This window comes from Jaculus jaculus, chromosome 1 (assembly GCF_020740685.1).
Source record: "Jaculus jaculus isolate mJacJac1 chromosome 1, mJacJac1.mat.Y.cur, whole genome shotgun sequence".
NCBI lineage: Eukaryota > Metazoa > Chordata > Mammalia > Rodentia > Dipodidae > Jaculus > Jaculus jaculus.
Genome location: NC_059102.1, coordinates 298,601,414 through 298,742,886, shown reverse-complemented (window position 1 = coordinate 298,742,886; position 141,473 = coordinate 298,601,414). Strand labels below are relative to the sequence as shown.

Below are 141,473 nucleotides of genomic sequence, written 5' to 3'. Positions count from 1 at the left end.
ATGAACTCAGTCTGTTAGGTATGTGGTCAGTAGTAGGAGGGCATTGCTCAAGGGACTGCTGCTGAGGTGACAGTCACTTTCCCTTGCCTTTAAAAAGCCTCTAGTCTCCGGCCAGAAGAGAACTGCTTTTTAAACTGTGCTTGCGTTTTTGCAAAGTAGGATCTCACTCTAGCCCAGGCTGACCTGAAATTCACTGTAGTCCCAAACTGGCCTCACGTTTGCAGTGATCCTCCTACCTCTGCCTCCTGAGTGCTGGGATTAAAGGTGTGCACCACCGTGCCTAGCTGAGAACTGCTTTTAAGCCACCAAATGCTTCAGGGATTATATGGACAAGCTGCTCTGGAGCGAAGGAGCAGGGGGAATTTTGGAGGAGTTGAGGGTGGGACACTGAAGAAAGAGCTATGGTGATAGTAACCTCAGCATGCAATCTCCATATTTGGAAGGCAAAAGCAGGATTGCCACAAGTTTGAGGCCAGCAGCCTGGTCTATGTAATGAGTTCTAGGCCAGCCAGGACTACAATAGTGTGAACTTGTCTCACAAAAACAACAAAATTGGGGCTGGAGTGATGGCTCAGCAGTTAAGGCACCTGTAAAGCCTAAGGACCAGAGTTCAGTTCTCCACCTAATTGCAAATGCACAAAGAGGCACATATGTCTAGAGTTTGCAGTGGCTGGAGGCCCTGGCTTGCCCATATTCTTATATTCCGACTCCCACCACAAATATTTAAAAAACAAAACCCATGAGTCAAGTAATGTAGAGCTGTGTGTTAAGAAGACACAGCACCTCTTGGGCCTGGTTCACTGGAGGCGCCTCTCCAGATTTTCTGTTGTAGTTACCTTCTCATTGCTAGAACAAAGCAGCACTTCACCAACAGCAGTTGACAGGAGGAAAGTTTTTATTTTGGTTTCCAGTCTCCTGGGGAAGCTTTGTGATGGCAGGGGAAAGCATGGCATGAGTAGAGGCTGGACATGAGCTCCTTGCTACCATGAGCCCAACTCTAGCAAGCTGGCTATAGCACCCCTAAGCCTGCTCTCAATAAAACACCTCCAGAAATGCTCCCCTTCTGAAATGCTCTCAGCTGGGGACCAGGCATTCAAAGCATGACTTTACAGGGGACATCTGATTGAAACCACCACACCGGGAGTTTTGTTTCCTGAGGACTTTGGTACCTGGCTGTGCCTTGGAAGGACAGTCTCAGACCACCGTGATACCACAAGCAGCTGTCACAGAGGAGGCTGTGGAGCATGTGTCTTTGTTTTCTGAGTTAGTCTGCATGCCATATTTATTTAAAGGTTGAAACTTAAGTTGTGCCCAGGGATTTTTTTTCTAGGCAGGTGGTCTGGCTGCCCTCTGCAGGGTTAGGGGATGTCTTTTGGATACTGAGGTCCCATTCAGAGGACCTCATTAATGTGAGTGGTCTTAGAATTAACTTGTCATATGCATATTTTGGTTCAGTAGGTCAGAAACATGAGATTGTACATTTCTGAAAAGCTCTTAGGCAATGCCAATGTCATGGTCCTTGGACTGAGTATCATCGTGATGCTGAGTAGTCACAGCTTCCTGTAGTTTCCACATGTGACTCTAGATGTCCCCATCACCTATGAGCTCTTGCTTCTGGAGCTTACGTTCCCCAAACCCTGAGAATGAAAATAGGAGTTTATTGAAATATTCAAGAGACTTATCTAGCCAGCCATGGTGGCACACACCTTTAATCCCAGCACTTGGGAGGCAAAGGTAGGAGGTTCGCCATGAGTTCAAAGCCACCCTGAGACTACATAGTGAATTTCAGGTCAGCCTGAGCTAGAGTGAGACCCTACCTTAAAAATAAATAAGAGACTTATCTAAACATCGGTGTGTAACTTTGTTATTACCATGTGGGACTGACAGGTGGAAAAAGTTTACCTTTTTTTTTTTTGTTTGGAAAAGGAATGTCTTCAAACTGGTCCAAGAACTTCCCAGCTATCTACTTACATGAAATGCTAAACATAAGGTAGGCCTCTCAGAAATTAGCAGCACTACCTGAAAGTGGCATGTTAAGATGATTCCACATTCTTAAAACTTGGATAGGGCCAGGCATGATGGCACACCCCTTCAATCCCAGTACTCTGGAGGCCGAGGTAAGAGCATCACTTTTTGCCACCCTCTCAGTAGGCTTACTGTATACATGTGTAATAAATAAATGTATGTTTTGTTATATGTGAAAGTAGAAGTTAACATGTACTTAGCATTTATGGTATATTTATAACCAACCATAGCATCTCATGCACTTTTATGAGTGGAGAAGCAAGGCATAGGTCTGTTAGGTATCCCCACAGACATGCAGATAGTAAATGGAACAGCCCATTCCAGTCATCACTATGCTAGGTCGCCATTTGTTGAATGAGTCAATGTTTGCAGTTTTCAAGTAAGGATAATGGTGGGTGTCTGTTTTCTGTCATTGTAACAAATACCTGAAATAATTATCAAAGAGTTTTCTTGGTTTACAGTCTTGAAGGTGCCCATCCATTGCTTACAGGCCTCTAGTGGGCAGCACATCATGGTAATGATAGGGACAAGTGGAGGAACTTCAAAGGCCCACTCCCCAGTGACCTACTGGGACCCTTGTACCTTTTACATGTTTCTACCACCTCCCAATAGCTCCAAGCTGAGGGCTAGTCATCATGGCTCTCTGAGTGACCACAGCATGATGTATTTTGGTCGTGGTTAGCAATCCTCTGAAGGGCTCCACAGTTTTAACAGTGCTGCATTATGGCCATGGCTGGTGCTCTATAGGAAGTTTAATTTTAACATCGCTCTGTCAAAAAATAAAAAGATATTACTTTGCAATTTAACTATCTTTAACAGTGTTTATCAGTTTCCCTGGCTGAATGAAAACGGGGAAAATTTGGTGAGATACAGTGGGGTAGAGCAGCCTTGGCATGAATGTGATCAAATAGGAACAAAAAGATGTGAGACATGGTGCTAGGATTCACTTTTTTTTTGTTGTTGTTTTTGTTTTTACCATCTGGAGAACCTAGCCTCAAAGCCACTTACAGCTTCAAGTAAGTCCCCTGATCACTGTAGAAAGTCATTTCCAACTAGAGCAAGGTGGTGCTTGGATGATTTTTGAAAAGCCCATTTCATGCTTGAAATCTAACAATCTGGTCATGAAGAAGCGGACCCGCAGCAGGGACCTCACCGCAATCTGACCAGCTGCTTGTAGGCACAAGCCCTTACAGCTGCAAATCCAGCCAAGAGAGCGCACACGGTCCCTAGAGTAACTTCCTCATGGCATACGATGGCACTGCCAGGAGATGCTATGGCTTCCCTGACTGGGGGTTTCCAAAACCACCACCTCTCGACACAACTTTTCTCTTGCTTTTGCCGGACTCACAGGGTTGGAAGCCTGCCAGTGCTTTGTTGCAGGTTCATTTCCCTCTGCCGGGAGCCGAGCCGTGGCGACCTTCACCAAACCGTTCCCTGCTGTTCGTTCTTCTCAGGGTTTCTTCACTCAGCGGACACCCGGCAGATCAAACGCTCGTGGCTTTGATGGTTTCACTACCTTGACGGGAGCAGAGCTGTCCAGAAGCCATAGCATGGTTGACAGTGGCCATTTCCAAGCCCCATGTCAGCTTCTTTGCAACCACAACCATGCCCCAGAATAGACTGCTTCCTGGTGCGGTCGAAGGGACCTGAAATCTGCCTCGGGGTTCTTGGCATCCCGGGACAGCAGCCTAAGTTTCGGTTCCCGCCGGCGTCACGTGGGAGGCCAGCCGGAGGGCGGGGCCCGGCTCTTCCGGGTCTGGGGGACGCTGGGAGCCCCGCGGGCGGACCATGCGCGGCACTGCGCGGCGCCCACCCTGGCTCGGCCCGCTGCTATTGCTGCTGCTGCTGCTGCTGGCGCCCCCGGGCCGGGAGGCCGACGAAGCCCCCGGGGACTGGCCGGGCGCCCGGCGCCTGCGGGAGCAGCTGAGGACGGCCGAGGCCCTGTCCAGGCGGTACTGGGCACGCTTCAGCTGCGTGGTGTGGCCCCAGGACTGCGAGGATGAGGATGCGGAGGCTGCGGCGCCGCCTCGGGGTGAGAGTGGTCCCGCCCCGCACCTCTACGTGAGCCCCAGATGCCGCCTTCCACGCTTCACCCGCCCCAACTCCTCTAGACCCAGCGCACTTCTGGCAGCTTCCCATCCCACCCCGCACGGTGAATGGTGCGGCTCTTCCCCGCCCTCGGGATGGCTTGAAGGAAAGGCTTCTGGAGGATGTCTTCCAACCTCAGTACCTTCTCCTGCTCGGCCGCAGAGTGCGGCAGTATTGTAACTTTCTTGAATAAATCTCTTTCCCGTCTCACTGCGTCTTTTCTAGACTGGAGCCTTCCTCCGTGGGCCCGGAGGTCCCTGGATATCCTGACCACGTGGTACTGCCACTTCCACGACTGCTGCAAAGATGGAAGGGATTGCAGGATCTCCAACAACTTTACAGGTTGGACCTGGCACTGTTTGGAGGTGCCAGGGATCGGTGGGCGGGAAGGGAAGGCGTCTGTGGAGAAATGGCTGGGATGTCAGACACCTTTTGCCATTCTGTCCTCGCAAAACACGCGCGCACGCGGCCACCCACCGACTCCAGTCAGGAATTACCAAGTCTGCAGTCATTTCAAGATCTTTGGTCAAGACATTGAACTGCTAGTGTTTCCAGATACCCTCCAACCACAGAAACATGTGATGGCACTTCCAGCCAATGGGGTGATTTTGTAGTGCTAAGCATCAAGCTCAGGGCCTGTCCCCAGCCTCCATTCAGTTTTTTAAAGAGCACCACGAGGCCTTTTTACCTTTGCTTGCCCGCCTACCTCTAAGGACAGCCCCAGTGCTGGAGGGTCCTCTTTAATCTTTAATGGCTCAGAGCTTGTTGAAACCCATAGGAAGACCTCGAACATGTCACACCCAGCTCAGACAGCTGGGAGGGGACACACTACTAGATGTAGGAGAAGCCCCTGCTACCATGTTCCCATCTAGATTGAAGGTTTCCCTTTATTCATGTGCCTCCCCGTCACCATGTCCTGCCATCCCTGAGTGTGGCTCCAAGGATAGAAAACTGCTTATCTGTATTGAGCCCCTTCATGTACCAGACCCTGTGCTGTGTTTTGCAGACACAAGCTCATAATCCAACATACCTTCAAGAGAGGCCCAGAGCACCCTGTCTCTATACAGGGTCAATGACCCGAGGGTAGCAGGCAGTATCAAGCTAGAGAACTGATCAGAATTTGTGGTAGAGCCCGGCGTGGTAGCGCACGCCTTTGGTCCCAACACTAGGAAGGCAGAGGTAGGACTGCTGTGAGTTCGAGACCACCCTGAGACTACATAGTGAATTTCAGGTCAGCCTGGCTAGTGTGAGATCCTACCCCTTGTAAAACAAACAAACAAAATGTGGTTAAAAGTGACCCTTTCTAGTCAGGCAAACCTTTGAAAGTTAGCACTTAGGAAGTAGAACCAGGAGGGTAGTGAGTTTGAAGCTAGCCTAGACTCACAAAAGAACTGTTCGTTTCTAACCTTTAGCCAGCGAATGTCTGCAAGTGTGCAACGTGGGTTTCTTGTTTTATTGTGGTACAGTGAAGCCTTGTCAGTGGCTCTGCATCCTAAGAGAAACAGGTTATTCTCTGATCATGAACTAAATCATACCATCAAATGGATTGTAAATTGCCTTACCAGTATGCCTGTGGATTCTCCCTCTGGCCCAGCTGCATAAGCATCCCTGCTCACCAGCCTCCCTCTCCTTTGTGTTTTTTTTTTTTTGTTTTTTTTTTTAAGTTACTTCAGGTGGATCTGCATAGTGCAGGTGATGTGCATTTTAACTCTCCAAGAGGAGTACTTACCCTCCGTCACAGAACCTGTTCTGACAAAGACCCAGTACTGTGCAAAAGTTTCTTGTCTTCTGGAGGAATGTTTTTTGTTTTTTTCTCAGAGTTCTCCTTACCTGTCTTGTACCTCCATCTATGTGGACTGCCCTAGATATTAGGTCACATACTTAGAAAAGGTATCCATGATAGCATGTGTCTAGGAACAGGTGTGACACAGGCCAGAATTTTGACTGCATACAGATCAGGAAGTCTGAATTTAGACTTCTGCCAGCTGAAGGTTGGACCTTCAGTCGGTAGTTAACAAGTCATTTCTCTGCCCTTAACTTACCCATTGTTCTCCCAAGGGCCTGGATATCCAAATATCCCTGGCTGGGGAATCGGGAATAGTGCTGGATAGTGTAGTTCCCACATCTTGCCACTTAGGGCAGTCCTTTGCAAGTCTCAGTTTGCAGCTCTGATGGAATAATCACACCTGCCTTTACCACTGTGGAGACAAAGCGGCACAGTTCAGATGAGAGAGACGGCTAAAAAATATCATCGTCCTTGAGAGCACCAGTGGTTTTAAAGCAGTGTGCGATGCTGACGGTGTTTTACAGTGACCCCACCCCACCCCCCGTGTTAGTAGCACAGCATTCAGATTGTTCCCCTCACAGGGCAGAGGGAGGCAGGCCTGACTTGGGACAGCCACTTCCAAATTGTGCTGGATAGAGATAGCGTGAATGAACTAAGGCTTCTTCTGGGAACATTTAGGGTGGGCGATCTGAAACTAAAGGATGGGAGCATCAAAGCGTAGGTGGCATTCCTCATCCACACTCACCTGTACCACCTACCATCGGGTGTCTCTAGAAAAGTCAATTCCAGTCTCCCAGGGTTCAATCTTGATTTCTCAAACTTGAATCTCATCTACTATGAGGTCTGCCTCCTGACTTCTTGTTTTTAATGTTTGTTTATTTATTTATTTGAGAGAGAGAGAGCGATAGGCAGATAGAGAGAATGGGCACACCAGAGCCTCTAGGCACTGCAAATGAGCTCCAGACACATGCCATCCTGAGCATCTGGCCTATGTGGGTCCTGGGGAATCGGACCTGGGTCCTTTGGCTTTGCAAGCAAGTGCTTTAACTGCTAAGCCATCTCTCCAGCCCCATCCCCCACCCCAAGCTTCTTGTTCTGAGGCCACACGGAATGACTGAGATGCTGAGGGAACATATCGGTGTGCCTCCCACTGTGACCTCTCTCCTTTTTCTAGGCTTAGAATCAGACCTGCGTGTGCGACTGCATGGCCAGCATTTGGTCAGTGAGCTGGTCCTAAGAGTAGTGAGGGACTACTTAGAGATGCCGAAGGCAGACAAGGCCCTGGCGCTGTCATTCCATGGCGGGTCGGGCACAGGCAAGAACTTCGTGGCCCAGCTGCTGGCCAAAAACCTGTATCGGGATGGGCTGAAGAGTGACTGTGTCCAGATGTTTGTCACTGTGTTCCATTTCCCAAACCCCAAGTATGTGGACATGTACAAGGTGAGTCTGGGCAGTGCTGGGGAGCCTTGTCATCAGGGCTGGGGTCAAATATATATATATATATATATATATATATATATATATATATATATATATATATATATATATTTAAAAAGGTAGTGAAGTATCACAGGAAATGTGGAACAGAAAAAGCAAAAGCATTTCCAAACTCTAATGGACACAACCTCCTTAGCTACCAGTAGTGAGCATTGTGAATATGGTGCTGTTTCGTGCCATTGTAATGTTTGGGGGATGTGTGCATGCAGATTCACACAGAAGCCAGAGAATGTCAGGTACTCTCTGTCGCTATTCCACCTTTTGTTTCCTTGGGAATGAATCTCTTGCTGGTGCTGGAGCTGCTGTTTTCAATCAGACCAGCTGATGAGCAAGCCCTGGCTATTCTCTGGTCTGCACCTCCCCTTGGGACGGGAGTGACAGGTGTGTGTGGCGGCCCCTAGTGTTTTACATTAGTGCTGGGAATCAGACTCCTGAGTGCCCAGGCCCACATGCTTGCACGGGAAGGGTTCTTACCTGCCAAGCCATTTCCTCAGCCCTATTGTAGTTTCATTAGAATGTTGGCTGTTCTGCTGGGTTTTGCTTTCTCTAGACTTATATTAGGGACTGTGTTACAAATGTTTCACCTTTATAGGCAACACTGCATGGATTCAAACACAAAGGTGAGAGTTATCACTGATATTTGGCTTGCTCATTGCATGTACAGAAACAGCTGCACAAGGTGGTACATGCTTTTAAGTCCCAGCACTCAAGAGGCTAAGGTCAGATCACCGTGAATTCAAGGCCAGCCTGAGATAGAGTGAGACCCTGCCTTGAAACAACAAACAAGGGCTAGAGAGATGGCTTAGCAGTTAAGGTGCTTGTCTGCAAAGCCTAAGGACTCATGTTCGACTCTTCTGGTCCCATGTAAGCCAGATGCACAGTGATGCAAGTGCACAATATTGCACAAGCGCACAAGGGGCACACATGTCTGGAGTTCAGTTGCACTGGCTGGAGGCCCTGGCATGTCAATTCTCTCTCTCCTCTCTCTCCCATTTAAAAAAATGGGGGGCTGGAGGATGGCTTAACAGTTAAGGCATTTGCCTACAAAGCCAAAGGACCTCAGTTTGATTCTCCAGGATCCATGTAAGCTAGATGCACAAGGTGGCACATGTGTCTGGAGTTTGTTTGCAGTGGCTGGAGGCCCTGGCATGTCCATTCTCTCTCTCTCTCTCTCTCTCTCTCTCTCTTCTCTCTTCTCTCTTCTCTCTCAATCTCTGCTTGCCTCTTTCCCTCTCAAATAAATGAATAAAAATTAAAAAAAAATAAAGGGGCTGGAAAGATTGCTTAGTGGTTAGGGCACTTGTCTGCAAAGCCTAAGGACCCAGGTTCAATTCTCCAGGTCCCACATAAGCCAGATGCACAGGGTGGCACATGCAGCTGCAGTTTGTTTGCAGTGGCTAGAGGCCTTGGTGTGCCGATTCTCCCTCTGTCTCTAATAAATAAATAAAAATAATAAAAATTTAAAAAAAGAATCAACACTGCTACAAATTGCAGCAAGAGAATCTTGTTTCAAATGGTTTGTTGGAGGTTTTGAAACACCAATTTGAGTATATCTCACTGCTTTGTTTTTTTGACAGAGCCTCACTCTGTATCCCTGGATGGCCTGGGACTTGTGATCCTCCTGCCTCATCTTCCAGAGTACTGGGATCCCAGGCATACACCATCATGGTCATGCTCAACTTCATTTATTTAATATAGTGCTAGGTATTGAACTAAGGGCTTCCAGCATGCTAGGCAAGCAATCTACTGCGGGGCCACACCTCCAGCTATGCATGCTTATTTATTATTTATTTATTTATTTATTTATTTTTTGGTTTTTCGAGGTAGGGTCTCACTCTGGTCCAGGCTGACCTCGAATTAACTATGTAGTGTCAGGGTGGCCTTGAACTCATGGTGATCCTCCTACCTCTGCCTCCCGAGTGCTGGGATTAAAGGCGTGCGCCACCACGCCCGGCTGCGTGTTTATTTTTAAGAGCCATATCACAAATGGTTCTCCATTTCTTCTCATCACAGCTCGTTCTGTGCCAGCAAGTGCACACACACAATGTTCCTTTGCGGTTCTATTTTGGGTTTCTTCCCATTCAAACATGTAGTATTTAAAATTAGCCAGAATTGCATCATTGCATCAGGCTAGCAATAACCTGTCTGGCTCTCAATTGTAACATTTGGAGTGTGTGAACAGGGAAGATGACATAAGCCTTGAGAGCAAAGCTTGCCTGAGTCACCTGGCAGTTTCAGTTTAGCACTGGAGGGCAAGGGCAGGGTGAACTCCAGTGCACTGAGACCAAGTAGCCCATAGCTGAGCTTCCCTGGGAAGAATTACCTGGCTTTGACTGTGGCAAAACTGCTGAGGATTTCGGCCCCCCCCCTACTGGAAAACTAGCATATTCTGTACTCGACATACCCACACCCTCGGAGGCAGGGCCGAAGACCCCAAGGATTGAAATGGTCAGGGAGCCTGTGAAAGCTGCTGCTCAGTGTCTGGCTCTGATGAACACCACAAAGCAGCATCTTTTCAACTTTTGGAGGCGGGATGCCCCCAAGTTATGCAGGTTTGTGCACTGGACAGATCTTCAGCAGGCTCACTCCCTTAACGTCTTGCCCAGCCTCAATGTTAGAGGGTACTGTGCCCATGGGAGGACAGGAACAGGACTGTGGCCCATTCTGGGTCCTCGAGCCCCTCTGCCCATCTCTACCATCAATGAGCCTTACTCCTGGCCCGGGGAAGGTGAGTTGACCTTTAGCTTTAGTACACAGCCTAGTCCCGAGAGGAGAGCCAGGCAGGTATACGCTTCCAAGCTCTTGCTTCCACCACAGGTGGGGACTGCCTAACCCTGGCATAGGAGTATCACCTGGGACGCTTGTTAGCTGCCTAGGTGCCAGCTTGCCCTTGAAGTTTGGGTTTGGTCATGCTCGGTAGTGGGGCCCAGCCCAAGGTTCTCCATTGCCCTGTGCTAGGGAAACTAGTTTCCTAAGTGGGACCACCCTGGGGTCTCAGCAGCTCCCTATGTCCCATGCAGGAGTGGCTTCTGAGCCTGATACGGGAGACACAGCAGAGTTGCAACCAGACCTTGTTCATCTTCGACGAGGCAGAGAAGCTGCACCCAGGGCTGCTGGAGCTGCTTGGGCCACACCTGGAGCGCAAAGCCTCCGAGGGCCACAGGGCCGAGACTCAGAGAGCCATCTTCCTCTTCCTCAGGTAAGGCCTGAGCAGCGGTAGCAGAAGAGCTGAGGAGGAGTGAGTACGGACCGGCAGCAGAGGGATCCCTAGAAAACCAAAGCTTCGCTCGCTTGGACATAGATGAGGGACACTTAGTTAGAGCTGAAGGACTCCTGCAGCAGCTCAGGCTGGCTCATGACTCCTCAGGGCCCAGCTGAGGAAAGAGGAGCTCTTCCTGCGCCCCTTCCTCAGAGGCACCACTTCCAAGGGTGTCAGTTTTCATATCACCATCAATTGACAAGTAGAAAGGACCCTGGGATTCATGAGTCCAGCATGGCCAGCTCCCCCTCCAAACTTGGAAGATCTGTTTCTTCTCTGATCGTGGGAGAGATCTGAGGGCTGAGGGGATGAATGGACAATTTGTCATCTCAGTGCTTGCAGTTGGACCTGCAAGGTCGCTGGGTAAGACTAACCATGGTACTTGTGTTCTGTGGCATGCCCCAAGCTCCTGAAAAGGCTTGAAAACATGTTCAACTTGGTCCTTATTTATTTTTTCTATTCATTCCAGGCTGGCCTTAAACTCATGACCCATCTGCCTCAGCCTCAGCCTCCCGAGTACTGGGAGGTGTAAGCTACCACACTCATCTTCAACTTGGTATTTCTTTCTTCTTTTTTTTTTTTTTTTTAGAAAATATTTTATTTATTTGACAGAGAAAGAGGGGAGAGAGAGAGAGAGAGAGAATGGGTGCACGAGGGCCTCCAGCCACTACAAACAAACTCCAGATGCGTGCACCCCCTTGTTCATCTGACTAACGTGGGTCCTGGGGAATCAAACCTGGGTCCTTTGGCTTTGCAGGCAAACGCCTTAACTGCTAAGCCATCTCTCCAGCCTTCAACTTTGTCTTTTTATGGAGGCTCAAGTGCTTTGTCAAGGCTGTACGGAGAGCCAGTACAAGTCAAACCCATCGTTTCCTCCCTGACCACACCACCACCCTGGCCTGCAGGCCAGTGCTGCCTGCAGGGTGGGCTTTTCCGGGGCTCTCGGGTACACATGGTAAGATAGGGTCACTTTCTGTAAGACAGACACGGTTTGAGAGTCATCTCTCAAGACAAGATGGAACAAATTTAAGCCACTGCTGGGTTGGGTTCTCCTGATATGAGGCAGCTTGTGAAGTGGGAGGTAGGGCGAGGCAGAGAAAAGAGGCATCTTCTGATGTAACTGGAGTGCCAGGAGGAGGACAGGCTGCTCTTTGGTAGCTCCTGTCCCCAGGCCCTGTGCTGCTGTCCCCCTTCCGGGTGTGGCAGGCGCGGCTCTCTCTTCAGTACCTTTCACTAGGTGGAAGCAGCTGTGTGCAGAGGGCCCAACAGTGCCTTAAGGCGCTGACTCCCTCCCACACACTGGCTACGCAACTCAGCAAACCATTGCCGGCGACTATTGCCCAGGGCAACCCAGTGACCCTCCTACCTCGTTTGCCTTCATAGTAGTTTGCTCAGCGACCAGCTGGCAATGCCCTCTGTCCCCTTGACACTTCTGATCTTCCCCTACTGACCCATCTGACCACGTAGTTGAAAACAGTAGCCCATGTGGGTGGAAGCAGGGCTGGGAAATAGCCTGACTCCAGGGAGGACACAGACCTGTGATAGGGACCCAAAGGCCTCTTGAAAAGATAGAGCCTCAGGTTGGGGCTTAAGCTCAGAAGCCTGAGTTTGGTCCTCAGCACCGGACATGGGGGTTGAGGGAGATGTAACCTTGGGTACCAGTGGCTGTGGTACTGGCCTGCACCAAGGCCTCCCGCTGAGAGGTAATGCGTCAGGCTGCCAAAGTCCATCCCAGCCAAGCAAAATGACAGCTCCCAGTACTCTCCCCCCAACTTAACCAACCACCCACCCAGCTAGAGTGCCTCTACTCCCCCAAGGATTCCAAGTGTCCTAAGGTGCAGCGGGGGGGGGCGGGTGAGAAGTCTCTGGACTTGACTTCTACCCCTTTGTGGTGAGAATCCATGTTTGAAGGATGAACACACCCAAGTTAAACCGCTAAGCGACCAAGTCACAGTAGGGCAGGACCTGTAGTTTAATCCTGAAAAATATCCCGAAGTTGCTACTTGGCCCTTGTGGCCTCGTTGTCCAGCTCGGTTGTGTTTCGCGGTGGTAGATGGAGGTGGTGAAGCCCAGCAGGCTGGCTGCCCAGTACACACAGCAACCAGTATCATGGGGCTGGGATTTTACAGAGTGAACTTTATCCATAAAGGCCGATGGACAAGGAATCAGGAGGCAGCTCAAATCTGTTTCTCCACACTCCCACCCATGGGGGTGGCAGGAAGGGAGTATGCGGCCCTGGGCAGGGCGAGTGGCAGGTCGAGTGACTGTGAGGTGAGTCAGCAGAAGCAGTTGACACTCCAGGTCATTCTGGTTCATCTTGCTTCTGTTTGGCACCCCTTGTTTCCAATCTAGGTTCTCATTCCTTGGGTTCCACTTTTGGTTCACCAGACTCTCGAGGTCATTTCAGGTCGGGCCCTGGGTCTCACTCTTGGATTCTGAAGAGCAGCACATTTTGTTTTACGGAGGAGGCTGATTTGTATCTTGGTTTCAGAGGTGTCATTTGAAATAATCTGGAATCCAAGGCTCATCTCTCAACTAGCCTGGAAGCCTTGGACAGCTAACATGGACTCCTGCCCATTTCTCCGAAGCACAGAAAGCACTAGAGTCATGTTGTAAGACTGGAGGAGCTACTGTGCTCATTGCAGCCCTAAAGACCACAGGGTCAGTCATTCCTGCTTCTTTCAGCTGTTATCAGGATAAGAATAGCAAGGACTTTGACAAATGAAACATGATTTATTCATGGCCTTTCCCTCTGGAGGTAACATGCATAAGACAGCATGCTCAGTGGATATGTGTAGCCCGAAGAGGGTCCTAGATTATCTGTATTAACTTTCATTTTACAAATGAAAGAACCACAGTTCCGGATTAGTGACCAAATCTAATCTGTTCTTTAGGGAACAGTTCACAGTGGGTGCTGGAATTTGCTTGTTAATGGCAGTCAGCAGGGACCTGGAGGATGAGAAGGGAACTGAGGTGCTCCAGGGAGAAGGTGTGTCTACAGTGGCATGCTGGTGTCACAGAGCAGCCCTGAAGAGCTGAGACAGGGGAAAGCAGTGAAGGGCTCACATGCCCAGCCCTGTGAGGTAGGGAGGAAAAACTGACTATGGGAAATTCAGAAGGGAACTGGAGATGTGCAGACAAATGAATGGGGAATCCATTTAACAAACACTTTGGGGGCACCTGCTGTGTACTGAGCAGTGTGCTGGAGGCACTGTGGTTCCATAGGTAAGTAGGCTAAGCTTCCTGCTTGCAAGCTTGGCCTGGTGATTTTCTGGGTAGAATGGGCTGAGCTAGTCACCTCATTATTTTGTCTCTTGCTCTAGAGGCTTTCTTTCCAGCCACAGACAGTGGAAACTGCTACCTGCTTCTCCTGTGGTGGCAAAGCCAGATGGGGCAATCTCCTGGTGGTAGGCCAGCCTTGCCTGTGCTGATGCAATTGTTTGCCCAGATGTCCTCCTGCCCAGCCACCCAGCAGAAGCAGGGAACAGTTGAGCGTTGTAAGCAGCTCTGCCAGTACAGGTGTCAGAATTCGGGCAGAGCAGCTGACCTTGAGCAAGGGATGAGAACTACCCTGTTTCTTCTGGGGCCTACAGCTGGGGGCTCAAGGACCATGCATGGTAAGTCCTATGGCTGTGAAAGACACATTGGTCCCACCAGGAAGAGGATTCAAGGCTAGATAGTGTGACAGTCCCAGCTTCCCTGCTTGGTGGGAAAGGATGCCTGCCCTAGTTTCTGTCCACCCAACTGAGGAGGCAGGCAGGGAACTGGAAGGTACCCAGAGCCTCCCATTCCCGGGGAGCCCCACCCACAGGATGCTTTCATATGCTGGGTGAGCAAATAAGTAAGTTACAACGCCTGCGGGTGTCAGGGGCATTCCAGGCTTTATGGTGTTCCTCATCTGCTGGCCCTGAGCAGTGGAGCAAAGAGCAAGGGCCCAGCTGTGGAGACGGGGACAGGGGACACAGTGTGGTTGGTTCAAGGAGCTTTGGGGCTGTGACTCTGGTGTAGAAGGAAGTGCTCCTGCTTCTAGTTCTCCACAGCCTCCTCCCAGCTTCTCAGGTGGTGACTCTCTGGGTTTGTCTTCCATCTTTCCCCCTCTTCCCCTGTGCTCAGACCCATAATTCTCAACCCCTAGAGACCACAGGCAGTGGGGAAACATTCAGTGTGTATAGCAGCAAGCTTTTGCCTTCGTGTTTCTCTCATCAAGGGTGCAGCAAGCAGCCAGGCATACAGACACACGTGCTCTCTGACCTCTCCAGCCAGAATCCTGCCAATGGCGTTTTCCAAAGTACATCTTAAATCCTCCTCCCCTCCTCATCCCTTCTCCATCACCTTCATTGTCTAAAGGTGAACTACTGGCCACAAACGCTGGGACTAGCTTTCTGCGACTATCCCACGTGGCTTCAAGCCAACCTCTGTAGCCCTAGGATGTGCTGCTTAGGAAATGAAGGTGACCAGGTCATTCCCCCACCCCCACCCCCAAGCTCAGAACCCTTTAGTGGTTCTGTGGCACCCTCCACCCCAACCCTGGCTGCCTTTCGTGCTTACATTCCCTAGCCCTGAGCCCCAGGGCCCTCTGGTGTATCTCCCAGGTCCAGAGACTCACCGTCCCTTCTCAGGTCTGAGCTCCTCTCTCAGCCTGTCTGCACGGGAGCACCCGCATTCCTCAGGAGACTTGTGCTCCATCAGCACTTGCCGCACTCTCTGGTAATCTCATACACGTCTGGCCTGCATGTCTCACAGAACTGAACTTGGGTGCTCCTTATACAGAGCAGTCTCACCAGTGTGTGCCAGAGAGAGTGAGGGAAGCAGGTTGGGGTGAAGGCAGATGGTTTTTCTGCTTCTACCTCACTGTGCAGCTTCCGGTCCTACAGGCACAAGCATTAGTGGTCGGGTAACATATCGACAGAAATATGGAAGGAAAAGTGTTAACAAGCTTTTGTCTCTTTCAGTAACCTTGGGGGTAATGTCATCACTGAGGTGGTCCTGGGTTTGCTTAAGGATGGATGGTCCCGGGAAGAGATTACAATGGAACATTTGGGGCCTCGCCTCCAAGCTGAGATCATGAAGTCCACAGGTGACTGGCCAGTTCCCCCCCACCCAGACAAGCAGCTTCTACTGAGAGCTATAGTTCTCCAGTGTGTGTGTTTGTGTGTGCACATGTGCCTGCCAGTTATGGGGTGACAAGGGTGCTTGAACCTCAGGAGGCTACCATAGTCCTCTCAAATGATAAATTGTGGGTGGCACAAGTACAAAAAAGCCTCAACTACTTTTCTGAAAATGCTTTAAAAGAGGGTCAGTGGCCTGGCTCTGGGGCACTGCCGTGGTCTCTGATGCACAGACGCGATGCAGATTTCCCGAGAACAGTACAGAGGTTCAGCCTCTAGCCAAAGGTAGGATGGTTCCATCACTTGCTTCCTGCCATGGAACAAAGCCCCCATGCGCTCAGTCACACTCCCTCAGCTCCACAGTCACCAGAGCACTCTGTGCCTAGCACACACATGGCTGCATGGCCCTTGGCACTGTGTCAGACAGCACTCCTGGAGCTGGCATGAGTGACACCAAGTCCTATCCAGGCCTCAGGTTTGGGGACACTAGATCTCCAGCTGGGTTCAGCACGAGGTCACTCACACCCCATTTAACTTTTGGGTCTTGATTTCAGACAGTGGCTTTGGCCGCAGCCATGTTGTGAAGGAAATTGACTTCTTTATCCCCTTCCTGCCTCTGGAGTACCATCACGTGAGGCTGTGCGCACGGGACGCCTTCCTGAGCCAGGACCTCCTGTACACAGAAGAGGATCTGGATGAGCTCGCCAACATGATGACATACGGTCCTGAGCAGGGACACCTCTTCTCCAGCCAGGGCTGCAAATCTGTTTCCCAGAGAACTGCACTTCCTAAAGTTTTCGTCCACCACTAACAAGATCCTGGATGCGCTGGGCCCAGTTGGTATCCAGAAACCACTGAAACCCAGCTAGTACATAGAAGGAAGGCCTTTAAGTCAGAACAAAGGCAATTCCTGAAAACCACTGGGTGCCTTAAAAGGCCCACATTTCAAAATGCGGGCCAAGATGCCAGAGAAAGCCAAGAGGGAGGTCAGCAGATACCAAAGGCTCCTGAGAACGCCATGGTGTATTCCTGGCATGTGGCTGGACTTGGGGGTTGGGCCTTGAGGCTACAGGATTCTTGGGCTACAAAACACAGAAGAATGACACCCTGTGGCTGAAGGGTGGGGCGCAAACCTCAGGATTGCAGGCTCAGGGGCTGTCAAGAGGAAAGGTGAATAGCTCCTTTGTGACCAGATCAGCTAGAGTGTTAGGCTAAAGGGGAAAGCGCACAGGGGAAGGTATTTACAAATAAGTGCCAGGTGTGGGATGCCTATCTGTCTGTAAACCCACCACTTGGAAGCTAAGATAACATGGTCAAGAGTTCAAGGCCATTATTGGCTACATAGGGATTTGGAGGCTAGCTACATGAGACTTTATTACAAAAAAGAAAGCTGGGGGAAGGGGTAATGTAGTAAGCAAAGGCTTTGCAGACTGAAGACATTTTAGTTAGGGGCCTTGACATGAATGACTATCGTATGTAAAGATTAAAGTTTTGTATTTTTCTAATATCCTTGGTCTACTTTTAAAATTTTTATTTTTACTTATTTGAGAGAGAATGGGTGTGCCAGGGCCTCCACTGCAAATGAATTCCAGATGCATGTGCCACCTTGTGCATCTGGTTTATGTGGGTCCTGGGGAAGTGAACCTGGTTCTTTGGCTTTGTAGGCAAAAGTGCCTTAATTGCTTAGCTATCTCTCTAGCCCTGGCCTACTTCCTTCTTGAGACATAGTAGTTGTCCTCACTTAGCAAAATTTCAAATGCCAGGCAACCTTTATGGGGACTGGTGAATACAAGGGGTGAATGCCAGCCCTAGTGAATGGCTGGCATGCCAATCTGTTACGGTTTACTTTGGGAATACATCACTGAGCTAAGTTCTAGCCTCTTGCCAAAGAGGCTTCCAAGCACGGTGGTCTCACAGGAGACAGTGCACCCCTGTTCTTCTGCTTTTAAAATAGGAAAGAGGTCATTTTGGTAATGAAATGATAAGGTGTTTAATGTGCAGCACTGCACCTTGACACCTCCCCTGTTTTACCCCCTTTTCTTCTCTACCATACAGGTCTGTTCTGTTAGTCATCATTTTGTCCCTTCTCATTAAAGCCCTGAATCCTCTTACTTTTAGCCCTTGTGAAATGAAATACTTCTGTCTCTCCAATTTTGACATTTTGTTGTGTTTACGTACTGAACATGCCTCAAGGTTACAGAGCACCTGGCCCAGCCATATTAGGTACACAGTATTATACGAATTAAAGGAGTTTGGTTTAACAAAGCTGGGTATGGTGGTGCATACCTTAATCCCAGCACTTGGGAGGCTGAGGTAAAATGATTGGTCATCAAGCATTCAATGCCAACCTGGGGACTATGAGTGTGTTCCAGGTCAGCCAGGGCTAGAGTGGGACCCTACCTCAAACAAAAAAAAAAAAAAAACAAAAAGATTGAGGGCTGGAGAGATAGGTGGCTTAGCAGTTAAGGCACTTGCCTGCAAAGCCTAAGGACCCAGGTTCGATTCCCTAGTACCCACATAAAGCCAGATGCACAAGGTGACACATGCAGCTGGAATTCGTTTGCAGTGGCTAGAGGTCCTGGTGTGCCCATTCTTTTTCACACATACATACGTACGTACGTACGTACATACATACATACATACATACATACATAAAAAAAAAAAGAAAGACTGCTGGAGAGATGGCTCAATTGTAAAAATGTTTACTTACAAACCCTGATGGCTCAGGTTTGACTCCCTAGTACCTACATAAAGCCAGATGCACAAAATGGCACATGTATCTGGAGTTTGTTTTCAGTGACAGGGAGGCCTCTTTCTGTCTCAAACAATAAGAAGAAATTAAAAGTGGGCTGGAGAGATTGCTTAGTGGTTAAGGCACTTCCCTGCAAACCCTAAAGACCCAGGTTCAATTCCCCAGTATATATGTAAGTCAGATGTACAAGGTGGTGTATGCATCTGGAGTTTGTTTGCAGTGGCTGGAAGCCCTGGTGCACCCATTCTCTCTATCTGCTGCTCTCTTAAATATTTTTAAAAGGGGGAAAATTAAAATAACAAGATACTCTTCTCACCTCTATCTCAAGAAATGCACCATAACGTCAGGCATGGTGGCGCACGTCTTTAATCCCAGCACTCGAAGGCAGAGGTAGGAGGATCGTCCTTCGTGAGTTCAAGGCCACCCTGAGACTACATAGTGAATTCCAGGTCAGCATGAACTAAAGTGAGACCCTACCTCAAAAACAAAACAAAAAAACAAACAAAAAAAGGCTTCTTCTGAAAGGCTGGGGAGATGGCTTAGCAGATCAAAGGCAGGAAGATTCCAAGTTCCAGGCCAGCCTGTCTAAATAAATCAATCCTGTCATTTGTGAGAGCGTGGAGGCAACTGTTGTATGAAGCCAAGCACAAAGAGTATCACATTATCCCACTCACAGCGGCAGCTACAGTTGAGAGTATAATGGTGATTATCAGAGGGTGAGGGGAGGGAGGGGGACAGGAGAGGTTGGTCAGTGGCTACTGTTAAGAAACTCTGGAATGATATACAGTAAGATGATTATAAATATTTGTAAGTCTCAACTAGCTAGTTCAAAGGGTTTGAGGCTGGGCATGGTGGCACATGCCTGCAATCCCAGCACCCAATCAAAAGCAAAAGGATCTCCACAAGTCCGTGGCCAACCAGGACTACATAGTGAGACCCTATTTCAAAATACAAAGGAATGAGACAGCAAGAAACGATGGCCCAGGGCTGGAGAGATGACTTGGCAAGTAAGGCACTTGCCTGCAAACCCAAAGGATCCAGGTTCAATTCCCCAGGACCCAGTAAGCCAGATGCACAAAGTGGCACATGCTTTTGGAGTTCATTTACAGTGGCTAGAGGTCCTGGCGAGCATTTTTTCTCAAATAAATTTAAAAAAAGAAATGACAGTGAGAGGATGTCTTAAATCTTTCCATTATAAAGACATAATGTTGAACATGATTAAACATCAATAGTTACCTCACAAACACGTACAAATTTCATGTATGTTAAAATGTTAATTAAAAAATAAAGAACAAGTTGGGCGTGGTGGCGCACACCTTAAATCCCAGCACTTGGGAGGCAGCCGGTAGGAGGAGCACCATGAGTTTCAGGCCACCCTGAGATGAATAGTAAATTCTAGGTCAGCCTGGGCTAAAGTGAGACCTTACTTGGGTGGGTGGGGGGGACAAAAATGTACTTTGAATAGGACTGCTATAACACAATGTAATGTATAATATTCAATGTACATGTAGCCTTGCTGAAAAATACACACATGTATATAATAAAAATAAGAGCCAGGGGTGGTGGTGCATGCCTTTAATTCCAGCACTCGGGAGGCAGAGGTAGGAAGATCACTGAGTTCAAGGCCACTCTGAGACTACATAGTGAATTCCAGGTCAGCCTGGGCTAGAGTGAGACCCTATCTCGAAAAACCAAAAATAAATAAATAAAATAGAACTACTATATCATCGTGCAATCCCGCTATTGGGTATATTTTTAAAAATGAGTATTGTCCAACAGACACCTGTACTCCTATGTTCATTGTAGTACTGCTCACAATAGCCATGAATCAACCTAAACGTTTAATAACATAAGAGAGTAAAGATGCACATATACACAAGAAAAGTGGGCATAAAAACTCATTAAATCCTGTCAGTTGTGACAACATGGCTAAAACTAGCAGATTTTATGCTATCTGAAACACACACAAACACACACACACACGCCCAGAAAAATGCTGAAGGGGCCTAGATACCCTAGAGAGGCAAGAAGAGTGACTGCCAGATGCTAGGGAGGTCAGAGGAAAGACGAGTCAATGGCTGCAGCTACAGAGTGATAGTCAGAAGAGACCAGTTCTGGTTTTCAGTAGCACAGCAGGGTTGACTGTGGTCAACAATACTGTGTTCAGTATATCAAAACAACTACAAGAGAGAATTTTGAATGCTCTCATCACAAAGAAATGAGGCTATGGGTGTTCTAAATTTGCTGATTTGGTTATCACAGTGTACACATATCACTTTAAAATATATTGCCACCGCAAATAAACTACAGACACATGTGCCACTTTGTGCAACTGGCTTTACATGGGTACTGGGGAATTGAACCCAGGCCATCAGACTTTGCAAGCAAGTGCCTTTAACTGCTAAACCATCTCTCTAACCCCTAAACATCACTTTTTAAAAACCACTTACTTGTGGGGAGGGGAGGAGAGGAGAGCATGTACTTCAGGGACTCCTGCCACTACCAGCCCTAGAAGCATGCGCCACTTGTGCATTTGGCTTTACACGGGTACAGGGGAATCAAATCTGGGCTGACAGGCTTTGCAAGTAAGCACATTTGGCCACTGACCTATCTTCCCAGTCTCAGAAACATTACTTTTATATGCCATCTATATGCACAATTTATGTGATGAAAAGAAAATGTGGAGTTGGAGATGTAGCTCAGTGGGTTGAATGCTTGCCTCACATCATGAAGCCCTGGGTTTCACCCTTAGCCTGGCATAAACTGGTTATGGTACACATGCTTTCCATCCCAGCATTAGGAGGTGAAGACAACAGGATGGGAGGCTCAAGATCCTCAGCTTCAGTGTTGGATACTGACCTGGGCTTTATGAGAAAACAGAAAAATTAAAAGGAAGAGGAGGATATTACATTTTGAGGATCTGTACTTACTCTGCTAGTGCTATTTTGGCTCAAAAAAAATTTTTTTTTTGGAGGTAGGGTCTCACTCTGGCCTAGGCTGACTTGGAATTCACTATGTAGTCTCAGGATGGCCTAGAACTCATGGCGATTCTCTTACCTCTGCTTCCTGAGTGCTGGGATTAAAGGCGTGTGTCCCCATGCCCAGATCTCAAAATGTTTTTAGAACTTACCTGGAATGTCTTCAGAATGGATTTTGAGACTTAAATTTCACTATATTGTCACTTCATATTGGACACACACACACACATAACCTACCTTACATACACCAGCCTGGGTTCCCAAGGATGCGTGTGTAAACATTCATCAGAAAGTGGGTGTTCCCCACCATGAGAGCATTCTAAAAGAACGTGCTAGAGGAATGTGTGCAACAAGCTTCTTTAGTCATCGTTATACACAGGTACACACAGATAAATCTGCTTGCATTCCTGTCAGTTATGATCCTGGGAGACATACTCCAATCTCAAACCTATTTTGGCAATAAAATATTTCAACTTTTATTTAAAACAAAACACAACTTGCAAACCTTGTGAGAAGACAGGCAGAGAGCAGTCCCTTTCAAGGACATCATTTATTTACATCAAGTTTAACACTGTTAGCAGTTCACAGTCAGACAACAGAGTGAGAGAATTAAATTAGAAAAACAACTAAAAATATATTACAATACAATTAACAAATACCTGACAACAGTGGTAGTGTGACCCACGACTGACATTTTCAGTTGAATCCCATGCTGTCTCACTGTGTCCTGTGCCGTGTTAACAGTGCGCACAGTGCCCACTCCAGACCTCACCCCTGTGTACCACATACACCTGCAGAGTGTAACCTTTGGTATAAACATAGAGTCTGAACTAGCAAGTTTTAGGAAAAAGTTCTGTCAACCACCACAAAGTGTTCAAACTTATTTTTATCAAACAATCACAAAACTAGGGATTCTCCACTGATAGTCATTACAGAATCAGATTGCAAGGAAGGGAAAGTGCAGAGTCTACAAGGGAGAGGGCTTTGTGCATGCAGCAACAGCTCTGTGAGCCTACCCTGGCCAACACACCAACCATGCCACTGCTTCTGTCCACCCACCACAAGGAAAGACGTGTCTTCCTCTCTCAGGGAGCCCCTTCTCAATGGCCAGAGTGCACTAATGCAGGGCTTTCAAACACACAACCTAAATAACTATGGTGAGCATCTCACTGTTCTTTCTAGCTCAGGTACTAGTGTTCTATGGGAAGCAGCTGTCTGACAGAAGCCTTGCCACTTGCAATTCATGGGAATTACCACTGGTGAGCCTATGCACTGTAAAACTGTGTAGTCTTCAGAATCAAAAAGACACTTGTTTGGCTTATCTGTTATTTTTAATTGCTAAAAATTAGGTATCCATATGTGACATTTTTATTAGGTCCCATTCTCCAGTTAAACTTTATGGTCCCAAAATACATGATTTGAAATCCCTATTCTGAAGCTCAGAAGCAAATCTAAGCAAGTTCCAGCCATGCCAATTCCCTGTCCTCCTTTCAGAAAGCCTTTGAAAGTTGACCTCTACTGTCCCCTAAAGGGCTAATGCATGTTCAGTGACATCACACTCTGGGTGCAGCTGAGTAATGTGGGAGTAATTTAGGACCCCTAAAGTTGAACAAAGAACCTCACAGAACAGACACTGATGACAAGCACAACAATTTTGCCCTGAAAATGATGAGGACAAGGTTGTACTTTCAATGTTGTAAACTTTCTTCTTAGATTGTGGCAGTCTGAAGACCCACAATGTGCCACTGGTCGCCTCTAGCCACGTTAACAAGGTTTGGCTATGTGTTCAGGTGACTCAGCAATGGAGAAGTTTAGGATACAGATTTTCTAGGAGGGTAACGAATTTCAAATTTATAATTGTACATAGGAGAAAAGGAAGTGTGCATGGAGGGAAGGAAGGTTGCAGGGAAAGCCGCCTTCCCTCAGTAATAAAGCAGGATGGAAAAAAGTACAGTAATCTGGCAACTGGCACTCTGTGAGGATGAGAAGAGTGGGAGGAGCCTCACTGAGCCCCAGTACAGCTCACTTCTATGAGACCTAGCCCAGTCATGCAAAACCAGCCCAGCAGACGAGTATTTCCCCCTGTAAGATTCATGAATCCATCTTGAAGGCACATTTCTCAATGGGTGACCCCTGTCCTCCATGTTCGCTTAGAATCTAGACAATGTGCCAGGGAGCAGCAGCAGGTCTTTCTGCCCTGGTTACACAGGGTAGGGCCCTCCTCATTTCCTGGCCTTCAGACATAGAGTAAGAGTCAGGAAGGAACTATCACCTCACACTCGAGATGGAACACTTTCAGTAGCATGGAAAGCAGCAGTCCAGAGCAGGAAGGCACCCACTGGACATTACAGTAATTCTCACAAAAGACTGGAGCAGACAATCACCTGCAGAGTGCTCAGGAGCAGGGCGCTGCCGGAGCCACAGCCCTGACGCCACCCACATTATTCAGTAACAGGAGCACAGCAGTGAGGCTGGGCCACTGTGGCTGTGTTGTCCAGGGCAGGTAACTGTAACCACTACTCCAAGCACTGCTGACTTTCCCTCCAAAATGACAGCTTTGCATCAGACTTTCAAGTCTTATGGCTGAAAAACTGGAACTCTTTCCAGTTTTCAAATGATGTTAAGGGCAGGCAAAGTTTTAGAACAAGCCCAAGGGCTCAGCTCTATGACTGAGAGGCTAGCTAGCAGCAGTTTCCTGGAGTTGCCACATGGAAGGTGCAGTTATCCTTGGAACTCCTTTTTGTAGTGCTTTACATGCCCACAAATCCCAAACTGAAGCAGGCATTTTTCAAAGGAAATGAGCTACCAGCTGGACAGAAACCAAGGCAAGAGACACAGACAGCTGGAATCTATCAACACAGGAAAGGACAGCCCAGAGACCTGACTACATAAGAACTGGTTGTCACAGAGGCTGAGGGCATACAGATGGACCCCTAATCCAGAAACAAGTTAATGCAGGCAAGATGATGAAACAGATCATTAAGAACACTCATAACCCTGTCAGCCCATCATGAGCTCCTGTGGAGGCATCACTAGCAAAACCAGAAAGGTATGGGAGAGGTCAGGATAAAGTGGAGCTGTAACTCAAAAGTAGTCTCCATCACAATCTACATGAATATTTTATAATCTAGTAGGTGAATTAAGTTCACACTTCTTAAAAAAAATTAGAAATTATAAATGTTGTCATTCATAATAGTAGGAAAGCCTAGAAACTCCCCAAGTGCATTCAGTCCCTTATCTCCCCCCTCCCCATAAAACCACATAGGACATTGGTTTTTAAAAAAAATGACACCGTTAGTAGCCAGGCATGGGGGCCCACATTTTTAATCTCAGCACTCAGGAGACTGAGGTATGAGGATCACTGTGAATTTGAGGTCAGCCTGGGCTACAGAGTTTCAGGTCAGCCTCAGCTGAAGACCCTGCCTCAAAAAAAAAAAAAAAAAAAAAAAAAGCCAGGCATGGTGGTGTACACCTTTAATCCCAGCACTTAGGAGGCTGAGGTAGGAGGATCACTGTGAGTATGAGGCTAGCTGGAGAGTACACAGTGAAATTCCAAGTCAGCCTGGGGTAGAGAAGAAAAATACAAAGAAAGACACTGTCAACACTAAAAGAAAATAAATCTGCTCCCACATTTATAATACTAACAGCTTAACATGTGTGAACATGTTCAGGTGATCAAGGGCCTTAATCCTTCTCCCTGGAAGAGCTTGTTTTACTTTTGTCCCCCTTCTTTTTAAAATATTTTATTTGCAAGGAGAGAGACAGAATGAATGAATATGGGTACACCAGGGCCAACAGCCAATGCAAATGAACTCCAGATGGATATACCACTTTGTACATCTGGCATTATGTGGGTACTGGGGAATCAAACCCAGGTAGTTAGGCATTGCAGACAAGCACCTTAACCTGTGAGCCATCACTCCAACCCACTTCCTTGTTTTGAGATCGAGTCTCAAGCTGACCTCAAGCCTTGAGGACCTCTTGCTTCCGCCTCCCTACTGCTGGGATTATAGGTTTGTGTCACCACACCTTCATTTTACTGCTTTGTAAAGATGAGAATTAAACCAAAAAATTGGTCCCTATCTTCTGAAGTTATTCAGCTATGAACTAATGTTAGCAAAACGCAAAACACTTGCCATATATGAGCACACTGAGTTGGTAGTTTCAAATCTGTAGGTGTAGTAAATCACAGAGGTGATTATCTGTAGCTCATGTTCCCCACGGGTGAAAGCCTTTAACTCAATCAGCATCTAATCAAATGTTTTATCTTCTACAGACATTCATAATACAACCTTATAATTACATTTGATACTTTATCAAAGTGCTTTCATATATAATATCTCAGTCATTAAAATGACACTGAACAATACATTTCTTTTTGAAGAAAAAGGAATGTAGGACTGTTTAAAAAAAAAAAAAACACCAAAAAACAAAAACAAAACAGGCTGGCATTCTTTAACCACAAAGTGCAGATTTGTGTTGAAGTCAAATGTAGAATGACCCTATGTACTCTTTATCGTAACTGAGAGAATGCTTGTTTGGCTAGCATGGCCATCACCCAGCATTCAAAGCCCCTCCAGCCAGGGTATGCAGGGAGCATGTGCTTTAGAAGTGTGCAGTTCATGGACTGATTGTCTACATCCAAGCCTTTTTTTTTTTTTTGGTAGCATCTCACAAGGGAGAAAGCATGGTGGAAAGTTCCCATAACATCAGGTCTCTCAAATTCTCAGCTCTGCTCTGCCACTAACTGAGCTAATGGACAAGTTACTTAACCATCTTCCTCTGGTTTCTTCATCTATAGAGAAGAAAGTTTTGACAGCTTCTAGACAGTACTGAGTATCTGAAACCTGGAGATATCCTTAGGAAACACATTGGCTGAGACATCACCCTACTTGGAATTAAATAGGGTTAATTTATCAGTTTTTCTTTAAAAGCCCCTAGGGGATTGTTGTGCCTTCCTGGATTAGGAGTAAATGAGCATGCAGGAGTGCTCACTGTGCACTGGGCAGCTAAGCTATGTATCTTATAAACAGTATTTCATTTAATCTTTACAACAACCCTGAGGTAGTTTTATTATCATCATCCCTGTTTTGCAATGAGGAAACTGAGGCTTACAAGGTCAAATGACTTGCCTTCTAGATTGACTTTAGGGCTTGAACTCCAAACCACTATCTACACTGCTGCATACTTTAAGCTCAATAGCTCTGTCTTTAGTTAAATAAATATGGGCTGTTATTTAACAAAGTCAGTATGTTTTATTTACTGGGAAATAATTTACCAGCCAACATTCAACTGAATTATAAGAAAATATCTAATTAAAACTTAATGTAGCTGGGAACAGGTCTCTACTATAATGATCTCTACATAGAGGTCATACATACTTGAAAAACACTGAATCAATTTCTTGCATAACAAAGCTCATAGCTCAGTACCAAGTTCAATTCACTGAAAGAACATGTGCAAAACACATCTTTTAAGAGAGGGCCTTTTTAAAGGATATATATATGTATATATACATACACATCTGAAAACATGATGGAGTCCACATAAAAATGTGCAATTTAAATTTTACACAAACCGTTTCAAGAGAGTATTTCCTGTTAAGTACAATAAGGTTATATTCAACACAAAACACTGCATTTGAAGGTAGGAAATCTAAAGTGAAAGCCCATTACCTGTACAGGAAAGGAATTAGGCTGTGTAACCCAAAGATATGCATTTATAAAACAATTTTAGAAACTGGAGACACCTTGTAAGGGCCTTCTCTTGTATCTGCTTTGCTTTTAGGCTACATAAAATTAAACTACATTTTCAATTTCCAGAAGCAGATTTCTCTGTTCTGGATTCAAGCCTTTTAATTTACTTAAGCTTTTCTTTTCTTGTCCTTTTAAGCTGGTCATTTGTAAGAAGAAAAATGATACTCTATACTTTACAACAAGTTGACAGTGCCTCTTTAACCTGAACCCTGAGGCCTCAATCCCTGAAAGTGACATAGTTCAAGCATTATGTGGATGGAGTGTGCTAAAACATTTAATGCTACTCGTGACAGTGTTGAGAAGAATTCAATTCAGTTTATGGATTTAGTGAGCACCCACTGTAAGCAAGACAGACCTAGGTGCTGCCCTGAGTAAGACACAGCCCCAACCCTAATCCTTCAGACTGTGAGAAAGCCAGGGAGCTGAAATACACTCAGCAGTGTTTCTCCAGCAGTTATTCTCAGAGCACTTGTTTAACACAAACAAACGCTTGGTAATAGTGATGATCCTCTAGCTTGCATCCCATGACAGGTATAAATTTCAAAGCAGCATAAAAGTCTTAAAGTTTAACTTCCTCCTTCCCATCTTCAGAAGGCTAACTGCTAAAGTAAGTGTATGGGCACATATGAGAACGGGGAATCATGTAAGGAAGAAGCTGGGAGGAGAATAGTTGGTGTTTAAATTCAAATTCTCTTCCAGCTGCTACAGGGAAGTGACTCTGACCCCTACACACTGCTGGGGCACTCCCAGAGATCACCAGGACTATCTCCTCCTGGAGTACAGGAATGACTCAGATTTCCTTTCTTTTCAAAGAAAACTAAAGTTCTTCCTGGTCAAAAATGTCAATCTCTACCCTGAACAGTTTCCCCCACCGTAGCATTCCAGGCCAATTAATATAAGCTTGGCAGTTCTGAATTGATTGGTTTTTGCTATTTGGCATAGAAGAGAATGAAAAACAACCCAACACTGTGCTAAAGGAGCTTTCTAGAGAGGATCTCAAAGGGAAAGCTGTACGCTTATTTGCAAAACACCCTTGAGAACATGGTATTACTTTCAATTAATAGATTGAGAGATGGGAGCGGTGGCTTGACAGTGGTTGGATGAGAGCCAGGAAGAAAACTCCTTGCTCACTGTTGAATTCCTATCTTCCTACATGGGTAAGCATTTGGGAGAATAAGATAAAATATTTTGTATTGGGTTTTCTTTCAAGAGTGTAGGAGAGTATTCATAAAGCTCTTTTTTAAAAAGATGAACAAAATATAACTGGAACTAGACCTGATACCAATAACATTAATAAAATCTAACCCATCAGATTCAGTTTCCATCTGCCCTAATTAGCTTCAATGATCGTAACGGAGTAGGAAAGGGAAAAGCCTGTTTTTTAAGGGGAAAAATGTATCTGAAGGTTAATTCTTTATGTTTCTAAGATCTAACTGGTGCTCCCTGAAAATGACCTGCTCCTTTTATTAAAATAGACTTGAAATGACAATATAAATAAAATATACTCTCAACATGAACTATGCAGACAACCACCATGATGGGAATGGGGACAGTGAGCAGAAAAAGAAGAAAAGAAAAAACAAAAAACTAAGAACAGTGTGGAAGTAATTCAATCCCACAGAGAGAGAATGCCTTTCCCTACTGTCCACTCAGACTGACATACATTAAACATACAAACAGCCATTTCTATCAGGCAGGCTTCCCTTCAGTTTCAGGCCTCTGAGCATAGCCATATAGTTTCAAAGGACCATCTCCTTGGTATTTTAGTTTGCAAAGATAAATAGCTGCCCGAGTCCTTGGCTAATGTCAGCATGCAGGGACAATGAATCAGAAGACTTCCTCTGAGAACCTGAAGTGACCACTGTTTTCAATATCAATGTTGGTTAATGCCCTAAACGCTGCCAGGAAGAAAGGAAGACAGCCTGTCCAGCAAGGGTCTGAGAAGCACTAAGATGACCCCTATGCCTATAGCTTACAGCCAGCCACCAACAAGCAGCAAGGTGAGCCTGGTCCATTAGGAAACAACGTACTGCAGACTGAGAGAACTGATTGCTAATTAACGTAAGATTAAATTTTGCAGGAGGTTATCCATCTGACTAAATTTCCCAACATTCTTTACTTCTTGCAATAATACACCAATAGGAACTAGCACAAGAGAGACAGAAAGGGGTACATTTCCCAGTTTAGTATTCTAGCAATTCCATTTGCAGTTCTTACTACAGCAGCAATGACCTGTGGAAGCATGGCCAACCACCACTTCCAACAGACTTGAGTAAAACACCTCCTGGTACATTTCCCTCTTAGCTTTCTTGTTTCCAAAATTTGTGAGTTTAAGCATAATCACCCTCAGAACCTACAGGCCAAAGCCTTTGTCTGTGATGCAGAATGACTGAGAATGGCCCAGTCTAGCACCCCCTATCATTCCAGGTAGGGATGGGCTGTGTTTCTTTCTTTACAACCTTACGTCATGTTCCCTCACTTTCCAGTGTAATTTCCAACTTGTCCATCATTGCCTTGCCCCACTGAATTTACCTCTCCTACACTTATGTGGTCTGCTTCTTGCTATTTTGAGATGAACCTGTAAACGTGAGAACTCAGGGATCTGAGGTACTTCACATAAACACACTCAAGTTATCAGCCTTTCATATTGTGAAAACAAGAACACAGGAAAACAAGTCCCTTTCCCTCACCCCTCAGAAATGTGTGCATCTTCCCACTAGGCTGACAGTAGCTACCTCTGCACCACATCACTGATTTCCTGTACACATGACAATAAGTTATTAAGGACAGGGTTTGCCCCAGGCACACCAGCAGCTGCTGAAGACACCTGCAGCTCCTGCAGGCTGAGTTCCAGTTTGCTCACGGCTTCTCGGAAGGCAAATTTGTTGCGGGTCTGAGGGATGCAGTCCACGTAGCCTGAGCAGTAGTCAAGCAGCTGGTGTCCAGTGTCTACCAGTTGGCTATTGGGAACAGGTTCCGTGATTGCACTGCACAGTAGGTCAGCACATTCCAGCAGGGCCTCTTTGCTGATTTTGTCTGCTGAGATTTTCTCAGCTGCCTGTTTTGTTTTTCTCAAAGCTACTTTAGTACCTGCTGTGCCATTGGCCATTTTGGCTGGCGAGATGGACGATGTGGGCAGAGGCACTTGAGGTGGGGGCATCAGTGGCCTCCCGGGTTTCCCACTACTGGGCACTGGCCCTGGAGCTGCCTTTTTTCCTCCCTCCTGTGTTTCTGAATTGGACTGTCCTGCAGGCGGCTCTTCCTCGGGGTCTGAGCATGAAGATGGATGCTGCAGTAGTCTCATCACTGGTGGCGGGGGTGGGGCACACTTTGGTTTTACCCGTCGGGGCCGGTCTTTATCTCCAGAGGATGTGACCTGATGCTCAGATAAGAGCTTGAATTTATTCCCCTGAGAGTCTGTGCCAATGAGCTGCACATCAGCTGGAGTGTGTTTCAGAGTAGGTGAGATAAGGACTGGCACTTTGTGGTTGTGAGTGGTTGGGAGGACAGCGACAGCTTTGGCTGGTGAAGACCAGCCTGGCTGTTCTCCATCCTCTGCGACCCCAGGAACCCCAATTCGTGCCCCACCATTCCTCTCCTTACCTTTGGGGACAGCTGCTACCACTCCAGCTATCCCCACCACTACAGAGTCATTTTCCGTAATGGCTGGATCCCCAGAAGGGACTCTCAAGGGAAGAGCTGTGGCTCCTCTGGGCAATAGTTTGGCTTTTGGTCTCTCCCTAGTTGGAGCAGCACCTTCCTCTGACTTTTTTGGAAGCATTTCATTGGCCCTGTCCACATTCTCTTCTGGCTGAGAAGAGGTGGACACTGTCCTTTCCAGCTGAAGTTTGGACCTCTGGCAGTTCCTGGGAAGGGTCATTGCCATCCTATCCTGCTCTGGAAGCCCTGAGGACATGGAAGATGTAGAGTTTGACCTTGGAAAAGGCTTGGAAGTGTCATCACTGGTTGTGGGTTTACCTGCTCGTAATCCCAGTGTCTTTTTGATTAAACGAGGCGTAAAGAAGCCTGTGATCCCAGACCACCCACTCCCAGCAGTGCCACTGCCCCCACCCCCACCACCGTCGTCATTACACAGGTTCCTCTGTGCAAAACTCCCCCCATAGCACTTGGGTGGCGCCAGATTCGCCTCTTGTTGGCCAGGAGCAAAAGAGAACCCATCAGCATGCTGGAGAGAAGCAACAGATGAGAAGTTACCCGTGAGTTCGTATTTCTTGTGGGGCTGATTCTCCATTTCTCGAAAGGAGCTGCTGCGTTTGGGAGGTGTGGGAGCATTTCTCTTCTTCATGAAGGAGCTAAAGAAGCCACCCTTCCTATCCCTGGTGAAGCATGTCTCTTTGGCATCTTCCAAGAGGCTGCTAGGTGACTTGTCTCTTTGCTTTCGAGGCAGTGCTGGGGACCCGCTAGAGGCCTGTGTACTTCTAATGAACCCTGATGAGAAAGCCCAATCAATAATGGGAAGATAGGATGTGAACAAATTAGAGTAACTAAGGCTGAATTTACTAAATGCAGGCGTTCACCTTACTCAGAGGAAACTAACAAATATATTACCATTTCACAGGGATTAGTTTTAAATAAGATGTGATTATAATAGTGCAAAAACCTGCTGGCTTTCCCTCTAGTATTCAGACTCATTGAAGAAATTTTTGTCTCCCCCCTGTATCCCAGCCCGCAAAAGCAGGAAAAATGTTTTAGGAGCAAGAGGTTGAGAAAAGGATGCTACTGGAATGTTGAAGGGCAGGCCACCTGTGCTGGCAATACAGGGCCAAAGTGCTAAGGGAAACAGATGCCACACTACCCTCCTGAAAGAAGGGCATGGAAATAAGAACAAAAGCAGCATACTGCTTGGCGTTTTTGTTTTTTTTTAAAAGAATGTTTTTACTTATTTGCAAGGAGAGGGGGGAGAGAGAATAGGCATGTCAGGGCCTCTTGCCACTGCAAGACACAAATGCCACTTTGTACAGCTGGCTTGCATGAGTACTGGGGAATTGAACCCAGGCCATTAGGCCTTGAAAACAAGTTCCTTAAAATGCTGAGCAATCTCTCCAGCCTAGCCTCTTGGTTCTTTAAACAGAAATTTCTATTTTGATTCTACCTGGTGCTGAATTGGAAGCTGGATTTTCTGTGGCATCTTGTGGCCCTTCAATGTTCTCCTTGTTCTCAGCCTGCTTCTTCAGTGTCCGGGTCTTGGAAGGAAGTAAAGGCAATCGAGGCAGGTAGGGAACAACAGATGAGGAGGAGGCAGCTCTCCCAAGCTCTTCAGCTACCTCTGTAAAGACAGAAGGACTGGTAAAAAACAAACAGCAAAGTAGTTCCCTCCCCCTCTAAGACAGCACACAACTGGGCTGGGTAGATGGCTCAGTGGGTAAAAGAACCTTAGTTTAATTCCCAACACCAATATAAAAATCAGGCATGATAGGGCTTGCCTATAACCCTAGTGCTGGGAAGCAGAGACTAAAGATCCTGGGGCTTGCTGGCTAGTTAGTCTAACCGAATTGAGGAGCTCCTAGTTTCAGGTTCAGTGAAACCCTATCTCAAAAACTAAGATAGAGAGGGGCTTGCTCAGTAGTTAAAGGTGCTTGCTTGCAAAGCTTGCTGGCCTAGGTTCAATTCCCCTGCTATCCATATAAACCAGACAGTACATGCATCTGTTTGCAGCAATAAGAGACCCTGACACACACACACATTTTTAAAAAAGAAATCAATCCCTTAAAAAATAAGGCAGAGAGTGACTGAGGAAGACACACACTGTCAATCTTTGGCCACCACATGGACACACACATTCATGTAACAAAAATAAATATATAAAAGCACACAACTGAGAAAACAAATGGAGGGTGCAATACTGAAATGCATATGGCACATACATGAAGATGAGGACAACGCCAGATGTTCCTTGCCTTCCATCTAATTTGAGACAGGGTCTCCCTTGTATGCTACTATGAACAACAGACTGGCTGGCCTATGTGCTTTGGGCTTCTCCTGACTCCACCTCCCACTGTCATAATACCATTGGGATTATAGCTTTACACTGATTCTAAGGGATCTGAACTATGGTTATCAGGTTTGCATTTCCTCCCCTCCTCCCAAGCCCCTCTGTCCCAGGCAGGGTCTCACTCTAGGTCAAAATGACCTCATTCAATAGTCCCAGACTGACCTTAACTCACAAAACCTTAACTCAAGGCAATCCTCCCACCTCAGCTGGGACTAAAGACACCACCATGGCCAGCTTGCAATTGTTTTTAACCACTGTGCCATCTCCCCAGCCCTAAAAATATCTTTTGGTAAACTCTGGTATTAGACTTCTATTTTCCCTTTTAAAAAATTTATTGGGGGTGGGGGAGAGGAGAAAATAGGCACGCCAGGGCCTCTAGCCACTACAAATGAACTCCAGATGTGTCTGTCACCATGTGCATCTGGCTTACATGCATACTGGGAAATTGAACCCAGAACTTTAGGCTTCGCAGGCAAGCACTTTAACTGCTAAGCCATCTCCTCAGCCCAATTTCCCCCTTTTTTCTTAACTGATTTGATAAATTACTAGGGGAAACAGACAAAACAGCTTGCTCAATTTCTTCTTCTAACATTAAAAAACTTGAGCTCAGGCTTGAGAGATGTCTCAGGAGATAAAGTGCTTGTTGAGTAAGCATGAGGACCAAAGAGTTCAGATCCCTAGGGCCCACAAAAATGCCAGGTTGAGTGTGGGGGCCTGCCTGTAATTCCAGTAATTAGGAGGTGGAGAGAGAATGTGACTAGACTAGTTGAATCAACAAGTTCTGGGTTCAAGTGAGAAGCTCTACCTCAAAAACTAAAGAGAAGCCAGGCATGGTGGTGCATGCCTTTAATACCAGCACTGGGAGGCAAAGGTAGGAGAATTGCCATGAATTCAAGGCCACCCTGGCTAAAGTGAGACCTTACCTCGAAAACAAACAGAGGATTGCCTCTGGCCTTTTGGCTAAGATCAAGTGTAGCATCTGTTCTTATCAGTTTAATATCTGATACATCCTCTATCCGAGGACAATATATTAAATGGATTTTTAGAGCTAGGAGTTGGAATAGAATCTTGCTCCATCTACTCCATACATCGACCTCTTCTTGAAGTACTTCCAGGAACGGTGCACAAAAACAAAGAGGAGAGCTATTGAGGCAGATAAGACATCAACCTCTAACCTCCAACTGCATGTCCACATGTGTGTCCACATGCATATAGGGACAAACGGACAGACACACCACCCACACACACACAAAACCTGGAACTTAAGTGGTTAACTCTTCACAATTATGAAGTAAAGGAAAAGCCAAGCATGGTGGCAAATGCCTTTAATCCCAGCACTTGGGAGGCAGAGGTAGGAGGATTGCTGTGAGTTAGAGGCAATTGTGAGACTCCATAGTGAATTCCAGGTCAGCCTGGGCTAGAGTGAGACCCTATCTCAAAAAAAAAAAAAAACCAATACCAAAGCCGGGCGTGGTGGCGCACGCCTTTAATCCCAGCACTTGGGAGGCAGAGGTAGGAGGATCACTGTGAGTTTGAGGCCACCCTGAGACTCCATAGTGAATTCCAGGTCAGCCTGGGCTAGAGTGAAACCTTACCTTGAAAAACAAAAACAAAACAAAACAAAAAAACCAGTAATTATGAAGTAAAGGAAAAATTCCCTAATTGTATTGTTCCATCTAACAGGCAAATAAACCCAAGAATATTCTAGGCTTTTTATTCCTTATAACAAGAAGGATGTTTACTGCTTAATTGTGTGGGTGTGTTCATGGGTAGAGGTTAAAGGAAAATTTTCAGGTTGGTCCTCTCCTGTCCATCTCATTTGAGAGGGAGGATTTCTCACTCTGGGTTCTCAAGTCTCTCATCAAGAGCTTTCTGGATATTCTTTTGTCTCCATTTCACATCTCAGCATAGGTGAGCTGGGATTATAAAAAGCCCATGACCTTAGATTGTTATATGGGCCAAAGGTATTCCAGCTTGAGTGGTGAGCACTTTAACATTGAGCCATTGCCTTAATGACTTGTTTTTTTTTTTTTTTTTTTTTTTTAAAGGCAGAGTCTCACTGTGTTATAGGTAGTAACAGCTCAGGTTGACCTTGGAAACTGAACTTGAAACCTGAACTTGCCTTGGTTTCCAGTACATGGGTACTGCAGAATCAAACTGGAGCCAGCAGGTTTTGCAAACAAGTGCATTTAACCACTGAACAATCTCTCCAGTCCCATTCTTTTTCAATATATATGTTACACTCAGATAAAACTTGTAGATAAGTCTTGTTTATACCCTTATTTTCTGAGCCTGTATTTCTAGGAATAGAAATAAAAATATTGCAACTTGAACTACATCTACCAAGGCAATATAGTTTTTAAAATTTTTATTTAAGAAAGAGAAAATGAATGAATATGGGCACAACAGCACCTCTAGCCAGTGCAAATGAACTCCAGATGCATGTGCCACCTTGTACATCTATCTGGCTTTGTGTGAGTACTGGAAAGTCAAATCCAGGTCCTTAGGCTTTGCAGGCAACTGCCTTAACTGCTAAGTCATCTCTCCAGCCTCCAAAGTTACAATATTTTAAGACTTATTTTTCCTCTCCTCTCTATCATAAGTATTGTGACTATATAAGAAATACTAAACTCAGCAGGGCGTGGTGGTGAACGCCTTTAATTCCAGCACTTGGGAGGCAGGGGTGGGAGGACTGCTGTGAGTTTGAGCCCATCCTGAGACTACATAGTGAATTCCAGTCAACCTGAGATAGAGTGAGATACCCTACCTTGAAAAACCAAAAAAACAAAAAAAAAAACCCAAGAATACTAAACTCATTAGTGTTATTTATGGAGAGACAAAAAATTAGGTTAAATGTGAAGAAACAGTAACGTAAGAATAACAAGAGCCGAAGGAGAGAGGTATCTCCTCATGATTTGTTGGCCCGGGGAGGCCAAAGAATCCCCTAAAACAATGCAGGATATTGTCACTGTTCTTGGTTGTCCATCAAAAACTAGATGGTAAGTCCCTGATGCTGAATATATCACACACTGGACTGGACAGAGAGAAATCAAGATGGAACAGAGTGAAGAACTTCCTCCCTGCTGGCTAGCTTTGATAGTGCTATGCAAACTCCTGAGGGAGTTCTGCATGGTTCACAACTGATGAGCCAGGTAAGATGTGCCCGGTAAGATGTGCCCACTGGTGCAACAGTGGCATGACTGCTATCAGAGTAACCAACACTTTCTGATTGGACTTCTGGCCCATTAACACAGGAAGGAATTGGTCAAAGCCCACAGCTGAGGAGCTCATAGACCCTGGGCCTGGGGAGGGCTACTCCTATTGTTAGGTTTATTTTATATCCATAGGTTAGTGTTGCTCTTAGCCTCTAACAGAGAAGCCTCTTTTTTGCAGTGAGAAGAGGTTAGTGCAGAAATACTATCTGGCCAAAGTGCTGAGAATAAGTGACTACTGTGTGTTCAGTCTTAAATGTGACATCTTTATCACGCTTTTCAAGGCTCAGAAAACATCATAGAAGAGTGAGCATGAAGAATGTAAGAGCTGGAGGATGGGACAGAGTGCTGCCGAATGCTCTCTTCTGATGTGACACGTGGCCATTATGCTCATTAACTTGACAGCAGCTATGGTCTCCTTCACATGATTGAGCAACATTCCATCATGGACAAGGGAGCAGCTCATGAGGTCTTTCCCAGGGGAGTGACTGGCATGAAAAGTTGCTCAGGAGGAGGCAATCATGTTCTTCAGGGATTTAACCACTGCTGAGTTGCCCATGGTCCAGTAAATAACCCTTTACCCATGCTCATGCAAGCAATCCTAATTAAACTCAGGTTGCCAAAATAACAACAACAATAATAAACAAACAAACAAAAATGCAAAAACAGGCAAGTAGAAAGGGGACTAGTTGTTGGGAAGAGAAAGGGTTGTAGCAGGAGTTTGAGGGGGATAAGAGAGGGTAATGGTGAATACAATCAAAATACATTATATAAATGTATACAGTTGTCAAAAAATAAAAATACTAATAAGGACTATGGTGACAGCTCAGCAGGTAACACCACTTGCTGCACAAGCATGAGGACCTGGGTTTTGATCCCCATAAAAAGCTGGGCATTGTCATGAATGCAGGTAACCCCAGTGCTGAGGAGAATAGAAATGGGAGCCTCAGGACAGAAAGATAGCCCAATGGTTACAGTGCTTGCCTGCAAAGCCTAATGACATGGGTTCAGTTTACCACTACCCCCAGAAAGCCAGATGCACAGAGTGGAGCATGCATCTAGAGTTCATTTGCCGTGACTAGAGGCCCTAGTGTACCTTTTCTCTTTCTTTCTCCCTCTCTCTGCTTGACAATAAATAAACAGGGAGAGAAGGAAGGAAGGGAGGGAGAGAGAGAATGAATTCTGGGGCTTGCTGGTCTGCATGAAGAAACAGCAGCTTCAGGTTCAGTGAGGGACTCTCTCAACAAAGTAAGGCAGAAGAGCAATGAAGGAGGACAATTTTATCTGCCCTTGGCATGTACATAAATAGGGCACACGCATCTACACACACCCCATACATATTACACACAAACATACATACCTGCAAAAATAGGGACCACAAGTTAACTCATCATCTTGAATCAGTCAAAAACTGGAAATACAGATCATTCTCTCTCTCTTTTAATTGTGTGTGAGTGTGTTTTCAGGTGTGAATGGCATGTGCATGTGGAGGTCAGAGGACAACTTCAGATGCTAGTTCTCTTCTTTCACCTTGGCTCTCACTGTTCTTTGCTGCGTAGGCCAGGCTAGCTGGCCACAAGCTTTAGGGAGTTTGCCTATCCCTGTTTCCCCTTTACTAGTAGGAGCACTGGGATTACAGACTTAGTGCTACCATGTTCGGCTTTACATAGGTCCTATGAATTTAAAGTCAGGCTGGCATGACTACACAGCAAGTGCTCTTACCCACTGAGCCATTTTCCTAGCCTAAGACTAACATTTTAAAATTACCATCATTTCTACCACCAGGGAACCAGACACCAACAGTTAATCTACAAGAGTCTCACCTTCAGAAATGCTAGAATCATGGAACATAGTTTCAAAAGCTTGATGTGTTTCAGCAAAAGAGGGCCTGTCAGCAGGACTCCACTTCCAGCCTATGTGACAAAAGAAGAGAAAATTAAGCCTCCTTGACAGAAGAATTGCATTATCTAGTAGCACAGCAGACAATGAAATTCAGGCATCATGATGTGCTTACATAAGTGAGATTATGATATGTTTCTTGTGAGAGTGGTGTGGTGGCTTTCCAGTTCCAGACTTTAGGGGTATCAAGAGCCCACTTTCTGGGACTGGTCATAATTAGCCTTGGTTTTCATTTCCTCTATTGCAAAAATGAGGAGGGATGGCAAAATGACTTAGAAAATGGCAAGTTTTCTTCTGTTAGAAAAATGAAGAAAGTTCAAGCAATCTAACCTATAACATTAAATGTATATATTCAGAAATTCAACAGGGTATCAGAGGAAGCTTAGCATTCACTGACAAAGGGCAGTATGGGATGTGAACCCTTAAAGAGAAAACTATACAGCAAAAGAGTTCCATCTGAACCCAGATGAAATAGTAATTCATCTTTCTACTTTCAATCTTCAAACAATTCAATACTTTTGTTTATATTCATAACAGAGGTCACTTTTAAGCATTCTCCATAGTGTTTTTTAAAATGTTTGTGCACATACGTGTGCAGGTATGAACACATAAAGAGTCCAAAGGACAACTGCAGGTGTGTTCCTCAGGAATGTCATTCAGCTCCTATGAGACAGGGTCAGCCACTGGTCTGGAGCTCACCAATTAGGCTAAACTAGTTAGCCATTGTGCTGTGGCTTTTATATGGGTACTTGGAAGCACACTCAGCTACTCATATTTGTGACCTTCTGGCTGAGCCGTCTCTCCAGATCTGTCTCCATAGAGACTTTCAAAAAAAATATTCTGCATGTGTGTGCATGTGTGAGTACGCACACACAAATGAGCATGCCAGGGTGTCTTGGCACTGCAAACGAATGCCCATCCAGATTTATGTGGGTGGCTAGCGAATTAAATCCTGGCCAACAGGCTTTGCAAGCAAGTGTCTTAAAATGCTGAGCCACCTCCCCAGACCTGTTTCTCCATACTGATTGACAACCATTCTCATTTAGCTGAAAGCAATCTTCCCCTAACATAATCTGCAGGCACAATTTCTTATTATCTTAGTAAATACACAAATGTTCCTGAGAAATTGGTTCTATATTATTAGATTTGATAGTATATCATACACTATGCCAATTGACTAATCAATGACAAGCTTTTTAAATATTAACAAGGCTAAAGTCAATCTAATAACACTGAGAGAAAAAAAAATTCCCCATTTCATTAGCCAGAATTGCCAACATTTCAAAATCAAAATATGAAAAAATACGTACATGCTCTCATAAGTTCATACACTTTAGGGGGGCATCCCTCAGGCTGCTCCATTCGATACCCTTTTTCCAGGAGATCATAGACTTGAGACAGGTCAATACCTGGGTATGGTGACATTCCATATGTAGCAATTTCCCACAATAGTACTCCAAAAGCTGTATAAAGGGGTTTAAAAAATTTACGTATTTTTCTTATTTCTTATTTTTTATAATTAGGTAACTTTTAACTTCTCATCGCACAGTTATCACAATAACATAGCCTCTTACCAAATCTTGCAGTATAAGATGTCATTCTTCCTAAGATGTCTACTCTAAGAATGCTATAGAAAATCTTTAAACAGTTTTTTGGTCTGTTGTTTTTTCTTTTTTTTTTTTTGTTTTTTTTTTGAGGTAGGGTCTCACTCTAGCTGAAGCTGACCTGGAATTTACTATGTAATCTCAGGATGGCCTCGAACTCACGGTGATCCTCCTACTTCTGCCTCCCAAGTGAATTAAAGGCGTGTGCCACCATGCCTGGCTGACAGTTTTCTTTAAACTACCTTTATTTAGAAGTTCTTTACTATGAGGGATAGTAAATTATGATTTTTAAAAAGCTTGTGGCATGAGTCAACTATTCATAGAACAATAGTTATTTCATGAGTTTCATGATTTTAAAGTCACCTAATGTCAGGAGCAAAACAAAGAACAACAGAAAAAAAGTACCATTTCATTTGAAATAAATTTTACAGAAAAATTGCTTGGTTTTTATATTTGCACATGTGGGGGGGGGGAGCATGCTAGGACCACTTGCCAATGCAAATGAATGCTTGCATCATCTGGGGCACTTTTAAAATTTTTGTTTATTTATTTGAGGGGGGCCAGATAGAGAGAATGGGCATACTAGGACAACAAACTCCAGATGCATGCACCACCTTCTGCATTTGGCTTATGTGGGTCCCAGGGAATTGAATCTGGATCTTTTGGCTTTGCAGGGAAGCCCCTTGACTGCCAAGCCATCTCTCTAGCCCCTAGCTTGAATTTTTAAGGATAACTCAGTTAATATCAAGTTTAATATGTCTAGTAAAAAGTGACTTAGAATTGTACAAATCCTACAACTATGTCTACTGTCCACTGTCCAAACTATGGACAACTATAGGTCCACTGTCCAAAAATCCCATCTGTCTACTAAGTCTCTCTACTAAGTCACTGTGCTTCTCAGGGCAAAATTTGTTACAAGAACAAATTGTAAAGCCGGGCGTGGTGGCGCACGCCTTTAATCCCAGCACTCGGGAGGCAGAGGTAGGAGGACTGCCGTAAGTTCAAGGCCACCCTTAGGCTACAAAGTTAGTTCCAGGTCAGCCTAGGCTAGAGTGAGACCCTACCTTGAAAAACAAAACAAAACAAACAAACAAACAAAAAGAACAAATTATAAATGAAATGTCATCAGTTTTCCTTAAAAAAAAAAAAAAAGCATTTTGCATCACAGCAATCTGGAAACAAGCAATAAAAACAAATGCAAAAAGCAAGGACTTTCAAAAAGAAACAATACTTACAACCTCAATGTAACAAGAGGTCCCAACCTCAACCTTTGAAGGCATGGGCTATGGTTGTGTGCTTTTGTTTTTGAGGTAGGGTCTCTAGTCCAGGCTGACCTCTTAGAATTCACTATGTAGTCTCAGGGTGGCCTGAACTCAAGGTGATCCACCTACCTCTGCCTCCCAAGTGCTGGGATTAAAGGTGTGTGCCACCATGATGCCTGGTCCTTTTTTTTTTTTTTCCTTAAGACAGTTTCACTGCATAGTCCAGGCTGGTTCCTTCCTTATAATCCCACTCGCAGTCTTCTGAGTGCTGAGATTAGAGACCTATGCCATTATGTCTGGTTATTTTTGTTGTTGACATGGAGTGTCCCTATGTTGCCCAGGCAGATCTGAAACTCAAGAACTCTGTAATAGATTTTCCTATCTCAGCTTCTAGACTGACGGGAACTATAAGCATGTACAACCATGTTCAGCTGTAGAATTAACTCTGGTTTTGCAGTGCTGGGGATCCACCCAGGGACTTGCAAATGCTAGACAAGTGCTCCATCACTAAGATGTGACTTAACTACAGTTTGATGTAGCTCAGGGCTGGCACTTGCTTTGTAGCCCAGTTTGGCTTCAACCACGTTTTCATTTTAGCTTCCTAAGTGCTGGTAGGTTTATGAGTGTCCACAGTCATACCCAATTTCTTCTTTTTCTTTCTTTTTAATTTTTTAAAATTAATTAATTTATTTATTTGAGAGCCAGAGGCAGAGGGGGAAAGAGGCAGAGAGAGAGAAAGAGAGAATGGGTGTGCCGGGGCCTCCAGCCACTGCAAACAAACTCAATGTGCGTGCGGCCCCTGTGCATCTGGCTAAGATGGGTCCTGGGGAATCAAGCCTCAAACCAAGGTCTTTAGGCTTCACAGGCAAGCGCTTAACCACTAAGCCATCTCTCCAGCCCTCCTCTTCTTTTTCTAACATCATAAAAGAGAAGCTCTGAAGAACTGGGTAATTAGGTGTGTGTGGTGGCACATGTGTGAAGTCCCAGCACTAGGGAGGCTGAAGCAGAAGAACCACTGCAAGTTCCAGGCCAAAACACTACCTAGCAGGGATTTAGTGGAGGAGGGAAAAGGGAGGCTGGTGGGATCATGGTATACTATATGTATGGAGGCTGTCAATTAAAATGTTTAAAAATCCTCTCTCAAAAACAATTAAGATCATTTATGGACTGGAGAGATCAGAAACATAGCTGATATACTTTGGTGCAAGTATGAGTCCCTGAGCTCTGGCAAACCAGAGTGTGGAAATGCTCACCACTCACCCGGCCCCAGTGAGGCAGCTAGAAGGCTCTCTGGGCTCTCTGGTTAACTAGTCCAACTGAACCATTAAGTTCCAGGTTCAGTGGGAAATCCAGTCTCAAAAGGTAAGGTGGATGGCTGGAGAGATGGCTTAGCGGTTAAGCGCTTGCCTGTGAAGCCTAAGGACCCCGGTTCGAGGCTCGATTCCCCAAGACCCATGTTGGCCAGATGCACAAGGGGGCGCACGCGTCTGGAGTTCGTTTGCAGTGGCTGGAAGCCCTGGCGTGCCCATCATCTCTCTTTCTACTTGCCTCTTTCTCTCTCTCCCTCTCTCTCTCAAATAAATAATAAAAATGAACAAAAAAAAATATTTAAAAAGAAAAGGTAAGGTGGAGAGCTAATGAGGAAGACACCCAGTGTTGACCTCTAGCCTCCATATGCACATACACATAACATGCACTAAGACACACACATATGTAAAAAGTAGCACTTATAAAGAAGATATAATAATACATGCAAGAAACTCCCAAACTTACCCCAGACATCTGATTTAATTGAGAAAGTATTGTATGCTAGACTCTCTGGTGCTGTCCATTTAATAGGAAATTTGGCTCCAGCATGAGCAGTATAGGTATCTCCAGTCATCAGTCTACTTAAGCCAAAGTCAGCCACTTTTACCACATGGTTTTCCCCTACTAGACAGTTACGTGCTGCAAGATCTCTGTGAAAAACAGAACTTTATGTAAATCAATAGGTACAGCTATTTTACTCTTGGTTCTTTGTTGTTAAGTAAATATCATTAACATGATAGAAAGTTACTAATTTATATCGTTTGTATAGTCTTCACCAAGAGGCAATTTGTGATGCTAGAATAAAGGTTTTAACAAATGAATTCCTCAAATACCTCAGTACAACTTTCAGAACTAAGCAATAAACACTTTCTACAGGCTTTAAAAACTTTAAGATTTAGCCACTGAGCTGGACGTGGTGGCGCACTCCTTTAATCCCGGCACTCGGGAGGCAGATGTAGGAGGACTGCAGGGAGCTCGAGGCCAGCCTGAGACTACATAGTCAATCCCAGGTCAGCCTGGGACAGAGCGAGACCCTACCTCAAAAAGCAAACAAAACAACACAAAACAAGATTCAGCCACTAGATGGCAGCAGGATCTTGGATACAGTGCTGGGCCAAATGGGCTTTCTACTTTCAGATTCTAACAAAGACCTCTCATTAACATTTTGTAAAACACACAATAGGTTTATAAGTTGGGAATAACGTAATGGGCCCTGTGAAAAAGAGAACAACTTTCTATAATCATTTGAAAGTTTCTGAAAAGGGAAGCAAACCTTCCCTTCACCTTTATGTCAAGCAAGATGGATGGCTTCATCAGGTTCTACACACCTATGGATGAAATTCTTCTTCTCCAAATACTCCATTGCAGAAGAAATTTGAGTGGCCATGTAAAGCAGTACAACTGCAGTCACCTCTTCTCGGTTGCATTCTCGGAGATAATCAAGCAGATTCCCATATGGCATGTATTCAGTCACAATGTAAAACGGTGGCTCCAAAGTACATACACCTGACAGATGAAGAGTAGAGTTCATCTGTTAGTACATATCCACACACTCCCAATCACTCTAACCAGGAACAACTGGACAATTTTCAAGTCTAGCTCAACAATAATCCTTGCCATTCTGACATTCTAAGAGGTGGGAAGGTTGCTGGGTTTGAACTTCATCCTTACTAGCTAAGAGCTCTACCACTGGGATACATCCCCAGTACATAACATTTAATGGAGTGAATTCCCACCAATTTCCACCACGATGACTTGGGGGTGGGGAGAGGAACGGTGTGGTGTGGAGCCAAGTATTTATGAGGAAATTTATGGTTTGGCTTCTTTACCTAATAGTTGTACCAGGTTAGGATGCTTGATTTCCTTCATCACTGCAGCCTCTTTTAGGAACTCCTCCACCTCCATGGTATCTTCCTAGAAAAAGTAGGAGGTGAAAAAACAGGAAGGGTTCTCAGACCTCCATGTTAACCACTTATGTCAATTCACAATACCACATCAACTTTAAAAACAAAAAGGATCATTTAAATATTTTAGTTTATCACCTCAAGAAATGTTATTGTGTTATACACAAATACAACTAAGAATAATGTCCTTAATTCAGTATTAGATACTTTAGTAAAAATGAATAAGGCAAGCAAAATCCAACAATCATATCTTATAACTAACTAAAACACAGGATACTTAAGATTCAGTTCTCTGACAGCTTATTTCTACAGTTATTTTAGTGTTTGAATGAGAAGACAAAGCAGTTAACTATTTACATTTTTATCTTCCTGATTAGGCCATGTGCTGCTTAGAGAGTTAAGAACTTTGCAAAGCCTCACATATTTTTTTACACTAAGTATATGCTTAATAGGGGCTGGAGAGAAAGCTCAGCAGTTAAAGGCACCTGCTTGCAAAGCCTGCCAGCACGAGTTGAATTCCCTAGCACCCAGATAAGATAAAGTTGAATACAAAGTGGTACATATATCTGTGATCCCACATGCCCATGATAATGGGAGGTGCCTGGGCTAGAATGAGACCCCCACCTCAGAAAAACCAAAAAGACCCTGTGTCAAAGAAGGCTAAACACAGACACCTCTAAAGTTGCCCTCTGACTTCACACATGTGTGCAAGGATACACACACAAATAAACATGCCTAATAAACCAAGCTGAATACTACTCATGCCTACAGAAGAGCTCATGCGTGATGCATCAGAACCACTGAGACTCTGGGACAGTATTCAGAGTAAGGACAGTGTGAAAATGTTGTAATGTTACACCAGAATGCTTAATAAAGATAAAACAGTATCAAGAAAAAGATTTCTGTGAGTTTACGAAGAAATGATTCGGCCCGACATGGAAGTGAAGTCTGTAACCTTAACAGCTGGGAGGCTGGGGAAGACGACGGTGATCTGGAGTCCAGCTGGAACTACTTAATAAGAAGTGAGAGAACTCTAATTGCAAGGAGAAAGGAGGAGGAAGAGGTAGGGAAAGAAAAAACAGAATAGAAAGCCCCAATGATTCTTACATGATGCATCAAGAACTCTGCCCACCCAAGGTCAGTCTTAGCACAAATCATCATTTGCTTTTAATCCCACTAAGATCTACAGCCTCCAAAGACAAAGCTTTCCCACATGTGGGCTTCACTGCACTGTAGGGAATAATCTGCCCCTGCACTGTCAGCAATGGCACTTCGTTAATCACCACAATTCACTGAAGCTCTTGGCACCAGTGGGTGGGGAAGTGTTCCCAATTAAAGAAGGGCACCCTGATCTTAAGTGATTCAGCACACACACCAAAAGACAACTGAAAACCATAATTCTTAGCAGCCCACCTTCAATGTTTTCACAGCAACTGTAAGGCTGTATTTCTTCCAGACACCAACATAAACCTCTCCATACTGACCGCCCCCAAGTTTGTGCTTCATGGTAATGTCTGTTCTTTCCATTTCCCATTTGTCATGGATGGGGGACACACCATAGACAGTTGGTTTATTACACTTGGGTGCTGGGTAGTGTAATGTTGTTACCAGCCCATCGGCCACTGTGGAGTGATGGTGAACAAGCTCTGCCAAGGTGCTGAAGCGGCTCTCAGCAGTCACATACACCTGGGAGAGAAAGGAGAAAAGCTGAGCAGAGACTAGGAAGTAAAACGTATTTATGAATTTCACTGGCCTGGAGATGAGAGGGTAGAAGGTGCCTTTTTAATTTTTTCTGGCTTTTAGAGACAGAGTCTCATGAACCCAGCTGGCTTTGAATTCCTGATCCTCTTGCCTCCATTTCCAGGTGCTAGGATTACAAGCATTGGTCAGCACACCCAGTGGGTTATTTTCTTTCTTTCTTTTTAAATATTTTATTATTCTTATTTACTTAATTGAGAGAGAGAAAAACACAGGGGGAAAGAGAGAGAGAGAATGGGTGCACCAGGGCCTCCAGCCATTGCAAACGAACTCCAGATGCATGCGCACCCTTGGGCATCTGGCTTACGTGGGTCCTGGAGAATCAAACCTGGATCCTTTGGCTTTGCAAGCAAACACCTTAACGACTAAGCCATTTCTCCAGCCACCAGTGGGTTATTTTCATTGAGGGGAAGTTATAGAACTTCAGTTTAATCTTATTTAAGCCACCCTTCTGGTTCTTTCTAAATTAACTCAGCCTTGGAGGACACCTTCCCACATACCTCTCTGGATCATCAGGCTAATTTGTCTTCAGATAAGATCTAAACAAGATTGTAGAATCTGCCAGGTGTAGTGGCTCATACCTGCAATCTACTACCCAGTTCCAGGTCAGCCTGAGCTACAGTGAGACCCTGCCTCAGGCAGGCAGGTAGTTGAATCCAAACAGATAAAGTAGGTAAATAGAGAGAAATTCTAATTAAAGTAGGTGAGCAGAATTTGCCTCCTATGAAAGCTAATGAAATATGACCTCACACTATTCAGACATAAATTGATGACCACTTATTTAAGATTTTTTGGGAAGTTTAAGTAGGTATTATAACTTTTATTTAAGCACCATATAATTGGTTATAAAATTTACTTGCTTACAATGTGCTATTAAATGGTTAGCAAAAGCCGTAATTGGATGTTAGTGTAATTAACAAAATAGTTAATTTGTGATAATTAGTGAGAAGTACAGAGTAATATAGCAGTCTTTGGCTTTACATCCCAAGGGATCTTTCTCTCTCTCTCTCTCTCTCTCTTTTTATAGACAAAGTCTCACTCTATAGTTCCAACTGTCCTAAACTCACTATGTAGCCCAGGCTGGCTTTGAACTCAGGGCAATTCACTTTGAACTCAAAACAATCTGCCTGCCTTAGCTTTCTGAGTGCTAGGAATGTAGGTGTGAGCCACCATGCCTGGCTTTTTTTTTTTTTTTAATTAATTTAAACAGGGATTTCAATATATCGTCCAGTCTGGTCTCAAGCTCAAGAACTTCCTGTCTCAGCCTCATAAGTGCTGAACTTACAGGGATGTACTCTCATACTTAGTCTATTAGAAAATTAAAACTTTAGTTTAACCATATACTGAAAAGTATAAAAGTCAGGTCTGGGAAGATGGCTAGATGGTTAAAGGTGTTTGCCTGCAAAGACTGCCAAGCTGGGTTTGATTCCTCAGAACACATGTAAAGCCAGAAGCAAAAAGTGGTGCAAGCACCTGGCATTGATTTCCAGAGGCAAGAAACTGTAATGTGCCCATACCCATACACTCCCCCCTCCAAACAACACACATATGTGCAAATAAAATAAATAAATTTATTTATTAAAAGTATGCAATTCCTTTCCTTTTTTTTTTTTTTTTTTTTTGAGGTAGGGTTTCACTCCTCCTGAGTGCTGGAATTAAAGGTATGTACCACCATGCCCAGAAAAGTATACAATTTCTAAGTGAAGAATTTAGAATTTTAGCATTACTAGCCACCCAGAATCCTCCCAAGCTGTTGACTCTTGTGCAAAAGTAATCACTATGCTTCCTTCCAGTTATTTTGTACTAGCTCTGTATGAACTGTACGTATATGAAACTGTATCTGTCATTTGGTGTCTGCTTTCTTACATCCCCCCTCTTTTTTTCTTACAGTATAATTCACACCATAAAATTCACTATTTTAAAGTATACAATTCATCAGTATATTTACTAAGCTGTCCAATCATCACTAACCCCCTCCAGCATATGTTTATTACTCACAAAAGAAACCCCTTAGTTGTTGGGCATGGTAATGCACACCTTTAATTTCAGCACTCTGGAGGCTGAGATAGGGGATCACAATGAGTTCAAAGCCAGCCTAGGGCTACAGAGTGAGTTCCACGGTGAGTTCAGCGTGGGCTAGAGTGAGACACTGCCTATAAAAAAAAAAACAAAACACAAAAAACAAGGGGGCTGAAGAGACGACTTAGCTAATGTTTAAGGCACTTGCCTGCAAAGCCAAAGGATCTCGGTTCCATTCCCCAGGACCCATGTAAGAGAGATGCACAAGGTAGCACATGCATCTGGAGTTCGTTTGCAGTGGCTGGAGGCCCTGCGCGCCCATTCTCTCTCTCTCTCAAATAAATAAAAATAAAAATATTTAAAAAACAACAAGGGTTGGAGAGATGGCTTAGTAGGCAAGGTGCTTGCCTGTGAAGCCTGAGGACCCAGGTACAACCCAGAACCTACAGAAGCCAGATGGATGAATGGATGGATGGAAGGAAGGAAGGGAGAGAGAGAGGAAGGAAAGGGCCCCACAGCTGTTAACAATCATTCCCACTCTCTCCCTGGCAAACACTAACCTATTAAATTAATTTTATGTATATGAAAAGCATCTGCAGAAGAGGCCAACAAAATTCTCTGAAAGGGGCCAACAATGGTATTTTAGGTTTGTGGCTATAATCAGTCTCTGTAGCAAATACTAAGGCCTGCCTCATAATAGAAAGTAACCATGGATCATAACATAAGCAGGTGTACCTGTATCCCAAAACAAGTTTATTTACTAAAGCAGGCAGCTAATAGGCCCTAAGTTTTCCTTATAGTGTTGAATGAAAGCCCTATATTTATTTCTGCTGCAGGAAATTGCATTTTAAAATTACTCTGTAACTTGGGCTGGAGAGATGGCTTAGCGGTTAAGTGCTTGCCTGTGAAGCCTAAAGACCCCGGTTCGAGGCTCGGTTCCCCAGGTCCCACATTAGCCAGATGCACAAGGGGGCGCACGCGTCTGGAGTTCGTTTGCAGAGGCTGGAGGCCCTGGCGTGCCCATTCTCTCTCTCTCCCTCTATCTGTCTTTCTCTCTGTGTCTGTCGCTCTCAAATAAATAAAAAAAATATATTAAAAAAAATTACTCTGTAACTTATTTGTGGCTTCCAGGTTTTTTTTTAAATATTTCATTTATTTATTTGCAAGCAGAGACGAAAAGGGAAGGAAGAAGGAAGAGAGAGAGAATGGGCGCAACAGGGCCTCTCGCCACAGCAATGAAACTCCAGACTCATGTGCCACTTTGTGCATCTGGCTTTCCACAGATATTGGGGAATTGAACCTAGGCCATCAGGCTTTGCAAACAAGCATCTTTAACCACTGAGCCATCTCTCCGGCCCCTGGCTTGCAATTTTTATCTACAATACATTACTATGAATGAATGTTTCTGCATGTCTTCTTGCACACATACATGTGCATTTCTAACGGGTATGTGTTACTGTATAAGTATGAAGCTTCTCCCCCAAAAGACTTTTAATTTTTTTTTTTTTGCAAGGAGAGAGAGAGAGGGAGAGAGAAAGGGAGAGAATGGGCACACCAGAGCCTCTAGCCACTGCAAATGAACTCCAGACACATGCAACACTTTGTGCATCTGGCTTTATGTGGTACTGAAGAAATTGAACCTGGGTCATTAAGCTCTGCAGGCAAGCACCATAACCTCTTAGGCATCTCTCCAGCCTTACAAGACTTGCTGAAGGCTTGGTCCCCTGCTGGTGGATCCAATCATTGAGAGGTGATTAGAGTGTGAGAACTTTGACTAGTCAATGAATTAATCCATTGATATATTCATAATCTAATTTCTTTTTGAGGTAGGGTCTCACTCTAGTCCAAGCTGACTTAAGAGTTCACTCTGTAGTCTCAGGGTGGCCTTGAGCTCATGGTGATCCTCCTGACTCTACCTCCCAAGTGTTGGGATTAAAGGCATATACCACCACACCTGACTAGATTCATAATCTATTATAATATATGTAACATATATGTATATATAAAATAATAATGGCAATACTGGAAGGTAGCAAAAGCTTCAGGAGGTGAAGCCCCTTGTAGGAGTCAGTCACTGGGAACATGCCTTTGAAAGGAGTGTCTTGGAGCTCTGATAGACTCAGTGCTTATAGAAAGGCCACACCCTTCCTATGTGTGCCTCTCCCCTTCCTGGCAGCCATGTGGTGGTCATCTTAGCTGCACCGCATAATCCTTATCATGGGATTCTGCCTGCACACAGTCTGAAAGTAATGGAGCAGCTGACCAAGGGCCAAAATAAATCTTCCTCTAAAATGTTTCTCTCTGAAACAAACAAATACCCCACCAAAACAAAAATCAAAACAACAAAAAGCCCCTAGTAACTGCTGGGTCTCTTACATTACATACTATGTAATTCTATTCACTTGGGCCACATGTCTGCACTGTGGTACAAAAAGTTGAAAACAACTAGTAATTTCTACGTTGTACTGGCTATTGTTTGATTTTATCATTAAAATAATGATTTATCATGGCATTTAATAACTGTTGTGGTTTGAATGTATTTGAACACTTGGCGCTCAACTGGTGGCACTATTTGGGAACCTTTAGGAAGTGGAGGCTTGTTAAGGGAAGTGGCTCGTTGGGAGTGGATATTAAGGATTTATAAGCCAGCTTTATTTCCTGCTCACTCCCTGCTTCTTGCCTGTGAATGCACGTGACCAGTCATCTCTTGATCCTGTTGCCATGTCTTCCCTATCATAATGAAGTATACCCTGCAATTGGAAGCCAAAAATAAACCCTTCCTCCATTAAACTGCCTTTTGCCAAATATTTGGTCACAGCAATTAGAAGAGTAACTAATACAATAGTAGACGGTGAAAGCAGGTGTGGTGGCACAAGCCTGTAATCCCAGTACTCAGGAAGGCAAGCCTGGCCTACATAGCAAATATAAGGTGATCCAGGGTTATTAAGAAAGATACTAACTCAAAAAAAGGGGAGGAGCTGAAATGATGGCTCAATGGTTAAGGCATTTGCCTGCCAAACCTAACAACCCAGGTTAAATTCCCTAGTACCCATGTAAGCCAGATGCACAAGGTGGCACATGCGACTGAAGTTTGTTTGCAGTGGATAGAGGCCCTGGAGTATCCATTCTCTGTATCTGCCTGCAAATAAATAAATAAAAATACTTGTTAAAAACCACAAACAAAAACTTTTTATTGACAGCTTCAATACATATAGACAATATACTATGATCATAATCCCCTTCCAACACGCTCCCTTTCCCCTCTCCTGAATCCCTCCTTCTTTCCATCTAGTCTTTCTCTTTCCCTCCCTCCCTTCCTCCCTCTATCTCTTTGGTTGTTCGAAAGGCAGGGTCTCACTCTAGCCCAGGCTGACCTAGAATTCACTAAGTAGTCTCAGGGTGGGCTTGAACTCTTGGTGATCCTCCTACCTCTGCCTCCTGAGTGCTGGGCTCTCTTCTATTTTGATGTCATCTCCTCCCCCTCCCCCCCATTATGCAGGTCTTGTGTAGGTAGTGTCAACCATGTGAGGTTATAAATGCCACAGCCCTTTGCTAACAGTTATCCTAACAATATTGGTTTCCCTAGCATACAAATTAGTAAGTGCCTATATGATGTATTTGAATTTCCTTTATGTTCCCAGCATTACGGGCTAAGCACAGATGACCTTATTGCCAAAACATGGTGTTATCAGAATCAAAGTGTTCTGCAAACAGAAAGTTTTTACTAGGACGGGCTAAAAGACCCCTACAATGTATTAGGTGTGTATTTGTGTTGACTAAAATAGCTAACCTATGCAGCGGCTCCCTTCATTCTTCATCCTCAAATCTAGGTGTGTGTGGGTGTGTTCATGCATGTGTGCATATGGGTGTAGAGGACAAAGAAAAACCTCAAGTGTCATTCCTCAGATATGCCATCCACCTCTTTTTGAGACTGAGTCTCTCATTAGCCTAGAGCTCACCAACTAAGTTAGACTGGCTGGTGAATGAGCCCCAGTGATCCTCCTGAGCCTGTCTTCCCAGAGCTGGAATTACAGACATAACCCATCATGCTCAGCATTTTTATGTGGATTCTGGGAATTGAATTCAGGTCCTCATGCTTGCAAAGCAAGCATTTTACCAACTGGGTATATATACTATCTTTTTTTTTTTAATTGAGGTAGGGTCTTGCTATACTCCAGGATTGACCCAGTAGTCACTACATAGCTTCAGGGTGGCCTCAAACTCACAGCGAGCCTCTTAGCTCTGCCTCCCGAGTGCTGGTTAAAAGTGTGTGCCACCATACCCAGCAATAATATCATTTTTAATTTACATGACAAAATTGTTTTGGAAAAGAGCAAACACTAACATGCTCAACAGCCCAAACACAAAATTAGTCATTGTTTTACTTTACATCAGACTTAACTATTTTCTACTTAGTCGTCTGAATAGTTTCTGCCTTCCAGACAATCCAAACCTATAAGGAGTTACTGGCCAGTCTTACCTTGCTGTCTGTGGTGGTGTTGATCCTGTAGTGGTACACACGCCCCTCATACCTGAGCGAGATGGAGAGCTGCCCAGGACTGCTCTCACTTTCTCGCACCAGGAAACTACCATTGATGAGGCTGCTGAGTAGATACTCAGCTGCACTGCGGGACACAGGTCCATGGTACCAGGAATGTTTTTCTAGGCTGTTCACTGGAGTAATGTAGTTGCTTGGCACCCAACCCTGTCCATTCTTAGAGCGAACTTCACTCCACTCGCCATTCTGGTTGTAACCAAGGACTCTTAGCTTTTCACCTAGCCATGAAGTTATCATAGAAAAGAAGAAAAAAAAAACAATGTTAAGTCTTCATTTAAGACTGAAGCAGTGTACTGTCATACTTTCAAACTCAAAGAAAAAGAACAAACTAAGAACATTTAGGCTTGCTCACTATTATTTTGATTAGTCTTTTCAGTTTGTAGTTTAAACCACAGAAACATACAAGAAATAAGTTTCTGACCCCTATTAAAGGTCTTTAAAGAACTATATAGCACCTTAAAATGTCCTCAAAAAACTGTGTATGGTAATAAGATAGTTTAGGCTACTAAGATAGTCTAGAAAGGCAGAGAGCTTACTCACATGACTAGAAAATGATGGTGCTAACTTGTTATCAAGATAGTTTCATTATGTAACCCAGACTTAAGTCTCCAATTCCCAATCTTCTGCCTCGGTGCTGGGGTAATAGGTAGGCACTGCCATACCTGGCAGTCATAGCTCATTCTTTTTTGTTTTAATTTTTCAATTTTTAATTTCTTTTTCTTTTCAAAAACTTTTTAACAACTTCCATGATTATAAAAAATATCCCATGAGCTGGGCGTGGGGGCACACACCTTTAATCCCAGCACTTGGGAGGCAGAGGTAGGAGAATTGCCATGAGTGCAAGGCCACCCTAAGACTACATAGTGAATTCCAGGTCAGCCTGGACCAGAGTGAGACCCTACCTCGAAAAAACAAAAACAAACAAACAAACAAAAATCCCATGATAATACTCTTCCTCCCCCCATTTTCCCCTTTGAAACTTCATTCCTGTGACCTACAAAGATGTTTGCCACAGGTTAACATTTTACTTAGCCCCTTACTGCCTCAACCTGAGACACTCACATATGAGAATGAACAGCCAATTGCATTATTTAGAAGCACATGTATGTACAATAAATACTATATACAGATAGATAAGACAGGTATATCTGCGGGTAAGGGTAAAGATAGACATTAGCTACCTCTATGCACAGAAGAAAGACCCTTGCAAGAAAACCTGAAGAATACTTTGTTTCTCTATAACTTTTTTCTATTAGTCTATAAGAACGAAAAGTACAGACTAAGTGGTATATATTTTTATATTGTTGACTCCTTAAACCGAACTGATAATTGTAGACCATCCTACTCAGGATATAGCCAAAGATCCTAGTTTTTTGTTTTGTTTTGCTTTCTTTTTTTGTTAGGAGAATTTTCTGCTTTGGAAATCTTGGCTACTATAGAAATTGATGGAAAAGCAAATATTGGACCTATAAGTACAAGAATGCAGAGACCTCCTTTTTAAAAATAATACTTTAGGGCTGGAGAGATGGCTTAGTGGTTAAGCACTTGCCTGTAAAGCCTAAGGACCCCAGTTTGAGACTTGATTTCCCAGGACCCATGTTAGCAAGATGCACAAGAGGGCACACGCATCTGGAGTTCATTTGCAGTGGCTGAGGCCCTGGCACGCCCATTCATTCTCATTCATTCTCTCTCTCTCTCTGTCACTCTCAAATAAATAAATAAAAATGAATAAAAATTTTAAAAATGATACTTTATTTTTTTCCTTTTTGAGATACAGAGAGGGAAGGGGGAAAGAGAGAAAGAACAAAGGGGAAGGGTGGAGAATGGACACTCCAGGACCTCCGGCTACTACAAATGAACTCTAGATGGATGTGCCTGCCACCTTGTGCAGCTAGCCTCTTATTTATTTTTGTTTATTTTTACTTATTTGAGAGAGACAGAGAGAAAGAGGCAGATAGAGAGAGAAAGAATGGGTGCAGTAGGGCCTCTAGCCACTGCAAACGAACTCCAGGCGCGTGCACCCTCTTGTGCACCTGGCTAACGTGGGTCCTGGGGAATCGAGCCTCGCATCGGTCTCCTTAGGCTTCACAGGCAAGCGCTTAACCACTAGCCATCTCTCCAGCCCTAGCTTCTTTTTTATGTAGGTACTAGGGAATCAAACCTGGGTCCTTTGGCTTTGCCAGCAAGTACCTTAATTGCTAAGCCATCTCTCCAGCCACTCAAGGACCTTTTCTGTTTTTTTCTTGTTATATTATCTTACTGATATTTTTTATACATGTATATAAAAAGTATTTTGGGGCTGGAGAGATGGCTTAGCAGTTAAGGTACATACCTGTGAAACCTAAGGACCCTGCTTTGATTCTCCAGGTCCAGATGCACAAGGTGGCACATGCATCTGGAATTCGTTTGCAGTGGCTACAGGCCCTGGTATGCCCATTCTCTCCCTCTCTCTCTGCCTCTAATAAATAAAAATAAAAAATAAAATCTTAAAAAGAAAGTGTTTTGATCGTAATTACCTCTCATTACCTTCTCCTTTACCACTGAACCCCTTCTGTCCATCAGGTCCCTCTTCTACATTAATGTCTTTTTTAATTTTTTTGTGTGTATTATGTGTATGTGGCCTATTGCTTTTCTATTTGTGAGAAAGGAGTACACTGGCCAAGGTCAGACTCAAGCCCCTGGCTGGGATTAAAACACAATTTTTGGTTTTTGCTGTTGTTGTGGCGGGGAGGGGTTGGTCTCACTCTAGCCCAGGATAGCCTCAAATTCAAGGCAATCCTCCTGAATGCTGCCATTTAAGATGTGGGTCGCCAAGCCTGGCTACAATACAATTTTCTACAAAATATTTTTATAGACAAGCCCTCACTCTGTAACCCACAATATAGCTCAGACTGTAAACTCACAATATAGCCCAGACTGGACTTGAAATGCCAACAATCTGCATGCCTGCAACCATCCATGCCCCCAACTCCAATTATAGAAGCAAATGACTATGCTCAGCACAAAATTTTCCCTTTTTTATATTCAAGAACAATATCATCTTTAAGAAGAAAAAACTAAAATAAGTATTTAAATTTTTATTTATTTGAGATAAAGGGAAGGAAAGAAAGAAGGAGGATGACTAGGTGAGTTAGCACATCCTGTCACTAAAAATGAACTCCATATACATGTGCTGTTTTGGGTGTCTGGCTTTACATAGGTACTGGGGAACTGACCCCAGGTCATATGAGTTTTAAAACAGTGCCTTTAACTGCTGGGCCCTCTCTCCAGGCCTAAGTATTTTTAAAAATATACATATTTTCTGGACTGGCTCAGCAGTTAAAGGTACTTACAAAGACTGCCAGTCTGGCTTCAAGACTAGCCTGGGACTAGAGTGGGTTCCAGGTCAGTCTGGGTTAGAGTGAGACCCTCCCTCAAAGCCCCACAAACAGAAAGTGGAATTCAGGGTCATATACAGGTAGTTAAAAGCCAGCCTGGTCTACATGAGACCCTGTCTCCAAAAAAGAAAAAAAAAAAAAAACAGGCTGGAGAGATAGCTTAGTGGTTAGGGCACTTGCCTACAAAGCCTAAGGACCCATGTTCAACTCTCCAGGTCCCATGTAAGCCACAAGGTGATGCAAGCACATAAAGTTGCACATATGAATAAGGTGACACACACATCTAGAGTTCAACTGCAGTGGCTGGAGGCCTTGGCACACCAATTCTCTCTCTCTCTCTCATTAAAAAAAAATTACAAAAAAACAATAATAAAACAGCTTTTGAATAACATTTTTAAAATTTAGATTTTTTTGCCTTTATAATGTATTTGAATGCATGTGAGTGCACATATGTGTATGGGTGTGCAAGCATGCATGTTCATGTGCATATGAAGGACAAAAGGTGTCTTTCTTGATTGTTGTTCACTTTCTTTTATGGCAACAGGGTCTCACTTGAACCCAGCATTTAATAATTTGGTTAGTGTAACTAAAGAATTTGCTTTGGGAATTCTCTGTCTCTTAACTCCACAACACCCTGGGATTACAGGCAGGCTGCCATGCCTCATCCCCCAAGATTTACATCAGTTTTGGGATCTGAACGCAGGTCCTCATGCTTGCATGACAAGCACTTTATGCACTGAGCCATTTCCTCAGCCTCCACCATCTTTTTTCTTTTTCTTTTTCTTTTTCTTTTCTGAGGCAGGGTCTCTCTCTAGCCCAGGCTGACCTGGAGTTCACTATGTAGTCTCAGGGTGGCCTTGAACTTACTGTGACCTTCCTATCTCTGCCACCACACCTGGCTCAACATCATTTTTTTTTATTAGTAAGAATCTGATATAAGCTGGGCGTGGTGGTGCACGCTTTAGGAGGATCACAGTAAGTTCAAGGCCACACTGAGACCCATGTGAGTAAATTCCAGATCAGCCTGGACTAGAGTGAAACCCTACCTCAAAAAATGAAAAAAAAAAAAAGGACCAGAGTGAGACCCTACCTCAAAAAAGAAAAAAAAAAAATCTGGTATAAAAATCAGGCATTTCATGGTTTTAACCACTATTGGGCAGGAATATTAGTGGTTGCTCTAACTAGTAACTGAGAAATTAATAGACTTAATCAATGTTTCCATGGTGACTGAGCTATCTTGAAAAATAATGACAAGAAAATTATATCCAGGAAATAATGTTCTGAATCACTGCTTTGTAAATTTCTCCACTGAATCATCATTAAAAGACAAAACAGAGCACTCTAGTGTCCAAAGAATTGCCACATAGCACAGCATTCCTTGGAAGTCATCTGTCCTCACACTTTTTTTTGGGGGGGGAGAGGGTGTTTCGAGGTAGGGTTTCACTCTAGTCCAGGCTGACCAGGAATTCACTATGTAGTCGCAGGGTGGCCTCAAACTCACAGCAATTCTCCTACCTCTGCCTCCCGAGTGCTGGGATTAAAGATGTGCGACACCACACCCAGCTTCTACCCCCAATTTTTTTTTTTTTTTGTTTATTTGTTTGTTTTAGTTTTGCTCGCCAATGTATGGTCTCACTCTAGCCCTGGCTGACCGGGAATTCCACTATTTAGTCTCAGGCTAGCCTTGAATTCATGGTGATCCTCCTACCTCTCCCTCCTGAGTGCTAGAATTAAAGGTATACACCATCATGCCTGGCTTGCAAACCTCTTAAATAAAGGCAGAAGAACATAATGCACTTTCACCTTACATATGCCTTTGAACACTGCTAGCACATGTAACATCTACTCTGGGACTTACCTATTTCTCAAGTCTGAGAAACTCAGGGTTGTTTTTTGTTTTTGATTTTGTTTTTTGTTGTTTTTCAAGGTAGGGTCTCATTCTATCCCAGGCTGACCTACAATTCACTATATAGTTTCAGGGTGGCCTCTAACTCATGGCGATACTCCTATTTCTGCCTTCCTAAGTGCTGGGATTAAAGGCGTGTGCCAACATGCCCAGCTAAGAAACTCAGCTTTAAGGATTTCTATTTTCAATAAATATGACCACAGTTTAAAAACTGATATACAGGGGCTAGAGTATAGCACTTATCTAGCAAGCATGGGGTTCTAGTTGTGATCCGCAGCATTGGAAAAAAAAAAAAAAGTTTATCTGACAATTAAGTTATAATTTCATTTAGTTAAAAACTACCCTGAAATATATTATGCCCTTCGTGGGAGGCTTTATAGGTTCAAAATGCCAAGAAAATTCTTAAGGCAGACTACTTAACCTAACCTCATATGTGTAAAAAAGAATTTTCCCATCCTCCTATTCTTTCTCTTCTTTCTCATAAAAGCTCCACTGTTTTCATCCCTGTTCAAAAAAAAAAAAAAAAAAAGTAACTGTTGATTTTACCTGGTTATGTTCTTGTGTTTCCTTTTATAAGAACTTGCCACCAGGGCTTGAGGACATAGTTCAGTCAGTAAAGTGCTTGCAGCACAAGTGGGAAGAACTGGGTTGGGATACCCCAGCATCCATGTAAATGCCAGACATGGCAGTGTACACCTGTAACCCTAGCACTCGGGAATGGAGAAAGACCAAGATGGCTAGCTAGACTAGCTGAATCAGTAAGCTCTGGGTTCAATGAGAAATTGTCTTTATAAAAAAGGTGAAGAAGGCTGGAGAGGTGGAACACTCCTTGAATCCCAGCACTTGGGAGATAGAGGTAGGAGGATCACTGCAAGTTCAAGGGTATCCTGAGAGTATATAGTGAATTCCAGATAGCCTGGGCTACAGGAAGGCCCTACCTCAGGAGGAGAGGGGAGATGAAGGACAAGGAAAACACTGATATACACTTCTGGCCTCCATATGCACACACATTCACCCACACACAACTCCACACATATACAAATGCTCACACTGCACACCAAAAAAAAAAAAAAAAAAAAAGATCTTGCCACTATAATAAACTACTACCTACTCTCTTGAAAAATATTACTCCAACAGAAATTTTACTTACTATTCCTTTCACTAACCTATTGGGAACACAACCAGTAGACATTTAAATTTTCTAGGCCAGTGCTACTGAGAGCTGAACCAAACAAAGTAACAGTGTGTCAGAATGTAAACAGTAGACTACTATTTATGTGTAGAAAGTTTGCTCCAAAAAATAAAAATTTTAACTAAACTGAACAGTAGAATACCTAAGTAACACAGTTTACATTTTGGGGGACTTGTAACAGTTCTCAGACGGACAGTCAGTCCTCACTCCTCTAAGCAGTCCTGGGGTCTGGCACCATGGCTTCTCAGTCTGAGTTCAAATTATTTTTTAATTAGAGAAAGAGACAAAGAGAACAGATACACCAGGGCCTTTTACCTACAAACAAACTCCATATGCATACACCACTCTGTACATAGCTTTACATGGGTAATAGGGAATCGAACCTGGGTCAGCAGGTTTTTCAAGCAAGTACTTTTAACAGCTGAGCCATCTTCCTAGTCCAACAGTTCAATTTAAATAGATGTATATTAGCATATTTCATACAGTACAGAATTTTGTGAATATGGACATTTTTCTAAATTGCTCTCTTTTTTTCCTTAATAACCTCCAAGGCAGTATCCTAGAAGCAGGTAAAACAGAAATTGAATCAAAAGAACCTGGGACTAGATCTCACATAAATGGTAGTGCCCCAATCTAAAGTCTGTCTGGCTGCAGATCAACCTCATTGCCACCAGATCCGTCTATTCTAATGGCCCCACTTAGCCAAATACAAGGATTGCTGCTTTACATCTTATAATAGGATCAAAATAAGCTTTAAAAAATAGAAGTTCTTTGATACCTTCTCATCTGTCGATTTCTGTTTATATCCCCCCAAAAAATCCAATGCCTGGCCCATGTAATGGAACGTACTCCTGCATTTTGAGATGCTGAGTAGTCCTTAATCCTACTTGAATTGATTTTTGTATGTGGGATAAGAACAAGGGCCCAATTTTACTCTTCTTTAATGCGTCTAGTTTTCCTAACACCATTTATTGAAGCAACTATCCCTTCTTTGCATGTTCTTGGAACTTTTGTTGGCAATTAACAGCCTGTAAGTGTGTTAATTTATTTCTGGACCTTGTATCCTATTCTTTTGGTCAATGTATTTGTTTCTATGGCAGTGCTATGCTGTATCAATTATAAATGCTTTTTATTTGGAAGTCTGGAGAGGAAAAGAGTACCTGGGCTCAAATCCACCCAGCTAACATTAATGGCAGAGCCAGCAAGGCATTTTCCTTTCCTAGCCAGTAGTAAATAAACACTGGAAAAGTGAGAGGATGTTACATAAATCTCACCTTTAGTGATACTGAGTGTGTTATCACCACTTGCTACGAAGTCATAAAGTGCAACAAAGAGATTAGGGTCACTCTCTGTGGCTCCAAGCAAGTTTTCCTTGGAGCTCCATCTGATGGCTTCATTCAGTGCCTGGGATTCCATATCACACCCGTAGGGGCGGTGCAAAACTTCTGAAATACACAAAAAAAAGGAAAGAAAACTCATGGTGAGTTTAACATCTTAAGATCCCTTTGAATTCGGCACACCAGCCGTATTTCAGCAGCTAGCCAATACTGAGAACTACAACGTGGTACAGAACCATCTACTTCATGGAGCTATGAAGAAAGCACCTGGGAAATAGAGGCACATGGATCAGGAGTTCAAGGAAGACCCTCTACTATATAGTGAGTTCAAAGCCAGCATGAATAAATGAGACACAGGCTCAAAAAACCAATACACACAAAAAAAGGAAGAAAAATGAAATAGGTATTGGGTTGCCCAAGTTTTACTTGATGTAAACTTAATAAAATCATCAGAACAAAGACAACAAAACGAAAATTTAGCTCTGTTTATATGTAGTCAATCCAAATCAGACCTAAATATATAACCAAGGCAGTTTTCTCAAAATAAAATATAGAAATTTCAAAACTTGATGATTAGCTTTATAAAACATACAGGGGGAGCCAGGCATGGTGGAGGATCATTGTCAGTTCAAGGCCAGCCTGGAACTACAGAGTGAGACTCTATCTTGAATCCTCCCCCGCAAAAAGTAGGGACTTTTGCTATGGCAGACTTTTGCTATGGCAATGATATCTCTCTCTTTTTCTCTTTCTCTCTTTCTCTCTCTCTCTCTCTTTCTCTCTCTCATACTGGGCCTCATGTAGTCCAGTCTGGTATTAAACTTGTTTAGCACCAAAGAAGATCTAGAACTTGCAATTCTCCTGCTTTCACCTCCCAAGATTTAGGATTACAATAGTACACCACTGTATCTGGCTACTGTGGTAGTGATTATAAAATAGGAATGGTTATGTTTATTTACAAATACAAAAAACAGAAAAAGTGTTTCTAACAAAAATAATCTTAAAAATCACCTACTAAACAAAAGAAACATGTTTTGAATCATGTAGTGGCTCATACCAGTAAGCCCAGAACTGAGGTAAAATGACTGAGGTGAGTCTGGGCTATACAGACCCTTCCAGTGAAAGAAGGGGGGAGGGAGGAAAGAAACATGTTTCAGTTTAATACAAAATACTCTTGACATTCCAAAGAGCTTTTTTTTTTTTTTTTTTAAAGTTTTTTGAGGTAGGGTCTCACTCTAGCTCAGGCTGACCTGGAATTCACTATGGAATCTCAGGGTGGCCTTGAACTCATGGTGATCCTTCTACCTCTGCCTCCCGAGTGCTGGGATTAAAGGTGGCCCAGCTCAAAGTGCATTTTTTATATGACAACAGCTTGCAGTTGTTTGTTGTTTCTTTAATTTTTTTTTTTTTTTTTCCAAGAGAGTGAGAAAGTGAGAGTGCGAGAGCAAGAGCCAGAGAAGCAGACAGCGAGAAGAGAGAATGGGCACATCAGGGCTTCCAGCCACTGTTAATGAACTCCAGGTGCATGTGATCCCTTGTGCATCTGGCTTACACAGGTCCTGAGGAGTTGAACCAAGGTCCTTTGGCTTTGCAGGAAATGCCTTAACTGCTAAAATATCTCTCCAACCCTTGTTGGTTGTTTTAATGACCTATTTTTTAATTCTAATTTCTTTTCCTGGCAGTAGATTTTTGTCCACTATTAATAATTTAGTCAAATGTTCTAGAAACCCTGGCATGGTGGCACATGACTTTAAACCCCGAGACTACAGAGTGAATTCCAGGTCAGCCTGGGCTAGAGCAAGACCCTACCTTTAAAAAACAACAACAGGGATGGAGAGATGGTTTAGCTGTTAAGCGCTTGCCTGTCAAGCCTAAGGACCCCGGTTCGAGGCTCGATTCCCCAGGACCCACGTTAGCCAGATGCACAAGGGGCACATGCGTCTAGAGGTCCTTTGCAGTGGCTAGAGGCCCTGGCATGCCCATTTTCTATCTATCTATCTATCAGCCTCTTTCTTTGTCTGTTGCTCTCAAATAAATAAAAAATAAATAAATAAATAAATAAAAAACAACAACAGCCAGACGTGGTGGCGCACGTATTTAATCCCAGCACTCGGGAGGCAGAGGTAGGAGGATCACAGTGAGTTCAAGGTTCAAGGCCACTCTGAGACTACAGAGTGAATTGCAGGTCAGCCTGAGCTAGAGTGAGAACCTACCTCGAAAAACCAAAAAAAAAAAAAAAAAAAGAACCAAAAACAAAAAACACCAACAAAGGTTCTAGAAAATACTACCATCAATGGGCATCTGAGCTTCCATCATATGCAGCAGCTGAAAGCCTTGTAAATCCTGTTTTGTCCTCAAGGCTTTACAGTTCCTAAATCTATTCAAACAACACACAAAGGTTATCCTCATGCCATGTTAATAATCATCCAATAGCCTAGTTTGTTAATACAAAAAATTCACTGTTCTTCTACTGATAATTTTCTTGATCTCAGGGACTACTTTAAATGGTTGTCTGCCAAAACAAATGATCCAATTGTCTATCACAAATTTGTCTATTATATTTCTTTCACGCAGCTCATTTTTTAAATTTAAAATTGTTTTGCCATGTCTGAAGGGGGGAAAACCTGTAAATACGTGGTTTTATTTTACGTCTATTCCTCTTCATCTCCTTTTCAGTGCCGTAATTCAGATTCCAAACAGTTCTCACCTGGACTATGGCCTCCAGTCTTGTCTCCCTCAAATCCATCCTCCACACAGCTGGCAAAGTGATCTATTTAAGACAAAAATTTGACATCATTCTTTTTAAGACTCTTCAATAGGTTTCCATCAAGCTGGAGTCTCCTTTACATTGCCTTCAAGATCTTTCCTGAGACCTACTCTCTAGCTTTACCTCTCCCCACACCATACCTCAAATGGTAGACTTTAACATACACCATGCTATTTCCCACTTTTTGGTCTTTGTTTATGTAGTCCATTACTTTTCCTACTAGTCCATTCATTCATTCATTCATCCATTCACTCATTCATTTTCCCTGCCGTGTGTGTGTGTGTGTGTGTGTGTGTGTGTGTGTAGAAAGTACATGCATGTGCAGAGGTCAGAGTAAGACATTAAGTATTCTCCTTTATTGCTTTTCCTTGAGACAGAGTATCTTACTGAACTTGGAACTTCCCATTTTTCAAATGACCAAGAAGTCTTAGAAATCCTACTGTCAAGCTGGAGAGACAGCTTAGCTTGCTTGCAAAGTCTGCCAGCCCAGGTTTGATTCCCAAATATGCATGTAAAGCCATATACACAAAGTAACTCATGTATCTGGAGTCCATCTGCAGTGGCAAGAGGCCCTGGCATGCCCAAATATACTTATTCATTCACTTTCACTCTCTGCTTACAAACAGATTTTTTTTAAATATTAAAAAAAAAAAGATCCCAGCACTTTGGAGGCAGAGGTAGGACAATCACTGTGAGTTCGAGGCTAGCCTGGGACTACAGGGTGAGTTCTAGGTCCACCTGGGCTAGAGTATGACCCTACCTTGAAGAAAAAAAAAAAAAGAAAAAAAAAAAAAGCCTGAGACTTGTTGCATTAATACCATCTATCTCCGCTTCTTTCCGAAATACTCCTTATGGGTAAGAACTAAATCTTTCTGTCAAGGGTTCCATTTATTAATACCTGTTAGATGCACATGCACATGCATATACACACAAAGTGATAGAAAAAAAAACATGAAATTAAGCCGGGCATTGTGGCACACGGCTTTAATCACAGCACTTGGGAGGCAGAGGTAGGTGGATCGCCATGAGTTTGAGGCCACCCCGAGATTACATAGTGAATTCCACGTCGGCCTGGGCTAGAATGAGACCCTACCTAGAAAAAAAAAAAGAAATTATATTAATCTCAAAATACTGTAATAATATTTGAAACCTGGCTTCCTAACTGTCTACATGATATAGATGTTTGTTTTTTTGTTTTGTTTTTTAAGGTAGGGTCTCACTCTAGATCAGGCTGATGTGGAATTCACTAAATTCACTATGTAATCTCAGGATGGCTCATGGCGATCCACCTACCTCTGCCTCCCAAGTGCTGGGATTAAAGGTGTGTGCCACCACACCCAACTCTTAGATACCAATTTCTATTCTACTGTACACTGTATCTATAATTCTCCTAAGGGTTTTAGTTTATTTCAACACATTCCTTTCTTCTCTGAAAAAGATATATATAAAATCTAGAATTAGCCAGGCATGATGGCACATGCCTTTAGTTCCAGCACTTAGGAGTCAGAGATAGGAGGATCTCCATGAGTTTGAGGCCAACCTGAGACTACATAGTAAATTCCAGGTCAACATGGGCAAGAGGGAGACCCTACTCTGAAAAACAAACAACAACAACAACAAAAAAAATAGAATTAAACTGTTTTCCATAAGAATAGTCTGATAAAGCTGGGGGAAGGGGGTAGCAGGAGGATTTTATGGTGAGGTCAAGGCCAGTCTGAACAAAGTCCAGGTCAGCCTCCACTAGAGGAAGATACAGACCCAGAAAACAGATTTCTGGGAAGATGGCTCAGTGTGTAAAGGTACTTGCTTGCAAAGCCTAATGGCTTTGGTTCAATTCTCCTGTAACCACATAAAGCCAGTTGCACAAAGTGCACATGCATCTGTAGTTTGTTTGTAGCAGCAGGAGGCCCAAGCATGCCCATTCTCTTTCTCTCTTTCCTTATCTCTCTTACCTTCTCTCTCTCTCTCTCTCAAATAAATATTTAAAAAAATAAAAAAAAAAGCCAGGCGTGGTGGCACACCCTCTAATCCCAGCACTCGGAAGCAGAGGTAGGAGGATCACTGTGAATTCAAGGCCACCCTGGGACTACAATACTGAATTCCAAGTCAGCCTGGGCTAGAGCGAGACCCTACCTCGAAAAACAAAACAAAACAAAAAGAAAACAGGAATAATATGCAAGATATTCATATATTCTGAAAAGTCAAAATGTGTCATTTTTGTTTAAACACAGTCATAACAAATGAAAAGCACCTGAATTAACATAACAAGGTAACAAATTTACCTTAACAAATAAGCAAAATAGGACTTCCAGTTAAGATGGTGGCATAGGAACCACACCAAAGAAGCCTAGAAGAGAAAAAGCAAAAAAAAAAAAAAAAAAACCCCAGCAAAGTACACTCTTCTACTAAAAAGTGAAGTGTATAAGAAATTACCAACTGCAGCAGTAAGAGAGATCCAGAGCATCCAGAGCCCACATAGGCCGGCAGAAGCGGCTCCAGCAGCTGTGGCACCAGGTCCGCGGGGCCACAGCTGAGAGGCTCAGCTTGAGCCACAGGAAAAACCAGGTGAGAGGATTTTCCACTCATACCGGAGCTCCTAACAAAATCAAGACATGTGAAGGGAAACCTGCAGTGAACAATGGAGGAGCAGATTACCAGGTAGAGGATCACATGGACCAGCTGGAGAACTAGAGCCACCATCCACAGCCTCCCCTCCCCCACCGTCAGTGCAAGCACCAGAGACTAGGGGAAGGGAGATCACAGCACCCAGCACCAGCAACTGGAGCAGTGATCTAGTGACTCAGCCAGCCTACTTGAACCCACAGTGCACCAAAGAGGGACCCAAGCAGGAGAGCACCATAACTAAGACCAAAATCATCCCGAAAGGTAACTGGAATTATACCAATTATACCCACCAAATAAGCCTGGAATATAGGCCTAAACTGGAAGTGCTAATTGCACCTTCCTATCAGGATAAATTATATGTTAAATCTGATGGATGGTCAGATTTGCCATACTTAAATAAGCTATATTTTGGGCTTGTTATTTGTTGCTTCTTGATTTATAATGGCTTTGCTTCGTCTTCTGTTGTACATTAGGGAAGGGTCTCACTTGGTCACAAACCGACTTGGAACTCTCAACAGGCCAGAAATCTAAACCTCCTTATTGACAGGATTAAGGGTGTGGGGCAACACACACCCTAAGGGACAGTGATATTGTTAGAGGATTTGATTGTCATAATATCTACTCTTGCATAAATACTCTGTGCTGTTTTTCATTGAAAGTGTATAATGTTTAGTTAAATTTTAGAATCTGCCTGTATTTTGTTCCACTCAGCCTACTTGAGTACTCTCATAGCAGGAAAACCCAACATCTAGGATCACTTTTGTAGATACTCTGAGAGTCTTGAGAGCCACACCTAGCACCTTTAGCTCCTGCCCTGAAGATATATAACATCAGATTGATTGATACATCTAATAATACTGCAGCTAACTAGAAAAACCAAGCATTAAATTAATTCAAGATGCAAAATTATATACATTATAACACAAGAAACACCAAAAATCAAGACAATATAAATCCACCAAAAAGTATTAATGCATCAGAAATGACCTCCAGTGAGAATGAGTTAGAGGAAATGCCTGAGAAAGATTTCAAAAGAATGATTATAAATATGCTCAAAGAAGTCAAAGAGGAAATCAAAGGAATCAAAGAAGACACAAGACACCAACTTAATGAAATAAAGAGGTCAATACTAGACATAAATGAACAGAAATAATAAAGAAAATCCAGTCAGAATTAATTAGCAATTAAAAACACTTTAAATGAAATAAAAAAAAAAAGCTCTGTAGAGGGCTGGAGAGATGGGTTAGCAATTAAACGCTTGAAGCCTATGGACCCTGGTTCGAGGCTTCATTCCCCTGGACCCACGTTAGCCAGATGCACAAGGGGGCGCACACATCTGGAGATAATTTGCAGTGGCTGGAGGCCCTGGCACAGCCATTCTCTTCCTCCATCCCTCCCCCCTCCCCCTCCCTCCCTCCCTCCCTCCCTCCCTCTCCCTAACCGTCTCCCTCTCTCTATCTCTCTCTCTCTCTCTCTCCCCCCCTCCCCCCTCTCTCTTTCTCTGGCTGTTGCTTTCAAATAAATAAGTAAAAATAAACAAAAAAATTTAAAAGAAATAAAATTTATTTATTTTAAAAAAAAAACTCTGTAGAAGACCTCACCAGTAGAATGGATGAAGAACAGGACAGAATATCTAAACTAGAAGACCAGGTGACAGATCTAATACAGTCCAACAAAGAGAAAGACAAACTAATAGGAAACTATGAATGGGAATTTCAAGATATTCAGGACACTATGAAAAGATCAAACATAAGAATTTACAGTATAGTAGAAGGAGAATTTCACTCCAAAGGCATAGTATACGTTTTCAACAAAATCACAGATAAAAACTTCCCCCAAATTGGGAAAGAGGTGCCAATACAGATATAGGAATCCTTAGAACACCAAACAGACAAAACCTGGAAAGAACCTCTCCTTGCCATATTATAATCAAACTACCAAACATATAAACCAAAGAAAAAATATTGAATGCAGTTAAAGAGAAAAATCAAGTTAACTACAAAGGAAGCCCATCAGGATCAAAGCAAATTACTCAATACAAACTTTAATAAAAGCCAGAGGGGCTTGGAGTGATGTATTCCAAGTTCTGAAAGATAACAACTGTTAACCAAGGTTACTTTAGCCTGCAAAGCTATCCATTCAAATAGACAGAGAAGTAAGGACATTCCACAACAAAAGCAGGCTAAAGGAATATTTGGAGACAAATCCAGCTCTACAGAAAATACTTGAAAGAATCCTCCATGTTGAAGAGAAAGAAAAGCACACATATAAGTAAGGAACCTGGAAAAATCAAACTATACTCAAATACTAGTTAATATAAGAAAGCAAAGGTAAAACGGTACAAAAAATGGCAAAAATAAATACACACCTTTCAATAATATCTCTTAATGTCAATGGCCTCAATGCCCCAACCAAAAGACTAGGTTTGCAGACTGAGTTAAAAAGCAGTATCCTGGGCTGGAGAGATGGCTTAGCGGTTAAGTGCTTGCCTGTGAAGCCTAAGGACCCTGGTTCGAGGCTCGGCTCCCCAGGTCCCACATTAGCCAGATGCACAAGGGGGCGCATGCGTCTGGAGTTCGTTTGCAGAGGCTGGAAGCCCTGGCGTGCCCATTCTCTCTCTCTCCCTCTATCTGTCTTTCTCTCTGTGTCTGTCGCTCTCAAATAAATTAATTAAAAAAAATTAAAAAAAAAAGCAGTATCCTTCAATTTGTTGCCTCCAAGAAACTCACCTTTCTACAAAGGATGGACGTTATCTTAGGGTGAAAGGTTGGAAAAAGGTGGTTAAGCAAATGGGTCTAGAAAACAAGCAAGAGTTGCTATCCTAATATCTGACAAGGTAGACTTCAGTACAACATTAGTTAGAGAAGATAAGGACACTCATATTGATTAAAGGTACCCTCCAACAGGAAGATATTTCAATCCCAAACATATATGCACCTAACATGGGGGCTCCCAAATTCATCAAACAAACACTATTAGAACGAAGGCCACAGATAACACCAAACACAGTGGTACTGGGTGACTTCAATACCCCACTCTCATCAATTGACAGGTCATCCCTACAAAAAACAAACAAGAGGGGCATCTGGATTAAATGAGGTCATAGAAGAAATGGACCTAACAGATATATACAGGACATTTCATACAAATGCTGCAGAATACATGCTCTTTTCAGCAGCACATGGAACATTCTCTAAAATTGATCACACATTAGGACACAAAGCAAATCTTAACAAATACAGAAAAACTGAAGTAACTCCTTGCATTCTGACCACAATGGAATCAAACTACAAATCAATAGCAAGAAAAACTATAAAGCATATACAAAATCATGGAAACTAAACAATACACTACTAAATGAGGAATGGGTCAATGAAAAAATCAAGAGGGAAATAAAAAAATTCATAGTCAAATGATAAAGAGAACACAACATACCAAAACTTTTGGAACACAATGAAGGCAGTCCTAAGAAGGAAATTTATAGCTTTAAGTGCCTATATTAAGAAATTAGAAAGGTCTCAAGTAAAGACCCAATGCTTCAGCTTGGAGCCTTGGAAAAAGAACAAGGTAAACCGAAAATCAGTAGACAGGAAGAAATAATAAAGATTAGGGCAGAAATTAATGAAATAGAAACCAAAAAAAAAAAAAAAAAATCCAAAAGAACCAATGAAACAAAGAGTTGGTTCTTTGAATGAAAGAATAAACAAGACTGATAAACCCTTAGCAAATCTGACCAAAAGAGAGAAGAGACACAAATTAATAAAATTAGAGATTAAAAAAAACACCACCACAACAGATATCAGAGAAATTTAAAAAATCATAGGGACATATTATAAAAACATACACTTCACTAAGTATGAAAAGCTGAAAGAAATAGATGATTTCCTTGACTTGTATGACCTACCTAAATTAAATCAAGAGATTAAATCACTTAAATAGACCTATAACAAGTATGGGGATCCAAGCAGTTACCAAAAAATCTCCCAATTAAGAAAAGTCCAGGCACAGATGGATTCACTGGTGAATTTTAGCAGACCTTCAGGGAAGAACTAACACCACTGCTTCTTAAGCTTTTCCATAAAATAGAAAAAGAAGGAATCCTACCAAATTCCTTCTATGAAGCCAGCATCACCCTCATACCAAAACCAGGCAAAGATAGGAAAAAAAAAAATTACAGACCAATCTCCCTCATGAACATAGATGCAACAATTCTCAACAAAATATTGGCAGATTACAACAATATATCAGAAAGATCATTCACCCTGACCAAGTAGGCTTTATCCCAGAGATGCAGGGATGGTTCAACATTCGCCCCTTCATGTATGCCAGTCTAGCTGGCCTAAGAACTTCTGAATTCTCCTGGCTCTAAAAAGATTTCCTATTCAGCTAAAGAATGCCAGCCCTTTATTAAAACTAAAAGTAGCAGCAAAAAGAAGAGTACTAGAGACATGGCTCAGTGGTTAAGGTGCTTGCCTTCAAAGCCTAATGAGCCAGGTTTGGTTCCCCAGTACCCATCTAATGCAAGACGCACAAAGTAGCACACCTGTTCTCATTCTCTCTCCCCACCCCCACTGTCACTCTCTATTTGCACATAAATAAAAATATAGCTATAAAATCATCCCTTATGGTTCATACTGAACACCAAACAATCCACAATGCCACATCATCCACACTGATCATGTTTTTGCCAATGACACTGCTAACACATTTCATGCTACATACACATTTGTAGTTTTCTTCATCTAATGGTAGTAAATAGTTTAAACACATTTCATTATTTTTAGATATAAGAGTCACCACTGTTTCACACTTAAGAGAAATAAACCTTAATTTTGGGAATTTTTGTAATGTCCTTGACCAAATCACATACACTATAGTACTAAGCATGTAGTCTAGCAAACTGAATTCTGTGAGAACAAATAGTAAATACCATATAATTATGCTTTGCTTTGTGAAACTCAGTAGATTAAAAGGACATGAAGAGGCTGGTGAGATGGCTTAGTGGTTAAGGCATCTGCCTGCAAAGCTAAAGGACTCAGATTCAATTCCCCAGGACCTACATAAGCCAGCTGCAAAAGGTGGCACATGCATCTGCAGTTCATTTATAGCAGCTGAAGGCCCTGGCGCACCCATTCTCTCCCCACCCCCAATAATTTATTTAAGAAGTCAGTTTAAGATCTATGAATTAGTAATCTAAGCAAACATATGCTAGGTATCATGTTAGACTTCAGTACATAAAGGCTAGATATCACTATGTAAAGCTTCCTTCAGCTCCCAGCTTCCACCTCAAATCTATTTCTACAGAATTCTCCATCTCAGTTAATGGTAATTCCATCTCTTCAGGTGCTACAATCAAAATTTTGTAAATATTCATGATTGATTTCTTGCTCTTACAAAACTCACTTCCTTCAAAACTCTACCCATTTCTCATCTACCTTTTCCATTACCACCTATAGTGTTTCACTAGGCTTCTGATTTTCATGTGTCTATACTTGCTCCCTACTGTTTATTCTCAACATATCATTTACCTTTTAAAACTCTTCAATGGCTTCCAAGTTTTGAGTAAATGCCAAATACTTAAAGGGCCTAAAAGGCCTTCAACAATTTCATTTGCCCAGTTCATCTTGCTACTCTCCCACTAGCTTGCCTCCTTGTGACCACTGACCTCTATGTTAGTGTTTGAACATGGGCAAGAACATTCCTGCCATATCTTTGCACTGGTTTTTCCTTTTGCCCCAAATCCTTGACCCTGTGACATTTCACTCAAATGTTACCTGCCAGGAAAACAATTTCTGATGATCGTATTTTTTTTGTTGTCATTTGTTTTTGTTTTTCGAGGCAGGGTCTTGCTCTAGCCCAGGCTGGCCTGGAATTCATTACATAGTCTCAGGCTGGCCTTGAACTCATGGCAATTCACCTACCTCTGCCTCCTGGGTGCTGGAATTAAAGGCATGTGCCACCATGCCTGGCTTTGATGATCATATTTTAAAGTATATCTATTCTTTTTTTTTAAAATTTTTTTTTAAATTTATTTATTTGAGAGCGACAGACAGAGAGAAAGACAGATAGAGGGAGAGAGAGAGAATGGGCACGCCAGGGCTTCCAGCCTCTGCAAACGAACTCCAGACGCATGCGCCCCCTTGTGCATCTGGCTAACGTGGGACCTGGGGAACCGAGCCTCGAACCGGGGTCCTTAGGCTTCACAGGCAAGTGCTTAACCGCTAAGCCATCTCTCCAGCCCAAGTATATCTATTCTTAATAAACACTCCCACATCCCCTCTGTCTCTTTTCTTGATTTATTCTTCTCCACAGCTCTTACCACCAAAAATGTTAAGCCATTTATTTATTATATTCATGTATAGTACCTAACTCCCTCCAGTATGGTATAAGTATTATGAGGATAGCAATTTTTCTGATTTGTTCAATGAAGAGTGAACAAATACTCTCCCATCACCCAACAAAAGTACCTCTAAGAAAGATTCTCAAAAGAAAATTATGTTAAAGTCAGGCATGTTGACACATGGCTGTAACCCTAGTGTTAGGGAGGCTGGGGCAGAAAGATCACAAACCCTAGACCAGCCCCTACCTTATCTCTAAAAATAAAAATAAACCATGCAGATTGCCAGATGTACAGAGGACAGAATTTAAAACGAAGCTCTGGAACCAGGCATGATTTTAGATTCTAAATTGGATGTGCATTAAAACAGGATGGGCAGAAAGTCTGGTTGGCTGAATGACAATGTGCAAGGCAATATAGAATGTGGTCCATGTATTCTAGATAGCAACTCTTAACCCCAAAGGGAACTGCTAAAGGCCAGTCAATCTCTTTAAAACTACTATTTGACAAAAGAAAACGATGAAGCTCAGGACAATTTTTTTTTTTTGCACATTTTAAGTACATATACAGGCCAATCAGCTCTATACATTCAAGTATATAATGAAATAAAAAGATAGTAAAAGTAACTTTTGAGGCACAAGAACTCTAAAAGAACCACAACTCACAAAACAATTTTTTCACTTCCTCCTTCCCATCTCTGGTTTTATGGTCTTTTCCTCTGAGTCAAAAGATCTTCCTTCCTTTCTTCTTTCTTCCTGCTCACCCTTTTGTTCTCATAAAACTCAGAGTCAATTTTCTGCACAGTCTGCACAGGATATCCACTGCAACACCATCCTACCCAATAGCCTCAGACAAAAGGAAAACATTTCCAAAAGAAAAACACTCTAAACCTTTTCTTAGGCCAAGAATATGTAATGTGTTGAAGAATCATAAAGTGAGAACAATACAATGAGAATCAAATGAAACAAAAGCCATGGATAAAGCAAGTAAGTGTCACAGAACATTAGCCAGTGAGTCTAGTTCTACGGGCTTCATCAGTTAGGGCAATTAAGTCTGAATGATTCAGATGTACTGTGGCCACCTCACCAGAAGTGTGGAGGCCAGGAATGGCTTAATTGTGAACAATGTGAAGTTGACTACTACATTCTAAGTTAACTAACTAATCTTTTAATTAAGCACTGCTACAGAAGTAGATTGTGGAATTAAGACAATAAAGGACCCCAAGGTTTACTTATGTGTGTAAAGGACTTGGATAGCAGAAAAACTTTGGCAATTAAGAAAAGGTCATTTTAGCCAGGTGTGGTGGCACGCGCTTTTAATCCCAGCACTTGGGAGGCAAAGGTAGGAGGATTACTGTGAGTTCAAGGCCACCCTGACACTACATAATGAATTCTAGGTCAGTCTGAGCTACAGTGAGACCTTACCTGGGTGGGGGTGGGGGGTTGGGAGGCGAGGTCATTTTGTTATTCTTTTTTCCTATTGAAATACTTTCATGATACAACAAAAACTAGGCAAAACAAGCCAGGCGTGGTGGCACATGCCTTTAATCCCAGCACTAGGGAGGCAGAGGTAGGAGGATCACCATGACTTCGAGGCCAGCCTGAAAACTACATAGTGAATTCCAGGTCAGCCTTGACTAGAGTGAAATCCTACCTCCAAAACAAAACAAACAAAAAAATAGGCAAAACAGATGCAAAGGCTTATACAAAATAAATTACTATCATTAGACAAAAGTAAAAATATAGAATAATAAAGATGAAACTTAAATTCAAAGGTAATTTGGATATTTAATGTTTAGTTTATTTAAAACACTTTTCATCATGTATTCAATCATGTTATCAGTTTAATTGTATATTTGTCAATTTTCTTTAAAAGTATTTTAAAATTCATCTTACTATAATTCTGAGTGCATATTCTTTCTTTCTTTTTAAAGAACTTTATTTTATTTTGGGGGATTTTCGAGGTAGGGTCTCACTCTAAACCAGGCTGACCTGAACTTTACTATATGTAGTCTCAGGGTAGCCTTGAACTCAAAGCAATCCTCCTACCTCTGCCTCCCGAGAGCTGGGACTAAAGGTGTGAGCCACCATGCCTGGCTCTGAGTGCATATTCTTTAAGAAGCTAGTAATTTTTAATAGTCCTTAACTCTTTTAAAAACCATTTTAGTTGGAAACATTATTCAGTAGTTCTCAATAAGCCTAAGTTTTAAAATCAAGACATGTATATCTTAATGTCATTTTATATTAATTATGTTGCATATTAACTAACAGTCATAGATTAATTTTTAACATCTCTATCCACACACTTCCTTACTGCAGTAATCCATGCTTCCCAGGCTACCAATCCTGACCCATACCTGGTAAATGCGGTAGAGCAGACTCAGAGACCTCACTCCAGGGACAGCAGAGCAGTGTGTCCTGACCTCTGCCATAATTGCGAGGTGGAAGCAGAACAGTTCCCAGGACCATACCTCTGGCCAGAAGCACAAGAGCTGAGCTGTTCAAAGTGAAGAGGAAGTCTTCAAATTCCATTCTCTGACAAGTACTACCACATACATGTGACATTTACTCATGTACTCAATGGCCAGAGGGAACCAATAAAAGAATAAGCATTCAATCCACAGGGGTGGAGAAAAACCTAAAGGAAAATGTCCTGGAACTAGCCAAAGACTGAGTCACAATGAAGTTACTTCAAAAGCTCTGGGGGGATGAAGGAGGGAAGGAGGAAGAATGGGAGGGAAGGGGGCAAAACAAGAATGAACAAATAGCTTAATGATAAACTAAGAATCAATACATGCAGAGAAGTTTTCATTCCCATAGAGATAATGAGGTAAGACTGTAGAGGAAAGTTTGTCTATGAAGAAAACACTGAACATACTTAAAAGACAGGAAATGCCTAATGAGACTCCTCTTTTACATCACTCAAGTTAGCTTAAGAAACCACAAATCCAAAGTCAAAGAAATAGTTACAATGTGACTCATAAAACACAGGCAGAAGCCAAGAAAATAACTACCGTCACTAACATTTTGACTATATATCTTCATATATGAATGATAAAATGTTGAAAACTTACAAGTATTAAAACTTTTAAAAGCAAAAGCCATTTATTCTAAATATGGGGGGAAAGCTTACATAAAATTTAAGAACCGGAAAGTGAGAGTGTCTTATGAGAAGGAAAACAGCAAAATCACAGGAGGCAGAAGTAGAAGGATAGCCATGAGTTTGAGGCTACCCTGAGAATACATAGTGAATTCCAGGTCAGCCTGGGCTAGAGTGAGACCCTATCTCAAAAAAACAAAAGAACAAAACAAAACAAAAAGGCAAGATCAGTCATAGATAGCTTTGTACTGTAGCCTACAAAAATAATAATTGGGAGGTGGAGGCAGGAAGACCAAGAGTTCAAGGCCAAGTAACTACATATTAAATTCAAGGCCAGCCTGGATTACATGACACCATGCCTCAAAAACCTACTACTACTAGTAATATAATACAAACCAGTTGCTTATAACTATACAACTGACAACAATCACCTAAAAGTAACAGTAAAAATCTACGAAAGCAGTACTAAAACAGCCTGCAATAAAGTAAAAATAAATTACAGTTTAATAAGAGAATGAATTTTTTAAATATTTTATTTTCATTTATTTATATCAGAGAGGGAAAGAGGCAGAGCAAGAGAGAGAGAGACAGACAGAGAGGGAATGGGCACGCCAGGGCTTCCAGCCACTGCAAACGAACTCTAGATGCATGTGCCACCTTGTGCGTGTGGCTATGTGGGTCCTGGGGAATCAAACCAAGGTCCTCTAGCTTTGCAGGCAAGCGCCTTAACTGTTAAGCCATTTCTCAAGCCCAAAAGAACGAATTTGAGACAGGTGATTATTAAGTTTCAAAAGCAGCTTTGGATGAAACTGACCTTTATAAAGTAAAAATTAAATGATTAAAGGTTACCTCAAACAATGACTCAGAATTTCAAATACCAAGTTGAATTTCTTCTCTGGATTATTAAAACATTCTAGGGAAGAATCTCCATACACATGTTCCATCGATATGCAGAATCTAGACCATTTAATCAGTAAATCAACTACTTAAGTGGCCAATAATTTTAACTGCTTTGATACTATAAGAAAAAGAGAGATAAATGAATAAACAAAATGTGGTATATGTATGTGTGTGTGTATATATATGTGTGTGTGTGTGTGTGTGTGAAATAGTATTCACTCAGAAAAATGAAGAAAATTTTGATATTACACATTCAAGGGCTTTGAAAGCATTATGCTAAATCAAATAAGCCAGACACAGAAGACAAATAATTGGAGCTGGAGAGGTGGCTTAGCTATTAAGGAGCTTGCCTACATAGCCAAAGAACCCAGGTTTGATTCCCCAAGTCCCACATAAGCCAGATTCACAAGGTGCACATGTGTCTGGAATTCCCTACAGAGCCAAAGACCCTGCTGACATGTCCATTCTTTCTGGCAAATTTAAAAAAAATTAATTTAATTAAACTTAAAAAACACAGTTGGGTTCCATTTATATAAAATATCTAGTTTTTCTAGGTCTTTAAATAAACATTATAAATACCTATGATGCTATAGAATTGCACAGTGAGAGATAGCTAAAATGGTAAATTTTGTTAGATATTTGGCAATAAAAATTAAAATCATTTGGGTCTCCAGAGACTTTTTGTTTATTGGATTATATTTATCAATATTTATCTCATTAAAATTGAGAGTATTTAATTAATTTCTGTATGTATGACTGTGTATGGGTGCATGTGCCACGGCACATGTGTGGAGGTCAGAAGGCAACTTCAAGGTGTTCTCTGCTTTCTTTGAGTCAAGGTCTCTTGCTGCTGAAAGCAAACTGCCAGACTGCAAGACTAGCTGACCTGTGATCTTTGGAGTCTCCTGGCTCCACTTCCCATTATTATAGGCAGTTGGGATCACAGATGTGAATCTTTGCAGCTGGCTTGATATGTGTGCTGGAGGATTGAACCCAGGCAGGCAAGCTTTGCAACCAAGTGCCTCTAACTACTACATCATCGCTTGAGCCCCCAAACTAAGAAAATTTTTTTTTTTTTTTTTTGGTTTTTCGAGGTAGGGTCTCACTCTGGTCCAGGCTGACCTGGAATTAACTCTGTCATCTCAGGGTGGCCTTGAACTCATGGCAATCCTCCTACCTCTGCCTCCCGAGTGCTGGGATTAAAGGTGTGCAACACCATGCCCGGCTAAACTAAGAAATTTTAACAATGACTATTAATTCTGAATTACCAAAACTATTAATTGTTATTATAAAATACTGAAGCAAGAAAATGTGCTGTTTAGGCCAGTAACTAAGCAGAAATATAACTTGAGGAGAGGGGTACTGAGAGGGACATAAATATGAAAACACAGACAGGGTAGCAAAGAACCTAGAACCCAGAGAAAAGGAAAAGTGTGGCTGCTGCCAAGGAAGCCTGAACTGGCCAGATCATGAATGTGAACATGGTATATACAGAAAATGAAAGTGATACATAAAATTTATTTTTTTAGGCCAGGCGTGGTGGTGCACACCTTTAATCCCAGTACTTGGGAGGCAGAGATAGGATTGCTGTGAGGTTGAGGTCACCCTTAGACTACATAGTGAATTCCAGGTGAGCCTGGACTAGAGTGAGACTCTACCTCAAAAAAAAAAATTATTTATTTAGCAATAAATCAGAACAAAATATTGACCTAGCTGTAACAGGCAACTTTAGAAAGTACTATGCCAGGGCAGAAGATATGGCTTAGTGGTTAAGGTGCTTGCAAGCACCTGGGAAGCCAAAGTCCCAAGTTTGACACTCCAGATCCCACATTAGCCAGATGCACAATGGTGAGGCAAGCGCAAGATTGCACATGCCCACTAGGTGATGCAAGTGCCTGGTGCTTGATTTCAGTGGCTGAAGCCTTGACAAGCCAATTCTCTACTTCCCTCCCTTCCTCCCTCTAAAATAAAAAAATTTAAAAAAAATTTTAAGACAGGTTCCTTCTGGGGGAGGGGGAAGAAATCACTATGCTAAATGAAGAGTCAAAGTCATTACAATTTTTTTTAAAGATTTTTTTTTAATTTTTATTTATTTATATGAGAGTGACAGACACAGAGAGAAGGACAGATAGAGGGAGAGAGAGAGAGAATGGGCGCGCCAGGGCTTCCAGCCTCTGCAAACGAACTCCAGACGCGTGCACCCCATTATGCATCTGGCTAACGTGGGACCTGGGGAACCGAGCCTCGAACCGGAGTCCTTAGGCTTCACAGGCAAGCGTTTAACCACTAAGCCATCTCTCCAGCCCATGTCATTACAATTTTTAGAGGAAAAGATAAGGACATCAAAATAAAGAGAGTGACAGGAAGGGAGATGATGGAAAGTGGAGTTGTACAGCTGGGCATGGTGGCATAGCCTTTAATCCCAGCACACACGCTCTTGTCCTTCAGGGATGTGATACGATTTTTCGTACTGGAATGCCTGCTGGGAGGTAAAAGTGAGGGAATCACGGTAAGTTCAGGGCCACACTAAGACTACTGAGGGTGGAGTTGTGAAGGGGAAAGTGGGGAGAGGGAGGGAATTATCATATTATTGTCTATAATTATATAAGCTGTCAATAATAAAAAACAAAATAAAATAAAAATAAAACATCTATGGAATAAAATGAAAAAAAAACCAACTCATTTTGTTTGTTTACATTTTCATTTGCTCTTTTTGAGAGTATACTTGATCTGACGTAAAATTAAAGTATTTGTATTTGGAATCCACTGCTCTAGCAATGTTTAGGCCAGACTCTTTAAGTAGTTATGTTTGCATTGCTCATTAAGATCACCAGTCTTCCTGTGTATTTGTAACTGTATCTTGCAAACAGCAGACATTCCAGTATGAAAATCATTACCACATCCCTGAAGGACAAGAGTGTGTGTTGCTTGCTAGTTTTTGTTGTTTGTTTTTAAAGCAAGGTTTCACTCTAGCCCAGACTGTCCTGGAACTCTCACACACGGTAGCTCTAGGCTGGCCTTGAACTCAATGCAATTCTCCTACCTCTGCCTCCCAAGTGCTGAGATTAAAAGCATGTGCCACAACATGTGGCTTGTATTAGTTTTTTGAGGAAGGGTCTCTCCCTAATCCAGAATTACTTGGAACTATGTAGTCCAGGCTGGTCTGAAACTCAAAACTCACCTTCATCCTTCTACCAAGTGCTAAGATTATAGGCATGAGCCATCACACCCAGTTAGGACAAGAGGTTTTCATCACCAACCTACACATGTCTAGGGCTACCTGATGAAACCAAGAGCATGTTTCTTCACTTTATCAGGCTGGCTCTCTAATATAATAGAGAGTAGCACAAAAAGAACTGAAGTCTTTGCAGTAATTTGGATCTTAATAACCCTGGACAGACACAATGAAGGCTTGGTCGTGTGCATGTGTCTACTATGAGGTCAGAAGCTTTGTTCCACTGTGTGCTCCCCTACTTGAAACAGTCTTCTTCACCACAGGCCCAAAAGCAGGGGAGCCAAACAACCCTGTCTGTACCAAAACCATGAGCCAAAATAAAATTTTCCTCCTTTAAATTTACTTCAAACATTTTGTCACAGTGGCAGTCCTTTTCTCACATTCTAGAGAAGGTAAATATAGTCCCCAAGAGGATTGATCTTCAATCATCCATCCATACACAGGATGACAATAAAGAGTCAAACCTGAGGCTAATTAGAATGCTGTGCATGTGCTTTCCAACCAGTCTGTTCCTTCAAAGGAACCACATGAAGTCAAATGCACAGCCAGTCTCTTATTAATCCCAAGTCTTATCATCTTTTCCGAGCTCAAGTGATTCTTGGGTCTCTGCTCCCCTAGCAGACTGGGGTCACAGATGCACAGGGCCATGCCCATCTGTGTGTGTGTGTTGTAGGATCAAACACAAGCAGTCTCTCAGGCCTCCTCAGATCCTCATGCTAGCACTAGAAGTAATCTTAACCATTCATTTATCTTTCCAGTCCCACCCTATATTTAAAATTTTTAAAGCCGTATGTATGTATGTATGTTAATTAATTTATTTGAAAGAGAATATGGGTGCACCAGGGCCTCCAGCCACTGCAAACGAACTCCAGATGCATGCACCAGCTTGTGCATCTGGCTTATGTGGGTCCTGGGGAATCAAACCTGGGTCCTTTGACTTTGCAGGCAAGTGCCTTAACTGCGGAGCCATTTCTCCAGCCCAGATATATATTTTTAAAATTCACACTTACCGGTGAAGATGGTGAGATGGCTCCGCAGTTAAGGCACTTGCCTGCAAAGCCCAACAGCTTGGATTTGGTTGCACAGTACACACATAAAGCCAGATGCACAAGGTGGTACATACATCTGGAGTTCACTTGCAGTGGCTGGAGGCCCTGGCACATCTATTCTCTCTCTCTCACTTCTTTCTCTACTTACAAACAAAAAATCATACTTATAATAAGTAAATTATGTAGTGAAGATACATCAATGTACATGAGTAAATATGCATATTTGAAAAATTTAAGGGTTATTAAGAGTTCCTTTTTGTTTTTATTTTAGCTCTGACATAGGAAAAAGGGAAACATACAAAAAATAATTACAATTGTGTTTTCCAGATGAAGTTTTCTGTCCATGGAACTAGCTTCTTTGCTCCCTTGTCCAGCAAGGTCTTCTTTGCTTTAAAGAGGTGTTTACCATCTGCCATGTAGAGGCAATACATCAGAGCTACAGCCAGGCTGACATGGCTGAATCACCCAGTTGGTCCACCAACTGGAATTTGACTCAACAGTAGCAATAACCATCACTTGACTGTGTCCTGTCATCTGAATGGACCTCCCCAATCATTTATGTTTTGGGTAGTTCTTACGTCAGTGAGTGCCCGTCATTCTCGAGTTCTCAGCAGCATCACCTCTGGCTTCTCATTGGATTTCTTCCCAACCACCATGCTCTTCCAGAACTTGGTGAGTTCATATACCTTGTGATGCAAAAGATAATGCAGGTGCTCTTGCTGTCTTTACATTTCTGAATTTCTTCCAGGGTGTAAGTAGCACTTCACTGCCTTGTCCGCCTAGCAGGCCATCTCAAACAGAAAACCTCCCTGGCTGGGCCATGCACACACAACCTTGTGGGTGGAGCAGATCTGCCCTGTGTCAGCCCCAATTGCTGGGGCACCTGCATGCATGGCCTTCAGGGATTGGCCAGAGGGGCTGTCCAGTCCCCCACCTTATTTTTTGACAAAGGGTCTCTTAACAAATCTGGAGTTAATTTAGTCAGACTGGTTGGTCAGCAAGCCTAAGGGATCCTTTTGTCTTTGCCTCTCCAGATTGAGATTAGAGGCCTGCATGGCCAAATCTGGCTTTTGTGTATGTTTATTTCTCTTTCTCTCCCCTGTCTCTCTCTCACAAATAAATGGAAAGAAAAAAATTTAATATTAATAAACTTTCACACCATCATATAAAATTTGAAAAATAATTACTTCTAATATATCACAGAACACCAATTTTTTGTTGTTTAGCCAGGCAGGGTCTCTCTCTTGACAAGGCTGACCTGGAACGCACTCTAGTCCCAAGCTGGCCTCAAATTCACAGTGATCCTACTCCTTTAGCTTCCCAAGTGTTAGGATAAAAGGCATGCACCACCATACCCATCTAGATCAAAATTTTGGCAAAATCTACAATAAGATTTTGTAACCTAAGCTGAATTTTAAATTTCCACACCATTTTAAATATCTTCTTTTATATGTATGACAAAGATTTAGATGAAATATGGCCTCCTTTTAAACACAAAAAATATGTGGAATTCAATATTCCAAGATCCTTGCATTTTAGCAGAAACATGTCATTGCCTATGCAGTCAAGACAAACAACAATGAAGTATCTAAGGGACGAAAGGAATGTGCCAATCTTCTTTCCTTCATGGAATTCCCTAAGTCAGTGTAGCTAGCTAGCACCTGGTACAATGACTCCAACGCAGGCTCAAGCTGACATTCCTAGGGAGGGATTTGCAAATAAACCCCAATCATTCCTAAAGATCTATAATACAATCCTTTGTAATCTAAGCAGTCAGCTGTTTCCCTGAGACTATAGAAGCATGCAACAACTGCTTATGCACACATCATAGTTTCTGTGCATGGAATGTATATGGATGGATCTGTACAGTCATGAAATAACAACCATCTGGAGCTGGGGAGATAGCTCCTTTGGAGACATCGCTTGCTGTATAAGCATGAGGACCTGAGTTTAATCTCCAACACCCACATAAAAAGTCAGGTGTTGCCACACATGCCTATAACCCCAGTCCTGTAGGGGACAGAGTCCAAGGATTGCTGGGGCTTACTGGTCAGCCAGTCTAACTGGGGAAATCCAGCAGGTCCAGGTTCAGTGAAAGACTGTCTCAAGGAAACAACCAGGAAGAGCAACAGTGAAGGATGCCCAATGTTCTCCTGTGGACTATGCATGTGCACACAGGGCACAGACAGGTGAATATACTATACATATACACTACACACAGTACAAACATGGCCAAAAAAAATCTCTAGGAAACTCTAAAATGTACAACAATAATTTTTCAGTGTATTAATCATTAAAATATTTATAAAATAACCACTTTGGGTCTATGGGTCTAAAGATGTAGATCAGCTGGTAAAGTGCTTATCTAGCCTTTCTTTTTTGAGGTAGGGTCTCACTCTAGCCCAGGCTGGCCTGGAATTCACTCTGTAGTCTCAGGGTGGCCTTGAACTCACGGTGATCCTCCTACCTCTGCCTCCCGAGTGCTGGGATTAAAGGCGTATGCCACCACGCCCAGCAAGCCTTTCTTTCTTAAGTTACTTTTAACAGGACATTTTGTCGCAGCAATGAGAAAAGTAACCAATATGTAAAAATAGAAAATGTAAATTTTGTGTTAAACATTTTTATTAGAAAGCAAGAAGAAGCCATTCTACATGTAGTTCAATGGGAGAAAGAGATACCACCAGTGAAGATACTCAACAGTGGACACTGCAAGCCTTATAATTGGTCAGCCAGCCAAATGAGCCAATGGGTGCAATAGTGGCATGTCTGTCATGGTGAAAATCAACTGCCCTCCAATTGGACTGGAGGCCTACTCCATGGAGGGGAACATATCCCTGGTACTGAAAACTTAAAACAGGGGTAGTCATGAGCTCTAGGGGTGTAACATTTGCTGATGTTTGAAAAAATGTATATACTATGATCAAACTGCCCAATAAGCACTTCTCTTAATATTTATACCCTTATATTAACACTACTCTCACTTTGGGTAGAGAATCTTCTCTTTTCAGATGGCAGTGACCTTGCGATGACTCAGAAGGTATTATAGTGCTGGAAAGAAGTGATTGGAGTACTGAGTAACATCTCGATCACACCTTCCAAGGCTCAGGGTCTAATGCGGAAGAGGTGGCAGAAAGAATGTAAGAGCCAAAGGAAGGATAGGACTCCTTACAACATGCTCCCTCCAGACATAAAATGGCCTGGATATGCATGACCTCATAGTGCCTGACAATACCTACACAAGACCATCATAAGAAGAGGAAAAGATCATGACATCAAAATAAGAGAGACTGAGATGGGGAGGGGATATGATGGAGAATGGAATTTCAAAGGGGAAAGTGGGGGGGGGGTATTACCACGGGATATTTTTTATAATCATGGAAAATGTTAATAAAAATTGAGAAGAAAATAAAATATTTTATTTGCACAAAAACCCATTTTTATTAATGTAAAACTTTGACCTATTAGTATAAGAAAAACAACAAATATTTGCTAAATGAAAGTAAAATTTTATTACAACTGTCTTATATCAGCCATTGCTATTGTAATGTATATAATAGACAATTTGAAAGTCTCAATGGCTTAAAATGTTTTTCTCTGGATCGGTTGGGCTGTAGTTGATCCCAGCTGAGTATGGCTGTGTTCAGCTGCGTTTGGTTGGCAGGTCATGTTCTGCATGTCACATATCTTCTCATGGAGATAGCTGGAGCACAGAAGGAGCAAGAAACACATGTTTCTAAATCCCATGAAGTTGAAAATCAAGACTGACTATCACACCATATATTCACGGATTCATCATACATAAGTGGTGGGTTTTCATAGTCATTTCTATTGAAGTGAATCATGTACTTTAACGGAATTCACCCTCAATGCCCTTTCTCTTCTTGTCCCCTCCCTCTAGTCTTTCCCCAGTCTCATTTCTACCTTCATCCCACACACACCCCTATGACTTTTATATGCCTACATAAAATCTAGGATTCACAAGTAAGAGAAAACATGCATTATTTGGGCTGGAGAGATGGTTTAGCACTAAACCATCTTCCCAGCCCTAATTTGATTTTTTAAAAAGATTTGTTTTTGTTTATTTATTAGAGACGGGGGAAGGGGGAAATGAAGCACATCAGGGCCTCTAGCCATTGCAAGTGAACTCTAGACGCATGCGCCACCATGTGCGTCTGGCTTACCTGGGCCCTGGAGAATCAAACTGGATCCTTAGGCTTTGCAGGCATGCACCTTAGCCTCTAAGCCATCCCTCCAGCCCCCCAGTTTGATTCTTTATGGCTAAAAAAATTCAATTGCACATGTACGCCACATTATTTATTTATTTAATCATTTTTATTTTTTACTTTTTTTTTTTTTGGTTTTTCGAGGTAGGGTATCTATCTAGCTCAGGCTGACCTGGAATTTGCTATGTAGTCTCAGGGTGGACTTGAATCATGGCAGTTCTCCCTCTGCCTTCCAAGTGCTGGGATTAAAGGCGTATACCACCACGCCCAATCATTTATTTATTTTTGGTGTTTGCATACATATGTATGTTGTATGGTATTTGTGTGCGCATGTTTCATGTCAGAGGACAACCTATGGTTGCCAGTCTTCACCTTTCACTTTGTTTTTTTTTTAATAATTTTTTGTTTATTTTTATTTATTTATCTGAGAAAGACAGATAAAGAGGCAGATAGAGAGAGAAAGGGCGTGCCAGGGCCTACAGCCACTGCAAATGAACTCCTGACACTGCGCCCCTTTATGCATCTGGCTAACGTGGGTCCTGGGGAATCGAGCCTCAAACTGGGGTCCTTAGGCTTCACAGACAAGCGCTTACCTGCTAAGGCATCTCTCCAGCCCACCTTTCACTGTGTTTTGAAGGAGCATCTTTCATTTTCATTGTTGTTCACCAACGTGTTCAAAGTGTTTGACAGGCTAGCTGGTGTGTAAGCTTCTAGGCAATTTTCTCTACTGCCAAACTCATCATTGGTGTGCTGAGATTATAGAAATCCACCAGGGCTTCTGGATTTTTACTGTGGGGTCTGGAGATCTGAACTTGTGCTTATGCAGCAAGTTGTTTATCCACTCAGCCATCTCCTCAGCTCCCACATTTCTTTGTCCATACATCTGCTGATGGCTAGCTGATTTGGTAACATGGCGATTATGAATATGGTTACATTAATGTATATAATGCATGGATATATTCAAGTATCTCTGTGGTATGCTGACTAGTCCTTTGGGAATATATATACCTAGGAATGGTATATAGCTGGGTCATATGGTAGTTTATTTTTAGATTTTGAGAAACCTCCATACTGACTTCCTATCCTCAGGTTATAAAGCCACTCACCTCACCAACTTCACTAGCTTTTGTTGTTTTCTTGATAATAGCCATTCTGACCTCATGTATTTTTAATTTTGCGTTTCTCTGATGGCTAAACTTACTGGCCATTTGCACTTCATCTTTTGAAAATTGTCAATTTCATTGCCCCACTTACTGTTTCTGCTTGTATGTTTGGCATTTAGGGTTCTTTGTGTCTTTTGAGATAGGGTTTCACTGTGTAACCAATTGGCCTGCAACTCACTATGTAAACCAGGCTGACCTCAAATTTGCGGCAATCTTGAATACTGGGATTACAGGTCAACACCACTATGACTAGCTACAGTACGTAGGCTTTTTTTTTTAGTTCTTTACATATGTATTCTAGATTCTAATACTGTCAGATATATAGCTAACTAAGATATTTTGCCCCTATCTCTTCACTCCACAGCTTCCTGTGCTTTGCAAAAGCTTAAAAATGAAAAAAATTCTATCTCAATGTACATTCCTATTTTAGACACAAAGAATCATAGGGTATTATGTGGTCAACAAAATATATTAGGCTAACATTTTACAAGTATGAAAGAGAAATACAAGCCCAAGAAAAACAGGTATATTTTACAACCTTCAGCTGTTGGAAAAGAGCCTCTTTATGTTTTCTTACTTGCTTTTTGTTGTTTAGTTTTGCTTCATTGTTCTGGATTTTTGAAATAGAAGGGTGTCACCATGTTGCCCATGGTTCCATTCTTTGGAACCTGTGATGACCCTGCTTCATTCAGCCTGAGTGTCAGGACTATAGACTACCTGACTGGTTTGAACCTCACAAATTAAAAATGTAAGAGAAGCCAGGTGTGATGGAGCACACCTTTAATCCCAGCACTCATGAGGCAGAGGCAGGAGGATCACTGTGAGTTCCAGGTCAACTTGAGCTAGAGTGAGACCCTACCTTAAAACCCAAAAAGTGAGGTCTGGAGAGATGGCTTAGCAGTTAAGGCATTTGCCTACAAAGCCAAAAGACCAGTCAATTCCCCAGGATCCACATAAGCCACATGCACAAGGAGGCGCATGTGTCTAGAGTTCATTTGCAGTGGCTGGAGGCCCTGTTGCACCCATTCTCTCCTCACCCTGCCTCTTTCTTCATCTCTCAAATAAATAAAAATTAAAAAAAAATTGAGATGGCAGACGTTTCTAGACTTGCTCATTTCAGAATCATGGGGAGGTAGAAGCAAGATCAGGAGTTGAAGGCCAGCCTGGGCTATAGGAGGCTCTGTCAGAAGGGGAAGAAGAGAAGGGGAGGGAGGGGAAAGAAAGGGAGGGGAAAGGGAAGGGAGGGGAAAGGGAAGGGAAGGAGAAGGAGGGAAAGGGGAGGGAGGAAGGAGGGGAAAGAGGGGAAGGAGAGCAGAAGGGGAGAGAGGGGAAGGAAGAGAAGGGAAAGGAGGGAAAGGAGGGGAAGGGGAAGGAGGGAAAGAAGGGGAAGGGGAAAGAGGAGAAGGGGAAGGAGGGAAAGAAGGGGAAGGGGAAAGAGGGGAAGGAGGAGAAGGGGAAGGAGGGAAAGAGGAGGGAGAGGAAGGGGGAGGAAGGGAAGGGAAAGGAGGGAGGGGAAGGGGAGGAAAGTAAAGAAAAAGAAGAGGAGAGAAGAAAATAAAGAAGATAAAAATGAATGCTTGTGAGCACACTAGCTCACTATTATAATGAGGGTTTACGCAGGAGTGGTTCAAGGTTGAGTACTCTTTTCTTTTCTTACTACTCTAGGGCAAGCTCTCCAGCAGAACTATACTATAGTCTTGATCTAAATAATATGTCCTACTAGCACTGATACCAATACCATCACTGCAAAAAATATTTACATCTTAATAAATTACTCAGTTAAAAAATAAAAGAAGGACCAGGCTTGGTGTTGCATGCCTTTAATCCCAGCACCTGGGAGGCTACCCTGAGACTACACAGCGAATTCCAGGTTAGTGTGGGCTAGAATGAGACCCTATCTTAAAAAACAAAACCAAAAAAAAATTAAGGGGGGCTGGAGAGATGGCTCAACCATTAAGGTACTTGCCTACAAAATCTAATAACCCAAGTTCAATTTCCCAGTACCCATGTAAAAGCCAACGCACAAAGTGGCACGTGCATTTGGAGTCTCTTTGCAGCAAATGGAGGTCCTGGCATGCCCTTCTTTCTTCTCTCTCATTCTGCTTACAAATAAATGAATAGAAAGGAACAAAAATAAAAGAAATTCCCTCAAAGAAAGAATTTTTGGCAGTGACAAGTAGGCAGGGATATATTGTTCTTCAAATCTTATAAAACCTATTCTGTCCCTCTTGATAAACACATGGCAAGAAAAGTAAGAAAATCTCTTCTGCAGATAACAAACAGTGTCACACATGGCCCAAATGAGGTGAAAGGAGAGAACCAAATAGAAGAGGGAGGGAGGGAAGGTCCCTAGTATTTAAATACTGCCCTATATATGCCTTACAAAGAGCTTCAGAGCCTCCCCTTTTTTACTTCTTAAGGTCACTGGAGCTCGTTGTTGCTCTGACATTCTCAGTATAGATGCAATTTTTCCAAATATTTTTATCAATATGTAAATGTAGAAATCTGTGGATTCTAAGGGTCAACTATATTGTATTGTCTTTCTTATAGCTCTTCATCTTTAGAATCAAGGTATAAAAAAGTTTCCATAAATAAATGCCTTTCTATTAATACAGTTCTTTAATATTCTTCACTGAAATTCCCTGCATACTTATATTCACTTAATATTAACTATTTCAACAGTCTACAGTATAGTATTTTCTACAAGTTTTTTTATATCCTCAATCTTCTTTCTATTGGTTCTAGGAAAAAAGATAAGGTAGAGAAATACAGAAAAGTTTATACCCTTTACTTCTTAGTTCCTTTTCCATTCTGTTATGCTCTGAAATTTCCTAGAGCAGTTTTTATTAAAAATCCACCAATCGGGCTGGAGAGATGGCTTAGCGGTTAAGCACTTGCCTGAGAAGCCTAAGGACCCCGGTTCGAGGCTCAATTCCGCAGGACCCACGTTAGCCAGACGCACAAGGGGGTGCATGCATCTGGTGTTCGTTTGCAGTGGCTGGAGGGCCTGGTGTGCCCATTCTCTGTCTCTCTCTCTCTCTCTCTCTCTCTCTCTCTCTCTCTCTGCCTCTTTCTCTCTCTCTCTGTCACTCTCAAATAAATAAATAAAAATATATTAAAAAAAAAAAACCAATCTCTCTCTCTCTCTCTCTCTCTCTCTCTCTCTCTCACACACACACACACACACACACACACACACACACACACACACAAAACTAAAAGAAATAGTTTGGGGGCTGGAAAGATGGCTTAGTGGTTAAGCACTTGCCTGTGAAGCCCAAGGACCCCGGTTCAAGGCTTGACTCCCCTGGACCCATGTTAGCCAGATGCAGAAGGGGGCGCAAGCGTCTGGAGTACATTTGCAGTGGCTGGAGGCCCTGGCGTGCCCATTCTCTCTATATCTCTATCTGCTTCTTTCTCTCTCTGTCACTCTCAAATAAATAAATAAATATTTTTTTTTAAGAAATAGTTTTGGAGGCTTTTTTCAAATTATTGTTTGGGTTTTGACTTTCAGTAGTCAGCAGGGCAGAAAATATACATAACCCCACTAGTAATCAAGGTCAAGGCCTGAGAGGAATAGATACTCAGTTAGCTCCTTTACCTGATTCCTTGGACCCCTGAATGGGCCTTGTATTCCCTACCCTGCCCAAACCAAAACAGCTGCCACCAGTCACTGGGTAGAAGCTAGACTTGCCAAGAATGTTTCATCATAAAATCTTCATGTATAACTAGAGGCTTAACCAGAATATTAGAGCAGACAGATCTGAGGCCACCTAAAGGAAAAATGAGCTACTTTTGCCGTTGCAGCGAACTATTCTCCTTAAAGGGATGTCCGTAAGGAAAAAACAGCTAGCCCTTAATTTTAGTCTCCTGCCAGACTGATATCTTAGGAAGTTTTACTACTGCCTGGAATACCACTATTTTGTACTGCAATAAATGAGAATGTAAGTTCATGCCCCAGGTAATAAAGCTTTAAAAGACTGATGAAAGGAAACAATAATGCTGCTCAACAGAGTAGATAAATGCTTACCAGTCTCTATAGTTAAAAAGGGGTCCTAAGACTATGATCAAAATCTATCATACCATATATACATTAAAGATTTTTTTCTTCCAAATTTTTATTAACAACTTCCATAATTATAAAAAAAAAAAAAACCATGGTAATATCGTCCCTCCCCCCACTTTACTCTGTGAAACCCCATTCTCCATCATACCCCTCCCCCATCTCAATCAGTCTCTCTTTTATTTTATTTTATTTTTGGTTTTTCAAGGTAGGGTCTCACTAGCCCAGGCTGACCTGGAATTCACTATGTAGTCTCAGGGTGGCCTTGAACTCACGGTGATCCTCCTACCTCTGCCTCCCGAGTGCTGGGATTAAAGGCGTGCGCCACCACGCCCGGCTCCAGTCTCTCTTTTAATTTTGATGTCATGATCTTTTCCTCCTCTTATGATGGTCTTGTGCAACATTAAAGATTTATTAAAATTGATTGGATATTCTCACTCTGGAAGATCAAGACAAATAAATGGCACACTCAAGCCCTATAAGAAGACAAAAATAAATAAGGATTTTTTTTTGGCCATAGTTTTAGTTTTGTTTTGTTTTTTTTTTAATTTTTTTAAATTTTATTATTTATTTATTTGAAAGCGACAGACACAGAGAGAAAGACAGGTAGAGGGAGAGAGAGAATGGGCGCGCCAGGGCTTCCAGCCTCTGCAAAGGAACTCCAAATGCGTGCACCCCCTTGTGCATCTGGCTAACGTGGGACCTGGGGAACCAAGCCTCGAACCGGGGTCCTTAGGCTTCACAGGCAAGCGCTTAACTGCTACGCCATCTCTCCAGCCCATAGTTTTAGTTTTTTATATTAACTTATTTGTTAGAGAATATGGACACACCAGGGGCTCTAGCCACTGCAAACAAACTCCAGATGCATGTGACACCTTGTGCATCTGGCTTATGTGGGTAATGGGGAATTGAACCTGAGTCCTTAGGCTTTGCAGGCAAGCGCCTTAACTGCTGAGCCATCCCCATATCTCCAGCCCTCTGGTTTTAGGGTTTGTGGGGGGGGGGGTTCAAGGTAGGGTCTTACTCTAGCCCAGGCTGACCTGGAATTCACTATGTAGTCTCAGGGTGACCTCAAACTCACAGTGATCCTCCTACCTCTGCCTCTCAAGTGCTGGGATTAAAGGTATACGCCACCACGCCCAGCTATTTTTAGTTTTTAATGTTGTATCTCCCTGGCTTAGAAAAATGTAACAGTTGGGGCTGGAGAGATGGCTTAGTAGTTAAGGCACATGCCTGCGAAGCCTAAGGATGCAGGTTCAATTCTCTAGGTCCCACATAAGCCAGATGCACATGGTGGCACACGTGTCTGGAGTTTGTTTGCAGTGGCTGGAGGCCCTGGTGTGCCCATTCTCTCTCTGTGTGTATGTCTCTAATAAATAAATAAATCTTTAAAAAGAAATATGTAACAGTTGAGCATATTTATAAGTAAAATTTTGTTGATGTGCAAACCTTAGGAGTGAAGCAATAGGAAAATATGCCTATTTGTTATTTTGCGATAGGGCTTCATGTATCCTAGAGTGGCTTCAAATTTACTATATTGCTGAGGATGACCTTGAACTTCTGAACCCTTCTGCCTCTACTTCCCAAGTACTAGAATTATAGGCTTGTGCCACCCCAGAGGGTTTACGTAGTGCTGGGGATTGAACCTGGAGCTTTGTGTAGATTTCAAGCAAGCACTCTACCAACTGAACTACATCCCCAGCAGTTAAGCACTTCTACACTGCTGGTGGGAATGCAATCTGGTCCAGCTATTGTGGAAATCAGTGTGGAGGTTCCTAAAACAGCTAAAGATTGATCTACCATATGACCCAGCCATAGCACTCCCAGACATATATCTGAAGGACTCATCTCATTTCCTTAGAAGTACGTGCTCAACCATGTTTATTGCTGCTCAATTTATAATAGCTGGGAAATGGAACCAGTCTAGATATCCCTCAACTGATGAGTGGATAATGAAGATGTGGCACATTTATACAATGGAGTTCTTACTCAGCGGCAAAGAAAAATGAAGTTTATGAAATTTGCAGAAAAATGGATGGATCTGGAAAGGATTATACTAAGTGAGGTAACCCAGGCCCAGAAAGCCAAGGACCACATGCTCTCCCTCATATGTGGATCCTAGCTGCAGATGATGGGGCTTCTGTGTGAGAAGGAAAAAACTCAGTAGCAGAGGCCAGTAAGTTAAAAAGGAGATATAAAGTGAAGGGAGGAGGGTACTGAATAGGTTGGTATTGGATATCTGTAAGTAGAATGATTGAGATGGCGAGGGGATATGATGGAGAATGGAATCTCAAAGGGGAAAGTGGGGGGAGGGAGGGTATTACCATGGGAAATTTTTTATAATCATGGAAAATAAAAATTGAGAAAAAAAATTATTTATTTTATAAAATACGTATTTTTGCATGTGTTGGGCACATGTATATGTATATGTGCATGTGGAAGCCAGGATAAAGGATCTAGAGTGGTATCAGGCGTCTTCCTCACTTGTTCACCTTATTTTTTGAGATCAGTACCTATACAGATCACTGAGTGGGCTAGACTAGCTGGCCTGCAAGTGTCGAGGATCCTTCTGTCTCCATGTCCCCAGTATTAAGATTACAGGCACACTACCGAGGTGCTGGGGATCTGATCTCAGGTCCTTAAGCTTGAGCCACAAATACTTTACCCACTAAGCAATCTCCCAAGCCCCACCACCCAACAGTGAAGTTTTAATTGAATACCTTACCTTGGCTTAAGGAAAGAGATGGATAAGTAAGAATTTCTATTAAGAACAAGGACTAAAAACACTATAAAAACCATGACAGCACACAGAAGGAAGGCAGTGACAAGAGTAGGAGTTCAAGGTCATCCATAGCTACATAATGGGCTTGAGACCAACCTGGGCTATATGAGAATTACATGGTTTAAAAAATAAAAAGTTAAGCCAGGTGTGGTGGCACACACCTTTAATCCCAGCACTTGGAAGGCAGAGGTAGGAGGACTGCCCTGAGTTTGAGGCCACCCTGAGAAAACAAAGAGAATTCCAGGTCAGCCTGGGCTAGAGTGAGACCCTACCTTAAAAAAATAAAAATAAGAAAATAAAAAGTTAACCAGGTGTGGCAGTGCATGCCTTTAATCCCAGCACTCAGAAGATAGAAGTAGGAGGATTGCCATGAATTTGAGTCTACATAGTGAATTTCAGGTCAGCCTGAGCTAGAATGAAACCCTACCCTGGGGGGGGGGGGGAATTCTACTGAAGCAACAACTATCAAAGTTTATACTGACTTAAGCGCTTCACATCTTGTATATCTTTTCTATTTCTTATTTTCCTTTTAATATTATGAGAACTATTCTTTTAGGTTTAAGATTTGTTATTATTCTTGAACCATTATATCTCAAAGTTTCATTAAGTATGAATAGAAAATATTTTTATGCAAATAGTATTACATTTGTTTTTCTCCAAGACAGGAGATATAGTGTAAATTGGCTTTAAACTCATGATCCTCCTGTATCTGCCTCCTAGGATGATAGGTATATGCCACCATTACCAGTTGGTGCTACATTCTCAAAAACAATCTCTTTGCTGGGCATGGTGGTGCACAACTTTAATCCCAGCACTTGGGAGGCAAAAGTAGGAAGAAGCCATGAGTTCAAGACCACCCTGAGACTACATAGTGAATTCCTGTCCAGATTATAATTTTTATAGCCATAGAGTATACACTAAATTTCACATTTCATTAGAAATGTATCTGAAAAAAAATTAGATAAAACTTTTCTGACAAGGCTGGAGAGAAGGCTTAGTGGTTAAGGCACTTGCCTGTGAAGCTTAAGGACTCAGGTTCGATTCTCCATGTAAGCCATATGCACATGGTGGCGCATGCATCTGGAGTTCATTTGCAGTGGCTAGAGGCCCTGGCATTCCTATTCTCACTCACACTCATTCACTCTCTCTGTGCGTCCTTCTCTCTGTCTCAAATAAATCAGAAAAAAAAAATTTTTTAACTTTTCTGACAGAATACAGGGAATAAAGGATCTAGGAGAGGGAACAAGGGTAAGAGGAGGAAGGAAAAGATTCACAAAACTAAAGACAACATAAATTAGTACTATAAAAACCAACTTCTTCCTTAGCTAATTAAAAGATGTAACGTTTTTTAAAAAGAGAGGGTTAGTTTGGACAGACATGCCCTACTAGAGGGCTGGAGTGATTGAAGACATTTGCTTGTGAAGTCTGTAAGCTCAGGTCTCACTCTCCAGTACTCACTGTAAAGCTGCATGCAAAGCAGCACATGTATCTGTGATCCCCACACACCTAGGAAATGGGAGAAAAGAGCCAGGAGAATCAGAAGCTCATAGGCCAGACTTGTTTGTACTACCAAGAGACTCTGTCTCATAGAAGGTGGAACACAGACAATCCTTCTGACCTCCACAAGCTCATGGTAGAACACACATGTACACATGTGCATACACACACGGAGGCAAATAAAAATAAAGGAGCTGACCTCTAGACACAAAATGGCCTGGATATCCATGACCTCACAGTGCCTGACACTACCTACACAAGACCATCACAATAGAAGGAAAAGATCATGACATCAAAATAAAAGAGAGACTGACTGAGAGGGGGAGGGAATATGATGAAGTGTAGAGTTTCAAGGGGGAAAGTGGGGGAGGGAATTACCATGGGTTATTGTCTACAATTATGGAAGTTGTCAATAAAAAATGAATTAAATTAAAAATAAATAAATAAAGGAGCTGAGAAGATGGCCCAGTGGTTAAATTCCCAAGCCAGAATTTTGTTTGCAAAAGCAAGAAGCCTGGTACATATGCGTGCACACACTAAATAATTTAATTGTTCTTTAAAGAGGAAGGAATCAAGGTATGATGGTTCATACCTATAATCCCAGCACTTCTGGAGTAGAGGAAGGATCAGGAGCTCAAGGCCAGCCTTCAAGGATAGCCTGAGCTACATGATAGCCTATGACAAAATAACAAAAACAAAAATAAAATAAATGAAGAGGAAGACGAGGAATAAATGTACTGTACATGTGAACATCATGCCAATTTATTGCAATACCAGTTCCAATCTTTTGATTAAAATCATGGGTAATGCCAGTCATAGAATTTTAGAGGCAGAATATTTAAATTATGTAATCAAGGCTCCTTTTTTGTTTTGTTTTACAAGGTTGGGTCTCACTCTAGCTCAGGCTGACCTGGAATTCAATATGTAGCCTCCAGCTGGCCTTGAACTCATGACAATCCTCCTACCTCTGCCTCCTGAGGGCTTGGATTAAAAGTGTGTCGTCCGGCTCAAGACTCCATTTTTAAAGGTAAAACAATAAATAAAAGATAGGCTGAGACTCATTTAAGGTCATATAACTAGTTAAAGATCTTATAAGTTGAACTTCTTCTTCAGACTGAAAATGAGAATTTAGACAGATACTTGTATGTGCCAATATTCACTGAGACATGGTTTATAACAGTCAGAAGGTGGGAACAACTCAAGCGTTCATAAATGAGTGAATGAACAGAATGTGGTACCAAATACATATCAAGCCAAAAAAAGGAACAAGGTTCTAGAATATGCTATGACATGGATTAATTTCAAAACATGCTAAGTAAAGTAAGCTAGACAGAAAAGTTAAAAATTACATGATTCTACTTACAGTAATTGTAAACTTTCTACCCCAAATCGCAATCCTGTTCAGGCAGGATTATTACTAATAATGGCTGTTACAATAGATATTCATTTGAATACTGATTATTTCACAAATCAAGTGTCTAAGCAATTTTCACCTTGAAAAGGCAAGGAAGGCTACCTCACCTAGTATGCAAGGTCATAAAGCATCACCTAGTATGCAAGGTTTTGGTTCAACCCCTAGCACAACAGAAAAAGAAAGAGGCAAGGAAATAAAATTTGAAAGCCAGGGATATTCAAAATGCAACATACATACTATAAATATTAGGAGAGTAAAAACAATTTTTAAAATCACTCTTATTTTTGGTTTCCCGAGGTAGAGGTAGGGTCTTACTGTAGCCCAGGCTGACTTACAGACTCAGTCTGAATGTTTTTGGTATCATGAGTAAGAGTTTCTACTAGTAAAGCTGGATGTGGTGGGCCCATTCCAGTATTTGGGAGGTGATGGCAGGAGGATCGTGAATACAGGACCAGCTTCAGCTATGTAGGCAGTTGGAGGCTAGCCTGGGCTATATTAACTGTTGTCTCAAAAACAGCAAGCAAGCCGGGCGTGGTGGCGCACGCCTTTAATCCCAGCACTCGGGAGGCAGAGGTAGGAGGATCACCATGAGTTCGAGGCCACCCTGAGACTCCACAGTGAATTCCAGGTCAGCCTGGGCTAGAGTGAAACCCTACCTCGAAACCCACCCCCCAAAAAACAAAAAAACAGCAAGCAAACGGAGACAGCATGCTCACACTCTCTTCTCTCTCCATCTACCTACCTACCTACACACACACACACACACACACACACACACATACACACACTTTTTATTAAAGACCTCTTGAAAGAGCATTGTTGACCTGAGTTGTAAACAGAGTCAGCCTCTAAGTAAGTTAGCAGATTAATATATATATATATATATATATATATATATAACACACAAATGAGGGCTGGAGAGATGGTTCAGTAGTTAAGGCACTTGTTGGCAAAGCCTAACTAGCAGGGTTCAATTCCCAGCACCCATGTAAAGCCAGATGCACAAAGTCTTGCATACATCCAGAACTCGCTTATAGCAGCTGAAGGTCCAGACACACTCATATATTCTCTCTCCTCTCTGTCCCCTTGAAAATAAATAAATATTTTTTAAAAATCCAACTGTGCTACACATACAAACATATTCATTCAAGAAATACTTAAAGACCACCTACTAGGTGCCAGAGACACATATGTTAAGTACATTCCATGTATTATTATTTTTGTTTGTTTTTCAGGCTAACCTGGAATTCACTATGTAGTCTCAGGGTGGCCTCAAACTCTCAGTGACCCTCCTACCTCTGCCTCCCGAGTATTGAAAGGCAGGTTTTGGTGTTGTTTTTTTTTTTTTTTTTTGCTTTTTTGAGGTAGGGTCTCACTCTAGCATAGGCTGTCCTGGAGTTTACCATGTAATCTCAGGGTGGCCTTGAACTCATGATAATCCTCCTACCTGTGCCTCCCAAATGCTGGAATTAAAGGCGTGCGCCACCATGCTCAGCTCCATTTTATGTATATTTTATTATAGCTAGTACCTAGGGATCATGTATGAGACTGGACTTACACCAAATTAAGAAAGCTTTGGATGCTCTGCAAAGGAATTCAGACCACATTTTAAAATAATTTAAAAAAGAAATAGGAGGCCAGGTGTGGTGGTACACGTCTTTAATCCCAGCACTTGGTAAGCAGAGGTAGGAGAATTACTGAGAGTTCAAGGTCACCCTGAGGCTACATAGTTAATTCCAGGTCAGCCTGAACCAGAGTGAGAGCCAACCTCAAAAATAAATAAGTAAATAAATAAATCAGGGCTGGAGGGATAGCTTAGTAGTTAAGGCATTTGCCTGCAAAGCCAAAGGACCCATGTTCAATTCCCTAGGACCCACATAAGCCAGATACACAAAGGAACGCATGCATCTGGAGTTCGTTTGCAGTGGCTGGAGGCCCTGATGTACCTATTCTCTATCTGCCTCTTTCTCTCTCTAAAATAAATAAATGAAAAAATTTTAAAAAATCAATGAAAGCTGCTAAACAAAATGTTAACAAGGTCAGACTCAACACTGCCATGTATACCTTCAGGAATGTATCCACACTAGTAATAAGTCAGTGACATAGAAACAAGAGGAAAAGAAGTTCGTCTTTTCAATGTGTGCTAATATAATTTCCAGAAAACCAGTCATATTTCAAACAGGACACAGTACTACTATAAAATAAAATAAGGACATGTTAAATATCTGATAAGATGGCAACTTCTGTGTTGTTGTGTATTCTGCCAAAATCTTTTTTTTTTTTTTTTTTTTTTACTTTTGCAAATCTCTTTAATGTCTGACAACAGAAAAAGTTAAATTCTCACATTTGCCTTTTATTCAGTCTGTTATAACAACACACACACTGCATGTCAAACTTAGCATGTATGGGGCTCTAGGTTCGGTTCAAACCCCAGTACCACAAAAAACAAACATCAGACGGCTTTCCAGAAAACTGCTCTGTATACTCAGAAAAGAATTAAGAATGAAAAAGTGGAAAGGGTGTTGCCGCGCACACGCCTGAGCGCACACGTAGTGGGGCATGCAGGGACTGGGACTCTTGGCTCTTGCACCTCGGGAGCCCACTGTCCCTTCCGCTTCCAGAGCACTGTCCGCTGAGCAGTGACACTGGCCCTGTTGCCTGTTGTCATCGTGCCTGCCGCCCACAAGGCCACCACTGGGGTTACTGTCCTTCGGGGACTGGGAGATACTGGGCATGGATGGGCAAACGATTTTGCAGGTACCAGAAGTTCGCATATCAATATATCTGCCTGCACATGGCAATTATGCCTTTATCTTAAATATAAACAAGGCTAGGCCTTCCTGGTTTGATACTATTGGGCTTTCACCAGATTCTCAGGAGGATGGATCTGGAATTAAACAGGCAGCAGAAAATGTAAAAGCTTTGATAGTTCAAGAGGTGAAGAATGGCATTCCTTCTAACAGGATTATTTTGGGAGAATCTTCTCAGGAGGAGCTTTATCTCTGTACAACGCAACAGAAAGGGGCGGGCGGCGCTACATTCAGTTGTTGTCTGCCAAAATCTTTACAAAGAAAACATTCTGAAATTTAATATATAAGTTAATAGGTTTAATAAAAAAACTTTTGAAATTTAGGCATACCATTTTTCTACTCTAGCAAACATTAAGTATTAGCATCATATTGTATTTAATAATTCATTGCTTCTTCACGTTTAAAGATCTCTTCAAAATCTTTCTACAATAATAAATGTTTAAAAGCACTAAAAAAAAAGTAAGCTATTATTTCATTAGGGGACAAAGAAAAGACATAAATCAAATAGACAACACTCCACAGTTAACTATGCTTCTAATTGTAATGGTGTAATGGTGTAAACCACCACAAAGAATGCACATGGATTTGACAGACACATTCTAACAGCTCAGCTGTCTGTCTAGTATGCTGCTGAAATACTACATTCCTACTTGGTCTGCCCTCCATCCACCTTAAGTTCCTTAACAAATTTAAAGGAAACTGTCATACTTGAGCCACTGGTGTATGTATGCTTCAGTAAGACACAGCTAGGTAATAATAGTAAGCGGTGAACCCTGTTAACATCATCTTTACAATTCCGAAGAGGAAAAATGTTTATTTTTCAAAAACTGCAGGCCAGGGATGTAAATCAGTGATGCATCACCTGCCTAACACGTGTAAGGGCTGGATTCAATACTACCGTATGGGCTGGGCATGGTGGCACATGCCTGTAATCCCAGCACTTGGGAGGTAGAGGTAGAAGGATCTCTGTGAGTTCAAAGCCATCCTGAAATGACAGTGTGAATTCCAGGTCAGCCAGGGTTACAGTAAAACCTTCCTCGAAAAATGAAAAGCAAAAAAAAAAAAAAAAAAGATACTGCAGTATGTGGGGGAGGGGTACAGTGTCATGACTTAAGATAGTCATTCAGGACCAAAGATAGAAGAATTAATTTGAGGAGTGCTGACAATCAAGCTATTAGCTGTGTAACCTTGGGAAACCCACTAACCTCTCCAAGCTTCAGCTTCTCATCCACAAAACACAAAAACTAGTATTTGTGCCATCTGCATTCCTGGACTACTATAATAATCAAAGAAATCAGTGTAACCCTACCAAAGCATACCCTCTGATATATCCTCTTAATAATCTCAATTTAATGAAACCTATGTTTGAATATCATCTTTCTACTTCACTCCTTCTAACATATGGATCAATGATTCTACCAGAATCTCCATTCTACCAACTTCAGTTTTCACTATTTTTCCTCCCCTATAAAGCCCTCTCTTCACAATTTGCCAGGTTAAATTCCATAAATTCTGTTATAATATTATATGCTACCTTCCAGATTCAATTTACTCCCTTTGCAAAGCCATTAAGTCTGTTTTACATTCAGCTCTGTATCATCCTTCTTTACTCTTACAGTAAATGTGGATGGAAAAATGCCTATAAACCAACCTAAACGATCTTATTTTTAATTCAGGCTATTTAACATTAAATGAACCCTTAAAACTGCATTTTGCCTCATTCTTATTAGCTGATCACTTAGCTTTAAAAATTAGAGCAGAGTTGGGAAGATGGCTCAGTGGTTAAGAATGCTTGCTATGGGCCAGGCATGGTGGCGCATGTCTTTAATCCCAGCACTTGGAAGGCAGAGGAAGGAGGACTGCCAAAAGTTCGAGGCCAGCCTGAGACTACATAGTGAATTCCAGGTCAGCCTGAGCTAGAGTAAGACCCTACCTCAAAAACCAAAAAAAAAAAAAAAAAAAAAAAAAAAGTTTTGCTGTGAGACTAAGGAGACTTTCAGGTAAGATGACAGCATAGTAGCCACACCAAGGCAACCCAGGGAGGGAAGAAAGCAGAAAAGCAGCAAAATACACTCTTCTGAAAAGTGAGGGCATGTAAGTTATTATCAAGCACAGCAGAGAAGCAGGAGAGACTCAGATCTACTAGAAACGAGGAAAGTGGTCAGAATCCCACCAAGGTGCCAGCAGCCCAGGTACATGTGCCCACCCACCAGCACAGAGTTGCAAGAGCAGAAACCAGGTGGAGGGATTTCCCACTCAAACCAGCCTCCTCACAAAGTCAAGAAACCTGAAGGGGAAGACAGCAAGGACCAGCTGAGCAGCTGCTGAAGGAGAATACAAATGGGACCAGCTGAGCAGCTATGGCACAAGTCCAGGTATCCTGCACAGTGTCCCATCCTCCAACATCCAGTGCCATGGCAAACCATCACATAACTCATTCAGCCACAGCCTCATGAAATTATAAAGCTTTTGTACAACAAAGGACACTGTGACTAGAACAAAGAGGCAACCTACAGAATGGGAGAAAATCTTTGCCAGCTATACATCTGACAGAGGATTAATATCTAGAATATACAAATAACTTGGAAAACTAAATAAGAAATCAAACAACCCAGTTAAAAAATAGGCTACAGAAGAACTAAGTAGTTCTCAAAACAAGAAATACAGATGACCTATAAAATTCTAAAAAATGTTCTACATCCTTAGCCATCAAGGAAATGTAATTTAAAACTACATTGAGATTCCATCTCACTCCTGTCAGAATGACTATTATCAAAAAAAAAAAAAAAAAACAAGCCGGGAGTGGTGGCACATGCCTTTAATCCCAGCACTGGGGAGGCAGAGGTAGGAGGATCACCACGAGTTTGAGGCCACCCTGAGGCTACCTAGTGAATTCCAGGTCACCCTGAGCTAGAGTGAAACCCTACCTCAAAAAAACAAAAAAATATATATATAAATAAAAATAAAGTAACAGCCAGGCATGGTGGCACACACCTTTAATCCCAGCACTCAGGAGGCAGAGGCAGGAGGACTGCCATGAATTCCAGGCCACCCTGAGAGTACAGAGTGATTTCCATGTCAGCCTGAGCTAGAGTGAGATCCTACCTCAAAACAGCAAAATAAATAAATAAAAATAAATAAATAAATGCTGGTGAGGGATGCGGAAAAAGAACTTCTGCACTGTTTGTGGGAATGTAATTTGGTACAGGCATTGTGGAAATCAGTGTGGAGGTTCCTGAGACAACTAAAGATAGATTTACCATATGACCCAGCTATACCACTCCTAGGCATGTGTCTTAAGGACTCTTCTTATTACCTTAGAGATACTTGCACATCCATGTTTATTGCCACTCTATTCACAATAGCTAGGATATGAAACTAGCCTGGTTGTCCCTCAACTGATGAGTGGACAATGAAGATATGGTACATTTATACAATGGAATTTTATTATTCAGTGGTAAAGAAAAATGAAATTATGGAATTTGCATAGAAATGGATGGACCTAGAAAGGATTATAGTTAGTGTGGTAACCCAGGCACAGAAAACCAAGTACTGTGTGTTCTCTCTCATATGTGGAACCTAACTATAAATGTTTGGACTTGTGAGTTGGATCAAAACTCAATGGAGGTGGGGGGGGGGTCACAAAGGCAATCATTAGCACTTGCTAACAGACAGCAGCTCCATATGAGGGAGAGACTCTGTCTAAGGAAGAAGTACATGGATGGGCCATAAGGACACCCGATATATTCCTATGACTTCAGCATATACATGCATACAGCGTGCATATCTGCACATACACATACACATCACACATGACAAACACACAAAGCAAAGCAATAAGAGAACCTCTAAGTATTACTAATATAACCATTCACAGACCCAGCCTATATCTACATTTGGCTCTTTGTTGTAATAATGAACTAATTTTTCTCTTTTCTAGTTAATTATTCTCTTGTAAACTAATTCTGATACATATCATCTACAGTTCTTTCCATCTCTTCTATATCATTAATTCACCAATCTCCCACCCATCCCCAGATCATATAAAAATGCTGTAACTTCTATAAAAAAATGAACAGTTGTCAGGTGTTGTGGTCCATGCATAAAATCCTAGCAATCTAGTAGAAGCAGAGTCAGGAGGATTGCTACAAGTTCCAGGCCAGGCAAGGATCCATAGTGAGACCTTGTCTAGTATTATGTATGTGTCTGTAAAATCACTAGCAGAAACAATAGTATGGAACAAAAACCAGCCAGTACCAAAAGCCTACACAAATCAGACCATTATGAACATTGTTCTGTCTTTACTGTCCATTACAGTAAATACGCTCAACTCACCTTTGGCAGTTCAGTTGCTACCACTTGGCCCTTGTTACTCCCAGATCCAGTTAGACCCACTTCAGCAACTGTGGTTCCCACTGTAAATTCTGCATTACACAGAAGAATGATGGCCGAGCTCTTCTAGTATGCAGGTACTCTCCCTCACAAATCTGTTTCTTATAATCTTAGTCAAGGCTACCTCATCTGGACCCCTCCTCCCATTGTGGAGGATTAGGTTTTACATAGGAAACCCAATCTAGCATTTTGACTTTCTCAATCTTTTAATCCCTTCATCAACTTTATTCTCCAGACTTCTGTTTGAATGAGTTAGAAAACTCTGTTCTTTAGGGGTGTATCTTTAGGGGTGGATTATGGGTCACTTTCTACCTCACTTCTGGGGGCCTGGTTAGCTGTAAGTATGGTTAGAGATCTACAGGGAAAGATGGGTGGGCACTGAGGGACATCAGCACTGCCTTGCTTGCATCTCTTTCAGGGAAAGTCATTGCTGGTTCCATTAACAATGCAGGATTAATTCCTTCAAGCAATGGCAGAGAGGACAATAATATAGGGAAGGAATGGGGTAAGGATACATCAGCTGCTAAAGTTGGAAGGCTACTTCCTTGGGCAAAATACCCCCCCCCCCCAATCAGACAGCTCAATGTCCTTAGCTTCCAAAGGGTTTCCCCATATATCTCCATCCCAAATGACAGGATCAACTCTTTTCCAATCAGTGTGCTCATTGTAACTGACAACACCTTGGAGGCTGGAACTTGAAATTGCATTGTAAGTCAGCTATTCATATGAAGAGGGCTTGGATTTGGTTCTCTTCCAGCGCACATTTATCTTTGGATCGTATCTATGTATCTTGAACTGGGAAAAACCATCACTGAGTTTATTCTTTTCCCTTTTTATGTTATCCAGAAATACTATATGAAACCTTTCCAGAAATATTCACAAGAGGTGAATCAGGATAGTCAAATACTTCTATTACAAACAGTTACTTAAATTGTTCAAAAATTAAATTAAGAGGTGGAGAGATGGCTCAGCAGTTAAGGTGCTTGCCTGCAAAGGCTAACAACCCAGGTTGAACTGCCCATTAACCATGTAAACCCAGATGAACAAAGATATGCATGTCTCTGGAGTTCATTTATAGAGGCTAGAGGCCCCAGTTCACCCATTCTGTCTTGTCTCTCTTCTCTCTCTCTGCTTGCAAATATGTAAATGAATTTTTTAAATAAATGAATTTTAAAAATAATTAAATTATATTTTTGAAAATTAATAAATAGCATCAAAAACTATTAGTATTCCTAGAGTTGGATAGCTAGCTCCAGCTAATACACAGCCAACTAGCTAAATCCATCCTCACAATTCTATTTCTCTAGAATTACTCCTGGTACCACAATCTGCATCAGTCAGGTTCTCTAGAGGTACAGAACCGGCAGAATGAATATGTAATAGAAAGGAGATTTATAAAACTGGTTTACAGAATATGAGCTATGCAGTCCAACAATAGCTGTCTGCAGATTGGAGAGTTGGAAAACCAGGAGCTTCTCAGACTGCAAGGCTGGATGTCTCAGCGGTTCCAATCTGGCACTGAAGGCCTGGAAGATTGTTGGAGAGTCTCTAGTCTTCAATCCACATTGAAAGGCCAATGAAGTTGGGTTCAACTGTCCATGAAGGACAGTAGCAACAGATTATATGCATGCACCAGCTAGCAGCACAGGCAGTCAAGCCAAAGACTTCCTTTTCAGTCTTGCTTTATTTCAGTTCTTCAAGTAAAACAGATATAAGCTCAGGTTTGGGGTTTATGTTTGAACCCCCAAAGTAGTCCAGTCTCAATACCCTTTTTCAAAAAAATACTATTTCTCTTCTCAAACATTCCACTTTAATATGCATTGTGATACAAACTTTTCTATCTCCTACATATTTATTGCATCTACCTTTTGTCTCCTTCATCCCTGATTTCACAGGTTTAAAGTGCTTCTATGTGCCTAATATTAAGAGTTCTGAGATCTTCCATTTCTACATTAATTTCTTATGTTGTAAACTCTTTTCCAAAATATCACATATTGCAGGCTTGCCAGCACATTTGGGCACATTATTCGGTCACTCAAAAGTTTCATTTTTACATGCTGACATTTTTATATTCCATTTATTTATATCACTAGTAACCTGTTTGCCTAAAGGTTTTAAGAATTTTGCCTTTTAAGTACTTTTTAGCATTTTGATACATACTGGAGAATTAAAAGCAGTTTCAAATTAAAATGTCATCTAGTAAAAAATAGAGTGATGTCGGACGTGGTGGCACACGCCTTTAATCCCAGCACTCAGGAGGCAGACACAGGAGTACCACCGTGATTTCAAGGCCACCCTGAGACTACATAGTGAATTCCAGGTCAGCCTGAGCTACAGTGAGACCCTACCTCAAAAAAAAAAAAAAAAAAAAGAGGAGTGGACAAAATAGTACCCAATATTTAGTTTGTCATAACTGCAAGCCAGCCTATTTGGAAGACCTAAAAACATATATTGAATGTTGTAACTATAAAAGGTATTGGAGGGCTGGAGAGATAGCTTAGCGGTTCAGCGCTTGCCTGTGAAGCCTAAGGACCACAGTTCGAGGCTCGATTCTCCAGGACCCATGCTAGCTAGATACACAAGGGGGCAAACGCATCTGGAGTTCATTTGCAGTGGCTGGAGGCCCTGGCATGCTCATTCTCCCTCCCTCCCTCTCTCCCCCCCCCCGCCTCTTTCTGTCTATTGCTCTCAAATAAATAAATAAAATAAAATAAACAACAACAAAAAATTTTAAAGGTATTGGAGGGCTGGAGAGATGGTTTAGTGATTAAGGCACTTGCCTGTAAAGCCAAAAGACTCAGGTTTGATTCCCCAGGACCCACATAAGCCATATGCATGAAGTGGTGCATGCATCTAGAGTTTGTTTGTAGCTGCTCAAGGCCTTGGCACACCCATTCTCATTCTCTCTGATGAACCCATGCACACAAGCACACATTTATGCAAGTAAATACTTTTTTAACTACTTGAGGTTGTAGTATTTTACTCATGGAGCCCAACCTCCCTTATGATCTACTGGTAATTAATGGTTGATGGGCTAGAATGATACCCTGCCTCAAAAAACAGGAAAAAGGTTATGTATGATATATGCTAGTATATTTTTGACATAGACTCTTCCTTACCTAAAGTTACAAAGATACTCTTCAATATTTTTCTTACATTTCTATTTTATCTTTTTATTGAGATCTCTAATTATCTCTGAAGTCTTACCCTTTTTTGCATGTGTATATGTGTGTGTGGTGTGCAGGTATGTGTGTATGCATGTGAGCATGTATGTGTGTACAGATGCATGAACATATATATGTGCATAAGCATGTAGAAGACAAAGGTAGTCAACATCAGGTGCCTTTCTCAGTTGCTCTCCACTTCTGTGAGACAGCATCTCTCACAAAACCTAGAGTTCGCCAATTCATCTAGACTAGCGGCCAGCAATCTCTACACGTCCTTGTCTCCACCTCTTCGGCACTGGGATCACAGGTGTGCACCACCATATCCACATGTTACATGGGTGCCTGAGATCTGAATGCAGGTCCACATGTTTGCGTGCCAAGCATTTTGCCCACTAAGCCATCTTCCCCACACCATGAAGACTATCTTTTATATAGAAAATCCAGTTTCATTTTCATTATGGATTAAATCAGTTTTGTAACAATTATAAAATCTGCCCATTTTTCACTGTTTTGAAATGTTTTCCTTATATAAAACATGGATAAGATATATTCTATTCATATAAAATTTTATCAATATTTACTAAAAATAAAATTAAAATGCTATTCACTTTTATTTCTTACTCCCGTTCTTCAAGGATACTCAAACCTAGACAAAAAAAAAAAAAATACATAAACTGAATGTATATGTCACAGTATTACACAGTTGTCTACCATTAACTTTTCAAAATCAAATAAAATTTTAAACTTAATGATGTTTAAATTACATTAGTTCTCCAGTTCTATTCTGCATCCTCAGATGTAGAACATTTGCTGGGGGTATAGCTCAGTGACAGAGCAATTGCCTATATGTGCAAAGCCCTGGGTTGGCTCCCTAGCATGGGAGAAATGAAAAGAAAAACGCTGTAGAACACTAATGGCAAAAATATATTCTGAGCCAGATGTGGTGGTGCATGCCTTTAATCCCAGCACTCAGGAGGCAGAGGTAGGAGGGTAACTGTGAGTTCAAAGCCACCCTGAGGCTACATAGTGAGATCCAGGTCAGCCTGAGCTAGAGGGAGATCCCACATCAGGAAAATATATATATATTCTCCATCTTGTTCTAAGGTGTTTTAATATGATTCTTTTAAAAAAAAAACTTTTTTATTTATGTATTTAAGAGTGACAGACAGAGAAAGAGAAAGAATAGGCACACCAGAGCTTCCAGCCACTGCAAACGAACTCCAGACGCGAGTGCTCCCTTGTACATCTGACTAACGTGGGTCCTGGGGAATCCAGCCTCGAACCAGGGTCCTTAGGCTTCACAGGCAAGTGCTTAACCGCTAAGCCATCTCTCTAGCCCTAATATGATTCTTAAAAGAAATCCTCAGAACACAAGAGCACTCTAAAATGTTCCCTTACTCTTGGCATCATATTTTAACTAGTAACTACCCTTGTGAATAGCAAGTTGTTAGCTACATCTATTAATTATTCACACAGAGGGAAACAGACATCATAATACTTTTTACTAATTAAAAAGTCTGAGGTGGGGACAAGCAATTCTGGCCAAGTGGGCATTCTTCCTATAATTCAGCCCAGTTCTGACACAATCTAGACATAGTATCTGGCCAAGTGGGCATTCTTCCTATAATTCAGCACAGTTCTGACACAATCTTGACATAGTATCAGATCCTACTGGTTGAGTGCTCAGTCCCACAGTTCCCAGTTCAAATACTAACCATAAACTACCTATACTTCTGATCGCCAACTATAAATCAAGGGTCCTACAGTACTTTTCCTTTGCTCAGATAATCAGGGAAATATTTTACTTTATGTTTATCCATTTATTATAAAGGATATTACCAAGGATATAGATCAACATCCAGGTGGAAGAGATGCACAGGGCAAGCAAGGTGCCAGACATGGGGTATAGAGCTTCCACACCCTGAAGGAACCTTCACACATAAGCCTATCTGAAAGCCACTGGACTCCAGTCCTCCTGGATTTTCACTGAGGGTTCATTAAGAATATGGCTTGGAATGCATTCATCAAGGTTCATGTATTAATTAAGATTTAATCTCCATTGTGAGGTCAGAAAAGGGTGGAAATTTATGGTGTTTTAGAGATGGGTGCTTTGGGAGGTGATTAGGATTAGATAGAGTCGCTAGGTGGAGCACCATAATTGAGCTCTGGTGGCTTTATGAGGGCAGACACCAGGACAGGGATGGAGAGAAAGACAGAGACTTAATAACCTTTTCTTAATACATACAAGTGCCTAAATTCATTAATTTTGCCATATTAAGTATGAATTCAATGTTTTATATGTTTTTCTTTAAAGTATAAATTGCACTACATTGTATTTACTTAGGTGACCAGAAAAAAATCAAGATAATAATAAACTGTTAAATATCTTGAATATCTGTTTTGAGTGACCAAGTCTCACCAAACAAGCCCAAGCTAGTCTTGTACTAAAGATCCTCCTGCCTCTCTACCTGCCGTGGTATCCCTACAGAGTATAAGTCCTAGGAATACAGGCATATGCCACAACATCTACTTGTTAAATACCCCTGATAGCAACATGAATTCTCCTTTGTGTTGTCTGTGTCTTACAGATACTAAGCGTTTAGAAGAGCACATATAACGTCAGAGAGGACTGTACCTCAAACTAAGTATCAGCTTTTCTGATTTTCCAAAGAAAAATACAACTTAAAACAACAAAGTGAGAAATATATTCTTATACAAAAAAGAAGAGAATAACAGTTTCTCGAAAGTGCTTTAGAAGACAGTTTGAGAAAGAACAGGAAAAAAAAAAGTGGCCAATGGATCATATCATGAGCTTCCATATTTTAATAAGAGCAAATATTTCATAAAGGTGAATACTACCATCTAATTATTGCCCAACCAGCCCTGAGCCTATTTTTTTATATATAAGAAAATGATAATTATACTAAGTGGAAAATATTTTTTAAGCTGTAGTGGCACCTGGATTTTCTGCCTAAGTGCTGGAGTATCCCCTAGTGGACTGATGAGGAACAGTTTTTCCATTTATTAAATTAAACTTCAAATCTTTAATGACAATGAATTCACTTGCAATCCCATTTTTAAAGTGCCCTTTTTATATGGCTAAAACAAAGTTAACACTCTTTTTTTTTTTTGTAACCCCCCCCCTAAATTTTTTAAATTTATTTGAGGGCAACAGACAGACTAAGAGGCAGAGAGAGAGAGAAGATGGGCACCAGGGCCTCCAGCAACTGCAAACGAACTCCAAACACATGCGCCACCTTGTGCATCTGGCTTACGTGGGTCCTGGGGAATTGAGCCTCAAACCAGGATCCTTAAGCTTCACAGGCAAGTGCTTAACTGCTAAGCCATCTCCCCATCCCCAACTCCATAATTTTTTACTCAGTAAAGACTTCGCATGACAGAAATTCATCTGTTTATTCATAAAATATTATTCATCTGTTTATTCATAAAATATTATTTCCAGTGTCTTTTAACACTTTTTAGATAAGAACACGAATTTATCTCTTTAAAACTAATCTATTTTAGGCCGGCTTGGAGCTGCTCAAACCCCAGCTCTGAGCCAAGGACTGTCGTGGGTTCCAACTCCTGACCAGGGCAAGGTCCCAAAGATGAGCTTCCTCTTCAGCTGCTTTTCTAAAACATTCAAGCCAAACAAGAATGTCTCCGAAGGCTCTCATTAGTATGAACTCTGGAAACATGTGGAAGTGACTCTCGGGAAGTGGCAACCTGAGACAAGCTGTTATGTTGCGAGAGGGAGAGGACGTCAATGAGTGGATTGCTGTTAACATTGAATTTCTTCAATCAGATCAACATGTTATACGGAACATTACAGAATTTTGTACTGAAGCAAGCTGCCCAGTGATGTCTGCAGGTCCCAGGTATGAATATCATTGGGCAAATGGTACTAATACTAAAATGCTCATCAAGTGTTCTGCACCAAAATAAATTAACTATTTGATGATTGGGTTCAGGATCAGCTTGATTGATGATGAAACTCTTTTTCCTTCTAAGATTGGTGTTCCAATTCCCAAAAATTTTACGTCTGTGGCCAAGACGATTCTAAAGCGGCTGTTCAGGGTTTATGCCCATATTTATCGCCAGCACTTTGATTCTGTGACGCAGCTGCAAGAGGTCCACCTCAACACCTCCTTTAAGCGCTTTATTTTCTTTGTTCAGGAGTTTAATCTGATTGATAGGCACGAATTGGCACCTCTTCAGGAATTGAGAAGCTTGAATCTAAAAATAGATAAATGTTTCTTCTAGAATACAGTTACCCTCTTGCTTCATCGAATGCTCTCTCAATGCTATCTGGCATAGACTAGTGATATAGACTGTAAGAAAATGGGACAAAAAGATACCCATTGTCCAAAGGTAGGCTAGTGAAATAGCTTCTGAATGAGACCTTAAGGACCCAGATCAGCAGTACTGAGTGGCCACTCCTGTTATCGTTAAGAGTCCTACTTGGTTGGAACATGTGATGACTAGTTTGTAGTTACTCTCTTATTCAAGAATATGACTGCCTTTGTTTCAGGTAATAACACAATAGATGTCAAGAATTTTCAGCAATAATTTATTAATACGTTTCTAGAACAAATTTTACACAATCAGAAGTTTTATTCTGATTTTTATAAGTAGAAAAGGTATGTTTAAGTTTCCTTATAATTTAGAACTTCTATATCTCTCTGGGTAACCTTTTAGTTTCAGGTTGTATGCTAATGTTTCCATAGATAAGAATAACGTTTTTTTTTTTTTTTTTTTCTAGCCAGGCATGGTTATGCACACTTGTTATCCCAGCACTCTGAAGGTAGAGGCAGGAGGATTGCAAGTTTGAGACCAGTGTGGAATACACAGTGAGACCTTATTATCTCCTCTCTCCCCTTCCCCCGCAAAAAGAGTATGTATATTTTTGAAAATCCATGCTGGGTGGTCTAAATCATCATGTGGCCTAATGGAATTAACCAAAGCTATTTTTTTTAGTTTTTTTATTAACATTTTTCATGATTATAAAAAATAGCCCATGGTAATTCCCTCCCTCCCCCCCCCCCGACACCTTTCCCTTTGAAATTCCATTCTCCATCATATTACCTCCCCATCTCAATCACTGTACTTAAATATATATACAATATCAACCTATTAAGTATCCTCCTCCCTTCCTTTCTCTTCCCTTTATATCTCCTTGTTAACTTACTGGCCTCTGCTACTAAGTATTTTCATTCTCACACAGAAGCCCAATCATCTGTAGCTAGGATCCACATATGAGAGAGAACATGTGGCACTAACCAAAGTTATTTTTAAAGTGACTTTATTTGAGATTGTATCCACATTTGCCTAAATTATTAGGGAAGAGTGTATCAGAAGTAACTATCTTCTAAGGATGATCTTGTAGGTTTTTATTATTATTATTATTTATTTACTTGAGATCGAAAGAGGGAGAGAGAATGGGCATGCAAGGGCCTCCAGCCACTACAAAAGAACTCCAGATGCATGTGCCACCCTGTGCATATGGCTTATGTGGGTACTGGGGAATTGCACCTAGACCCTTAGGCTTCACAGGCAAGTGCCTTAATAACTAAGTCATCTCTCCAGCCTAGGTTTTTGTTTTAAAATGCTTCTTTAAAATTAATATGTAGCTTTTGGCTGAGAAAAAAAAACTTCTAAAAAACTGTGACAAATTTAGCTCTCTCAGCCACTGTCTTCAGTGATTTTGTTTTTCCTTGCAGTTCTGAATGAGAGGAAAGTATTCTGAGTACTTCTCTTCTTTATTTCCTGGTTCCCCTCCCAGCGCCCTAAGTAGGGTCTCGGTCTAGCCCCACTGACCTGATACCCACTGTGTAGTCCCAGGCTAACCTTGAACTCATGGCCCTCCTTCTACCTCTGCCAAGTGCTGAGACTTCTGTGTTTTTATTGTGACTTGAAACTTAATTTATGTAAAGAAATACACAAACTTTATACCAGTAAGGACAAAACATAAGGCCACAATAAAAAAGCCTTGACGTGTGCACATTTACAACACGGCAGAAGGGTAGCTGTGCTGCTTATGAGGGCAAACTTAAAGGAGACAAAAATGGTAGAAGTACATTAAAAATAATCTTCATTCCGTTAATACTCAATGGATAGGTTGAGCTATAAGGTTTTATCTTGCTTTGAATTGAAACTTGAATTTTTTCTTTTTGCATTGGGATAAAAGAACTTTTCTCATTAAAAAAAAAAACTAATCTACTTTAATAGTTTCTTAACATAATTTAAAGCAAAGAAATTATGAAAATTAAAAAAACTTCACTGATCTAAATGTCAATCAAAAGTATTGTCTACAGCTATGTGAGCACTGGATCTCATAATGCCAGGTTACTAAAAATGAGTTTGAAAAACTACTTATAAGGGTTTGACTTTTTTTTTATATACCATATCATTTCTGATAATGTGGTATAAAAAGAGATGGCTATAAAATAACAGTTGTTTTTCTTTTTAATATTTTTTTATTTACTTATTAGAGACACAGGGGGAGAGAAAATGGGCATGCCTGGGCCTCTAGCCACTGCAAATGTACTCCTGATGCATGTGCCACCATTGTGCATCTGGCTTATGTGGAACCTGGAGAATCGAACCTGGGTCCTTAGCCTTCACAGGCAAGTGCCTTAACTGCTAAGACATCTCTTCAGCCCAACTTTTTTTACTTTTTTTGAGACAGGGTCTCTCTGGCCTGGAACTCACTATGTAGAATTAAGCCTAGACTTGAACTACAGCGATTTTCCTGCCTCTGCCTCTTGAATCCTAGGATTACAAACCTGTACCACCATGCTCAGCTTTGAAAAACCATTTTACGGCATTAACCATTACACAGAAAGACAAAATAATCAGCACTTAATTTTGCAAATAAGAAAACTCTCTTGACAAAACAAAGATTACAAAGACCTTTCAATGACACTAGAATGAAGGCCTCCATATCTCATCATCCACGTGGTCTTTACATGTATTATGCTGTCGAAATACTCTCCCTACTCCTAATCCTTTGACTTACTTAATTCTTTCCCATCCTTCAAATCACAACTAGATGAAACAAGCTCCCTAAGTAAAATACTACTATTATTGTCTCACAAAGTGTCATGCATCCTACTTTTTCTTGATTTATGTAATGACTACTAACATTGTCACAGGATTGTTGAGAAGACTGTAATTGGCTTCTATGTTTGTTATAAAAATTAAATGAAATATGACCATATAGAATAATGTCAAACACCATATAAGTGATAGCACCATCAAAACCTATCAGATTGGTCAGCATGAATTACACAGTGAGTTCAAGACACCTTGGGTTATAGAGTGACACCCTTTCTAAAAACAAAGAAACAGTGGAAGTGGAAGCCCGGCACGGTAGTAGATGCCTTTAATCCCAGCACTCAAGAGGCAAAGGTAGAAGGACTTCAAGGCTAACCTGAGATTACACAGTGACGCTATCTCAAAAGAACAAACAAAAAAAGAACTAAACAGTGGGGAATAGTGGTACACACCTTTAATCCCAGCACTAGGAAGGCTGAAGTATGAGGCCAGCCTAGTCTCCAGAATAAGTTCCAGGTCAGCCTGGGTTAGAGTGGGAACCTGCCTCAAAAAAAAATAAATGAAACTGTCCAAATTGTTAAATATGCTTCTGTCACCTGAAATTATTCATTAATATTTTATTTTGTGGAAGAAAGAAAGGGAAGGACATTTTAGGTGCAGGCAGGAAGGTTGGAGTTCAAGGTCACCCTTGGCTATGCAGTCAGAATAATGATAGTCTAGGGTACACTGGAGACCCTATCTCAAAAAACCAAAAACATTTTATCTTTTTTTTTCTCTGTTAGCAATCAAATCCAGGGCCTCAAATTCATGACCTCACACACATGCTAGACAGACAAGTTCTCGACCAATTAGCTACATCCCTTCAAACATTTTTTAAAATATTTTTATTTATTTATTTGAAAGAGATAAAAAGACACAGGGGGAGAGAAAGAGAGAGAATACGCGTGCCAGGGCCTCCAGCCACTGCAAACTCCATGTGCATGCACCACCTAGTGCATATGGCTTACATGGATCATGAGAAATTGAACTGAGGTCCTTTGGTTTTGCAGGCAAGTGCCTTAACTGCTAAGCCATCTCTCCAGTCCTCCTCAAACATTTTTTTTAAAATATTTTTGTTTATTAAAGAAGGAAAAACAAGTATGGGAGTGTCAGGGCTGCAAAAGAACTCTGGATATATGCACAACTTTGTGCATCTGGCTTTATGTGTGTACTGGGTAATCAAACCCATGCTGGCAAGCTTTGCAAGCAAGGGCCCTTAACCATTCATTGGGCCATCTCTATAACCCCCTCCAACATATTGTTGACACACTACAAGAACTGTTCTCTAAGGTATTATCAAATCCTTTAATACTTCTTTGAAAATGAGGGGCTGGTTAATTCACTCCCTACTCTGAGAAGAACTAGGAACTTGTTCCTAATAAGTAGAATAAGGTGGAAGTTAAATGTTTCAGGAACAACAGGGGTTAAATATTTTATTTTTATTTATTTGGGAGACAAAGAGATGGGGGGCGTGGAGAGAATGGGCATGCCAGGGCTTCCAGCCACTGCAAACGAACTCCAGACACTTGTGCTACCTTGTATATCTGGCATATGTGGGTCCGGAGGAATCAAACCTGGGTCTTTTGGCTTTGCAGACAAGTTCCTTAACCACTAAACCATCTCGCCAGCCCTGCATTTCGTTTTGTTTTGCTAGACTCATTTCCCCTTGGAAAGACTAACAATCATGTTGTGAAGACCCTGGGACAGCCCTGTAGAAAGGCTCATGCAGCAAGTAAGACCTGAGCCTTCCACCAACAAATGATGTGAGAAAACCATCTTGGAAGAGATTCTCCAAGACAGGCTCTTTGGTTACTGGAGCCCTTACCAGAAGCTTAACTGGAACATTTGAGAGATCCTGAACTAGAACAGCTCAGCTAAATGGCTATCAAATTTCTGACACTCATAAAATCATATGAGATAATAAATGGAATTTTTATTTTTTTAAGCAGAGTCTCTCACTCTAGCCCAAGCTGACCTGGAACTCATTCCATATCGCAGGCTGGCCTTGAACTCAGTGATCCTCTTACTTCAGCCTCTTGAGTGCTAGGATTAAAGGCATGTACCACCCCACCCCACTATGGGTGGGGGGATGTGCATGCATGCACGTTAGGGCAGCTAAATTTGAGGTCGTTGACTATTCAATAACAAATGTAACTAATACAATGTTCTTAATATAGTTAAGAAAAGGGGGGGGCTGGAGGGATGGCTTAGTGGTTAAGGCATTTGCCTGCAAAGCCAAAGGATCCCAGTTTGATTCCCCAGGACCCATGAAAGCCAGATGCACAAGGGGGCACACGCATCTGCAATTCATTTGCAGCAGCCTGAGGCCCTGGTGCGCGCACGCTTGCTCACACGCGCTCTCGCGTGCTCTCCCCCCCCCCTCTCTCTCCCTGCTTCTTTAATCTCCCTCAAATAAATAAATCAATTCAATATATTTTTTAAACAAGGTAAGGACAACAGATAAAGGAAACAAAATGCTACCATTAAATTAGACCAGCAACTAAACAACAAAAAAGTAAACAACTTGATTCAAACACAGGCGAAAAACCTGAAAATTTCCCCAAGAAAGTTATACAAGTTGGTCAACATCACTAATCATTAGGGAAACACCCATCAAAACCAGTGTTTACCTACACAAGACCATCATAATAGGAGGAAGAGATCATGACATCAAAATAAAAGAGAGGCTGATTGAGATGGGGAGGGGATATGATGGAGAATGGAGTTTCAAAGGGGAAAGTTAGGGGAGGAAGGGCATTACCATGGGATATTAAGTTGTTAACAAAAAAATTAAGCAAAAAAAAAAAAAAAAACAGTGTTGAAGATGTGGAGAAATCACATTTCCTGTGCACTTACTATTGGTGGGGATACAAAAAGGTACAACCACTATGGAAAACAACATTGGTGAGCAAGGTGTAGTTCCTTGTCTTTAATCCCAGCACTTAGGAGGCAGAGGTAGGTAGGTGGATCACTGTGAGTTTGAGGCCACCCTGTGACTACACAGTGAATTTCAGGTCAGCCTGAGCTAGAGTGAGACCCTACCTCGGGGAAAAAAAGAAAAAAAAACAGCCCATAGCAGTTAAGGAACTAGTTTGCAAAGCCAAAGGACCCAGGTTTGATTTCCCAGGACCCACATAAGCCAGATGCACAAGGTGGCACATGCATCTGGAATTCATTAGCAGCTACCTAGCATGGCCATCCTTTCTATCTGCCTCTCTGTCTCTCTCTCAAATAAGTAAAATAAATAATTTTTTAAAAGCCAACATATGTCTAAATAACATTCAAGAATGAAAAAAATAACAAAATGAGATACGGCGTTTTTAGTTAAATTGCTGCCTTTTCCAAAACTGCTGCAGTTTCAGGAAGCAGGAAGACTGCTAGCAGGACAAAAAATAATAAATCAATACCTAATGATTTTGTTGTGAAAATGCAGAGTACTAAAGACAAAAAGATTTGTAAACCCTCCAAATGGATTGACAGGTTGTCTCCAGGAAAGTGAATTTTACAGACAATTACTTTCTCAATAACAACAAGAAGATCTAAACATTTAAAAGGCTGATGGGGGAAGGCGGTAGCTGGTATTTCAAGCCTGTTCAATTAAGCCTACTAGAATTTTCTGGGCCCCTCTAACCCCATCAAAAGAACACAAGATAGTAGTTTGATGCATAATAGTTGAGTGGGGAGGATCATTTGAGCTCAGAAAATAAAGATCATAGTGGATAAAACAGCAAGAACCTTTCTAAGTAAACAAGCATGTATGTGCACATGTACAAACACACACACAAGAGATAAAAATGGATGCTATTTTTAGTTTCTGTGCTGGGGATCAAACCCAGGGCCTTATGCATGCTAGGCAAGCACACTACCATTGAGCTATACTTCCAGTCCGATAATTAAGTCAACCTAATATGTATGTACAAATCACCAAGGAGAAGTGTTTTTCCTCTAGAATACACCTGATTGTTCAACAGGAACATATTTTTTCTAGTGTTTTCAGGTGATTTTGATACATATTACTGGCTAAGGAATAAAGAAAAAGGTAGAGAACATATAATAAAATAATACAAGATATTAACAAATGTGAAATCTGAGTAAAAGTAAATCAGGGTTCTTTAGGTTACTACAAGTTTTCATATTCTTCAGTTACTGAAACCTAACACACAAGTGTCAACTAATTCATGACAACCACCATAAAGGTACAGAAAACATCTGTAAAGTTAATAAGGACCTATGTACTTTCCACATCACAGTGATCTGAGTTATTTGGTACTCAATCTTTAGTTCTTCCACAGTTTTTTATTTCTATAAAGTACAGAACCTTAGCAGATAGCTAGATACGACATTTAGTACAGTATCACAGTTGGAACCTTTACACCAGGAATGATGGCTCATGCCTGTAATCTCAATGCTCAGGAAGTTGAGGCAGAAAAAAAATTTTTTTAATATTTTTATTTATTTATTTGAGAGCGACAGACAGAGAAAGAGGCAGATAGAGAGAGGGAAAGAGAATGGGCGTGCCAAGGCCTCCAGCCACTGCAAATGAATTCCAGACGCGTGCACCCCCTTGTGCATCTGGCTAAACGTGGGTCCTGGGGAGTTGAGCCTCAAACCGGGATCCTTAGGCTTCACAGGCAATTGCTTAACTGCTAAGCCATCTCTCCAGCCCAAGGCACAAAAATTTTAAGTTTGAGGCCAACCAAGGTTACTTGAGTTTCCAGCTAGCCTGGGATATGAACTAAGAACTTGTTTCAAATAAAATAACAAAACAGAACCTTTAACAACAACAACAACAACAAAAAAAATACTCACAAATTAAGGGGGTGTTTTGTTTATTTTGCTTTTTTCTTTTTCCTTCAGACCCCAACCTTACTTTTAGTTTTACTTACTCTCCCCTAACCCTATCTAGGGACCATAGGAAAAAAAAATACATCTATTCACTGGATCTCTCCATATATAAGCTTTATAGGAATATGGCACTTTCCAGTCATAAATGTATGTAAAATTTACTTGTGGGGGTTGTGTTAACAACTTCTAGGCTTAATGGTTGACCAGGAGGCTCAAAGACCTCTGCAAAAAAACATACTCATGACTATGATTTAGGAGCACCAAGATCTAACCAAATGAGCTATTGGCCAGGTAGATGGCTATTACTTATTACATTAAAACAACATACACAAAGAAAAACTGGCAAAGATTAAAGGAACGGGGGCTGGAGAGATGGCTAAGTGGGTTAAGATGCTTGCCTGTGAAGCCCAAGAACCCACTTCGATTCTTCAGGCCCCACATAAGCCAGATGTACAAGGTGGTGCAGGCATCTGGAATTCGTTTGCAGTGGCTAGCAGCCCTGATGCACCCATTCTCTCCCTCCCTTTCTCTCCACTGACTCTAATAAATAAAAATAATCTTAAAAAAAGATTAAAGGAACAATGGTCAAAAATCTAGAGGAAACCACACACAAACCTTCCAAGTCTTTTTCCTTACTGAAATTATCTAGAACTCAATTTCTCCAGCAACAAGTTATAACATATGTAAAATTTTATCTCCAAGGTAAGCTCATTAGAAACTTAGTAGCTTAAGTTTCTCTTGAGAATTGGTCACATGAACACACTCTATCTACTATATTAAGTTTTCAAGTTTCCATAAAGAAAACAGGTATTCAGCATCAGTCACGCTGTACAAATAAGCAGAGTGAAACACCCCAGCTCTGGGAGTGGCAGGAACCTTCCCCAAGCCCAAGTTCCAGGTGCAAGCCAATGGCCAACCTGCAAGTAGGTGTGTGTGACCTCTTATTGCCCAATGGAGATGTTCCCTTTGAAATTTTTTTTTAAGAGAGAGAAAATTGGCACACCAGGCCTCAGCCACTGCAACCAAACTCCAGACATGTGTGCCACCTAGAGGGCATGTGCGACTTGGTGCTTACCTCACCTTTGTACATCTGGCTTACGTGGGATCTGGAGAGAAAGTGAACATGGGTCCTTAGGCTTCACAGGCAAGTGTCTTAACCACTAGACCATCTCTGTAGCCTGGAAGTTTTGTTTTTTAAAATTGTTTTGGTGGGGCTGGAGAGATGGCTCAGCAGTTAAGTTGCTTGCCTGCAAAGCCTAAGAACCACAGTTCAATTCTACAGTACCCACATAAAGCCTGATGCAAAGTGGCACATACATCTGGAATTCGTTTACAATGGGGCAAGAGGCCCTAGCATGCATTCTCTTTCTGTCTCTTTCTCCTGCTTGTCTCTACAAATGAATAAAAAAATTGTTTTGGTGATCTTTGTTTTCTACCCAAAACATGCCCCCATTTATATATTGACTAAAATTTCCTTTACTGAGATTTTTTTAGTTTTTATAATTTATCTATTTGTACCCAACGTTTAAAACTTCCAATGCAAGCCAGGCATGGTGGTGCACGCCTTTAATCCCAGGAGGCAGAGGTAGGAGGATCACCAAGAGCTCAAAGCCACCCTGAGACTACATAGTGAATTCCAGGTCATCCTGGACGAGAGAGAGACCCTACCTTGAAAAAAGAAAAAAAAAAAAAAAAAACCTTCCAAATGTACTAGATATACAATGAGATGATTAAATTCCCTATCTATGCTTAAGTAGGAAATCTTTACGAATTAAAGATAGTTAATATTTAATCTCAGCACATTAGCACAGACATTTGATGCAATTTAATAGATGTACATCACAAAAGAAATGACTTATAATACTTTAAGATTTCTACTTATTGCCAGTTAACATGTACATTTACAAATTAACTACTAACTCTGTGGGAATGCTATTCTTTTACAAATCACCACCTAAAAACTAAACTGGAAACCCATGCATCCCTCTTGGAAGAAATTAAATTCATGACATTTAAAAAAGAGCAGAATACAATCTTGCTGCCCTCCTCCACATTTTTGTTTTCAATGGTTAACAATGCCTTAGACTTATTATAAGTATGTTCTGTTCAAAGGATCACATAAAAAAACTAACATCACAAAGATCAAATAACAGTTTTAAAAACAGAAAAAGAAAAAAAGAAAAAAACAAGGATGGTGGTTATAATCCCAGAACTCAGAAGGTTGGAGTAGGAGGATCAACAAGTTCAAGGACAGCCTAGGCTAAAGAGTTCCAGTGCCGGGAAAGGTGGCTCATTGGTTAAAGCCCTTGCCTACAAAGCCTAACTACCACAGCTCAATTCCCCAGTACCACATAAAGCCAGATGCAAAAAGCAGTGAATGTGTCTGGAGTTTGTTTGCAGTGACTAGAAGCCCTGTTACACCCATTCATATTCTCTCTCTTTGCCTGCAAATAAATGAATTTAAAAGAAAAATGTTTCTTACAAGTGAGTTCCAGGACTGGAGAAATGATTTAGTGGTTAAAGTGCTTGCCTGCAAAACCTAGAGACGCAGGTTCATTTTCCCAGTACTCAGGTAAGGCCAGATGTACAAGGTGGCACATGCATATAGAATTTATTTGCAGTGGTTGGAGGCCCACATGTGCACATTCTATCTGCCACCCCCTTCCCTCTCTCTCAAATAAATAAATAATTTTAAGTGAGTTCTGAGTCAGCCTGGGCTAGAGTGAGACCCTGCCTTGAAAAAAAGGAAAGAGGGGAGGGGTGGGGGAAAAAAAGAAACAGACTCTAAATATTTGCATAAAAAACTTAACTCCCATGCTCACTTTGGCAGTACATAGCATGGCCCCTGTGTAAAGATGACACGCAAATTCATGAAGCATTTTGTAATTTTGAAACTCTACTCAGCAGTTTAAAAAAAAAACGATACAATGAAATTTATAGAAAAATGGACAGACTTGGAACAGATCATACTCAGTGAACTCATACAGTCACAGAAAGACAAACGCCACATGGTCTCACTCATCTGAGGCTCCAAATCTGAACCACCTTGAGTTGCTGACATACCTGATAGGCAACTCAAGGCCCAGACAAGAAGTAAGGAAGGGCTTGGGGGGAGGGGAGGGGAAGGGAGGGGAGGGGAAAACATAAAACTAAATCCAAAATGAACTGGTACCATAGGAACCTTTATCCTTGAAGACAGACTAAAAGATACAAGCTTCAACAGCAGGAGTAAGGGGAGTAGCACCTGAAAAGAAGGACCTTGGAGACAGCAGTATGAAGCCTAACCTTTAAAAAAATTTTTTTTGGTCTCTGGCCTGTAACTCCTAGTACTAGATATAGGTACCCACAATGAGCTGATGACTGGAGAGAGCTACAATGTCCCCAAAACAAGACAGGCTTCTGTCAAAGCACTTGATTACCTACCTGCCTTAGTTGTAAAAGCTAAGACCCTGTTGCTGAAGACACCACATGGTGGCGACACAGAGCATGGACAGACTTGGCTGGAATCTGGAAGAGAGCAAGTCCTCCAGGGAGCCCGTCTAGTGCTGGAACAACAGTCTTAGCAACCAGAGGTCTCAGCTACTCAGAAGCAAACACCCTGACAGAATGTACACCCCAGTGCAATAGTGGCACATAGCCTTAGTGGGTAACCAATAGCTTTCAGGTTGGCTAAGAGATCCACTCGCTGTAAAAGGAACCCATATCTAGAACTGGGAACCAGACCAGAATCCTATAGACAAAGATTTATACTCTCCAGCTCAAGCTCTCACTAGTCTTTGGCTAAAAGAGGGGATACATACATCAAATTCTCCCTAAATTAATAATGCTTATCCCATTTAAATTATGCTGACTTCACTCTCTGTTGGTGAATCTGTTCTTTTTCAAAATGTAGTGAGACCCAAGGAAATAAAACTACCCCCCGCACTTCAGCCAAGCCCCAGCTAAAAACCACAGAGGAATTGGGGAGACAAGCAAGAATGCTGTTTCCATGGTGAACCTGACAATCAGACAGGGTGAAGGAGACAGACCCTAAGAATACAAAACACTTACCAAAGCAGAGATCTAGAGACGCCTAAGAGCTCATCACTAAATTAGACTTAAAACTCACCCACCACAGCTCAGGGAATTTTGCAGAAGAGGGTGTAGAAAGATTGAGACATCATGCCCAGAGGCATTGCCTCCCCCCCCCCCAAAAAAAAACTGACTGCTGATCCCACAATGCATAAGCTACAATCCCATGGGGAATACCTACAATCCCACTGAGGAGGGTCCCCAGCAGAACGCGGGCAGGGATGAGGGAAAAGAGGGTGCCAACACATGATATATCCATTCAAAATATGTTGTTGATAATAAATAAATAAATAAAAATTTTAACTCTCTCAGATTGTGGCTATTCTAGCAAATTAAGCAACAATGGACAAGTGAATTAGTCATTGATCTGTAAATAACTACTGAAATGTTTTCTATTTTTGCCTCTACAGTCGCTTCTGATAATGTATGTTCTGTTCTTCAGTAACATACTATGATCTCAGCAGAATAAAAGATACAGAAGCCTTTTAAAAACTTATCTAGGGCTAGGGAGACGGCTCAACAGTTAAAGGTTCTTCCCTGCAAAGCCTTCCAGCCTTGGTTGTTTCCCAGGCACCCACATAAAGACAAATTGGGATTATATGCAGCAGTGAGACCCTGTTATAACAACACATACACACACAGCATGACACTGGATGAGGCCCTAGATGACTTGATTCAGCCAGTGAAACATAAGTGATATGTGTGCTTTCTAGCTTTTAAAATTTCAGCAAGGGGCTGGAGAGATGGCTTAGCGGTTAAGCGCTTGCCTGTGAAGCCTAAGGACCCCGGTTCGAGGCTCGGTTCCCCAGGTCCCACGTTAGCCAGATGCACAAGGGGGCGCACGTGTCTGGAGTTCGTTTGCAGAGGCTGGAAGCCCTGGCACGCCCATTCTCTCTCTCTTCCTCTGTCTTTCTCTCTGTGTCTGTCGCTCTCAAATAAATAAATAAATAAATAAATAAATAAATTTCAGCAAGTACTTGATTTCTTATTCTTTGCCTCTACATTGGCAACTCCCAGCTTTCCAGAATGAAGGTGGAAGACCACCAGCATGTATCGCTACAAAAAAAAAAAACAAAACAAAACTGGGTTTAACTCATCTTCTATTCAGTGCCTAATCACTAATTGCAACAGGACATGAAGTGTGAGTGACAAAGTTTTGATGGACAAATTACCCACTGAGATGGGAAGGGAGACTTGTTTTCAACCCATAACCTCATCAATTCTGATCAGACCCATTCCAAAGTTAGTATTTTAAAAAGTGGTTGTTGGGCAATCTAGGTTAAGGAGTCTGCTGCTCTCCTATACTTCTGCTTTACTTTCTGAAACTGTTTGTTGCTTTTTATTTTCAAAAAAAAAAAAAAAAGCAAGAATAGCTGGAATATTCTCAAAAGCAAGAGCAGCAGGGACAAAAATCACTGTGAGCTGGAGGCCAGCCTGAGACTACATAGTGAATTCCGGGTCAGCCTGGGCTAGAGTGAAACCCTACCTAAAAAGGGGCAGGGACAGAAAAGAAAAGGAAGGGAGAAAAGGATTCTTTTTTAGTTGGTGACACTTTAGGATCTCCCAAGACAAACTGAGAGGGAGGGTGGGACAAAGTGCAAAGCCTGAACAGAGCAGGCCAGATTCATAGGCATATATAAAGACATATTTGTGAGTACATGTGTATATGCACGTATATGTATATATATATACACATATGCACACACATACACACAAACAAATATACAATCTACCACTAGAATGTATAAGCAAAAAATGGTGATATGGTCTGACAGAATAGCTACAAAAAAACAAAAAAACAGTGGGAAGATAGAGTACCTTTTGAATTTTGAATGGCTGTATGAAACTACACTTCAATAAACAAAAGATTTAAATTCTAAAAGACTATGCCATTTAGCAGTAAGGATAAAAGTCAAAAGATTAGGTTTAGAGCTGCCATGATAAAGAGCTGAGCAGCCATTATACTCCACAGATGAGCTGAAACCAAGAAAGCCATCTCAGAAAGAAAATCAACAAAGGCACAGAACCTAGAGTACGCCAAGATCTCACAATCACACCAAGGAGTATACACTCATGTTTGGTTTTGAGGCAGGATATCATTCTAGTCTAGGCTGGCCTCAAATATATGGTGATTTTCCTACCTCACCAACCAAGTGCTGGGATTAAAAGTACCTAGCTTGTATCTTAGTTTTATTTATTTATTTTTATTTATTTATTTTTTTTTGAGGTAGGGTCTCACCCTAACCCAGGCTGACCTGGAATTCACTATGTAGTCTCACTCAGGCTGGCCTTGAACTCACAGCAATCCTCCTACCTCAGACTCCTTAGTGCTGGGATTAAAGACATGCATCATCATGCATGGCCTTGTGTCTTAATTTTTTTAATATTTTATTTTTATTTATTACAGAGAGAGAGAGACAAAGAATGGGCACACCACCGCCACTAGTCAGTGCAAACAAACCCCAGATGCATGCACCACCATGTGCATCTGGATTATGTGAGTCCTAAGGAATCGAACCTGGATCTTTAGGCTTCGCAGGCAAGCTCCTTAACCACTAAGCCATTTCTCCAACCCTGAAGCTTAATTTCTAATGGTTTACCAACTCAAGTTTCCATGAGGCTTAGTTCCATTTCTTCTTCTTCTTTTTTTTTTTTTTTTTTTTTTTTGGTTTTTTGAGGTAGGGTTTCACTCTAGCCCAAGCTGACCTGGAATTTACTATGTAGTCTCAGAGTGACCTTGAACTCACGGTGATCGTCCTACCTCTGCCTTCTAAATACTGGGATTAAAGGTGTGCGCCACCACGCACAGCAACTGCTAGCTTTTCTATCTAAATGAGTGAGAAGATAGTTTATGATCATTTCTTTCTCTCCCCCCCCCCCTTTTCCTCCTTCCCTCCTTCCCTTCAGGTCTCACATAGCTAAGTCTGACCCTGAACTTACTGCATACAGCCAAGGATAGTCTTAAATTACTGATCTCCCTGCTTCGACCTCCCACGCACTAGGATTATAGGCCTGTGCTGCTATGCTCAGCTTCAAAGTGTCCTTTATGTGCTGAAAAAGTGAGTACTCAATGTTTTTTTACACCAGAGTAAAGAATGATTGTGATTTTTCTTAAGTGAAGCTGAAAAAAAAAAAATCAGAATAGTTCATAACAAAACAAAGTTATATATTATACTTATGTACACATCCAGAAACAAATTAAGCCAAGGCACAGAATATGTCTAAATATAATACCTTATATTAACATCTCAACATTCTCTTGGCCTTACATTTTTTTTTTCAGACTGACTTTTTTAAAATGTACTTCAAGAGTCTGGAGAGATGGCACAGTGTTTAAAGGGGCTTACTTGCATGGCCTGCTGGCTCAGGTTCAATTCTCCAGTACCCACATAGTGGTAGATGCACAAAGTGGCACATGTATCTGGAGTTCCTTACAAGAGCAAGAGGCTCTGGCACAACAATACTCACACACTCTCTGCTCACAAGTAATAAAATATATTTAAAAAAAAATAGTGTAGCTGGGCGTGGTGGCACATGCCTTTAATCTCAGCACTTGGGAGGCAGATGTAGAAGGACTGCCATGAGTACAAAGCCACCCTGAGATACACAGTGAATTCCAGGTCTGCCTGGGCTAGAGGCAAGACCCTACCCCCCAAAAAAGAAAAAGAAAAAACCTTTATTCCAACAGTGCCCTCCCTATACCTGGAAGAAGAGAATGTCTTTATCTCTAAAGATCCAAGGACAATGAAAAGAATCTGAGTTCAAAGACCTCACCAAGTTCTCTTCAGTTTAACATTAGATCCTCTCCTTTTTTTCAATGATACATCTTGTCATAAGACAACTCCACAATGCTGGGATAATCACCCAAGCCAGACAGTTAATGGGAGGAATGAGTTTATTTCAAGCTTACCAATCCAAGCCAAGTTCCATCAATGGCAGAAGTAGTTGTTTACTTCCATAGATCTGAGCAGAAAGAAACCACTGTAGCAAGCAAAACACCAGCACCATACTTTTTTTTTTCATACTTGTAAGGCGTTTCTTTTATTTTATTTTTATATTTATATTTATTTATTTATTTGGTTTTCCGAGGTAGGGTCTCACTCTGGTCCAGACTGAACTGGAATTAACTATATAGTCTCAGGGTGGCCTCGAACTCTCGGCAGTCCTCCTACCTCTGCCTCCTAATTGCTGGGATTTAAGACATGTGCCACCACACCTGGCTTCCTTTTTTAATTTTTTTTTAATTAAAATTTTTTTTTTATTTTGGAGATAGGGTCTCATGCTAGCCCAGGCTGACCTGGAATTCACTGTGTAGTCTCAGGCTGGTCTCAAACTCTAAGCAATCTTCCTACTCTGCCTCCTAAATGCTGGGATTAAAGGTGTGCACCACCACACAGGGCTAGGTGTTCCTTTTAAAACATTCTTCTCAAGTATTTGTATTTAATATGCTTTCTAATTTTCTTTTTTTTAATTTATTTGTAAGTAGAGACAGGTAGAGAAAATGTATGTACCACAGCCTCCAGCTGCTGCAGGCAAACTCCAAATGCATATGTCAACTGCATATGGTTTTAAGTGGATACTTGGGGAATTGAACATGGGTTGTTAAGACTATGCAGGCAAGCAAACACCTTACTGAGCCATCTACCCACCCTGTTGAATGTTTAGCTACCTGAAAAATAAAACAAAACAAAAATAAATTAGGATTATTCCAAACAGCAGGGTTAATTCCAGAACAAAATAAAAAAATGAAACAAGAGTCAGGTGTGGTGGTGCACGCCTTTAATCCCAGCACTCAGGAGGCAGAGGTAGAAGGATCACCAAGAGTACGAGGCCACCCTGGGACTACATAGTGAATTCCAGGTCAGCCTGAACTAGAGTGAGACCCTACCTTGGAAACAAAAAAAAAAAAGAAAGAAAAGAAAAGAAAAGAAAAGAAAAGAAAAGAAAAGAAAAGAAAAGAAAAGAAAAGAAAAGAAAAGAAAAGAAAAGAAAAGAAAAGAAAAGAAAAGAAAAGAAACAGGGCTGGAGAGATGGCTTAACCGTTAAAGCACTTGCCTGCAAAGCCTAAGGACCCCATGTTTGACTCTCCAGGTCCCACGTAAGCCAGGCACACAAAGTAACGCAAGCATGCAAGATCAAACATGCACACAAGGTAGCACATGTCTGGAGTTCAACTGCAGTAGTTGGAGACCCTGGCATGCCATTTTTCTCTCTCACACACACATTTAAAAATAGGCCAGTCTGTTGGGCTTGCCTCAAAAGAAAAAAAAAAAAAAACGAAACAAAGTGACAGGCAGTGTGTCAAAATTTTCACTCAAAGACTTAAGCTGAGCATGGTGGCTTTAATCCCAACACTCAGAAGGCAGAGGTAGGAGAATTGCCGAGTTTGAGGCCACCCTGAGACTACATAGTGAATTCCAGGTAAGCCTGAACTAAAGTGAGACCCTACCTCAAAAAAAAAAAAAAAAAAACAAAAGACTTAAAAAGCAGCACTCTTAAATAGCTTGGTTGAAAGATTTACAAAATCAGATGTGGCAGCTCATATCTGTAGCACTCAGGTGGCTAAGGCAGAAGGACTGGCTTGAGCATAATGTAAAACCTTGTTTCACCATTAAAAAATTTTAAACCTGGTGTGGTAGCACACGCCTTTAATCCCAGCACTTGGGAGACAGAGGTAGGAGGATTGCCATGACTTTGTGGCCTCCCTGAAAGTACATAGTGAATTTCTGGTCAACCTGGGCTAGGGTGAGACCCTACTTCAAAAAACAAAAAAATTAAGTAAAAATAATAGCCTACACTGCATACGTATCATTCATTTCATTACTTACTGTCAGGTTAATAAGAACAAAGTATAACATATATGCTTGTTTGAAAATGTCACAGTGGCTGGGTGAGGTGGTGTATACCTTTAATCCCAGCACTTGGGAAGTAGAAGCAGGAAGATCACTATGTTTAAGGCCAGCCTGAGACTACAGAGGGAGTTCCAGGTTAGCCTGGGCTAGAGTTAAGTCCCTACCTCAGGAAAAAAAAAGTCAGTGAACCCCATTTCTTCGTATGCAAGCCAAAAACTTATAAAAATAATAAATACAGAGCCAGGTACAGTGGCACATGCCTTGGGAGGCAGAGGTAGGAGGATCACCATGAGTCCAAGGCCTGTCTGAGACTACATAATGAAACCCAGGTCAGCCTGGACTAGAGTGAGACCTTACCTTGAAAAACCAAAATAAATAAATAAATAAAAATAAATACATAAATGCTCATTTGCCTAGTGTGTACATAGCACTATGAAAACTATAGGAACTACAGTATGAACAAGATCAAGTTCCTACTCTCACGGAGCTTACCACATAAAAAGCAGTATTATCCAATAAAAATAAAATTCAAGAGCTGGAGATATGGCTTGGCAGTTAGGCACTTGCCTGCAAAGCCTAAGGACTCATGTTCAATCTCTCTCCAGATCCCATGTAAGCCAGACGCACAAAAGGTAAGGAAAGCACAAGGCTGCACATGCCCACTAGGTGGCACAAGTGTCTGGAGTTCACTTGCAATGGCTAAGGCCCTGGCATACCAATTCTCTCTCTCTCCCCCCCTCTGTCTCTCTCTCTTCCACTCTCTCTTAAAAAAAAAAATCAAGATATATGCATCATTTTACATTTTCTAACTGCTACATTAACATTTTAATTCATAAAATCAATTTTGATAATTTTATTTGGGAGAAATGGCGTAGCTTTGTGGCAGAATATGTGCTCAGCATGTACATGCTTAGGTTCAATACCCAAACACACACACACACACACACACACACACACACACACACACACACACATAAGGAAAGGTGGTTTACTTTTGTTCCCAGTGCTTGTCCATGAATTCAGGGCCAGCCTGGCCTATAAAGTGAGACCCTGTCTCAAAAAAAAAAAAAAAAAAAACCCACAAAATTGTCATTATCACCATCATTTTACAAACAAGCATTCATCAATAAGGAAATATATAAATATATAGTTAGAACATGTTATACTAGAAAACTGTCAAAAAGAATGAGAAATATATATACATATTTGTACAGAAAGATCTTCTAGATCAGTTAATGCAAAAACAAATTTGGGGAATAAATTCATCTAATATATTAAGAAATAAGACTATGTCTATTCATATATACATAAACATAAAATCCTGAGAAAACACATCAAATCATGAACAGGGACTGGGAAGATGGCTCAATGGTTAAAAGTGTTTGTTTGCTGCCAGGCGTGGTGGTGCACACCTTTAATCCCAGCACTCAGGAGGCAGAGGTAGGAGGATCGCCGTGAGTTCGAGGCCACCCTGAGACTACATAGTGAATTCCAGGTCAGCCTGGAGTGAGACCCTACCTCGAAAAACCAAAAAAAAAAAAAAAAAAAGTGTTTGTTTGCATTGTCTGCAGACCTGGGTTTTATTCCCCAGTACCCACACAAAGTGAAAAACACAACATGATACATGCATCTAGAGTTCATTTGCAGCAATCACAGGCCCTGGGGTGTGCACACGTGTGTGTGTGCGTGTGCGCTCTCTCTCTCTCTCTCTCTCTCTCTCTCTCTCTCTCTCACTTGCTCTCTCTCTGTTGCTCCTCTCATTCATAAATAAAAAAAATATTTATATAAAAACCAGCCGGGTATGATGGCGCATACCTTTAATCCTAGCACTCAGGAGGCAGAGGTAGGAGAATCGCCGTAAGTTCAAGACCACCCTGAGAATACAGAGTGAATTCCAGGTCAGCCTGGGCTAGAGTGAGACCCTAGCTCACAAAACCAAAAAAAATTTTTTAAAATTTACAAATTTTTTAAAAATCATGAGTAGTTTCTTTTTTTAAATTTTGTTTTGTGTTTTTGAGATATGGTCTCGCTCTAGCCCAGACTGACCTGAAATTTAATATGTAGTTTCAGAGTGGTTTCAAACTCAAGGTGATAACTCTGCCTCAAGTACTGAGGCTAAAGGCATGCACCACCATGCCCATCCAGTAGTGTCTTTTTCTGGTTTGTAAGAACAAACAACTGATATAATGTGTGCTTCTCAGTATTGTGTTTTCAGAAAATGTTTGCTTGGTAATTACCTGGAACCACAAAATGCTAAGTGGCAATCTTAAGTTTTAAATCAGTATCGTTTCAATTTGCTAGAATTAGCAGAGAGAGAGAGGAATAAGTTAACAATATGCATGTGTGTGCACTTTATTAAGCTACAGAACATTTCTTTGACATTCACCACAATAAATAAAAGGTTTTCAGCCAGTCCTCTCCTAGGACAGCAAGCCTGGGAATACAAATGGTTCAGGGCTAGGAGCTTTTGGTTCTGTTGAAGCAAAGGCCAATGCTGGCAGAGTTCATTCTGAAGAGGCCAGCAAGCACCACCACACTCAGTGCGCTTACGACAAAAAGAAAAGGGGGATAAAGCCCAACGTTCCTGTTAAGTTTTTTAAGCAATCAAGATCAAATTCAGGATCATATGACATCAAATATGTATCTATCCATATTTATTTGAGTTGAAGTCCAACTAAAAGCAGTGAGAAAATGTTCTAAGTAGGATAATGTCCACAAACATGCATTCTGAAATTGTGCATGTAATAGAAAAATTTATAAAATATCTCATTTTCACACATAAACCTGTTTAACTTTTTGGGGTTGCTGTTGATTTGTTTTTTTGTTTGTTTGTTTGTTTGTTTGTTTGTTTGTTTTTGCTTTTGTTTTTGCAAGGTCGGGTCTTGCTCCAGCCCAGGCTGACCTGGAATTCATTATATAGTGCTAGGCTGGCCTCCAACTCATGGCAATCCTCCTACCACTGCCTCTTAAGTGCTGGGATTAAAGGTGTGTTCCACCATGTTTGGCTTACTATTATTTTTCTGAAGCAGGGCCCCACTCTAGCCCAGGATGACCCAGAACTCACTCTGCAGCCCTGGCTGGCCTCGAATTCAGACCAGTCCTCCTTCTTCAGCCTCCTGAATGCTGTGATTAAGGGTGTTAACTACCATGCATAGCATTTTTAATTATTTATTTATTTACTTCTTTATTTATTAGGGAAAAAGAGAGAGAGAGAGAGTATAGCAACACCAGGGCCTCCTGCTACTGCAAATGATTTATGGTGGTACTGGGGAATCAAACCCAGGCATGGGCTTCACAAGCACCTTTAACCACTAAGCACTCCTAGCCCCATAGCATGCTTGTTAACTTCAAAAAACAATACTTTTATTTATTTGAGAGACAGTGAGAGAGAGAGAGAGAGAGAGAGAGAGAGAATGAGTACACCAGGGCCTCCTGCCACTGCAAACGAACTACAGATGCATATACCACCTTCCACATCTGGCTTTACATGGGTACTGGGAAACTGAACCCAGGTCATTAAGCTTTGCAGACAAGTGCTTTAACTGCTGAGCCATCTCTCCACACCTCTTTTTAACTTTTTGTTTTGGAACAAGCCCAACAGACTGCTTTTTTTCTTTAAATATAAGAGAGAGAGAATTGGTGCACCAGGGCCTCCAGCCACTGAAATGGAACTCCAGATGCATGTGCCTTGTGCATGTGTGCAACCTTATGTACTTGTGTTACTGTGTGTCTGGCTTATGTGGGACCTGGAGAGTCTAACATGGGTCCTTAGGCTTTGCAGGCAAGCACCTTAATCACTAAGAAATCCCTCCTTTTAACTTTTTAAATGAATCTGAGCAGCAACATTGTTTTTTGAACAGCACTTCTGTTTAACACCCAGAATTCTCAGAGCCATTAACATGGGCAACTAGTATACAATATATATAGAAACAGAAAACATGCTTTGGACTTTTTAAGCCAAGGAAAAAAAAATTTATTTTTTCAAGGTAGGGTGTCACTCTGGCTCAGGCTGACCTGGAATTCACTATGTAGTCTCAGGGTGGCCTCGAACTCAGCGATCCTCCTATCTCTGCCTCCCAAGTGCTGGGATTAAAGGCGTGCGCCACCACGACCAGCTGAGAAAAATATTTTTGGGAAGCTGGGAAGATGGTTTAGAAGTTAAAAGGTGCTTGCATGCAAAGCCTTGTCTGTCAGCCCAAGTTCAATTCTCATGCTGCATATGTAAGCCAGACACAAAAAGTGACACAAGTATCTGGTGTTCATTTGCACAGAAGCAAGAGACCCTGGCAGACCCCCCACACACACATACGCATGTGCAAATAAATACACAAAAATTCAAAAATATAGATCTTAGGAGCTAGGGAAATGACTCAGTAAGGCACCTGTCAGGCAAGCAAGAGGATCTGAGTTCAGATCCCCAACACACACATAGAAGTCCAGCATGGCTGAGCATGCCTGTCATCCAGAGATAAGAAGGCTTCCTGAAGTTTCCTGGCCAGCTAGTCTAGGATAGTTTGTGAGCTCTAGATTCAATGAAAGACCCTCTCTAAAAAATAAGACAGGGCTGAAGAGATAGCTTAGCGGTTAAGGTGCCTGCCTGTGAAGCCTAAAGACCCAGGTTCAATTCTCCAGGTCCCACATAAGCCAGATGAATATGGTGGCATATACATCTAGAGTTCATTTGCAGTGGCTAGAGGTCCTAGTAAGCCCACTCTCTCTCTCTCTCTTTCTAATACATACAGACTTTTAAAAATAAAAATAAAAAATAGGGCTGGAGAGATGACTTAGCAGTTAAGCGCTTGCCTGTGAAGCCTAGGTACCCTGGTTCGAGGCTCCATTTCCCAGGACCCACATTAGCCAGTTGCACAAGGGGGCACACACGCCTGGAGTTCATTTGCAGTGGCTGGAGGCCCTGGTGCACCCATTTTCTTTCTCTCTCTCTCTCTCTCTCTCTCTCTCTCAATCTGCCTCTCTCAAATAATAAACAAAAAACGAATAAACTTTCTAAAAATAAAAATAAAAAATAAGGCAGACTAAGATTGAGGAAAACACCTAACATTGACCTCTGGTATACATGCACATATAAACATACAAACATACACACGCCCAAAAATATTTTTAATTATCTTGTTTATTAGCTGGAATAAAAAAAATCTTTGTAAGTTGCATATTGCAGTATTAAGCTAAAAAGATAGCTTTGAGAAGCTAATATAAATCCTAATATAAGATCACTGGAATAGTCCCTTTTTAATTTTAATACGCTATAAAATATGCCTCACATACATGTTTTGATGTTTATTCTCAAGACAAAGACCCAAGATAGCAAGCTTCTATGTTGGGATATCAAGAAACAAAAAAGGTTCCAACAAAGTTTTATCAAGTAAAACTGTTACTGGTCAGATATATTGTCATTTTAAAATTTCTTATTTTTTAGCCAGGTGTGGTGGCGCATGTCTTTAATCCCAGCACTCAGGAGGCAGAGGTAGGTGGATTGCCGTGAGTTCCAGGCCATTCTGAGACTCCATAGTGAATTCCAGGTCCACCTGGGCTACAGTGAGACCCTACCTCAAAAAAACAAAACAACAAAAAATATTTCACATGTAACTCATGATCTCCACATTTGCCCCAAGGCAAATAATGACAGAAAAACTCCTACTTATTGAACAGCACTGCCTAGCCCTCCCTTAAGAACTTTATATAATGTTTTTAATGAATTCTTTCAACAACCTATTCGACATAGGCAGGATTCAAATCAAACTATCTGGCTCCAAAAACCCACGTTCACATTAGCTAAATCTCTATATAACAGCAAGGAAAAAAACTGTAACTTGAGTTTCAGTCCCAACTGTATTATTTAACAGCTACGGTGACTTGGGAAGTCACTTAACTCTATTACTATTCATCTACAAAATAGAAAGATTAATGCCTGCCAACTATTTTATATTGTAGTTGTAAAGGTCAAATGAGATGAAAGACATAAAAAGTCTTAAGTTCTTTAAAACTACACAAATCTTTTTATATTTTGACAGAGAAAGAAAACAAACAGAAAAAAAAAAAGCATGCAAAGGGGAGGAGACACTGATTTTTCATTTGTTTGGCTTTTGTTTTGTTTTGTTTTAAAGGCAGGGTGAAGACCCTTCCAGAGAAACTTGGGACTTCATAAGTTTATCTAGGATCTCAGGGTCACTTGGGCTGTGATAAAATGCATACAACTTCCCTGCCACTTCACCAAAAAATAGACATAACTACACAGAAAGACACTGTTCAGAAAAAAAGAAATACTGATCACTATACATGATTGTTGTATCTTTCTAGAACCTAATTTTCAACCTGGTGTCCATATTCTTCATTATGTAAGCATTAAAATATGAACTGCAGATCCCAAAGAAAAATCCTAAGATTTAAAATGATGACTTTAAGGGAAAGTTTTTATTATGCAAAATCTCATGATCTATGGCTAAATATTTTTATATTTATTTATTATTTGAGAGAGAAATGCAGACAGAGAGAGAATGGGCGTGCCACAGCCTCCAGCCAATGCAAACGAACTCCAGATGCGTGTGCCACCTTGTGCCTCTGCTTACATGGCTCTTGGGGAATTGAACCAAGGTCATAGGCACCGTCTCTCCAGCCCTATGGCTAATTCTTAATAGAAGTTTCAAAAATTAAGTAAGAAGGCGTGGCAGCACACACCTTTCATCCCAGAACTTGGGAGGCAGGGGTAGAAGGATTTCTGTGTGTTTGAGGCCACGCTGAGACTACATAGTAAATTCTAGGTCAGCCTGAGCTACAGTGGGAGCCTACCTCCAAAAAAAAAAAAAAAAAAAGTGAGTGAGAAGTAAAATTGAAATGAAATCAACTATTGAAAAAAAGTTTGTTGAATATTAAAAAGACCAGCACACACCCTGTTATGGTGGCTCATATCTGTAATCCTGCACCAGGGAGGCTGAAGCAGGAGGACTGTCTCAAGTTTGAGGCCAGCCTAGTCTACACAGCAATACCTTGTCTCAAACAAACAAAAAGACAAGTACTTCAGTATGCATTCAATTCTAGATCATGAGCGCAAAACATGAGGTCATCAAAAACCTTCAACTTAATCATACAATCATACAAATCATACAAGCCCCTCATCCATACCAAAAACCGCCCTAGTTTAGTCCTGCTAAATTACATTCACAAAAACAATTTTGGCAAACCAAATTATAACAGCTTACCCACATATTATTATTAATAAAAAATTATCAGGGTTAGAGGGATGGCTTAGCGGTTAAGGTGTTTGCCTGCACAGCCAAAGAACCCAGGTTCAATTCCCCAGGACTCATGCTAGCCAGATGCACAAGGGGTCTGTAAAATAAATAAATAAAATTGTTAAGTTTTTAAATTTTTTTTTTAATTTAACAGCTTTGGCTTAAAATTCACAGTCTTGGATAAACTATCTCTATGTTATACATATTATTTGACTTATATTGAAACCTACATGGAAGCCAGGTATAATGGTGTATGCCTTTAACCCCAGCACTCAGGAGACTGAGGTAGAAGGATCTTCATGAGTTTGAGGCCATCCTTTGAGCTATTGAGTAGAATCCAGGTCAGCCTGGGATACAGGGGGAAAAAAGACCCTAGAAGTATATTAAAGTCTGTTAGGCCTAACTTTCATTTATGAATTTATATGCTAATACCTCAATAATACAAACTCAAGACAATGACTTTTTTTTTAAATCAATGCTATGTAACCCAGGCTAGTCTCAAACTCACAGCCAATCCTCCTTCCTCAGCTTTCCAGGTGCTGGGATTACAGGCATTTGTCCCCATGTCCAGCAAAATAGCAATTTATATACCAGTTCTATGATCTAATTTTTTTTTACACAAATATCAGATATGTCCACTAAGGAGCTTTTTAAATTGTCTTGGCAATCCTGGGGACAGCACCCAGAACCTTTTACATGCTAGGCAAGTGTTCTACTACTGAGCACCTACATCTTCAGCACACTGAGAATCTTTTGAATCTAATTCACTTACTCATTCCGTTCAGAATCTACTGTGTTTCAAAACAGTGATAACCAACTAAGTATAATCTGCATCCCTGGGAAAAAGGGATTACAAGTGGTTGATTCTAGAGAGCTAGGGAAATAGCTCAGTGGTAGAGTGCTTGCCCAGCATGCATGAGTGAGGCCCTAGGTTTAATCCCCAGTACAGTTAAGAAAAAAAAACGTGGAGTACTATTGGCATCTAGTGGGCAAAGACATGGATGCTGCTCAACATCCAACAATGCAGGGAACAGTACCTCCCACACCCACCACACACACAGCAAAGAATTATCCAGTCCCAATGTCAATATTGCTAAGGCTATGGAATCTTGATCTATAGAAAAGTTTTTAAATAAGTGCTTACTCTGCCTTTGTGGGGTTTTTTAAATATTTTATTATTGGGGGGGGCACAGAGAGAGAGAAAGAGAATAGGTGAACCAGGGCCTCTACCCACTGCAAACAAATTCCAGATGCATGTGCTACCATGTGCACCTGGCTTACATGGGAAATGAGTAATCAAACATGGGTCCTTAGGTTTCTCAGGCAAGCGCCTTAATGCTAAGCCATCTCTCCAGCCCTACCTTTGTATTCTATTCCATCTTTGTCATACTAATCCTTTCCATCAACTTCTAGCTTCTAAACTTGTCCATAAAAATCAGCATCATTCCAGTTAACCAGGTTCAAAATCCTGATGCTACCTTTGACTCATCCCTACTAACTGTAGCCCAGGCTGACCTGAAATTCACTATGGAATCTCAGGGTGATCTCAAACTCAGAGAGCCTCCTATCTCAGCCTCCCCAGTGCTGGGACTAAAAGCTTGTGTCACCACACCCAGCTTCATCCCCATTTTTAACAATAATAGTGATAATGGCAACAGATTAAGACACTGAGCTCTTAATATGAACCCAACACTATTTTAAGTGTTTTGTATATATTAACTCATGTAATGCTAGGTACTCTTAGCCCTATGGGTTTTTTTTTTTTTTAAGTAGTCTCACTCTAGCTCAGAATGACATGGAACTCATTCTGTAGCCCAGGCTGGCCTCAGACCTAAGGAAATCCTCCTACTTCAGCTAGTATTAAAGGCATTCAACACCACACCCGGCTTCTTATCCCATTTTTACAAATACAGAATCCAAGGTATAACTTGCACAAGGTCACACAGCTATAAGTAGGTAAGTCAAGTTTCAAATCCAGGCAGAATGGCTACAGAGTTCACATCCCCAAAAACAACCCCAACATGAACTCTCTTATCTTGTAACAGAATCATGAAGTCATTTAAAGTTCATGAAGTTAGGAACTCATGTTCACAGCAACATCCTCAAAGACTAGTGCAACAGTAGGTGCTCAAAGAAAATTGGAGGGGTGGACAGAAGGCTCAACAGTTAAGGTGCTTGCCTACAAAGCTTAACTGCCCAGGTTCAATTCCCCAGTACCCATGTACAGCCAGATGCACAAAGAAGCACATGCATTGAGAGTCCATTTACGGCGGTTTAAGGTCCTGGCATGCCCATCCTCTGCCTCACTTCTCTCTTGCTGCTTGCAAATAAAATATTTTTAAAAATTTTTTATTTGTTTGTTAAATGAATGAAATGCCCTTTGAACTTACCCCTCCTATTTCCACTGCTTCCAATCCAATGCCAATCTTCCATCATTACATTCATACTTGAGTTTACTAACAGATCCTACAAAATGAGCCAATCAACTAAACTGATATAAACTTTTGTGATTTCCCATAACCCAGTTCAATCTATTAAAAGTTCAAAAAGAAAAGTTTTCTTCCTACTGCTTCTCAATTAGAACCATACAATTATAAAGTTAAAAAGGTAACTCTTTTCACATATAAAGAAACTTAAGATAGTAGCTGGGAGTAATGCTCATAATTCTGTACTTGGGAGGCTGGACTGCAAAGGTTGAGGCCAGCCTGGGCAACCCTGAGAGCCAGAAAAATAGCTTAATTATTAAGGTGCTTGCCTGCAAAGCCAAAGGACCCAGTCCCACATAAAGGCAGAAGCACAAGGAGGCACATGTGCCTGGAGCATGTTTGCAAAGGCTAGAGGTCCTAGCGTACTGGATGTGGTAGCAAACACCTTTGATCTCAGCACTTGGGAGGCTGAGGTAAGAGGATCACTGTGAATTTAAGGCCAGCCTGGGACTGTAGAGTGAGTGCCAGGTCAGCCTGGGTGAGAGTAAGACCCTACCTGGGGGGTGTGGGGGGGGGAGGGCCAAAAGATCTAAATCACACAGCGAGAAGAACCTGGCCTAGAGCATGAATCTCTCAATTTTTGCTTAAGAATTTTCTGTTCGCCATCCCCACCCCAGTCAAGGTCTACGAATTCCTATGATTACTTTTTTTCAGTTCATAAGACTACTTCACCACTGACAAATGTTTCCTCACTATTCCATCAACAACACTCCCATTGTTCCTGTTCAAGCTGTTTCTTCTTACCCAGTCGGCTTTCTTTTTCCTGCCCCATAGGTCCAAATCCTGTCCATCCTTCAAAATCTCTTCCTATTGCATTCTTCATGACTTCCTCCTTCTCTGAAAATCTTATGTCCTGGATAAGATACTAGAGGAAGAGGTTCACTTTTGCCTGCTGGGCCATGTTCAGTGCTTAGTAATGCTTTCCACAAAGCAAAGCTACTTGGATAATTTCTTCCCTAAAAACTATTATTAATCCATTTCAATAAAGATAAACTTTTACATACTTACATAAAATACACAAATACCTTGAAGAGATATTCAAGCACATCTTAATAATAGACAGATAAAACAACCTGGGCATGGTGGCGCACACCTTTAATCCCAGCACTCAGGAGGCAGAGACAGGAGGATCCCTGTGAGTTCAAGGCCACCTTGAGACTACACAGTGAGTTCCAGGTCAGCCTGAGCTACAGTGAGACCCTATCTTGGGGGGGAAAAAAAAAAAGATAGGTAAAGCTAGGATGGTCCCAAATCATCTATATCTCCTCCACTAACAACTCAGGGCCTGGAGAAATGGCTCAGGGGTTAAGGTGCTTGGCTACAAAGTTGAGCAACTTGGGTTTGATTCTCTGGTACCCACATAGACAGATACACAAAAGGGTACATGCATCTGGAGTTCCTTGACAGTGGCTAGAGGCCCTGGTGCATCCATTCTGTCTGTGTATCTCTGCTTGCAAATAAGTAAATAAAGATTAAAAAAAAAAACTCAGTTTATTGACAAGTCCAAATGTAGAACTCTGACACAATTCATCTAATAGTCAACAAATCCTTGGGTTCACCTGTCTTGACAGCTATCATTACTTCCTCCAAAACACCATTTCTGATGAATAGCTCACACTTTTTATTATTCCCCTTCCTTAAATTGTGAGGTATAAAACAACCTATTTCTTTGCTCCTTTGTTTTACTTCATTTAACTTTATTTCTGTGCGTTTATGTGTAGTATGCATGTTTGTATGTGTATAGGCACATATATGTGTGTGCATATATGCATGCAAAGGTCAATAGCTGGTATCTTCCTCAATTGCCCTCCATCTTGTTTTTTTGAGACAGGATCCTGCATCAAACCTGGAGCTGCCCGACTCAAGCAGACTAGCTAGACAGCGAGCTCCAGATATCCTTCTGTCTCTGCCTCCCCAACTTTTGAGAGTGCCGGGGATCTGATCTCAGGTCCCCACGCTTGCTTGACAAGCACTTTACCCACTGAGCCAGTACATATTCAGTGAAACTCCAGTGTGCCACCTTGCATCCAACTTCAATTATTCAGTCCTTTCTATAAAAGTCATATCTGTAACTCCAACACCTGTCAGGCTTTAGGATATCTCAACCTCAGTACAATCAATTTCTATTTTCCCCTTCTCTGCTCTTCCCTCCTATAGAAAAATGCTCTCAAAAAAGGCAAGGACATTGCTGAGGAAGGGCAAAAGAACATGCTTGGCTGCAGGAAAAATAAAAAAAAATTAAAACTTCTTTCTTTGATCCTGAGAATTAAACTCAGAGCCTCAGGAATGCAATCTACCTCTGAATTTACATCCCCAGCCCTGTACTTATTTTTCCCAACTCATCCTTTCTTATAGTCTATTTGTGCTTACAAATTACATAGCAGGACAGTAGTTCGTGTAAATAAAGACACATAAATTTATCAGACAACATTTTCAATGACTTAAAGTGTTTGAGTTTAGAGATGGCTCTAAAACTACAGTAAGTTCCAGACTATAAGGATACATGCATGTATATGCACACACATACACACAAATACGGTTCACAGAAAAATTCCTGTTCATATTCATACGGAAGCCCTAACCATGCCCGCAGACCTGCCAGCCATCTCAGAATCCTGTCCTGGTGCTCAAAAACATAAAACAGGATGGTTGGTAAAGATGTTTGTTTATGGTTTGGGGAAATTTTGTTCTTCCATTGGAAGTGAGTAGATCTTATATTACCAACAGAAGGCCTGTAAGGGTACTGATCACAGTTCACCATTCTGACACCGTTCACTGCCTGATTTGTACACATGGCGAATACTCCACAATCTCCTAAGACTTAATTTGTATTTCCCAGTTCCTTGGGGCACAACTCATGCTCCCGCGGCTAACGACCGGTTTATCCTCCCACCTCTCGGACCGAGTTCATACCTGCCTTCATCCTTTCTCCCCGCCTCCGCCCCCACACCCCACACCCCACACCCCGGGAATACCATCTCACTGTCCATAGCCGCACAGTCCAGTCCCGTACCAGGATCGAGCACACAGCACCCACGGTCCCTAAGCCCACGGCTCGCTCTCCTCCTGCGCCGCCCCCAGAAGCTGCCAGCCAGGCTGGAGGCTGGAGACCGGAGACGGGAGGGGGGAGGGGTGTGCCTCGCCTCCCGTGACTGGCCCAGATGGCAGCAAGATTCCGCCCCCACTCTCGGGCACCCCGTCGACCCCCCGAGGTTTGCCCTGTGCGCCTCGCACCCCGCCCCGACCCCACCCACCACCCCCCACGCCCTCACGCCGGCTCGGGACACACTCACCATGCTGGGTGAAGATATTGAAGCCGGTGTCCGCCGTGCGCCCCGCCGGGTCCCGCCTGCGGCCGGAGGGCCTGGCTGCGCCGCTGCCCCGGAGCCCGCGCGGCGGAGGCTGCTGCTGAAGCCCCGGAGCCTCCCCGACGCGGCCCACCTGCTGCCCCATGCCGGCGCTCGCGTACTCCCGCGCCCCCGCCGACCCCGGGTTACATTCCTCCTCCGCTCCGGCCTCGGGCTCCCGGCGCGGCTCCGGCCTCTCCTCCCCCCCGCCCGGGGCCTCCCCGAGGGCCGAGTCTCCAGGCGCTCGGCTCGCGGACTCCTCACCGCCACCGCCGCCGCCGCGCTACCTCCCGGCGCCACTCACAGACTCCCCTTCTCCCTCCCCCTCCGGCGGCTCCGCGCCCCAAACGCCGCCGCCATCTTTAAACCACCGAGCACGGGGCGAGCGTGGGACAGAGCGTCTCCAGCCCCC

At 42.0% G+C, this 141,473-nt stretch overlaps 2 protein-coding genes, 1 non-coding gene and 1 pseudogene across 7 annotated transcripts; 3 read left to right on the top strand and 1 right to left on the bottom strand.

Moving 5' to 3' along the window:
- Nucleotides 1-3,813: 3,813 nt before the first annotated feature.
- On the top strand, nucleotides 3,814-17,270 carry Tor3a (torsin family 3 member A). The gene is made up of 6 exons (XM_004658875.2): nucleotides 3,814-4,057; nucleotides 4,339-4,455; nucleotides 7,074-7,339; nucleotides 10,417-10,595; nucleotides 15,608-15,732; nucleotides 16,318-17,270. The coding sequence occupies exons 1-6, from the start codon at nucleotides 3,814-3,816 to the stop codon at nucleotides 16,572-16,574; spliced, it is 1,188 nt and encodes a 395-aa protein (XP_004658932.2). The 3' UTR covers nucleotides 16,575-17,270.
- Nucleotides 17,271-25,905: 8,635 nt separating this feature from the next.
- Nucleotides 25,906-141,167, bottom strand: Abl2 (ABL proto-oncogene 2, non-receptor tyrosine kinase). 5 transcript variants are annotated; one of them, XM_045149839.1, is made up of 13 exons: nucleotides 141,008-141,057; nucleotides 138,459-138,579; nucleotides 63,303-63,365; nucleotides 60,536-60,706; nucleotides 52,709-53,004; nucleotides 45,865-46,137; nucleotides 44,377-44,461; nucleotides 43,876-44,053; nucleotides 43,013-43,197; nucleotides 39,684-39,836; nucleotides 38,298-38,387; nucleotides 32,363-32,536; nucleotides 25,906-31,698 (listed from the first exon to the last, which is right to left on the bottom strand). In XM_045149839.1, exons 1-13 carry the CDS (start codon nucleotides 141,008-141,010, stop codon nucleotides 29,981-29,983), a joined length of 3,510 nt encoding a protein of 1,169 aa, XP_045005774.1. In that variant the 5' UTR covers nucleotides 141,011-141,057; the 3' UTR covers nucleotides 25,906-29,980. The 5 variants fall into 5 exon arrangements, with proteins under 5 accessions (XP_045005774.1, XP_004658805.2, XP_045005781.1 ...); XM_004658748.2 differs by lacking the exon at nucleotides 138,459-138,579 and having other exon boundaries at nucleotides 141,008-141,167; XM_045149846.1 differs by lacking the exons at nucleotides 138,459-138,579; nucleotides 141,008-141,057 and adding an exon at nucleotides 140,728-140,760.
- LOC123458022 lies at nucleotides 34,204-34,393 on the top strand. The gene has a single exon (XR_006635357.1). It is a non-coding gene; the product is annotated as a U2 spliceosomal RNA (small nuclear RNA).
- On the top strand, nucleotides 109,727-110,381 carry LOC105944017 (annotated as a pseudogene).
- Nucleotides 141,168-141,473: the final 306 nt, after the last annotated feature.

Bases quoted from the DNA above. Each gene is read 5' to 3' on its own strand.
- Tor3a (XM_004658875.2), top strand. From the start codon at position 3,814: ATGCGCGGCACTGCGCGGCGCCCACCCTGGCTCGGCCCGCTGCTATTG. The intron at 7,340-10,416 runs GTGAGTCTGGGC...TGTCCCATGCAG, and splicing joins AGTATGTGGACATGTACAAG to GAGTGGCTTCTGAGCCTGAT. The intron at 10,596-15,607 runs GTAAGGCCTGAG...TGTCTCTTTCAG, and splicing joins GCCATCTTCCTCTTCCTCAG to TAACCTTGGGGGTAATGTCA.
- Abl2 (XM_004658748.2), bottom strand. From the start codon at position 141,167: ATGGGGCAGCAGGTGGGCCGCGTCGGGGAGGCTCCGGGGCTTCAGCAG. The intron at 44,462-45,864 runs GTGGGCTGCTAA...TACTTTTTCTAG, and splicing joins TTGCTGTGAAAACATTGAAG to GAAGATACCATGGAGGTGGA. The intron at 43,198-43,875 runs GTGTGTAGAACC...TGTTTTTCACAG, and splicing joins AAGAAGAATTTCATCCATAG to AGATCTTGCAGCACGTAACT.